General features: G+C 39.5%; 1 protein-coding gene across 3 annotated transcripts; it reads right to left on the reverse strand.

Annotated features, from left to right (window-relative positions):
* Window positions 1-45,540: 45,540 nt before the first annotated feature.
* brinp3a.2 (bone morphogenetic protein/retinoic acid inducible neural-specific 3a, tandem duplicate 2) lies at window positions 45,541-104,203 on the reverse strand. Of its 3 annotated transcripts, none has more exons than XM_063500895.1 (9): window positions 103,551-104,203; window positions 87,550-87,918; window positions 68,788-68,978; window positions 66,062-66,252; window positions 59,754-59,859; window positions 59,323-59,559; window positions 54,901-55,123; window positions 48,548-48,890; window positions 45,541-46,805 (listed from the first exon to the last, which is right to left on the reverse strand). In XM_063500895.1, the coding sequence occupies exons 2-9, from the start codon at window positions 87,768-87,770 to the stop codon at window positions 46,035-46,037; spliced, it is 2,283 nt and encodes a 760-aa protein (XP_063356965.1). In that variant the 5' UTR covers window positions 87,771-87,918; window positions 103,551-104,203; the 3' UTR covers window positions 45,541-46,034. The 3 variants fall into 3 exon arrangements, with proteins under 3 accessions (XP_063356965.1, XP_065325550.1, XP_063356966.1); XM_065469478.1 differs by lacking the exon at window positions 103,551-104,203 and adding an exon at window positions 102,372-102,476 and having other exon boundaries at window positions 59,479-59,559; XM_063500896.1 differs by lacking the exon at window positions 103,551-104,203 and adding an exon at window positions 102,372-102,476.
* Between the last annotated feature and the right edge of the window lie 39,976 nt (window positions 104,204-144,179).

A 144,179-nucleotide genomic window follows, 5' to 3' on the forward strand; every position in this document is an offset into this window, starting at 1 on the left:
CTGTCAGCACTTTGATTTGTTTAAGAAGGGCTGCTTAACTAAACTTAGAGAGAATGTGGTGTGGTGTGGCCTATCACCTATCATCTAATCATTCTAATGATGGTAGGTTGGGTGTGCTTCGAAAAAAAAGACTTAACCCCAAGATAGCTTGGGGTCAGATTTTTTTTTCTTTCTATCTCAATTTCGCATAAAATAGTGCTGATTGCATCCTTTGGACATTCACTACACCAACTGATTGTGCAGCTTGGCCCCTCTCTTTACAGCATACAGCTACTTCTTTGCCAGCATCCTTGGCGACACAGCGGATGAGGAAAAAATCTCACACAGACTTAAGCTTGTTGGTCTCAAACAGCCTCTCCTCCACAGCCCTCATGTATAAAGTGCTCCAAAAACCCTAGCATTAAGGTCAACTGGTGAAATCTGCGTTTCAGTGAAGCTAGCCAGCAATGGACCACCTTGCTGGCTACTTGCTACACTTACTACAAAGAGTATCAGTCAATCTTTTCTTCTTCTTTTTAATACAAAATGTATTGCTGAAACCAGGAGCAGTATAAAAGTGACTCCCTTAGATCAATTTTTTGTTTTAGCAGTCATGTAGTTGATGGCGTTACACTTCCTCTTAAAACTGTGACTAAATCCAGTTTCTCAGACAGTGTTCAGTCTGAAAAAATGATCAGAATAGGTGTCCATAGTGTAAATTAGGATTAATACATGTAGTGTATATGTTACACTATGGAACAAACTTTTGGACTCAAGCCTGAACTGATTTAAATTTACTGGTCAAAGAAATAATGAATTTTGCAATTATACTCTTATAATTATGCACATGTAATTATAATATATGAATCCAGACACACATGAATGTAAACTGTAACTTGAAAAGGATAGTTAAGACAAACGCGTCAAAATCTGTACTTTGAATTTGGTTGAAAGCATGAAGTCAGCTTCTGCCAGACACCAGAGCAGTGTTGTTAGAAAGTTAATTAATTTGTTTAGTTTTTTTTATGCTTCTTTTATTAGTTTGTGTTCACAAACAAAATTGTAGGCTCTGATAAAGCAATATTTGTTATAATTACTTCTGTGCCTTTCGCAGAAAAAGCAAAACTCTGAATATTCATTATTTATACATTTTGAAAAACAAGCCTGAAAAATCTTTTATGTAAACAAGCCTGTTCACATGAAAACAGAGCAAAGGTTTTTTTTTTTTTAGAATATTCTAATCATACTTGCTTTCTGTCTGACCTTCGCTGGCACACGAAGACCACTTTTTTCTCCATCACACAGACAAAAACAATCTGACATGTTTGCCTGAGGACCATCCCATTTCAAAGGTGGATTTTGTATGTAGACAACAACCTAGTAATTTCCCTCGACGCAGCAGCTGAGCACACTCGTCTGTGCGATGACAAACGGAAAGGGTTATCTGGTCCCTTCAGAATACCTCGCAAACATCGCTCAGATAAACCTAATTTTGCCCAAGGCTCTCTTCACCTGCTTGAAAAGTAGAGCAATAAATTTGCAAAAATCTCCAAGAATTCCCGCTTCTCTCAACCTGTAGTAACTATACTTCCACAGGGGCATATCACTTTCCCTTGAGGACTTTGGGGAAATATCATTGAAGCCTTTAGTTTTTATTTTTTTCTGATGGTAAAAATTGCAAATGTCATGGAAGAGAAATCACAAGCTCCATCAGGAACCCCGTAGCACTTTTTAGGGGGTGACAATGCCAAATGTGTTGGCTGCTTATTTATTAATTTTCTCTTTTCTTTGCGTAACATAATTCATGAATATTAATGTCGCCTCATGGTGGGAACTGTTTGCAGTACTCAGTGGGCTGAAAGAGGCCATGAAACAAAGCTGAGAAAAATCATACTCGCTAATGTGAAGTGGGAGTTGTGGGCTTCCAGTGCAGTGGATCAGTCACTGAAATAACCGCAGAGTCATTTGACGTTTTTTTAAACACATGAATAAATAGGTTCAGGGGGAAAAAGGCCGAGCAGGCGCTTTCCACTCAAATATTTGACATAATTTTTTCTGACTTGCCAAAGAGCTGTCCAAGAAAAGCTTTACACGCACCCTTTTCTATGAATGAGTCATTCGGGAGCTGTGGGCTGACCTATAGTGGGTCTTTACCCCAAGACTAGAGCTGCTTTTAGAACAGACAGCCAAACTTTAGGTCAGCAGGGATTAATTAGCTTTTTGAAACCCACCCAGCAGATGTCAAGGTAATCTTGGGATGCGGGCTGTAGAGGTCAGTGCAATATCTCAGAGCAGAGGGAATGAAGGCTGATCTCACCACTGTCCAATCCTCTGCCGTGCCAGGTATTAGGCCCACATAGGCCAAGGCCACGCCAGACCTCATTCGGGCCTCATTAATGGCAACACGTATAATTGGGTCACACTTTTAATGCCTGTGATAATTAACATAACTTGGAACAGTGTTTCTTTCCAGCCCCCATCATTAACTGCGCTGAGCATGTGTGAATTATTGGGGATGATCCTAATATTTATTATACAAAAACTTAAAAGACTTTCTGATCTCTTTGGATAAATCAACTTTTATCTCACATTGCCAGACTAACCTCAGCTATTCTGGAGCCCTGTGCCAGCCCAGGAGGAAGCTCCTGCCAAACTCATTATTATTCTGTGAAAGGTGAGAAAACACTCTAAGTTGAGAGGTGCTGAAATCAGAGTTGTCAAGAGCTGGTCTGAACTGCTTTAAATTTCCCTTGCTCTGGTTAAAATATGCCAGGGGCAAATATTACTGTGGACCATTCTGAAAACAACACTTGTAATATACTATAATATACAGGATTACTGATGACTTATGATACCGTAGAATGTCATAGTAACTCTGCAAGAAACATTCATCCCGTGAAGTGCAAAAACTGGACCTTCTAGCAAATACAACACACAACAAATCAATCAGGCTGACCTGAACAGTGTGAGCTATTTTCCTTTACTCTATCCCCAGCATATTGCCAGCTTTATTGTTGTGAAAAGAAGCAAAGCAAATTACTTTCTAATCAATAAAAGATGTAGATGCTCATTCCATAGAATAAAGAGATGTTATTGTTATACAACTGATGATTAAGAGAGGGAGTTTACACACTTGGCACTGGGTTCTGGGTTTTTTCCCCTTCTTCTCTCAGCCCAGTAGCCAGCTGTTTTGATTCCGATTTTACATAAGTAAACTCATCATTTTGGGTGGTCAGAGTCCATTTCTATAAAACATGCCAAGCACAACAGTGAGAGGAGGAAGCCTTATGAATCTGAATTTAAAATGAGCACTTAATCCTGTGGAGGGAATTTGTTTGTTTTTTTGAAGTAGGTTTTAAAGACTTTTAATGTTCCGGTTCATGTTTTCCTTTTCTTTAGTTTACTAGTAGCAAAGTGATGAGAAGAATGGAGTTCTTAAGGACTGGATAAACTGTCTTTGATGGATCCCTCTATTACACTCAAAATAAATGCTGACTGTACGTAATTAGATTACATGAAAATTTACCCTGCTTCCCACCCTGTGGTAGCTGGGATAGGCTCCAGACCCCCATGACTCTAATCAGTATAAGGATGAATAAATGGATTTTATAATGTAAAATATTAAAAGTAATGCAATCTGGTTGAATGAAATTTACTTGATTGGTATATATTGTTTATATGAGCGATTAATTATTTGAATAAATACAACTTTCATTTCATATATTTCAGTTTTTGCATTTTTTTGCATCAGAACATGGTCAGCCTTTCGCTAACGTTAACCTTATGTTTTGAGAAGGCCAAGAATTCGGGGGTTCTCCTGGAAAAAAACTATGAATAGTTTATAATGTGTGTCAGGTAGAATGATGAAATCTTAGTTAGAAGTGGACTAATATTTGTGCTCCCAGAAAATAGAGTGGATGCTTTTTCCCCCATAATGCAAGGCCTGCCTATTGGGGTCATTTTTTTTCCTAAGAATGAAGATCATTGCTAGATAAAGACTTTTTTGCCTGTTCTCCTGAGTAATCAACCTCTCTGTATCTAGAGTCAGCCTGAAACAGACTCCAGTATCCCTAGGCCCCGAACTGCAGGTTTGAACTCCAACCCTCAACCATTGTTCAAAAAATTGTGTCCTGAAAAAAAACCCTAACTATTTTACCTGCCTTCAGGGTTAGTACAGTGTGTGTGTGTGTGTGTGTGTGTGTACCACTTCAGAGCAGCTTGCTTTTAACATCACTGTGCAAGGTGCAACCAGATAGCTGGTTGTTTTCTGTGTTTGTCATTTATGGCAAAATGTGATCCCTTGAGACACTTTGTACAGTAAAAACGTCTGCAAAACATTTTCCCACATATCTGTATGTTTGTGGAAAGATTTTCTTAATACAGCATTGTTACTGTACAGGCCTGTCATTAAAAGGTCAAGTTTGAAGGTAAATGTGTTTCTACCCATGAGTGCTAACTAAAGGACACTGGAAATAGGCAGCAGTAGTGCTGCCTGAAAAAATCCTTAGGCCTGGAAAATCACTTTGAGTCAAATGAATCAGAAGTATAAAAATGGAAAGTCAGCATAATTTTTTGTTTGTTTGTTTTTTGTCCATGCTTTCTTTTACAAAAACAGACACATTACCAGTGAACAGCTGCACAGATAGAGCACTTTAAATTTGGCCTTTTTTTGTAAGGGACATCAGATTGTGGTGATGATCTAGGCAATGAAAACTCCTCAGAACTGGCTAAAACATGCTAATCCATTTATTTTTGTTTACCATTAACATTATGGTTTTTTGTCTGTTAGCCTGCTTAAATATCACTACTATACAATATCAGTTAACACAAACTGCAGTGCAAATTGACTGTAATTTTATTATAGCCTGTGCTTGCATTTGGCCATTTATCAAATAACATGGCAAAAAATTGTTGGATCCTCACCTTCTTACTCATCATAGAATATTTATGTACATACGTCTCTGTGCACACTATCTTCATATTAACTGGCAGGCCAATCGCAACACAACTTTGGACAAATATAGTCACAAATACAACAATTATTAACATCTATATGTTTATAACATTCTTTTCAATATCTCAGTTCTTTTGAGTTTCACATTCATCATCCCATTGCAAAGGTAATTTTACATTCTCAGTTTGTGTCATATGTCAAATTCAGCATATGTTGGTGGTGGTGATTGCAAATTCATGAATATAGATATTTGTGGACTCCTGTCATTGAAACCCATACATTTCAACCACATAATTGTCAATCTCTATCAGTCAGTGGACATTAAAAGCATTCTAAGTCACTAAAATCCACGAGTTTCCATGGAGGATAGCCCTAGGTTATGCAGTTAAGAAAATGAATAGATTGGTGAGAGACCATCATTACCATCACTAAATACATGCTGTTACTGTGGAAGGGAAAAAATTACAGAAGGATTCGACTAGACCTATTGCTGGGCAGTCCAAGTCATCATCATTGACATGTAAAATCTTTGTTTAAACATATTATATTATTGTTGCTTAGGAGAGGATAAGGATCTGGTAAAACTGTCTCACTGTGCAACTGGGGGAAAGAATGTTGGCAAGCATGCATTAACTGCATAAAACCAATTGTTCAGTGATCCGCATGCTCATAATTAAACGCAAACCAAAACCAATCAGCAAATATGTGTGTGTGTGTGCTGGTTGATGCGGTGGGGTGGGGTGGTGTAGTCTAAAATTGATTTTAATGAATTAGAACAGGATAATCTGCAGATTGAACCAACCACTTCTTGTCCTCACAGTTAAAATACATTGTGATGAGGCTTTAGATATGATAATGCGTATGAGGCTGTACCCTGCTGTTATTTGTAAAGTATTGGCAGTGGTCCACTTGTGATAAGTAAGACTATGATGAAAACACACAGCTTTAGTACATGAAGAGGTAATGACAAAGAGGTGAAAAAAGCTTACCGTATATTCATGCTAGGCGCCGAGAAAAACTCAGTTACTTTTGTTCCTGGTTGACCTCACTGATGAGAACTGGTGACCCACTCTGCAGTGGCACAGATTTAATGACTCAGAAAATGTAGCCCAGCAGAAAGCTTCCATGGGGGCGTCAGTATGGGCACATACTAGATGTGCACTGTTTTAATAAGCAGGTACACTGCTTGAATGTAGGTCCCATCAAATCAAACAGTTAATATGTTCATAGGAACATTTATTTCAGCAACAGTCTACTAAAAAGCAGTTCAAAGTTGTGCATTAGTATAAATAGTCTTCTTGCTATATCTCCTCGTATTTTCTTTCTTTTCTTTTTTGTGGTGTCCCTGTTTGATTCATTTGCCTATATTTTTTCAGAGTTTGTGCTGAACACAGCAAATCTTTCTGGTTGAACCCTGCAGCCTAAAGGCTAACGTATTTCCATATGAAGCAGCTGAAATTGTGTCTTTTACAATACTAAGAGAATTCCACTGTGATCAATGATGTGAACATTTTTTATTTAAGCTGTTAAAGAAATAAGCTGCATGAATGATTTTTATGCACCCTGATCATTTCTAAAGTAGGAAGTATTTCTTCCTTCTTGACTTATGAGATTTTCATAGATTGCATTGATCACCACTGCTTGTTCAGACTGGAAGGCTGGAGAGTCACAGTGCAATAAGAAACCCACTCTCTTCATACTAAGATTGTCAGTAGCATCCAGCCTAAGTGGTCCAAAAAGACCTAAGAACGAAATGACAAAGATGCTGAACAGAGCCAAAACAACCTCTGACTTCAGCTGCTGTTGTTATGAAATCGTGATTCCACTCATTTGAGGGATGAAATTAATTCATTTGAGAACACAAATTGCATATTAGACAGTATGTATTGCTAATTTGTGCCACAAAATGAATTACTCATGCGTATAAATTCATAACTTGCACACAAATGAGTCGTTTGCAGTTAGCTTTTCCTAATTAAGAAACATGCTACCCCTGATACCTGCTGAGCTCTGTACAAAAAAATGTTTGACAGACAAAACAGTACTAATGTTAAAAAGTAACAAAACAATGGCCATGCTTAAATGTCAGGCTCCAGAGATAGGACACAAACCACAATCTCCTGTGTGTTAAGTAAAAGAGCAATCCATTAATACCTATGATTACAATTGTTTGCACATTTGATTTTGGGGGGTCTAAAGCTGACTGTGACTATAGTAATTTAAATAAACAGACAGGACTATGTCATAAGTACACAATGACTGATCTCTGAGAGTCCAAGAACATACCTACCCAAGAAGGATTTGTTTGAATTAACAACTTTACACCTGGATTTACCTTGAGAATATGAAGAACAAATGGTCGAATTAATGTTTTTGGTAGCATGTGTAACAGGACCATGAGTACGTGAGAGAAAGAGAGAGCAAAGAAACCCCCCAAAATTTGTAAAGTGCACACTTTCAACTATAGTATAAACAAAACAAACACATCAGTTTTAATGAATCACCCCAATGGATAACCCTTATCAGTTGATAACACTCCCACAGATATCACCAGTAGACAACTCACTGCGATTAATGGTGGTCATGCTGCTTTTATGAGCAGTAATAATAAGTATTTCCACAAAACAAAAAAGGAAAAAGTACACAAGGAGGGATAATAGGTGGCACCATTTCCATTGCTTTCACTCATTTCTTTTTTTGGCCACTTTTTTAAATCTATGAACCATTATATCATATAATTTTCCTCATTTTCAAATTTCATCTTCCTTGTTGTTCAGCTATCAGTCATATCAATAAAAAATAATGAACTGAATAGTGAGACATACTGTAGAGTGGCCTTATTTGGCCTATACTAGAGTATCTCTCTACAGCTATGGCAGCTACTTGAAATTGATTTCACATCGACTGCAGCTAAAATAAAAACTGTGGCAAGGTTCATCTTCTCAGGTTGTCATTTGCTCTCCATGAATCTGTCTCACGCTTGAAAACAATTTAACAAGCAAATAGTTAATTATTATTGTTTTATATAATTATTTTGTGGTATGACAACATTACTAGTTAAAATAGTTAACCATAAAAAAGCACAAACCTTACCTGATTAACATTTGGTTTGTGCTTTCTTCAAGGTGGACCAAAGACTAAAAGGTGTTGCCCTTCACTGATTTTGGTTTTTAAGTGTCAGTGTTTGAGTTTGGGCTGCTGCCGTGTTCATTTCTTGGGATAAAGTTACATATGTGGGAGAAAGGGTGGTGTTAGTTGTCGGTTAACACTAGTATAGGTTTGATTAGGAAGCTGTATGTGACACATACAGCGAATATCCTTTAATTAGTGCAAGGTAAGAGACTAACACTGGCAATTCTGTTAGAAATCTCCAAAGGGCACCAGCAGCTGCAGAGAGATCTAATTTAGTGATTCAGTCCTGTTAGCAGAGATGATTCTGACCACACATTATCAAAGCTACCAAGTGTCCAACTTCAGTTTTCAGGATGAGTTATTAAAAAAAACACCTATTGAGCAGTTTTTATGAAGAGGAGAGCTGACTAAAGAGACTGAGTCCGACTGAAATATTGTTTTTCTACATGATTATCTTTAGCCCTTTAGGGTTGCTATATGGTTTTCTCATTCATTTTAGATCTGTCCAAGCATAACCAGTTCGAGGTTACATACGGACAACCTTGAACTGGATATCCCAGCTATCATGGGACATCGGGGGGTACATCCTGGGCAGTTCGCCAGTCTATGGCAAGTCTAACAAACAAAGACCGACAACCATTTATGCTTACATTCACGCCCAGTGTCAGTTAGACAGTGGGAGGAAACTGAATACCCAGAGTGAAATTACGCAATTTTCCAAATTTGCACTGACCTGAAATGCTGAATGATGTTAGTTAGAAATCCAAGTGATGTTATACTTTATAACAACACTCGCAGAACCCCTCTACCACAGTCAAATTACTTGGCCAAATGTGTTTTATAGAGAAGGTTTTTGCAAGTCAGGGTATTCTCTTTTGGATTAAGGATGCTGGCACAGATTACTACTGGGAAAAAAAAAAAGAAAAATTCACCATCCAATTTGTGTTCAGCATCCGTGGCATCTGTATTTTATACTTTGCATCAATTAATCTTGGCTTTCATTAGAGTTGTGTTTCCTCAGGGCGTTTTTTCATTAGATGGAGCTAGAGCTTCGGTATTGGAGGTCTGAAATTTAATTCTTGAGCAGTACCTTTTAATAGGGCTGTTATTGCTATATCACATAACATGAACCATCTTATTTCTTTTATTTATTTATTTTTTTAGATCTCCAGATAATAAATAGCTACAGACAGCAAATATGTTAACGTTTGCAAGCTCTTGCTTTACACAATCTACTTTAAAAAAAAATAAAAATAGGGAGTACATTTCACTGGCTAAACAAGAAATATATTTACTTGTGTTTTTTCCCCTCCTTTAGCATTACCTAGTTTTCTCACTCAGTCATATATATATAACTTCTATTTTTATAGCTTGTTGATTTCAAGTAGACAGAAGGTAATATTCTTATATCACTTTATATCCCCAATTCGTTGTACCAGTTGTGGCAGATTCAATTCAGTTCAGTTCAGTTTTATTCATATAGCTCCAAATCACAACAACAGCAGCCTTAAGCCAATTTATATTGAAAGAAAGACCCTGCAATAATACAATAAACGCCCCTCCCTGAGCCTGGTTCTGCTGAAGGTTTCTTCCTGTTAAAAAGAGTTTTTCCTTCCCACTGTCACCAAGCTCTGGCTCGGGGGATTTCTCCCTACTATTGTAGGGTCTTTACCTTACAATATCAAGCACCATGAGGCAACTTTTGTTCTGATCTGGCACTATATAAATACAATTGAATTGAATTGAATGGACAAAGAAGCTGTATGAGATGAAAGCAATGATTAAAAAGGCATCCCTGAGCTGGATAGGCATTCATGCTTTTGCTGAGGACACTCCGTTGCCTGTATAGTTGAAATTGAGCATCCTTGCTCACCACAAGACTCAAATGCCTTTAACAAGGTTAGGGAGAGCAAAATGAAATGACTTTGTCATTAATAATCAAAGTGCAGTGGCATTGTTTAGTGAAACTGAATTACTGAAGAGTTCATCACCAACATATATTCAGCCCTTTTCTCTTTCTCATGTCTAATTAAAGAATGGAGCACTTCCAACTGAGACTCGGGAGAGACTAGGTGCATTGGAATCATTGTGACAGTCACTCACAATGAGGGCACTGATGCAATTTACATTTGTTAGACCCATCGTTCAGTCTGCAAGAAAATAATCAGAACAGAAAATATTAATTGGATAAGTTTGAGTGTGTGGAGAATCTTTTGACTTTGAAGAGAGGACAAACTGGGTTACAAAATATTCTACAACAGCTTTCAACTCATGATACCATTATGCATGTTCTTATGTCTTAAAGCTACTCCTTCTCTTTAAATTGTATGTCTTGCTTTTTTATTATTGTCACTTGTCTAACACAGCAACCTTTGTGTGTGTTTTAGTTATTTGTTACATTAAAAACACTACTAATGGGATTCAGTAAGGGGCCACAGTGGCAAGCTAGTTAATTAAAAAGTGTTGATACAGGATTTTTTGCATGCAATCTTATTACATATTAAAGGCAATGGTTGTTTTGCAGCCCATGAAAGTTCTTTGTAGAGAGCAAAGTGGTTGTTCTTTTAGTGTTTCAGTTTTTCTTCACATTTCTGCATAATGAAAGCCAAAAATGCCTCAGTTTGTGTCTGTAGTCAGCAGTATACATAGAAAGCAAAAAGATCACAAATAAGCTTCCATGTTTTGGGGTTTTTTTTCTTCTTCTTTTTGCTTCCTTTACTTGTCTCTAGTATCAGATCTAATATATAACACGCTGCAGTGTCATTTCTTTGATTTAATAAATACCTGCAGCATCACATCTAAACTGCGACTGATGTGCACCTTAACACACCGCAGCAGTAACTAGATAAAATGTATCTGACTATAAATACTGTTCTGTTTTCTTTTACACATCTGACAAGACAGCTGTTCAACACAGAGTCGACGTTTATATACTGGAATTATTAATTTTCTCTTGATGATTCATGAGTTCCAAGTCAGCTGTCAGGATTCATCCAAAGAAAGGGACTTGGAGGGATGTTAAAGGCAAGAGAAGCCTGTCATTGTCTGAAGATTTAGTCCTTGCATCAGAAAATATTATTTCTTTTCCTGCCCTTGGTCTGTGTTACTATGTAGTTTGCCATAAGAAACACATGCTTAAAAGCTACCTTTATATTGTGTTACTATACTACGAGTATCAAGAAAAGTAAGAAACGCTGGCAGACCCAAATGCACAATGTGAGTCTATTTAAAAGGTTTATTGTCAAAAAGCTTTGGCCGTGTGAATGACGTTGGCAGATGAGAAGGTCTTGAGCTGGTGAAGCAGCACCATGTGAGGGGAGGAATTACCAGTGAGGAGTAGACAGGTAGGCAGGTGAATGGGATTGGAAGGCTTGCAGAACGAAGCACGCAGTGAGCTGCTTGTCATATGAGGAGGATCGGGGGAAAGCTGTTAGAACTTGAGGTTTTTTTTTAACAAAAAAGCAAAACAATAAAAGTTGAGCGTGGGATGGGGGCCAAGGAACGAAAGAAAAAGTCAGAGCAGCAGTGGAGACATGGGACTACGGTATGACACACTTCTGTTGCAGCCTCATAACTGTTAATTGCAGACATTTGTCTTTGTTCAGTTACGACAGTACAACAATGTCAGCTCTGACTGTGCATAAAATAGACTCAATATGATATTGTTCAGCCTATAAAGTGTGTCAGGAAGGTTTAATTAAAAGTCATATTAACTTAAGCTGCCCGTGCTTCATCCCATTCATTTCAACACCCTGTCTGAAAAGTAGTAGCAACTTCCTGGATATAAAATTGGAGGACAATGAAGTATAAGAAAAGACCAATTAAAGAAATCTCAGAGTAGCTTATAAGCATTTTAGCGGTATTCTTCTTCATTATCTTTTTTAAGCCAGCAAAGCCACACTGGAGCTGGTTTTGTTCCCCTTGAGAAACTATTTACCTCTAACTGCATTTCTTCGTTTCCCCTGATTGTTTGCAAGTTGAGGAAGGTGTTGTTTTTGTTGCGCATGAATGCTATGTCAGAGAAAGTTGTACAATTAAAGAGGAAAAAAAAGCAGTATGCATTAACAAGAACAAAACAAAACAACCACAATAAATGGATGAAAAAATAACTTACAGTGTATCCTCTCACTTTCATACTCTGGTCTTTTGACTAATTCTCTGTAAATATTTTAATTGCATGTTTTGACAAGGTCTTTGTCCTGTTTTTTTTTAACTTTGTTTTCTGCTATTAACCCCGGAGCAGTTATCACAGATTGCACAGATTGTCTCAAAAAAAATAAATGAATAAATGGATCATCAGCTCCAATCTTGAACCATGGGAGGTAATTAAGAGTGATATGAGAGACATATTACTGCAGTGAGAACATTCACATGAATTCAGAGCTGAGAACAGAGGGCAGAGTTTTTGAATATTTAACGACTGTCACATTCTTATCAAATAGTCAGATTTGTACTTGTTTTTTTTATTCCCACAGTTTATGCATAATGTACAAATGTTATGCAAGAGAAATGCTTGTGACATTCTTCAGAACCTGCGAATGTTTTCCGTTGTCTCGGGAGGGGCTGGAGAGATGAATGTGACTGAAAAGATGCCTTCTCCAGCTTCTACTGTACCATGTTCTTGGGTCAGTAATTAAACTTTAAAGAATTTTTCTCATCTTAAGAAAGAAGAGAACTGGAATGCCTCCAGGCTCAAAGAGTTATTATGCGTATTTTGAGCAGTTTATCATCAGTTCCATTTGAGTACCTTTCGAGAATATAGTGATCAAAACATGATGGATAGCTTTCACATTAGCCCTCAACTGCAGTCCCACTTGGCAGCGCCCACAGAGGTATTCAAACGAGCTCGGTCATGTGGGCGTAAATGTGGACGTACATAGCCGTGCAATCTGTCACGCTTGGTCATAGCACACTGGGGAGCAATTAACTTTAATCAGGCTTCAGCTGGGTCAGTAATTCCTATCGTAATGACAATTCTCCAGACATCTTGACGTTAGATGTAGACTAGTCACCAAGCTTGTTTCATCAGATCAAAGTGTCTACAGAGGCTTTATTTGCTAACATTCATTCGACTTTAAAATCATTTCAAATACCAGTTTAGAGAAGACTGAAAGACAAAACTGATTTGAAAACTAAATGAGTATCTTTTTAGTTACTAAAATAGGACCCCAGAAAGTTGAGGTACGATTAAAATTTCTTACAAATTATTGAAATAGAGGTTTTCTGTCTTGCGAATAGGATGGTAAAGCATGCTGATGCTGTTTTTTGGCTTTACTTGACATGGAGTCTTTGACCTGTAATTACTCTTTTGCCAGCATACCCTTTGCTTCAGTTGTCTGACCCTACCTTATCATAACTACAAAGTACTTACATAAAACATATGCTGTAGTAAGATCTGGACATAATACCTTATTCAGTATTCATGTCCTTGTCTGACGATAGGGTTTAACTTTTAAACTTTTAATCACTAGTACAGGTCAAGCTTCAAAAGCTGACTATCACATAGGACTTGTAGCTACAAACAGCAGAACTGCTTTGAAGTAATGTAAATGGTTATGAGGTTGCATTTGGTGAAGAGGATTGAAGTAGGGTGGTCTTTGTGAGCTGTGGCAGCAGACTGAGGTTATCCTACCCACCGTGAACACATGCATTGAAAAAATTGGATGTTACTTACTAGAGTGCTGTGAATAAGCCTGGGGTGTAGCTGAAAAGAATGGCAGATCATTGCATTGGCAATATCACCTATTCTCAGACAGAGGTGTCATATAAAAAATTCGAAGGAAGGGGGTCTGAGAAAAAAGGAGTGTTTCCTCTCTAATTCATCATTTTAATTAATTACACTCACTGAACACTTGCAACTCATTTAGGCCATGTACTGTAGATATGGTCAAGATGACTTGTTGAAGTTAAAACTGTGCATCAATATGGGGAAGAAGTTAATTTCAGTGAATTTGGACATGTTATGGTTTTTGATACCAGACGAATTGTTCTGAATATTTCAGAAACTGATGATTTACTTCCCACACCGTTTACAGAGAATGATCAAAAAAAGAGAACATATCCAGTGAGCGGCAAAAAAGCCTTGCTGATGACAGAGAATAGCTAGACTGCTTTGAGTTTATAGAAAGGCAATAATAACAGAACAACCACTCATTGCAACCAAGGTATGCAGAAGAACATCTCTGAATTTACAACATAAACCTTGAAGCAAACGGTCTACAGCAGTGGACCATGCCAAGTGCAACTACTGTCAACAATTAACAGGAAACTGGGCCTACAATTCTATTGGACAACAAAGGATTGGAAAAGTTTTTGTCTGGTCAAAAGAGTCTCAATTTCTGTTGTGCCATTTCAATGGTAGAAACAACAGTATGAACAACGTTTATAAATCCTGGATCCATCCTGCCTACTATCAAAGGTTCAGGCTAGTGGTGGTGTAATGATGTCAGGGATATTTTCTTGATGTACTTTGGGCCCCTTTGTACCAACTGAGCATCATTTAAATGCCACGGCATATGTGGCATCTTGTTGCTGACTGTGTCCATCCCTTTATGACCAGTGTACCCATCTTCTTATGTCTGCTTCCTGCAGGGTAGAGCATCATATCACAAAGCTTAGACCATCTCAAACTGGTTCCCTAAATATGACAATGAACACTGGTACTCAAATAGCCTTCATGTGGCTCCAACCAGACTTTTGTTATCTTCATTACCACCAAGGTTCAATCGTTTTCTTTATTACAGCTCTTGTATTGTTAAGGCAGGAGGTCTTATATTATAATATTATCTATTATAAGTCAGTCCATTTTCATGTGGTTTGCAACAGAATTTATTTCAGACAAAATATGGGGATTTTTTTTCATGAACCCTTGCTGGCTCATTTCTGGTCCTCCTAGGTGTCACTGAATTTAAAAATCCTGGAAACACAAACACAAATTGCTTGCCCATCAGAAGTGTACAAGCAAAACTTCAGTGTTATCCAGAACTAATGACTTCCTTGATTTGCAGCCCTGCAGTGAACTGCAATAGTCTATGTAGCTCCGGCCGGCTACAGTAGTGTTTTCTTTTTTACTTTCATTTTGTTTTCCTTTGTATCTCAGGTTTGAGAGTGTGTGTTTGTGCATGAATGTGTGTCAGTTCCTTGTTTACATTTGTTCCAGTATGCTGGGTTCATTGTGAGTGAGCGTTTATTCAATAAAGGCTTACAGGGATTTAAGATGAATCTTGTTTCTCTGTCGTTTTCTGTTCCCTGTTTGATTTTAGTACGAGGGCTGAAGATAACGATTAGAGCTGTGCGACCTTCAAAGAATATGTTGGGACTATCTCAGAGGCACATGCCTTTCATGTGACCTCTTGGCTGATTTATGTATGACTCAATCTGATGCTGTAAATATTCAGATTAAAAGGTGATGTATCTGTAATCACTCCAAATTATCTTGTCCTTGAGGAGTAAAATTCTATCAAGGCCTGACTCTGGTGCCTTGTGGCATGTCTGGGTGGTCCTTTATTTTGCGTTATCCTGGTGGCTTCTGTGAGTACAAGAAAATAATTATTATAATATGATGTGTTAAATTTGTTTAGATCAGAGGAATACGGAAGGATTTGTCTGTGTTTCAGTTTGGCTTAGCTGTAGGCTTGAGTGTGTGTAATTGTTTAGAGGGAAAGGAATTTATGGACACTGGGGGTCTGCCTGTCATAAAAGGAGACAGGAAGCTACAGTTGGGGGTTGCTGATGCTGATGCTTGTACCTTTAATAAAAGTTCATAATTGCCATAACTTGGAAGTAGGTTTGCAGGAGACTCTCCACATGCTTATCTGTAAATGTAAGACAAGAAGAGGCCAATGGCCCAGTGGATGCAGAGTGGGGGTTCTCAGTGTTTGTAATATGTTAACTGTGTTTTCTGTGTTGTGTAGAAGAATTTGGGGTAGCTTGGGTGAGGAGATTACTTTTATGACTGGCAGGAAGTCACATACACAGAGACACACACACAGTGCTTTGACTGTTACGACGCACCCACACCCACATGCACACTCACTCACGTGCACTCACACATACACACAGGTACGCGTATACAGTCACTCACGTGCACTCACATAGACACACGGGTACGTGCACACACAGGCACTCACGTGCTCGTGCATACACACACAGACACAGAGTTTGCAGTACACCATGGGGGTTTTATGATGGGGTCACTTCTATAAAGCTGACTGTAACAAACAAAGGAGTGGAAGATCTGCAGAGGGACACCGGCCTTGCACATCTCCCCTTCTAGAAGATGCATGCTTAAATGAAGATGAATAAAGGTTTTGTGAAAATGACTACTGAGTCCGGTGCCGTGTCTGGATGCCTCGAGGAATAAAAAAAGAACCGGGGTGAAACTGATTTTGTAACACTTCCTTCAGTGTGTCCAGTTTGAAAGGAAAGCTTCGCATCATGAAAACCTGAATAAATTACAAATTGTCTAAATGCTCAAATGAAAAACTTTCCTAAAAAAAAAAAAAGTGGACATCATTCCAATAAAAAGTCAAAGCTGGACAAGATTCATTGGTCTCCAAATGTATATCTGAGGCCTGGGTTCACACCTTGACTTACTTACATACGTATCTCACTGCCAGAATGAGACCAGAATATGAACTGTATGCTCACCCAGGCATTGAAAAATCAATATAATTTGTGAATTTTGCATTTTAAACCCTTACATGGAAATTCCAGGGCTTAAAGGCAACAAAAGCCTCTGAAAAATTGTCTTTTTTTGTGGCAAATCAGCTGTAATTTGGCTCGATTTGTCAAGTCGGTATCTGCAGGTGCCCCAGCAAAAATACAAATGCTGTTCCTGTTTGTGTCAGATTGATAGTTATGACATAAGTTACATGTTATCTCGCTGCTCTGGCTTATCTGATAGAGCTGTGAGCTGACATATTAGCAAGAACATTGGTGTCCTTATCAATATTCACTCTGCATCCTGAACCGCTAAAAAACAGATGGCTTCGCTGCTCTTTTTACAAAAACCCACAAGAAGTTGTTACAACACTTGCATACAAAACACAACACAGGCTAGACTAATGTGATGCCACTCTGCATAATGTCCATGTTTCTGATGGATTTAGGCACATAATGGATTCTTAATTAATGCCTGTAAGTTTTGAAAGGTGCCGGTGCCTGCACAAACGATAAGGCTCACTGACTGCCCTACATTTGCTTTTTGGAAACAGCGCATGTGAACTTGATGATGATGGTGATGATAACATAAATAATTAGTTTCCTCTGTGCCTGTGCATAGATGAGTGTGCCATACAGCCATGGGTAGTGATCCAGTATTCACAAACGTAAGCTGAGAACATTTGTCTTGAGTGTCAAAGCCACTTGACTTTACAGGCCCTCAGGCTCACTTCTCAGAGACAGGCTGACAGGGATCTTGCCAGGCGATTTGGGGCCATATAAGACAGGGCTCGACTGTCAGAAATGCCCTCTTCGTGCACTCACCCAGTAAAAACCTGGTGAAAAGACATCAAAGACAACTTTGTAAGATGTTTAAACACAGAGATTTGGTTGAAAAGTGAAAGGTGAAAATGTGTCCTTCAAGCCTGTTCAAAAGACCTCCCTTAATGTCTACATGTAGTTGAGAGGTGAACAGACCCATGACCCATGGCACATATGAAGTATATACGCACACACAAGCTTCTCTTGTTCCTTCTTGCTGATGTTGCTGTCATTCGGTATCGATACATCTATCACTATGACCGTCTTTCTCTGCTTCTTTATCACCACTTTGTCTGGTTGGTTAGTCATCACCTTTTTGTTTGTCTGTATCTGGAAGTCCCACAGGATCTTAGCTCGGTCACTCTCTACCACCCTAGGGGGTGTCTCCCATTTTGACCTCGGGACTTCCAGGCCATTATCAAGCACAGATGTTCCTACATACTATGCCGGCCACTTGGTTATGGCGTTCCATGTGTGTCCTGCATGCTTGCATCTTGCACCCTGCTGTTATGTGCCGGATTGTCTCAGAGGCATCTTTACACAGCCTGCACCTGGGGTCTTGCCTGGTGTGATAGACCCCAGCCTCTATGGATCTTGTGTTTTATATACAAGATCCATACTGCTGAAAAGTACCAACAATGGTTACATGAGCATCAGAATAGGACCACAGGACAATAGAAGAAGGTGGCCTAATCTGATGAATCTTTTTTTCTTCTGTTTTCTTTTGCATCACGTTGATAGCCGGATGCATCGGAAGAACGTAAGCCAGTGGAAGCAGTGTGATGCTTTGGCCTTTTGCAATGTGTGTGTGTGTGTGTGTGTGCAAATTGAAGTTTATCTGCTAACTTTTCCAGACACATAATGTCCGATGTCTAATGGCCTGAATTGGACGTTATGTGGCTGTCTCACCGTAACCATACAGTTAAATAAAATTTTAATCAAATGGTATGGTAAAATAAAAAAAAGTATTTGTTTACATTTTAAAAACACTAACTATGTGTGACCTGGATGTTTTGAATCAAACTGAACCTAAATTTTGCCCTGATGGCTAAATGCACCTTTTAGACATCTTTTGGACCTCTCTTCAACAGAAAATTTCAGTGGGTAAACATCAATAAGTGGACGATCTTCTTTTTCTTGCAGAAAATGACATTGATGAACATCTAATGTAACAGAGTATGTCTTCTGGAAATCCAGCTCTCAGGTTTGAAACCTCAGTGGTAGAGGGACACCATTTGCCAGGGTGTAGCATGATGCAAGAGAAAATGACTAGATTATACACTGACTACTGCAGCATGATGGGCTTTAGGCCATTTTGCAATTTAACCAAAGCCCGTTAAGTGGTGGGATGGAGGATAGTAAGAGGCACAGAGGCCTTTAAACTCATTCTGTGTAAAACTGTTTTTATGAGTCACATGATTTTTTTCCTCCACATTTTTTTGTGTGTGTTATATTTATGCAGGTTGCTGCATAACAGTTCACTCAGATACCTCCAGAAATCTGCTGTGGTGACAGGACTGCATCACTCTGCAGTCCTGCTCTCGCCTCAAAGAACGAAAAAATGATTTGAAGGGCATCTTTTTGCACTGAAAAAATTCCAGAATTTAATGTATCCAAATTGGTTTTAGGAAAAAAAGAAATGGTTTGCAATTTGCATGGAAATGGGTGGGGAGGGTGTTTTTTTTTTCTTTCTTTCTGATGTAACCAGACTGAGGGGGAAGCTTGCACTCCTGCTATGTCTCATAAATGTCTCAGCAATGATTTATTTCCGCAAGATAGCCACGACGTCACCATTCTGTCAAATCCATTCACTCTGATCAAGGAGCAATTTCAGCACATACACTAGAAGGGCTTTTTTTGATTTAGTTTTTGACATTTTTGCCAATATGTCTGACATACAATATATGCAAATTGAACTTCTCTAATAAGCATCTTCTTTGGTTCATTTGGTTCAGACCTTTCTTTTTTCCCTCTCGTTCTCCCTCACTTTCTTTTTTTTTTCTTTCTGACAGTCTGCATGCCTAATTTTGGTCATGAAAATAGTCTTATTATTTCCCTGATAAGGGCATGCCTATTGAGATGTCACTATTCTGTTCTCCTGGAGCAATCACCCCATCCATTCAATTTGGATTCAAAATATCACTTGCACTCCTCGGGGGAGATTGTTACCTCTCCACGGCATGTAGGTACATGCGCAGATGCAATGCATGCACACACACTCAAGCACCTCATCACTGTCACCTCAAATAAGACTTGAATGATGGATGGTTTTGTATTGTATTCAAGGCCAAACGGGAACACTCTGCTCTCCCAACCAGTTTTCCAATTTTTTGCTCTCTGCTTTGCCAGGTGGAGGAACAAAAATGCAACATCAATATGTACTGTTGATGTTTTCCTCATATAAAGAAAAATGCAAGAGATGGTAGCTCTAGGGGGTCAGTGGGAATCACATTAACTTCCTGTGAAGGAACAGCATAAAAGACGTATATGACCATGCCTTCTGCCAATTGTTCAACCCTGCACGGTCCCCACTCTCTCGCCATGGGCACACTCTCCCCACGAGGCTGAAAAATGAAGGGCACCAAAGCAGATCTCAGAACTGTTACCAAGCAGCTGCACTGTGAAATTGATATTAATTGAAATTGATTATTCAATCTGGGACATATGGGTCATTAATTTCTAATCTTTCCCTTCAATCAATAATATATCCCTCTCTCCACAGCATCTTTTACCGCTTTTAACTCGTGTTTATGAATAAAAATGATCACAATGATAGCATTCCTTAATTAAAGCCACAGCTTCCCTGTCTCATCATTATTTTGGAGAATTTCACGCCTCTATTAGAGGAAAAAAAAGTCATTAAAGCTAAAAGAAACAGTAGGAGTTGGAGAAATGTCCTTGTGTGAACTCACAATGCAAATGTGTTTGTACCTAATTTACAGTTTGATTCATTTCAAGTGAAAGCAGGGGGGAAAAAGAGTTTGCTGCTGCTGTCCTAACCACATTTTAATAAAAATTCAAATGCTAGGCTTTTTAAAGTCCTTTCCCTGATGTCACATACTGATGAAAATTACATCCATTTACATATAGTGTGGGTGTCACAATTCAGGGGACGTTTATGCATGAACCCAACAGCTGACAACCCAACACAAGACTGAAGGATGCAGTGATAGTATGTTATATTTTAAGTTATAGTAAAAAAATAAATAGTGAGAAAAAATGATTAAAACAAAAAGTAAAGCTTGAAGAACAGGGGCAAGATTCGATGACAAAAGGGCAAACAAAATACAAACATCAGTTAGAGCGATGAAAAGGAACAGATAAACCCAAGACAACAGAAAAGGCAGAAAAAGAAACAGAAGTGGGGGAGGAAATAAAGCAAAACAAAAACAGAATGATACAAAAGGATCTAACCTTTGAATTCATGCTAGAAGTAAACTGAAATAGGGAACAAGAATAATCTCACTCAAATAACAGTGAGGCAAAGTGCACAAAGAAGAGTCTGAACATCAGAATTCTATAAACTAATGTGAATCTGTTAACCTTTCCTGTGTTTATATTAGTTATAGTGTTGAATGCTCAAACCAAACATTGCCAAAGTTTGAAATAATGAGATCAGTGTATTTGTTTCAGATATTCACATTGCTTTATCACAACTGGTTCACGTTTTGGTGAGCCTGGGCTATACTGGGAGACTTGCTACAGATGGTTTTCAACTTTGTTGTCAGCCTTGTGTTAAAATTTAAAAAGAAAGCCTTTTGTTTGTACTCATTAAGACAGTAATATCTAGTAATTAACTGACAATGTAGCTAAGACCAAAATGTAATGAATTACTTTCTACAGTGAGTAATTATAATACATAAGGTCGTACTTTTTTTTTACAAAAAAGAGTTACAAGTAGCATTAATATGGTAACTTAGGATTAATTAATAAAATTAAAATTTGTTGTAAACTTGATAATAAATAAGGTAAAGCCCCTCGGCCCTTCATTGTGGAGCCCATTTGGGAGCCTAGTGGAGCAATGCAGTGTGGGTCCCAAATAGGAAGCCACCTGTGAGCCTTGGGATCACCATCTGATGTGGCACACATCTATTGGCCCCAACTGGACAGACTGCATCTAAATGTGTGCATACTGTGGGCATGCTAGTGGTCCTCATTCTGCCCCAATAGAGCAATATGGTGTGTATTACTCGGGCCCCCAGTGGGTTGCCCCACAGCAGGGCCCAGTTCTGCCAAGCATTTGATGCCAGTACCAGAGCCCACAGAGGGCTGCTAACTTGAGCCCTTTGTGGGCCCTTGTACAGGAGGTTGCCGCAGTGAGGCCCCACCTGGGCCTTGCAAATGTGCCCAACATTTCACATCAATATCAGAGATTCCAATGGGTTTTCCACTGTGGGCTGTGTGTTTCTGTCCATAGTAGCTCCCCACAGGCCCCAAAGGGGCACGTTTGCTGGAAAGGAGGCCTTGCAGTACAAAGTAGTACTGAACAACAAAAAAAGACTGTCTTTAGGAGTCGCCACAGTGCATAGTCTGCCTTCATCTCATCCTATCCCTAGCATCCTCCTCTGTCACACCAAACCACATGTCCTCCTTCGCTGCATCCTCTTTTCCTCCAGCGTGCCAATTCCATATTCATCATCCCTTTTCTAATATGCCCATTACCATCTTTCCTTATACAATTCTCTCCTTGAGACCTTACCTGGCCAGCACTTCATCGTCACCTCTCTTCCCTTCACCCACATGTGTACTGAAATCTGCTCCAATAACCACTTTACAGGGAGCTCCTAAGGACACTCTCTAACACTTCATCCAACTTACTCCAGAATTCCTCTTTCTGTTCTGACAATCAAGAACAATGAAAAAAGAGAAAATTGCGAAACCTTGTATATAGTGTATTATCTTACTTATTTTTTATTTGTTTGTATTTTATTTGTATTTTTTGTATTTTCCTTCTAATATCTGTACCTGAGCTGAGGTAACGCAAAAATTTCCCCGTCGTGGGATCAATAAATCTTATCTTATCTTATCTTATCTTCAAAATAACATAAACAAACTCTCTAAAACAATAAAAACACCACCATATTTGACAGGACAGCCAACAGTTGCTGTCTGTAGTGGGGAAAATCCAAAGGCATCAACATTAATGGGCTTCTGACAAAACACAGTTAATTTCAAACATTACTTCAAAAGCTTTAACTACAGAGTACTCTGAGGTGCTGATGTAAACTTCAGTAACAACTAAACAAAAAGTTTACGTTTTTTTTTCTTTCGCCAAGCCTGTTAACTTCATTTGGTAAACTCACTATAACTTGCCCACAGAAAATTGTTAAAATTACTATGGGGTTAAATTAACCCACAATAAAACATTCACTGGGATCAAAAAGGCCAAAACCGCTGTGGGCCATGTGTAGGCATACAACCTTGGCTGCCCACACAGGCTTGTAACAGACCCAGTGATAGCCGCTGTAGGTGTAACAACTGCTAATCAGACAATTTATAGTAAAAGTAAACTTCTGTAAAGTAGGAGATGGTCTCCTTGCATTACAGTAAGTGTAATGTCACAACAGAAACCAACTTGTGATTTGGCAAACATATACAAACATTAGAATCACCAGTTAACCTTACGTGGATGTCTTTAGATGGTAGTAACTGACACAGGTACAAAGAGAACATGCAAACGCCACACATACACAGCACCAGGTATGCAATAAGAAAATTGCTTCATTTAGTAAGTTTCATGGTAAAAGCGCAAAACCTTTAAACTTGTTTTTTTCTCTGGTAATAAATGCCTATTCAAACGGAGACATCTTATGTTCTCACCAGCAGCCACTTTATGTAGAAGCAGAAAATTAACATGGGCTTCTTCAGGCAACGTAGCTTGCCACAATGCAGCCTGATTGGGCGTTGATTATGTTTGTTGGCTCAACCTTAATTATCCCGGCTGTTTGGTACACATCTTCTCCCTCTGATTGCTGACGCATATCACCATGAGGTTGCAGGGAGCAGCATCCTCCACACGTCAACCGCAACGTCTCAAGTGCCACTGAGGCTCCTAATGATCATTTCCCAGCACTTCAGGCTGCTCAGAATTTGATTTGGAGTGTGTGTGTGTGTGTGTGTGTGTGTGTGTGTGTGTGTGTGTGTGTGTGTGTGTGTGTGTGTGTGTGAAATGGAAGCTTCTTTTCTTTTTTAACGAACACAAGTCATGCGTTTTCTTGAACGCGCCTTTTCTTGAATCATTATTCTTAAAGATGATGAGCTCCTTTTTCGAGTGTGAAGTGATTGAATTACCCGTCTTTTATTTACATTATGTTTTGAAGTAATAAACAAAACCTACAAGTCAGATATACAGCAAGTGGAAGATGTGGCTTGGTACCACTGAGAGATATAATACATTCACTAAAACAAAAATAGTGGCTGATATTATTTAACTTCATTAGATTTATGATGCAAGGAAAACAAAACCTAATGCAATAATACAGTCATCTTATTTATTCTTGGAACTTATGCTACTGATTTTTATAGGTCTTCAATTAAATCGGTGCCAAATGAAGAGCATAGGAGAGATAACTCTTCTAATATTGTAATCATATACAGCATTAGCCATCATAGCTCATAAGCAAAGCAGCATCTCTGTAAGAATCACAATTGTTTCCTAGATACAGTAGCTATCACAGTAGTGATTTTTATACACAATAAAGCATTGGTGCAAATGTTTATTTCAAAGATGGCCTGTAGAGTTTTTGACATTATCAACACTAAGAGGTAATGTTTTCATGAGCAGGCCCCTTGCAAAATGCTGTAAGAAACATGAATGCTAGCATGTGGGTAACACCTGAAAATTCTTAATTAGGTAAACTACCATACTTGAAACTGAGAAAGCCTCTTGGATGAGAAGTGAAACATCTTCACGAAACTTAAAGATGTCCAGTCGTTTTCTTTCCAAGCTCCTTAGTCCTCCATTCTCTGAGCTTCTCATCTCAAAGTGAGCACTTGTGAAGTACTTCACAATTACTGGGACCCCGACCCATGCTAACAATCAACTGGACAAATAATTTTCTTACAACTTTCATGACTTTTTCAACATAATGTATCAACTGAATACCCACATTGGGCCATTCCATATAAAAAGCACCTTTTTCATGAATAATAACTTTATTTGTATAACATGTTCTAAAACACACTGTTAAAAAGTACCTTGCAGTTTGCATAAAACCACACGTTAAAGATAAGTGTAAATGTCAAAACATATAAACACATGCATACAGTTTTACATTCATTCCTGCATGCACACTTCTGTATACATTAGAAGGAAAAGAACAAAAAATAAGAGTCAAAAGATTAAAGGAAAAAAAAAACTCAGCGGTTGTTTCAAAATAACCACATGGACCACACCAATCAGGTGATCAGAGACTCCAACTGCTGAAATGAGGTCTGAGCAGGTCTGCCATATATACAAAAGCCCAGCCATAGAGGGCTTTATATGCCATTAATCTTTTTTTAATGTATTTTGAATTTCATTGAAAGCCAGTGAAGGGCATCGGGAATAAGGGCGATGTGTGAACAGCCTAGCTGCTGCATTCTTAACCATCTGAAGACAGACTATGGAGGACTGGGAGATAGATGTGAAAAGTGAGCTACAACAATCAAGATGGGAGAAAGTTAAAGTTATTGGGAGCCAATAAAAGTTTTGCGATGGATGAGCTTTAGGGATGCGAGTTTCAAAATGTAAATGTTGGTGAGAAATAATGCCAAGATTCTTAGCAGGTGTTTTGACTTTGAGGAAGAGAAGGAAGAGTTGCCTGTGTAATGACCGACCTCCTTAGAGAAGTTAATGGGAGCTGAAGACATGAACCTCCTTTTTGCCTGGATTGAGATGGAAGAAATTTAAAGACATCCAATTATCAATGGCAGTGAAGCACTCTGTAGGAGCTATAGCTAATGTAGAGGTATCACAAAAAAAAAGAAAAAAAAAACCCTTTTCATTTTCACCAAAGCTTTCTTCACAGCTGATTTTCTCTTATGGTACTTCTATCCATTTGCAGTACCTCCAGGAAAAACTACATAATGAATCCCAATTTAAATGACCCCAATTAGACATAATTATGAGGGCCAGTCTAAAGTTAAAGAAATAAGTAAGAAATATTTTAACTGTCAGACTACAGTGTCTCAGTTATCCAGGGAAGAAATAGTACTGATTACACACCCCGGTCCCTTTACACACAGACAGACTCAGACATTGACTGTGGAGCAGTCTATTTGTAAAAAACAAACCACACATACACAAGAAAAAACAGTGACACAAATCCAAATAATTCATAAATGACCTTGTCTAGCACTGGTGCCTCAATCCTCTGATGAGTACATGTCACAGCAAAGGATTGTCTAATAAGTGATGCATTGGAAAGCCTGGACAGAGTATCCCTAAAGCAATTCTTTTGTAATTGATGTTGCAGCATAAAATGGCTCTCAGTGGGCCTGGCTGATTAGGTTGGTTTTTTGTTGCCGTCTAGCCGCTCGCCTCGCACAAGCAGTCCCTCACCAGGTGGAATGACAGTTTCACATCCAATTATCCCATTAAAGCCGATCGCATTCTTGTGTGTCCCGCCGTGTTTCTTTTATCTCATCTGTAAATGTGCGTTTTGCTGACCAGAACGGTACGCGTGTTCATTCTGAAGTCTGATCACCTGGAATAATGAACAGCGGTGAAAACAAACACAAACAAGTTGCTGGAATTTATGGGAGCGTATTAGAGTATTGGTGAGAGCAGTCCTTCTTTTTGTCTCTTTTTATCTTCGGCTTTCCGTCTCATCTCTGTTGTTTTATTTTATTTTTTTGCATTCGGTGCCATGCAGACTCCGGGGACTGGTGTTCCACTTTCTCTTCAATCCAACAGGGTTCATCAAGTCTAATCAGATGCGTGCTCTGTTGATTCCCCTTCATCTCAACAGATGTGGAGAAACAAGCAAACGTATATTTGTTTGTATACGCAGACGTATAATCCTGCGAAACATGTGGCTGCATTCTGCACGGGCGTTGTAGCCACCACATGCCTAATATTAGCTTACTGTGCAAAAAATAGAGATTATGATAAAGCCTGTATGAATACAGCACTAAAACCAGTGGCCCTTACAAGCAGCACTATGCAACATATGCTGCAACAATCTGACAATTATGATAACACCCTAAAATGAGCTCACAATGTGCTTTTGGTGCCGTGCGAGCAGCATTTCTATTCAAGCATAGTACATTTGTGTTCTGTTGGGGGCATCTGCACAGTTGCTGTGGTGCTGCGTGTGACGTTTGAAAGAATATTTCCATAATAAAAGTAGAAGCAATGTCCGGCCCTGTCTCTCATCCTCCATGCTGACGATTTCATGCTGTTTTCTCCACTCTGTGTGATGTGACAAGGACACATCATTCTGGTGATTTCTCGAGTACACACAGTATCCAGCTTACTTTGGGAAAAGAAATGTGTTAATATAATGGACCAAAAAATAAATAAATAAATAAATAATTGATTTTGAGCCGAGCTGAATAATTAACAGCAATTTTTTGCAGTTGTGGACTGTTTCTGCCTTATTTGCAATGTGACTATGCCAATTCAATTTATTATTAATGTGCCAGAAATAGTGCTGTAGTACAATATATACTGTGTAGGGTGCATATAATGCCATAACATTTTGAAAAGGCCATTCCTGCAGCTGTGTCTGACTCCTTGAGCTCCGTGTTCTTGGACTGCTGTTAATGATTCCAATAACCAGCTAAGTGGTTCTTCTCATATTGTGTGTTGTGCCGCCCAGTGCTTTTACGCGTGATCCCCAAGTACAGTATTTTAATCATATGTATGAATTACATATTGGATTAAACACTTTTTAGTAAAATTTTGAATGTAGCTTTTTTACATAACCCAGTGTACTAAAGTAGTACTGCTCAAAGGCTGAAATTCTAAAATGAAAGCACCTGATTGACTTTTAATAAGCCTACACGAATAGTCATAAATAAGTTATTTCCCTCCTGCTGCATGAACCCTGCAGAATGCGTTATGACAATCTCTCTTTGAAACATATACCGGTATGTTACACTACATTGATTTTCTTCTGTCCATCTTAAATGTTAAACTTAAAAGCCTGAATCACGAAAAAATTATAATTTTCGAAACTGGAGTATTTTTTTTATTAATTTACATATAATTAGGGGAGAATTGCAATGATGATGTAAAAGTCTAAAAAACTGATCGATCATATATCAGTTAAGTTAATATTGTCCTCTTCTACGCCTTGTAATCTAGCTTAACACTTATTTCATCCCCAGTACAGATAAATTCAGCCCAAACTCCAGAGATGTTTTCTTCCACTTGCCTATGTCTTTCACTCACTTGCTCTCATTCTCTGCACATCCATGGTCGATGCAGCCTCACCTCCTAATGAATGGCATTCATCTAGCACCCTGAGTAATGTCATTTTACAATGCATCATAGTGGCTAATAAACTCGGGATTGATTTGTGCTTATACAAAAACACATCAGGCGGAAACCATCACATCAGTAATAAATTGGTGCTGATCTGGTCGTAGGGATGGAGCGGCCAAATGCCAGGAGAGTTTTATTTATTTATATTTTTTTCTTATCGGAGGCTCCTCAGAGGTGCAATCGATCTCAGTGCAGAGCCTTTTGTTCTCTGAAGTAATAAAGCAGCGTATTGATTTATTGGCGGCCGACAGTTACCTTTTGCCTTCTCCTCCTGTTCTCTGTTTCATTCCAGTGTCGGATCCCCGGGGAGGAAAAGTTTGGTCTTTACAGAAGCTGAAGTCTTACACTATGCTACAGTAAATGCACATCCACACTGACATTGAGATTTAAAGTCTGCAAAAATACAATGGAAGGGATATTGATTTGAACAAGTAGATTTCTCTGGAAAGGGTGTTAGTCAGAACTGTACAAATATGTTTGTTGATTCTGAGTCTCTCAAATGATAAATCACATACCATAGTATTCTCTATTCAGGTGATCTGCTCTAGCAGGGATTTAAAAAAGGGGAAAAAAAGATTATATGTCAATTAGTTGCACAACTTTTTACTTTTTAAAGGTTTATTTGAATTTGTAGATGAGAAAGGGAACATTATATTAGAATATGTATGTCTTAATCATTAATAAAACTATAGTGTCACAACTTCCCATCTATAGGTTTTATCTTAATAATGGGTGTATAAAAATATTTTAAATCATCTGTGCTGGTGTACAGAACAAAACTGGTGTACAGTAAAACTCAAGGAAAAAAACGTACGGATCTAACTGTGGGCACATACGTATATTAGTACTGTATAACAGGCTCAGTACATGACATTCACTCTCAAAAGCTGAAACTATTTCCTGGATGGTCACTACCACACAACACAATAACTTCAATTCCTTCTAGTATAACTCCAGGATGGGTATTTGCATTTCCCACAGCCATCATGTAGTTGTTAAGAAGGGGCGAAATAAACTGGTTTTTGTACCTCTGTAGTTAGCCATCTTATGGTGGGTTTCTAAATACAGCGGGAGTCGGAAATTCCAAGTTCCCAGTCAAATTTTTTTTGCGGACCGCTCCCTCAAGTCGGATTTCCCTCTCAGAAAGTCCAACATACCAAAAGTAAGCAGTAGTAAAACTGTAAACTTTTAATCTGTGCTGCCACTATTGACTCATTAAGTCATTCGGAGAGCTCTATCTGTAAGTATTAAGCAATATTCCTATCACTTTTTCTGGAATATGCTAATGTGCACCCCTGAATAAGTCAGAAGTTGGAATTTGAAACTTGAATGTGCACGTAAAATCGGAGTCAGTGGGGCCTGACTTGATTTTGAAGTCAGCCTCAAGTGGCCATTAGAGGAACTGTGTTTCACATTAACCAGAGGTTGCTCTTTGGAGTAAACAAGCATGCGAACAAAAAAAGCTTAACTGTGTTTTTGTAAAAACCTTTAGATGAATAGATGGAAATCTATTCAATGTGTTTGTTAAAGCTCAAGGATGTTTACCAAAGAACCCTGAATGCTAGCATAAATTTGGTTTGTTTACAACAAAACTCAACAAAGTACCCTTAACCGAGACCATGATCTTCCCTTGTAGTTAATTTTATTATGCCACTGCTGCTAGAGTTTATTTTAATAGTAGCAAAAACACAAAAATAATGATGTTGATCAGAACTTTTTAGCGTTCTGATCAACATTTTTCAGCCTTTTAGAAAAATTATTTAACAATGTTTGCTCATCACGTTGATAGAATCTGAGATTTAGTGTAGTCCTGACTTCATACCTAAAATTGACCTCACAAATTACCACTTCACTTTATAGCCAGAATCAAGCAGTTCTTGTCTAAGCAGGTTTTGTAGAAAAACTACTGAAATATACTAAAAACTTTTATCTATAGTAAGGAGATTTTCTCACATCTTTGTGAAAATCAACTTAGACACCTCAGATGTAGCTCAATAAGAGCACCATGTCTCTAATAAAGTTCTCATCGCTCCAATTCTCAAATATTTGCTCTGAGGTTCATTCTGTCAAAAATTGATTTTAAAGTAAAACCGCTCCTTATAAATCACTACTCTAAGTGGTTTAGGCAAGGAAATACAAATCAGACATTGCACAGGAATATTGACCAACCAGACCTCTGAGGACAGATAGCAGAGATCTCCCAGGTGTCCAGAGAAGTACAGCAACACATATGGTAAGAAAAAAAAAGTTCTTTTTTATCCATTAAGTATGCTCAAAATGTGTTTGCAATTGCTTTTAGTCAACTGAAAGCCTCTACAAATTACCTTACCCGGCTTGTCTGGTTTCTTGTTTTGAGTGATTTATTTTTTTAAAGGTTTATTTTAAATGTCCAAGGTCATCATCTGCATAACTGTTCTGCCTTTGGGCAAATTTCTCTTCAAATTCAAAACAGAAAATGAATGCATAAATAAAGCTGAAGCAAACATCTTCAGGAAATTTCAGATGGAGGCTTTAATCAAGACGCTTTACAGTGAATTAGACACGCTTTTCTAGCCTCTGATACCTCTGACTGACAGATTACTAAAGGTCAAAGCTTCTCTAATCAAAGCGCTCTTCTTGCCACCCACTCACACTGTCATATGGAAGGCTAGAGTCATCTGTGGAATGAAAAAAAAGAGAGAAAGAGAGCTATTTACAAGCTTGAGGTAATGAATTATGGCTTTAGCTGCCTCTGCAGGATGAGTTTTTAGAACCGAGTGTAGTAATTGCACAATGAGCAGAGTGCTGTTAAACATCATAATTATGGGCGTACTACCTTGGGATCTTTTCATTTTGCTGGAGGAGGAATATGTACTGTAGAGAGGGCAGAATTATTTTCACTCCTCCATTTCCATTTTTCTTTGAAAATCACCCTCCAAATCCCTAATTACTCAGGCTGTGTGAATGTCTTGTTGTTATTTTATGTATTTCTTTTTCTTTAGTTTGGTGAAGATGGGGGAAATGTTGTAAGGCCTTTCCCTCCTGTACACTGGGTTACAACCTATTTAACAACTTCAGGATTGCCTACTCAGTTGAGTCGGTTTTTGGACATTCAATGACCTCAAAGTTGAAACTATGTCATAACCAGAGGTGATGTCTTTCAATCTTTCCGAGCTGCATATTCCGCGCAGTGGTAAGCGCTCATTTCCTGTGTGTAATTGACACGGCTGTATCCAGGAAAAGACATGCTGACATTTGGTAATACATTCCACCACTCACATCTCATCAAACGCTACTCATCCATGTACAGTCCTCATCCACCGTAGCTTTTGACACGAGTTGGAGTTGATGGGAGGAGCAGACAAATTGAGGTGATGACTGTTAACCTTCACAGGTGCTTGACTTCCCTTTGGTGTGCGGTGTCACTGACGCACGTACATTTGAACAGATCAGAGATGACATCTTGCACCTGAGATTAATAATGCAGTCAGAATCTTTGACCTAGAGTACAGACGCATAACAGGATTTAATCAGCAGCTAAACTTAAAGCCCATATGTTTATTTATCTCTTTAGCATTATTTAATCCCACGTAAACAGGAGACATTAGTAATTAATTAATGTGAGGAAAAGTAAAAGCCCAAGTCCGCTCATGTGTGAAACACAACGTACACAGTTAAGCTTGGCTGCGTACAATTAAAGTTTAAACCCATAGCTAATGTAACATTAAATTTACAGCATGCTTTCATCACACATCAAGTGATATTTGACTTTCTTAACTCTGTAGTATTTTTTTTTCATTCTTACTGTCTGCATGTACGCATTTTTTTCAGAGGCAGGCGTAGTTCAGCATTTACTATTAACCTGACAGGTGACGGTTGACTGAACCAAATAAGGTCATGCACTATATAGTGTCTGCAAATTATGGCCTCGGTCTTTTAAAAGCCAGAAGAGTTTTACTATTTGTGCATTATTCCAGGATTAATGTTCAGTGCCTTTGGGTCCAGTTAGTTTGTGTGCAGCGCATATAAAAGATGCAGATTCCTGGTTGGAAAACTGTTGAAGGAAGTTGTGCAAGGTTTATGGGAAAAGCTTCTCAATGCGCACTCAATAGGTAGTTTCATATTCATACTGATATTCATACTGATTTAATGAATTATAATCCCCAATTAGTGTCAAAATAGAGAGAAATAAATGGTATGGTCACTCAGCTACTTGTCATTCAGCGTGCACTGTCCACTGTTTCATAGTCAGATCTTCCCCCACATCTGTGATGTCTGGTATTGAAAAACAAAGATGCCCAGACTGAAGGCCCTCCCACACTGAGCATGCTGCAAAGATATAACACGAAATTTTGCCTTGAGGTGGCTGTTGGTGTGATCTATCTATCTATCTATCTATCTATCTATCTCTAATATATATATATATATATATATATATATATATATATATATATATATATATATAGATATAGAAGGCAGGAGAATAAACCAGCTGTTCTCCACAGAACCAGCAAAGGTGTACTCTCAGTGGCAAGGGAACAATAAGAGAACAGCACCACCAAGGCTAGAGACGGAGCAATACTGGAAGAGCATATGGGAGAAGGATTATTAACCCATAACGGCAATGCTCAGTGGCTAGTGGATCTGAGGGCAGACCATAGCGACCTCCCTGAACAGGGTCCAGTAACCATCACAGTGGCAGATATCCAAGAAAGGGTCTCCAGTATGGAGAGTTGGACAGCACCAGGGCCCGACATGGTTCACGCCTACTGGCTGAAGAAGCTGACTGCACTCCACGAGCGTCTGGCAGCACAAATGAACCAGCTGCTTTTTTTTTTTTTTTTTTTTTAAACCTGTCCCGTTTAGTTCTTTTGCCATCAGAATTATTGTCTAAAGGCGAAGAAAGATGCCCAACGGATTTACTTTACCAAATGGACCATCCCAGCCTTGCCGTAATGGTCCATTTGATTTACCTTTTATTGTTTATTTTATTTTATTTTATTTTATTTTTTTTACTTGCTAGATACGGGACAGGGGAAAAGAAAAGGGAGAAAGACAGAGGGGGGAAAAAAACAAAACAAAACAAAACAAAAAAAAAACAGAAGAGGGACGGGGATAAAGGGCAAAAAACAAAAACCAACAAAATAAGCAGACAAAAAATACATATATCGATCACCTGGATCACCTGTTGAGAAAGAAAAAAGAAAACAAGCAGAAGAAAACGAGAGTAATAGAATAAACAACATCACAATGATATATGGGAATATGACAGTAAATACTAAATATTAAACATTATTGTGCAGCACGTGAGATCGACAGCGCACAGTGTGCTTTGAGGTAGGAGCCAAAAAGGGTGTAGTTTGTGTGTGTGATCACCTGTGTGTACACCTGTGAGCATGAGCGCGCTTGTATTTAAAAGGTTCCTTAATGTAATGATCTGCTAGAGGGTGTGGGGGGCCACAGTCCCATCCTCCAGGGCATGAAGCAGGTATGGAGGAGATCAAAACTCCAGACATCCAGAGGCCCCCAGAACACAAGAGACCAAGGAAGACCAACAGAGGGGCAGCCGCGCCACTGTCCCAGAAAGAGCTGAGGAGAGTCCCAGATGAGGGATCACTCAGCAGCCGCGGAGCAGAAGCCCGGGGGGGTTGCAGTGACGTGCCCGTGAGCTCCGCCGGCAGCCAGCTGTGCCTGAGTGACCGAGCCCCAGGCCGAGAGGCCGAGGGCACCCCACCCCCGAAGTGGCCCGAGCGAGCCCCAGGTTCCAGGCCCGGATAAGCAGCCACCAAGGAGTGAGCCGGTGTGTACCCGGACGCCCACCCCCGGACACAAAGAACCACCAACGCATCGATGTCTGAGGGCGTCTGCCACCGGCAGGGGAAGTGGTGGGGGGAGATAGGCCTCCAAACCTTGGAGGGCCTGAGATGTCCCCAGAGAGGTGGCGTCTGATACCCAACCTGACATATAGACACAGACATACAGGCACACTCAAATACAAACATCCATTCCCACCCTCATGCTCTCATAGGCAATTACTCCACACTCAACCAACGTGGAGACAGACATAAAGAGACGCTGTACACACAATCACACTCCCCAAGCGTACTCTAAGAACCGGGTCTAGGTACCCTTGCCCCTGGAGGGGGAAACTGCACCCAGACCCAGGTGGTGTTACCCTTTTCCCTGCAGTGGGGAGAAGCAGACTGCCCCGACTCCGCAGCAGCAGGGAGGCCCCACACACCAGACCCCAGTCGGACGGCCAACTCCTCCTCCTAGCCCCCCTGCTCCAGCAGGCCGCAGAGACCGGGGGTGTGAGAAGACTCCAAACCTCCCTCTACCCGCTCATATGTAGTGTTGATGTATATGTGTTCTAAGGTGCAATTAAAACCCAGGAGGGCATGGAGCTACCTGCCAGAGAGCAGCAGGTAAGCGCATAGCCCCTCCTGATAGCCCTCAATGTCTACGTGTATTTAAAATTGAGAGGTGGGCAACGACGCCAGGGGTGCGGTGTACACCCTGATGGTAATTTGGAGTCCGTGTTGTGAGCCCACCCCCAAGATCCTATATGTATGTGTTATGAGAGTGTGAGTAATGTGAATGTCTAAGTTGTGAGATAAAATTGAGGCAGAGGCAGCCAGAAGGGGACAGAGGGGGGGGGGATGCCTCCTCTGCACCCTGGTGACACACCCCTACCCCAAGGCCCTGCATGTGTGGGTGATTGTGGTGGAGCGGGAAGAGGGAGGCAGCTGGAGATGGGGAGGGAAGAAAGGGAGGGGCAAGTGACCCCTCCCTGGGGCCAGCTCCCCCGCTGACCCCAGTAGGCACCCCCATGCTCTGCAACCCACCACGGAAAGGGGGCCCAGGCCCATCCGGACCAGGGCCCAGTGCAGCAGCGCCGCCCGGCCCCACAGAGCCCGGGACAGCCCACCCGACCCCACTACAGAGAAAACTGCACCCACCCCATCATCCACTCATCTTCCAGACTACACAAGACAATAGACGCCCAGGCTGAGATCTTCCTCCACCTCTCCTATATCTCCCCCTCCTGCAGAGAGAATTCCTGAGGAGAGGAAAGCTCCTGCAAGATGTGACAACCCCCCCCCCCACCAGTTGAAGAGTCCCCCAGGTGGCTCGATGCACCAGCGGCACCCTGCGCCAGGACTGGGCCCCCATATACCCACCCGCCCACAACCCCAGCAACACACCAACCAGGACCCGAGCCCCCGAGGCCCGGCCAGGGCCCCAGCCCAGAGACGGAGCGCCCCCAGAACCTCACGCCCGTCCCGGACCCACCCAGGGGCAGCCAGGCTACCAGGTCAGTAACCCACGTCCGTCAGCACAGACCCTCCCCTAGCCCCGCTGCACGCAGCCACGAGGAAACCGTCACCTAAGAGCCAACAGAGCCCCTAATTGGCCATGACCGCTACCCCGGGTTGAGCCCCCCAAGGAAGATGCTCCTGGGGAACCCCCCGACGCCCTAAGCCTGTCCCTACCCCCACACCAATCACAACAGTGAAGGTGGGACCAAACTATGACCCCCCACCCCCACTAGGTGATGGAGCTGATCAAAGGAGCCCAGAGCAATTGATCTGATGTGGTGGCAGAGGCTGTATCAAGACTAATGTAATCTAATAGATAATTTCTATACTGGTTAGAATTAAGATTATTTTTATTTTTCCAGTTCATGAGGACTGTTTTCTTAGCTATGCATAGGGCAGTGAAAACCATGTGGGCTATATTCTTTTCTGAAGTGACATTATCTAAGCTGCCCAACAAACACACTAAAGGGGAAGTTGGAATGTTACATTTCAGACACTTCGATAAGTCTTCACATATCTCACGCCAAAACTTCTGAACTGGTGGACAGAACCAAAGAGCGTGGATATAATTGTCCGGTGAATTGGTTTGGCAGTGTGAGCAGTTGTTGGTAGACGTAAAGCCCATCTTGAACATCCGATGACCTGTATAGTGCACTCTATGTAGTATTTTGTATTGAATTAATTGAAGACTGGGATTTCTAATTAGATGAAAGGTTTTTAAGCAAATCTGAGACCAGAAGTTTTGGTCTAAGTTAACTGATAAATCCGCTTCCCATTTTGCAATAGGAAGTGATATTGATTCATCTATTTTAGAAAGCATTCTGTATATTTTGGATAGTAATTTGGGGGTTTTAAGAGTAAGAAATTGAACCACACTTGGTGGTGTTTGTAGTTCAACTTGACCCGGTTTAAATTTCTTTTTTACTATGGATTTAATTTGTTGATATTCTAAAAATCTTTTCTTGTTGATCCCATATTGTGTAACTAGTCTGTCAAATGAAATAAATTCTGTTCCTTCTAGTATATGTTCTAAATATTTGATTCCTTTACCACTCCAATCTGAAAAGTTTATCATATTATTGTTTTGTAATATGTCAGGGTTGTTCCAGATAGGTGTACGTTTGCATGGGATTAATGAAGACTCTGTCAACTTCAGAAACTCCCACCATGCTGTCAGAGAGGAGCTAATGTTGACACTTTTGAAGCATTCATGTCGTTGAATGTTTGAGCTGATAAATGGTAGATCTGAAATCTCTAGATTATTGCAAAGTGCTTGTTCTACATCTAGCCAAGGTTCATCTAAGAGGGTATGTTTTTGCCATCCTGAGATAAACTGAAGCCTGTTGGCTAAGAAGTAGTGCTGAAAGTTAGGTAGTTCTAATCCTCCTTTATCCTTGGTCTTTTGTAGTGTTTTTAAGCTTATACGTGGGTGCTTATTTTTCCAAAGGAATTTGGACATATATGAATCTAGAGATCTGAACCAATCTTGTGGCGGTTTAGTTGGGATCATTGAGAATAAATAATTTATTTTTGGTAAGACCATCATTTTTATAGCGGCAACCCTTCCCATGAGTGATATGGGTAGACATTTCCACCTAGCCAGATCGCCTTCTACTTTCTTTAAAAGTGGGATATAGTTTAATTTAGTTAGATCTGCAAGCTTGGGAGAAACATTAATACCTAAATATTTTATATTTCCCGATTGCAGTGGAGTAGAAGAGGAATTATGGAAGGAGCAATTAATCGGAAGGACTGTAGATTTTGACCAGTTAATTGAGTAATCTGATATTCTTGCAAAAGAGTTTATCAATTCAATCACCCCAGAGATATTGGTTTGTGAATTTTGGAGAAAGAGTAGCACATCATCCGCATAAAGGCTGATTTTATGTTCCACGTTCTTGCATTTTATGCCCTTAATTACTGAATTCTGTCTAATTGCTGCTGCTAGTGGTTCAATAAAAATTGCAAACAGTGAAGGGGAGAGTGGGCATCCCTGCCTGGTGCCCCTCAGGAGACAGAAGCTGGAGGATGTCTGGTCATTTGTTCTGACACAAGCTGTTGGGGAATTATATAATATTTTTAACCAGTTGATGAAAGAAGATCCAAAACCAAATTTGTGTAAAGTTGCAAATAGAAATTTCCAGTTAACTCTGTCAAACGCTTTTTCTGCATCTAAAGAAAATATTGTAGTTTCAAGGTTTTTACTGTATGAGTAGTCTATCAAATTAAGTAATCTACGTGTATTTGTTGATGAGTGCCTACCTTTTATGAAACCAGTTTGGTCAGGATGAATTAAGAGGGGGGTTATTTTCTCTAGTCTCTTCGAGAGAGCTTTGCAGATTATTTTAAGGTCTACATTTATAAGGGATATTGGACGATAGCTTGAGGGATATACAGGGTCTTTGCCTGGTTTTAGCAGGAGATTAATGTTTGCAGAGTTCATATTTGATGGGAGTCTGCCACTTTCTTTGATCTCCAACAGCGTTCTGTAAAAAATTGGGGCTAAAATCGTCCAGAATTCTTTGTAGAATTCTGCAGGAAACCAGCTGCTAGTTAACGAGAGACACCCGGAATGGCTAACCGAAGGTCGGACGGTCCTGATCCCCAAGGACCCCAAGAAGGGACCGGTCCCATCCAACTACTGACCAATAACCTGCCTCAGTACTACATGGAAGCTCCTGTCAGGCATCATATCAGCTAAGATGAACAGGCACATGGGTCAATACATGAGCGGGGCACAGAAAGGGATTGGCAAGAATACCAGAGGCGCAAAACACCAGCTACTGGTAGACAGAACAGTCAGCCGAGACTGCAAGACCAGACAAGAAGGCCTATGACTCAATGCCCCACAGCTGAATACTGGAATGCCTAGAATTGTACAAGATCAACAGGACCCTAAGAGCCTTCATCAGGAACTCAATGGGGATGTGGCGTACAACACTAGAGGCCAACTCCAAGCCCATAGCACAAGTCACCATCAAGTGCGGGATCTACCAAGGAGATGCTCTGTCCCCACTGCTGTTCTGCATAGGCCTGAACCCCCTCAGTGAGATCATTAACAAGACTGGCTATGGATACTGACTACGAAATGGAGCGGTTGTCAGCCACCTCCTGTACATGGATGACATCAAGCTGTATGCCAAGAGTGAACGAGACATCGATTCACTGATCCACACTACCAGGCTATACAGCAATGACATTGGAATGTCGTTCGGACTGGAGAAGTGTAGTCGGATGGTAACAAAGAGAGGGAAGGTAGTCAGAACTGAGGGGATTGAACTACCAGAAGGCAACATTGCAGACATAGAGGACAGTTACAAGTACCTGGGGATCCCGCAGGCAAATGGGAACCATGAAGAGGCCGCTAGGAAAGCTGCAACCACCAAGTACCTGCAGAGGGTCAGGCAAGTCCTGAGGAGTCAGCTGAACGGTAAGAACAAGATCCGGGCCATCAACACCTACGCCCTGCCCGTGATCAGGTACCCTGCTGGGGTAATAGGCTGGCCAAAGGAGGAGATAGAAGCCACTGACATAAAGACAAGAAAGCTCCTGACCATGCATGGAGGGTTTCACCCCAAGTCCAGCACCCTGAGGCTGTACGCTAAGCGGAAGGAAGGGGGCCGGGGACTGGTGAGTGTCAGCACCACAGTCCAGGATGAGACAAGAAACATCCACGAATACATCACGAAGATGGCCCCAACTGACAGCGTGCTCAGTGAATACCTCAGGCAGCAGAAACCCAAGAAAGAGGAGGAAGGCGAGGAACCATCATGGAAGGACAGACCCCTGCACGGTATGTACCACCGGCAGATAGAGGAGGTGGCTGATATCCAGAAATCCTACCAGTGGCTGGACAAAGCTGGACTGAAAGACAGCACAGAGGCACTAATCATGGCAGCACAAGAACAAGCTCTGAGTACAAGATCCATAGAGGCTGGGGTCTATCACACCAGGCGAGACCCCAGGTGCAGGCTGTGTAAAGATGCCCCAGAGACAATCCAGCACATAACAGCAGGGTGCAAGATGCTAGCAGGCAAGACATAGATGGAACGCCATAACCAAGTGGCTGGCATAGTGTACAGGAACATCTGTGCCGAGTATAACCTGGAAGTCCTGAGGTCAAAATGGGAGATGCCCCCAAGGGTGATGGAGAATGACCGAGCTAAGATCCTGTGGGACTTCCAGATACAGACGGACAAAATGGTGGTGGCTAACCAACCGGACATAGTGGTGGTAGACAAACAGAAGAAGACGGCTGTAGTGATCGATGTAGCGGTTCCGAATGACAGCAATATCAGGAAGAAGGAACACGAGAAGCTGGAGAAATACCAAGGGCTCAGAGAAGAGCTCGAGAGGATGTGGAGGGTGAAGGTAACGGTGGTCCCCGTGGTAATCGGAGCACTAGGTGCGGTGACTCCCAAGCTAGGCGAGTGGCTCCAGCAGATCCCGGGAACAACATCGGAGATCTCTGTCCAGAAGAGTGCAGTCCTGGGAACAGCTAAGATACTGCGCAGGACCCTCAAGCTCCCAGGCCTCTGGTAGAGGACCCGAGCTTGAAGGATAAACCGCCCGCAGGGGCGAGATGGGTGTTTTTATATATATATATATATATATATATATATATATATATATATATATATATATATATATATATATATATATATATATATGAACTGATGTGAATAGATTTGAATCTACTTTCTTTTTGTTTTTTTGAACATAAGGTCATTACTAACAGTCGTTTTAGGTGTGATTTATTATAAGTTTGCCCTCCTCTCTCACAGTGGAGAAAATACTAGCAAAGACCATGTAGAAAAAACATGTTTTAGTAAATGTGTGAAATCTTAGACTGTTTCAGGTAGAATGTTCCCAGCTTAACTGAACTTTTGTTGATTAAAACACAAATGGCTACCTGCTGCTGTCGTGTTGACTGCCTCCTACCATCATTTTACACATGCTCTAAAGAGACAGTCTCTCATTTACAACAGTAAACTGCCAGCCGGATAGTTCACTTGCTCACTAGCAAGATTGCATTCAGTGTTTAAATAGACAGGTTCTAATTTTGTATCAGAGCAGCCACCCCTTTAATTCCAGCTATTAGTTGCTTAGACCAGAATGTACCCAGCATAGTGGTTTGCTTTGTCTCATCAAGCAGCACTGGGATTCTGCAATTCTCTTTTGAACTGAAAAGAGCAGATGATGATGAGTACATTTCACTTTGAAGAGTGTACCTCTAATTCACTAAAGGTCATGAAAAGACTGAGGTTGTACTTAAATATTTTTGAGCGCTGTCTGTACAAAATGGCCCCTGATGTTAAAAGTAAAGCTCTTGTTTTCTCCCCCTTTGCCCTGACACACTGACACAACCCCACACACAGGCATTTCTTGCAGGCACCATTTTAATGATGGTTTTGCTATGCACTTTAGTTGAACAGAAAGTGCTGTCTGCTGCCTGAGCTAATTGGTATTTCGTCCCATCACCTTGTCTAAAGCGGCCACACAGCGGAAGCAGCATGTCAGCATCACAATAGCAGCATCTGCTATCCTCTGTTAGGGTCTACACTGGATCTGTTTGACAACAGTGCACCGCTGTGCACTCAAGACTTATTTGACAGAGCTCAAAGCCCAACACACAAGCATATCTGTTTGTTTAAGAGGCCTGAAAGTGTTGACAAAGGCTTCAGCTTGCAGTTAAATGTTGTAAAGCAGGAGGGAGGCCACTACACAGCTGGTGTAGCCAGCTGCATAGGTATAGTGTACCTCACATCCCATCCATCCACCCATCCATCCATATCAATCACAGAGACAAGAGGAGAGACTGGAACGTTAAACTCACACATCCATTGCTGATAGGATGTTATCTTCTACAGGCTAAGAGAGAGATTGACATATTTCTGAAAAACCAAACACACTGAAATATTTATGTTCCTAAACCCGGCACCTGACACTGGATGATTAAACAAAGCTACGAATCCACTCTTTATAAAGCTTAGTCATTGTTTTACACATATGTACATCATTGCCACTCTTCTCTTTAGCCAAAAAATGATCATCATTTCCATATACGATTTCAGCAGAAAATACAGATAAAATATAGATCCATAATTAGTGACCTTATAAGAATTGATACAATACGACCTAAAAAAGCAAGAAAATAGGGATAATAGCACAGTGATAATTGGCTCAGTATAAATCATTTGTTCTGTTTTAACTTCTGTTTATGTTAACGAGCGTATATGTGTACTGAAATATATGTGCGGTCGGCACATTTTTATCACACTTTATTCCCTTGTAAATAGCAGTTTATGCACGTGGAAAGGCACATGCATTGTTTATATATCTGGCCCTCGGGCTTTAGTCAAATGCTGCAGCGGACCTCTGCCCTTGACTCACCTGTGAGTTCCAGTGTTGATTGTGTATCTCTGCATCTACCACTCCTGTTTTTCAGGAAATCAGCTCAGCAGGTCTACGTGCACAAAATTGCGAGTGCCTAAACACGCAATTCCTTTCTGCAATTTGAACCTCTTCGTTTCAATTTCACACTGTTCCCTCTTTTTTTTTTTTTTTTTTTTTTAAACACACGCTGTTGTTTAAAGAGAAAGTAAACAGAGGGATTTGCTTCCAAACCAACCAAATATTGTTCAGAGAAAATGTACTGTTTAAATTCTGCAGATTTACCTACACAAATAAAATAAAAGGGAACGCATCCAGCACGGTCTCGGAAAACCCTGCTAGACAAGTGACAGCAAGCAATCTATAAAAAAGTAACTATATGTAGCACCTTTTAACTTGTTTGTTTGAAATGATACTATAATGCCAGTAAATGCAGCAGGTGTAATCAGATGTGGAGCGCATTTCTCATATCTCTGAGCTTTAGTTTTCTGTTAAATGAAGTGGCTTCAAAATGTTGAAATAAATAAACAGACATAAATGTGTGGCACACTCTTGGCTTTCTACGCTCTTGTGTTCTGGTGCTCAAATCACATGTCACCGTTCAGCCCTGCTACTATGCGTCTTGCTAAGGTTCCCAGCTGATGGTCATTGATTATTTTCATTTTGGCAAGAATCCATTAGCATTTACAAACCACCTTGGCAAGTAGCTTGGGTGTTCAAATCACAATTGAAGGCTTAACAAGTGTTCCTAGACATTTAAACCCAAAACCGTGGGAATCACAGGCGCTGAAGTCCATGCAGCACACTCTGGGGAATTATTGAGGGCCTGCATGTCTACTAATTGACAACTGAAAGAAAAATTGCAGTTTGTTTTCTCTGTTTTTACATTTTCAGTTGTGTTTTAGCAAGAAGGGCCTGGATTCGAATCCGCCATCTTGCCTTTCTATGTGGAGTTTGCATTTTTTTTCCATGTCTTTGTGGGTTCTCTCCTGGTACTGCAGCTTCCTCTCACAGTCCAAAGACACACAGTTAGTGGGTTAGATTATGTGGCGATTCTAAATCGGCGTTAGTTGTGAATCGCTATCTGTCTTTCAGTGTTAGCCCTGCAACAGACTGGCGTCCTGTCCCGGTTGTCAGTCTGCCACTTGCCCTATGGCAGCTGGGATAGGCTCCAGCCCCTTCCCATGACTCTGAATTGGATAAGTGGGAGAAAATGGATGGATGTATTGCATATATTTATTTTGTTATAAGTGAGTGAGTCTTTAGTCTTAAATGGTGGATCATGGGTTGTTTAGTCCCAGTTACGTCCCTGACCACAGTGTCCTCAGTTGGAAGCAGGCACTTAAGTGTGCTAGAAATGCCAAAGGTGATTATTAAGTTTCTCATTTAATTCACAGATAGCAGAATCAGTGCATCAGAATCAACATCTCAACCCACAGTTGCTGGCAAGAAAGTAAAGAGCTGCTGTTGTGTAATACTGTACTTATACAATATGCATGTACTTTGCATTTGCTTGTTTGCAAATCATAACTGGTGGATGTTATTGCTACAAAGTGAGTTTACAAATAATTTAAGATAATTTGTATTTTCTGTAGATTTTCTTACATTATTACTTTTTAAACTACCACAATGGACTTAACACTTCTGCACACTTTTCAGAACTTCTTTCATCTTACCTATAACTTGTATAATTCAGTTTTATAATCATCTTTTATGGTGTTGAATAATAATGTGTTTGCATATCCCTCCCATTCAAATCCATGTGAGACACTAGTTACGGCATGTAACCAAGTTACAGATTTAAATCAAATATATTTCAGATGTTCTAGTTTAAGTAGTTAGATTTTTCTGACATTTGCTTCACACTTAGCTCTTACAGCAAAAGCTAAAGACTGCAAAGAGCCTACAATGCAGCAAAGGGATATTGCTGTTGAAAGATTTCAGTTCGCAAGAGGGTACAAAAGAATTTCAAAGGCAATAAATATACCAGGATACACAGTGAAGACAGTCATCAATAAGTAGTAAAAATATGGCAGAACAGAGGCACTAACAATAACTGGAAATCCTGTCAATACTTATAAAAGGATAAAAAGAAAACTGGGAAGGTGGACTTCCAAGAGGCCTACAGTAAAACTAAAGGCCCTGCAGGAATTTCTTGCAGGAACTGTTTGTGTGCTACATGTCACACAATCTCCACATTCTTCATATGCACAGCTTAATTTATATGGGAAAACTTGTTATGATCTAATGAGACCAAGGTTGAACTTTTTGTCCATAATTCCAAAACATACATTTGGCTCAGAAACAGCACTGCACATCACCAAAAGAACACCATACCTACGATGAATCATGGTGGTGGCAGCATCATGTTTTAGGGCAGTTTTTCTTAAGTTTGAACTGGAGTTTTAGTCAAGGTGGAAGGACATTTCAACAGTTTCAAGTCATAGTTAGTTCTGAGACAAAATCTGCTGAAAAACTTAAGACAAAGAGATGTTTCACCTATCAGCACATCAACTAACCAAAAACCCAATGGCTCCACCAGAAAAAGTTTTGGAATAACTTGGCAATTGCACAGACCTGAATCCAACTTAAAATCTATGAGGTGACCTGAAGAGGACTGTACCAAGATGACCCCAATTTGAGATATTTGGGATGTTTTTATAAAGAACACTGCCCAAATCCAAATTGCTCCATGTTGATAGACTCTCAAGGTTTTAATCTGTTTTTCAATTGAATTTTACAGATTATAGGTCACCTTAAAGGTGAAAGAATTATACATTATTTTTTACAGGCTATACCAAGTACACAGCTGTGGGTGCTAAGGGGGCTACCCTTAATTCACATAACGTTATCCCCACAGCATGCCCTGCATGAATTATTTTTAAACAGGAAAGAAAATCTGAGACAAATGGAAAACTTTTACAAGTATATTTAAGAGCCCCTTGAAAGCGTAAATAACATTCTAATATAAACACATCACATGTGTGGCACATTGCACCATGCATAACATTGCACACAATGTCAAATTAATTTGCTGAGTGTTACTGACATATCCAGTGCTAGCACCACCTTCTGTCCTTACAAATTAACATCTTGTGTAGGACGACGTTATGCACTGTAATCGAGTTCTTGGGGTTAACCGCTCTATTTAATGAGGTCTCACTCACCTGAGGAACAGCCTGAACAAAGGTAAGTCTACTGAGACTGCTGAATGGTTTGACTGTACAGTGGACCACAAAGACAGCCCACCTGCTTGTAGATATGGCACAGACATGCTGTGTTTCTTTATCTGGAAAGCTGACATAGAAAGTCATTTATGAAGCCCAGTGTGAGGTTTGAACTTTAGACAGGACCTGCTGTAAAGTATTCTTCCATTCTCCTTAATATCAAGTAACAGCCTAAACAACACTTAATTTTGTAGTCCAAGTACTGCAGAGTTGCACTGGTTAGTGCGCCTGTCATTAGCTGTACTTTCTAACCTGCTTACTTACAATTTGCCTAAATGGATGGCGACTGTTGTCTGTAATATCATAGAAATCAACATTTAACTGGTGTTGTGCATTATGAAAATAATAATGATTAATTTAGCTGACTAATGTTCTTGGTGCAGTCTAACAATTGTCTGGTCAAACTGGTTGTACAAATCCCTAAATACATGGTACTCTGTACTCTTGACTGTCATCCTGATCACCCCCCGAAAATTTGAACCATGCTTACAAAAGGTCTGTGATGCAATTCCTTAACACAAAAGGGATCCAAAAATTCTTCTGACAGCTGGAATGTGTTATAACGTGATGTTTTAATATCAATTTATCTACAAAATCTTGACTGACACCACTGTATTCTGGTTTTCATGGAAAGTGCACTGTCACTAAAGCAAAGGAACATATAAAAATTACAAACAAACAGACTGTACCATTTTTACCATAAAATGTCCGTTCATTTGTCATTGGTACTTACAGTATAAATGAGCAGAGTCATTTCGAAACAGGATGGTTCAACTTTATGAAGCGATATCTGAATTTCTACTGTAGACATCTTTTGTAAAGAGTTTGTTCTGGAGAGTTGTGTATTTCCTTACTGATCCTTCCCATTCTTTATACTATAGCACTGAAGGTAGTTGCCACAAAAGAAAAACCAGAACAACCAGTACAGTACATTCTTCAGCTGTCCACAGCCAATCAACTCCTGATTAATTGTAGAGTCTGGTAATCCATAGACAATGAGCACAAATATAAGCATCTGTATCACAATGGGCACAAATCCTATGTCCATGAGTTCTCCTTCTAGCCATTTACAGACTGTATTTCCTTTCAAGCAGCTGTTAACTGCACAGCTTGGTGGTCTCGTAATCCACTGAATTGGGCAGACGTGAGCTGAAGGCCTGTAAGGAAGCATGGATGCGAACCACCTCGCTGGCAGTCAGTTTGAGTCTGTGCCGGAGAAGGCAGGCAAACAGGTCCAACCTCTGTTGACCGGGAGGGGACAGCCGGTTGACCCGGTCTCGTATTTCCAAGAGCTGGAGCATAGCTGTGTCCTGGGACCCTTGAGTGTATGGGTAGTCCAGTTGCAGAATCAAGTCACGGATTGCCTCCGGGTCAAAATGCATGCTGTAGCCAAAGACCTGGATACTGTTTATCTTCATGTAGCCCAGGTTCCGAGCAGGATCTGCCATTTCTAAAGGCTCATAATAAATGCTGTCATTCAGTCCATCCTGAGTCTTTATCCTGCTACGAAGGTAGATGTGGATGGTTTCAAAGAATGTCTTCCACTTGTTGCCCAATGTCAGAGTCCAGTTGTAGCAGTCAAAGGGCAGGTCCAGTTTGGTGGCCTGCCAGTCTGGAAAATTGTTCTCGTTGACAGGGATGTACCAGCTCTCTGAGTGGCTCCCACCAAAAGGATTGATATAGAGTGTAAGGGCAGGCTCCAGGGTGCTATTCTTTGTAAGGCAGATCTGAAGGGATATTCCCAGCAGCATGTGGACCATGTTGGTCTTATACTTGTTGCTCTTAAGCGTCAGCAGCATCCTCTTCCTCCATGATGGATCAAACCAGCTGTTGAGTCGCATGTCATTGCTGATGAAGATTGCATGGACCTGTCAGACAAAGTAAATACATACTTTCAGTAAAATAAGATGCAGTGCTAAAAATAAAAATTAGATTAAAACTGATTTTTGATGGTTCTACTAATGTTACTCATACGTTCTGGTAATTTGTGGAGGCGAGGCTTTCACTTCACCTCCATGTCTACTGGAGAAATTCTATATTTATTGGAGAACAACATGAGTTCTAAATGCTATCCTTTCACAGGCATGCTATTCTAATCAGTTTGTCTATGTTTACCTTTTTTCCAGATTATGTGATTTCTTGTCTTTGGACTTGAACCGACCTGAGTAACCTTAAGGCCTCTGCAGATGTAAATAGATGCTAGATGGGATCGGTCACAAACCGGGCTAAATCAAGTTATGTTACAAAAAAGGGTTTTTATGTGCATGACTTTTTAAGTGATAGCCAAATAAGGTGTGGAGTATTCTAAAAACTATGAGCTGCCTTTTTAGGCAACTTTGTAAAAGGCATATAACAAGGCAAAAGAACCTGGTCTGAATTGAAGAAGGCACAATGTATTTATGGTTTACACATGATATTAAGATATTAGACCTTGTGACATGCTCAGATGGAAAACTGTCCTCTGTTTTCACTGTATTTTAAGACCAAAATGTAAGATCCTTCATAGACTTTTTTTGGCACTATGGAAACCATCTTGGAAAATGTTCATTTTTTTTACGCATTCACATGCCAAAATCACTACACTGTCATTTAATAGAGCTGAGTGAACCAGATTAGGGCATAAAGGATGGGTTAAAACTATACTGTGGCCTTTGGATAGAGTCAATCTGCAATCCTTTTGGACAATATCAACTTAATTCACAAAGGAAGGCCATGAGAGGCATCATACTGTAGTTTCTAGAGCAGGGGTCTCAAACTTGGGTCCGGGGGCCATCTGCAGCTCACGTCAATTCCTATATTGACATGAGGAAATATAATACAATTTGGCCCTTGAAGTTACATTTTTTTTGTCAGGGATGGAGGATTTGTTTGTTGTTGAGTGCAATGTTAAATTAAGTTTAATATAACATTAATATGAAGGCAATATGAGCAGAGAGTACAAACATGTTGAGGGATTGGCTGTGTTAGTTCAGTCAGAGAGTTATTTGTAAAGAAAACTATTTTCACTAGCAGTCAAAAACTAATGTGTACACTTATGTCTGCATTTATATTTTGTTAAATATGAACAAAATTATAGCAGGAGTGCTGCCACGTGTCTGGCCAGAAAGAGAGTACCAATTTGTTTATGTGGTAGTTCAATGAAAGGCTTCAGTTCAGAAAAAATTGTGTTCATGTTTGCAGTTTTGGCTTGTTATACAATATCTTAAATTAAAAAACAAACAAAACATTACATTTTCAGAAATATTTGTGGGTGTTTTCTTGTTTGATTTTTGTACTACTTGAACACTAAAGCGGCCCTCACATGAGATGACAGTGCCAGCAGTGGCCCACAGCTCATTTGAGTTTGAGACCCCTGTTCTAGAGTGACTCCTCCAGGTCACTTTTTCATTCCCATTTCTAGCAAAAGTAAATAAAATAAAAAAAGAAACCACAAACTTTCTGTGTGGTAGGACAATAAATGGTATAAAAGAAAAAGTGGTGAAACTAAAGGGTTTCAGTCGCCAAGAGGGCAAGACTTTTTACATGTGTCTTTCCAGGACTATTGCTGGGAAAAGACAGCTCAGCTCTCACTGAGCCTGACATGATTACACAAAGGCCAAAAGAAAACTACCTCAAGCCTGCGGTCAGCTCTCTGCAGTAGGTAGCCCAGCTCCAAATCCTGAAGGTCTGTCTCGAACCCCAGATAGTTCTCTGTAGAGTCTGCCACCATAGGCCTGCAGGTCCCTTGTGTCAGGGCAAAGCCTGGGTTGCAGCTCCCACAGCGGGTTTGGTTGTCTGGTGCACAGGCCGCACAGGCCAAGCCTTCTCCAACAGAGCAGGGTGGAGGCAGCTGACAGGAGCTGTGTTCATATCGGCAGCTGCAGCTGTGGAGCTCCTCTGAGAATGCACCAAGCTGGTTGTTCTCTGAGCAATATAGGAGTGACTGGAAATGACTCAGCCAGTAGGACTGAGGCCTGGTGGGGAAAAAAAGAAGACAAAGAGATAAAGGCAAAGAGGGACTGGTTATTGAACTAGCTTTAAGGATGAGCCATTTTAATAGGGAAGTGTTTTATTAAGCCCAGGACACTTGTCTGGGTCTGCAGACAGCTTGCTTGTTAAAAAATAAAAGAAAGAAAGACCTGACATCATTTTAATGATCATTTAGGTCATTTACAGGTCAAAAGACTTGTGCAAAAAGTTTATTTTTTACAAAATCTTTATTTCAAGAGCTTGTTGACACTTTGTTGTCACTGACTTTGTATTTACTACTTAGAAAAGCAAAATGTCCAAAGACTTTTTTTTCATTAATTAGGTTATGTGATAGTGACAAATGATCAAACTCCATCAGCCAAAAGAAAGGTTCACAAGAGATGACTGAAAGTTGTGGAATATTTTGATTTAACTTTGTTCTAACCTAGATCAAGTGGAACCAACTACTGTTTGACTAAAATGAGTACAACACAGTCGTCCCAGTGTCACCAAAGGACTGTCGGTTCTTTGTCAGTCCTTTTCATTTTTTTCCCCAATGGGATGGTAACCTAAAACTTGTTCCAGAACAATTCATAAGGGTTTCTTAAGGTCAATATGAAAGTTCCAGCCTGTTTGACAGCCTGAGGATGACAAAGAATTTTCGTAACACAAATATGGTACATTAAAAGACAAATATGAAAATGAATTCATTCCTGAGCAAACAGCACTAAGAACTGGTATTTTGTACTGAAGGGTACAGAATCCAGAACTGTTAGACCAAACACTACTGGATCTAACAATAGGTTAACACTTATAGTAGGCGTATAACAACCATTAACTCTTTTAACTTTTTTGTCATGTAGATAAAAGCTCTTAAAAGCATAAAATTCACCAATACGGCAACAATCACATGCCCGTGAGTTTACAACCCGTCATTGCTCCAGAGAGAGATTATCATTCTGAGCATTCTTACATAATGCCATTTGGTCAGTAGCCAACAAAACTGTGAAACTTTACCTGTGTTGACTGAATCAAAATAAATATCTCGGCTATTTATAAAATCTCCATGTCCCAATAGTTTGATATTTTTGTGCTTTATACTGAAAAGATTTGTTGTTCTATGTTTTCTAGTATAAAGCACACAAAATAATGATATATTTATATTTTTCTTTGGCAATGTGTAGATATGTAGACATGTTAACACTTAAACAAAATACTTATAGAAGTACCTGAGTCTCTCGTATTAGTTTGCTTTACTACACTTTAATATTTTATGATGTAGGTTATGCATGCGAAAACTGCGGGTACAAACAGTTCTGGAAAGTAAAGCGTGAGAACCTGAATAGAGAGCAAGAGAAACTGTCTTTGATGAGTTGGTGACATAAATATTGGAAGTGCACAGCAGTTGTAGGGGGAGTTTAATCTCAGACATACATATAATTCCCCCATGTGGACTTGAGTTTGATTCCCTTCTGTAGGACTTTATGGCTTTTATCCTCTTTGCTTCATGAATGCAATGCTCACTCTATACCGCTGGCTTCACTTGTAGAAAAAAAGGCTTCTTTGATGAGGATGCATTGAAGTAAACTTTATGCTAATCTGAAAATGTTTGCTGGATTACATTTAGGGCATTTTCCTCTGTACTCTGCTGTTATTGTGTGCTTGACAGTGGCAAGCAAGCCGGAGCTCGGAAAATCACTGATTTGAATATCAAAACTCTCTAATGGAAAATGCGGTCATGGGAAATGAACCGAAAGGACTCTTCCTTTCCATCAACCGCTACCTGTGGGTAAGGCATTTCACCTCTGACAGCTTCAGCACAGCAAAGCAGTCACCAATAGAAGACTGCGGTTGTACTGTTAGTTCCCCGGTGTGATTATGTACAGGCTTCGTGCTCCCCACAACTCTTCCTCCAAACCGCTGCTGTAAATCACAGAGTTTTGTGCTGCGAGGAGCCAGCAACACTGAGCTTTGATAATACAATCAAGCAAATGCGGAGCTGTGTGAGTCATTTAATTCTATAGATAAAGTACATAAAATATTATAGTCAAGCTTCAAGTAAAATACTGTACAACATATGGTGACTTGCACATTATATACAAATGTGATAATTGAACTTATTATTCTGATTCCATTGCCATTAATCAGATTTCTAGTCTTCTGGGAAGGAAGGAAGATTTTGGAACATGGGTGCAGGGATTTGCTACCTTTCACTCATAAGAGCATTAGTGAGATTCAATAATGATTTTAGACGATAAGGACTGGCTCGGTTCCAATTTATCTCAAAGGTGTTGGATGGAGCTGAGGTCAGAACTTTGTGCAAGCAAAAAATCAGTAAATCGTGTATGTATTTGTACAAGATGTACACATGGGATTTGGCGAATTTAGCTGATGTCACCGATCTTCCCTGTACATTGGAGATGTGTACAGTGACATTTTTTAAAAAGCACTGAAAACAAAAGCAGGAGGAAATTATATATTGAGTCTTTAGGGAACAAACATAAGAACACAATAATGGTGAATTGTAATAGTAGCATAAAATGTATTTATAAAAAAAACAAAACAAAACTCTGGGTTCTGCAGGTACCCCAAGACTGAATCAAATCATTATTATCACTGTGGTATTTTACAATAATAACACTGCACTTGAAATACTATTTCTACTGCTAATGTTTTATTGTTGGATTTGCAGTACAGGCTCCTCAGAGGAGCACTGTGCTACTTATTTTCAGAACATTTCATCATATTTATCTTCTGCCAGAGGTACTGTATATTATTAGTCAGCCAGTAACAGACCAAGCCATCAAGAGCAATCAATATGAAGAACATAAAGAAGTCACCAGAGTCATGAAGTGCAATAATTGCACTTGGGCCATCTTTTTATCTGTACAAATGAATGTCCATTAAACACAATGATTTGAAAGACAAAATTGTCAAATTTACCAAATGCCTTGAAAGGGTCATTAAAAAGCTATTCAACACTTTTCAAGTCAAATCTTAATTACACTCTATAAGAAGTCAAAGAGGAGAGGACTCCTCCAGAGAAACATTCAAAAGTGTACATAGAAAAGGAAAAATCAGCACCTTTATATGGGAGAGATCTATGCATAAGAAAGGTATTTTCTAACCTGATTAAAGCATAAGTACTAAAAGCATCACTTGAATGGCAATGCGCATCATTATGCATAATGGCCAAAGTTTGAGCACAAAGAGTACTGTGCTGTCTCATCATTAGCTGCTGAACAAAAGCCGAGCCGACTGCTGCTTCCACTGGCTTATTTGCTCATAATTGTCAGCTCAGTGGAAAACTAGCCCGCAGGAAGCAAAATCAATCACATATCTCCCTTCTATCGCAAGTCCTACGAACAGGATGTTAAAGAGAGACTAAGGGGGGTTTTCAAGAGCTTCCGTTTCTCTCCAAAGCCAGCTGACGCACACCCCTTTCCAAATCTCTTTCTACTAAGTATGGAGATTTCTATGAAGACAGAAAAGAAAGGGAAGGCTTCACAGTTGATGTGCCAATAATAACGTAGATAAACAGTGCCTGGACGAGTGCGATGACGCTTCCTGGCAAACTTGTGGGAATATCAGCTGCATAGATCAGTGATTAATGTGTGTTTTGGCAATGTGGTGAAGAGAATAACATTGATTAAGAAGAGGGTACACTGAGAAACAGAAAAGAAAGAACAACAGAGACCTGGGCTGGACATTAAACAGAGCAAACTCTAATAGATTAATCTGAGAGTTGATTTATGTGTTGATTTATGTCGCCATTGCTGCAGCATTACCGTGGCGGTTGAATCGAGGTGAGCGTAGTGTGACTGACAGTGATTGCTAGATTCGTCACCTTCTCCAATCGCCTCTTCTGGCAGGTAAAAGGTACCCATTACGAATGTGGATTTCTTTCAATCTTAAAAGACTAGTGTGTGATTTGTCTCCTCCAAGAAAAAGCTCAAACACTTACAAGGGCAGATCTGTATGTTTTACTGACAAATGACCTTTTTATTCTCATTTTGGGTTTGTGTTGAGTAACTTCCTGTTTCCTTTTGTAATTTTTGGTCTGTTTATACCGTTATCAGTTTAACTTCCAGCCTGTGTTAGTTTTCCCTCCTCTGTGACTATATGCCCTGCCCTAATTGGTCTCCCCTGTGATATCTCTCACACCTGTTTCCAATTAACCAATCACACACCTCTGTATTTGTTGAGAAGTGTTGAGTGGCTTGTTACTGCCTCATTATGACTTGTACTCTAGCGTTCTGGTGTTTGCTGGGTGGATCTATGATTTCCTGTGTATTTTTCCTTTTGTATTAAATTGTGTTTGCTGTTACTTTTCTGTGTAGAGACCTTTTGCCTGCCTTCATTAGCTGTCCTTCCGTCTTTCAGTTCATGTCTGAACTGAAGACTAGATTTTGGATCTTATCCTACCTCTGTGTGTCCTGCGCTTGGTTCCTCATCCCCTGTGACTGTCACACTCAAGCCATAGAAATAAAAACCTTCCTCTCTCAGCAGCAAATGGTTAAGGTGCACGATGTTAGGGTTTGCCAATACGTTATTTTTTTTAAATTAAAGGATTAATTTTTTAACAAACTTTTTATTTTTACAAACTGCTTGGAATAACATGCTATTAAATGACTGAATATGTGGTTGTGTAAGTGGGAAATCTTCATAGCTTCAAAAAACTAGACTAAAGGGAATAAAGGGACTTTGGTATTTGTGCTACAAAAGTACATATATATTATGTGTGTCCTGTGCTTGTCCTTCCAAGTCTCCAACTATAAAGTAACTCATATTAAGGAGACAAAAAACAGCATCTCCACAGCAAATATTAGCTAGTGACAGTCAAATCAACACACATTATAGAATTCTTCTGAGCTAGGTGACTAAATCTGGACAATTAAAACAACCAAATATTGTGTAATTAAAAAAAAAGTGCTTCCCTTCAAAAATAAGACAACTCTCAAACAACTCTGAAAGCAAATAGTGGATACTGGAATATACATTTACTTGCCCATCTCTACATAGATGGTGGATGCTAGGTTGTCATAGCTATCCACCTATGTGTGTGTCTGTAATTGTTTCAAAAATGCAGGTGCCTTTTGCAGATCAGTCAATAATTCAAGTAGGTTAAACTGAACCACAGAAGTCACACATCAGAAAACATTCTGGAACAAATGTAGTGATTATATTTTTAAGGAAATATTGCCACACAAGCATTTATGTATAATAAATGTGTTAAAAAGTCTTGGAATGTGTTACTTAATTTGCCTAAAACCAAATTTAACACTGATGTGTAAGTGTAATGTTGTTACTTAATTAGCTTAACTTGCTAATTAATCAATTCATTAATTAAGTTTTAATTAACAAAAGGCTTTATACCTCATAATTCTGTCTTTGTATTTAGACAAATTAGGGATTTTTATTCATTTTTTATGAAGATTTTCAACATTCAGACATGAAACAAGTCAAGAAACTCTGGTTTCAAAAACATTGCAGGGGGATTCAGTGTTTGGAGCTTAATGTTACAGTAATGTATGCTATGTGAACTAACTTTCTTTTGAAATGCAGCTGTAAAAACCTTGGATAAAAAATTAAAGCTATTTAAAAAAATGCCTGATCTGTTTTAACAACATTTCAATGACTGCAACAAGATGTACAAAAATTCTTAGCAAATGCAGGTGCAAGAGTAATTCCAGAGAAAAATCTATTCCATAATCTCCCCCTATTCAAAAAGTAATTGCAAGGGTACGCAGGCTAAATGCCAGAACTACAATGGCAACTTGTTTACTTTAATCAATGTGTCTGGATTAGTCTATAGAGTAAACTTGTGATGTGCAACATCTATGAGGAAAACCTCAAACAAGAATACTGCACCAAAAGACACCGCTTTAATGTAAAAGGCCACGGTATATAGAGTTGTGGTATGAGAACATTTTGAAGCTGTGCAGAATTATTGAGATTTAATGTGAACATAATAATGGTGAGCATGAGAATGCGTGTTACTGTGGTTGTGCTCACCGTTCTCTTGGTATGCGCACTTGGGGCTGTCTGTGACATCTTTTACTGAGACTGAAGAGTTTGAAGATGACTCTCTCGGCACGTCTGGAGAGGACCCGCATGCTGTTCTCCAGCTGCTCATATCGCCACTGGAACAGGCTATCCAGGGACCACAAGTGCTGTATGGTTGACATGTTCAGGAAATAGTTTTGGGGCAGCCTTGCATAGAAGGCCTTGAATTCATCTGCAACAACAGACATAGGAGAAAGAGATAAAAGGCATAACTCATCACCACTATTGCAGTCTTACTAAGTAAGTAGTAATATTAAGCATTTATCTTGGCAATAGGACTGGGATATGAAAATATAACTAAAATAATAACCAGTTTTGTTCAGGTCAATGAGCAAAACTGTCATGACTGAATTATGCAGTCAGCCCGCTATGAAGCTGGCTTATCTTAACACACAAAATTTAAATCCCTCAATCCTCATTTCATCCACAACCAATCATTCACTGTTGGACAGCACATGATCACAATATTTTGGTTATGTTAACAGACCCACACTATTGTGGTTGACAGGCCCCTCCCTTTTTTTTTTTAAGGCATGCAGCTCAACTATTAAGGACAAAGACAGCAAAATGAAAAGAACAACAAAAGCTGCCACTTCAACATGAAACATGACCAAGTTATTTCAGTATATATTGAAGATGTCAAAGGATTTCAGTCAAGTGTACAGACAAAAGAAATGGGCCAAATCAGAAAATCAAAGACCTAACCAGTGTTCACAGCAGTCCATAATAAAGGTGTTAACTGTACTCCATGTAGTGCAATTATTTATTTAGGGGGCACCACAGTTGTGAAAAGTAAAACCATCCATATATTTAAGTTATTTTAGTCAAATGTACTAAAAAGATCTTTGAAACAATCCTGCAATATTACCTTTGGTGACCCTGTAACGCCAAGAGTATCGTATTCGTGAGACTTCATGAGACTTTTCTCCCAAAATCAAAACTTAAATAAATTGCACAATACATTTTTAAGCAATACACTGAAATAAAAGGAGAATGTGGAAAATATAATAAAATTAAACCTTATACATGCAAATTTTATTTCAGAAAACATCAGGCCGCATCATATCTTTAAGACCGTCTAGCATTATAATCATCCCAACAGAGCATTTTGCTCTCAGACTGCAGGCTTGCTTGTGCTTACTAGAGGTTCTAAAAGTAGAATGGGAGGCTACACTCCCGTCTCTTCCATCCCCATGTGATTATACACCATTACTGTCATGGTCTCACGAGTCCAGATCTGGTTCGGTTCCTTGACAATTAATGCATGTCATTAAACTGTGTCTTCGCTCTACCATCGTTTGTATTTTCTCCTGTCTCCCTCACTTGTTCTCTGTGTCCTCACCCCCCACCCGAATGCAGCAGATGGCCCCGCCCCTCCCTGAGCCTGGTTCTGCAGGAGGTTTCTTCCTCTTAAAAGGGAGTTTTTCCTTCCCACTGTGCTGCTCAAGTGCTTGTTCACAGGGGTTTGTCTGATTGTTGGGGTTTTCTCACTAATATTGTATGGTGTGTTTTTTTTTTTTTACAATATATAAAGTGCCTTGAGATGACTGTTGTTGTGAATTAGGGCTAGATAACTAAAAATGAATTGAATTAAATTTTTAGTGCATTTTATTTTTAAGTTTTCCCAAAGTGCTGTACAAAAACAAATCAAGAGATAAACCGAAAGATAAAACCAGTCACATTAAAACACATTTTACAAAGTTCATTGCTACACTGCTAAATATCTGATTTATATTTTTTTGTTCTAAGATGGTCAGTAGTAGATCAAATCATTAAGTATTTGAAAGTAACTTTTCATTTACACTCTTGTTTTCAAAAAATTGTGTCAAGACTGTTGTGGCGGGGCGTGGTCTGCAGTGCCGCTGCAGGGGAGGCGGACGCACCTGAGTGGCATCCGCAATCATGCCTCGCCGGCTTAAAGGCTGAACTAGATCCTGTAGTGTTGTTGTTGTTGCTGTTGTTGTTGGGGAAGAGTTCAGCTGCAAGCTGAAAACCTGCAGCTCTGTGTGTGTGTGACAACAGCAACTGGTGAATAAAAGTATTCTGAAGAGCATGGAAACGTGGTCCGGTCTGTCGTGCATCTATTACAACTGTGAAAAATGGGGGAAAAAATGAGATGGTGCATGTTGTCTTTACCTGTGACATTTTATTGTTTTTTTGTTTTGTTTTGTTTATTTTAGAGATATATAATTTGTTGGCTAAAACATGTGAAAAGAGAAAAATCCTGAATAAGTACCAGTCCAGTTACCATTTATAATGCATCCCTATGCCATCATGGATACTGAAATTTAAAGCATGTGCTTAAAGTTAGATTTCCTCTGTCCTCTGTTGTGTAATGAATACACATCCACGATTGCATCCATGATTTCCAAAAGTAATTTCATACTTGTATTGATCAGACTCCATCAATTTTCTTCAGACTCTTTGAGTGAGATCTTGCTAGCAGAATTTCTGGAATATGTGTATATTTATGCTAGTTTTGTCTGTTTTTTTTTTTTTTTTTTTTTTTTTTTTTTTTTTAAACTTGGATTTGTAGACGCTGCAAATTGTGTTTGCTAACAGCTACTTTTGGAACTACTTCTAAGTATATTCACTGACTTCTACTAGAGAATCATGACCTATATTAAATGGATATAGGTTCTATGTATTAAACAGGGCTGTATGCTAGCCTTACCTAAACTGTAATATGAGGATATGTTGCCATTAAGTGGGAGGAGTCTAAAAACTGTATGGTACGAGCTGTGGGATTTTACTTTCACACAGATTAACAGCTTGGATGAAAAAATTCTGCGTGACCTTACTGTGATTTTTCTGTCCATCATGTGTAGGATGCTAACAAGGAAAACCTTTATGGCTTCCTGCCATAATTTACTTCCTGCAGCGGCTAGTTCATGTAGGATATTTATCTATTGGTCCTGCAGTTTGAGGCAAACAAATGCTGCATTTCTCAGTAGCATTTGAAAGAGCCTTTTAAAGCCGACAGACTTTGGCAGCCTTGTCTGTTTTGACTACAAATGTAGACTTTGGAGTACCTGAATAGGGACGGCATCTGGCAGATGGTGCTTTGCAGAGTCACTTCTCACCTTTTCATCATTTTCAGTAAAGCCCAAAAAAAAAAAAAAAAAAAAAAAAAATTGGGTGCACTTTGGAGCAGAAAGATAAATTTCTCTCTCTGTGGATCATGGCTCAAATTTGAGAAACCAAAATCTGAAAAAGCATTGCGACAAAAACAGTTTTTATTTAATGCTGAAAGCATTGAAATTAAAAAATTATGATGTAAGCAGCCTTATTGGTGTTAAGAAATGTCTCGTTATCACCTAAATTGCACATATACTATGTGAATTAAGATCATCTGAGGCCAGCAGTTATAGAAGAACAGATATATAATGTATCCTTTTATCACCTGTTGTTTCAGAATTAGGAGTCTTTCTTGGTTGGACTTACATGGTAAATGGCCTGCACTTATATAGTTATTTAGGTATGTTCTAAAGCTCGTTGCAATGCCTGTCAGTTACCCTTCATATAATCAGCTGCCATGCAACGTGCTCCTCTTGGCATTCAGTCTTTTTGAAGGACACTTCAGCAAATGAAGAGGCTGGGGATCAATCTGCCAAACCTACAATTATTGAACAACCCGCTCTTCCACCTGTGCCACAGCCAGCCTTTATGACTTCTGCTTCTGCTGATAAAGCAGTGAGCTAAAAATCGGCGCTATCCCCTGCTAAAGGACACATTTATGACACCTGTGGGTGTCTATATTCTGGGCACGCTCCTGCCCTAGCTTCACAGCCAGCTACTAGAACATAAAGTTTGAAAGTAATTGCACTTAGGGATATTTCAGGCAAATCTCAAGACTGGAAGAAAAAAAACCCATCAATTTTGATTTCATCTGAGTAATAATCACCAAGGCTTGGTGACCGAGCACAGCAATAATAACCAAACATTATGCTTAGAGGTTCCATTCAAACTCTGTTTCACCGGTGATATGAAAAGCTGGACGTAGAATAAATGGGTTTTATAGCTGCTTAATCTGCTCCAGACATATTGTAAACTACCTGAGCCGAAAGCTGTTGATTTTTTTTTTTCTAATCTGGTCATGTTGCGTTGTTAATTTGCTATATCCAGACAGTATGCCAGGATCCCCAGTGCTCAGTCAGCTATAATAGTTTACCTATAAATCATAGAATAGGGAGGGACATACGTAGAGGATTCTCACTCAGATTTAATGGTGCAGATAAAACAGCTGAAATCATCCCTACTTTCACTCGTATAAATGATTTATATTCAAACAGTCTGATTTTCCTGAATTTAAATGAGGAATGAGACGTGAAAGGCTCCAATAATGCATTTTTATCAAGAGGCCCTCCTCACCTGATTCTTCAAATTCCTTATACAGCATGCCCCATGTCTCGGTGATTCTTTCCAGGCTCTCCTCCATGGCTTGGATGTCCATGTAGGGGCAGTTGCACTCTGGGAACTTGGGGTCACAGCTGCACCAACAGTCACTATCCTTGCAGACAAACTCACCCTCTCCATTGCAGGCTATGTAGCTGAGAGCCGCCTGTACAAAACTCTCTCTCAAGTAGTCTGGAAGGATCACTTGCAAGCCTGTAAAACAAAGCTGGGTTTAGTTTTGTCATCAAACTGAGAACTTGGAGAGTCAGTCTGCTGCCAGAGTGTGTAACGCACTTAATGCAATCTAGAAATCCCCATATTTCTGTCTTTTCAGATAAAATATATATGTGTCATATATATATATGTGTCACGACAGTCACAATAAAAGTCGTAGAAATTCAACAAACCTTGCAGCTGGACTTTATTTTCAGGGCTCTGAACCAGCACCGAGCTCACAGAATCAAGGTTGTCATAGTTACTGCATCCAAGAGGACCTGTGCGAGTCTCTGTCACCTGGGCAACAACAAATAAAAAGCTCATTTATAAATTCCCAACTGCATCCATTTTAGGACAAGTGCATGATTAAGTTAGATTTCTTTATAGAAAGATATGCTTAAAGGGTACTTCTACATTTCAGGCACAAATGGGGCATAGTAGGTTACAGAAAATGTACCTTATGCAACATAAATGGCTGTCTCGCCTCTGATTAAATAAAGTAGTTCCTCCATAATCGATTGCACTAGTGAATGTGAAAGGAATGGAAACGAGGTTAAGCTCATTTTGATTCTTCTAAATTGCTATAAGAGTGCTTTGTTGCACTTATTTCTATGCAAGAAGTCTACTTTTCCTTTTTTTCCCCAGCCCCAGCTACTGATTGAAGATGTTTCGATTGACCTTTGTCACAAAGCATCTCCAACAAAGACTCTGTTTTCACTTCATTTGCAAGACAAGATCCTATTTCAGCTCTCTCCTTTTTTCTTTCCATGACATAGTGAGGAGCACCTAACACCTTCTCATTTTTCTCTCTTTGTGGTTGCGGGACACCATATTTTGTTCAGTGATTTGTCCTGGTCAGGCTTGTCAGAGGACAGTTGGTGTAAAGTGACAGATGGATGAGGCAAGACAATAAGGGTCAGACGATCGGTAGCGCCATCACAGAGGGCTGAAGGGCTTGGGAACTAATATCAGGCCGGTGCTGGAGGGAAGTGAAAACTCAGTACGGGGCTCTTTAATCAAAAGCCTAATCCAGAAGAAAGATTTGGGAGGAAGAATAAATATCCTCTGTGAATGGGAAAAGGAAAATGGAAGATAATTTGAGTGCAATTCTCTGACTATAATATTTATATCACATTATAAATCCCTTGTTTCCCTTATGAGGGATTTTAATGCCGATATGACTGTGAGGAAATGAGATACAATGCTGGCTTTCAGACTCCATGAATATTGAATCCATATAAGGAATTATTTGATATGCCATATGATATGCCATATGGCAAAACACTGAGTGATGAGCAGAGCATTCAATTTCCGCTTTGCTTAGCAGCTGCTATTCACTGTAGATACATTCTGGTATATTAAAAATACTTAATAGGACATTATTGGCCACCTGTACCTCAGCGCAAGACTACATGAGGGATGGAAGCAAATGTGGAAGATGAAAGTGGAAAATGTGTGTCTTTGTCTGGCCATTTTCTTCACCATCTCAAATTATAGTCCAGTGGCAGTATTCGCAAACATTCTGCAAAACCCTCACAGAAAACTGTTCATTTGGCCTTAAAACGTCCAGCAAGAAGTGTGAGCTTCGGAGTGATTGACAAAAAATTCTTTGAGGGAGCGAGGAACCAAAATTATAACCTTAGTGCAGTGGTCTGGCTGACCAGGCTGGCACACGCTTTTAAAGGTGAGGAAAATTGAGACCCCACAGGTACACGAATGCTTCCACTATAGTCAATTACAATAGATACATGAGACGCGAGAGGTAATGATAAGCGTGTGTGTGTGTGTTTGTGTGTGAGCATGCTGCAGACACCTACTCTGCAAACGTAAAAAAGGAACAGGCCTTCCATTTTTGTTTTTTATCTTTTATGCAAGGTGTCTGTGGAGGAGTGAGGGAGTGTGGGAGTTTGGGCGTGTGCCAGAAAAACAGAACAGTATAAAGGAAACAATACATGTGCATTCAGATTCCTCTAGTAGCTACTTACATTCTGCCACATAGCTGCACACGGCTGTGCATGATGTATTAAAAAATGCTGCTTTTGCAGTATCCTTTTCAAATCCTGATATTTGTTTTATGTATTTTCCGTGACATGGGCCACAAACACTAACCGTGCATGATCTAATCTGTAGTGTTGTCATTTCATCGAACCGATCTCTGTGACTTCCCAGTTTTTAGCTCACTTAAGGGCTATTTATGGTGGAGATCGACCAGCCGGGAAACTGAATTGGCCAATTTTCAGTGTTCTCAGCGTGGACCGGTGACGGACCGCCTCACACACAGTGCTTAACACATTTCTTAGATCAAGGTTTGTGCCAAAGCTGTCCTAAATGAACGGTATTAGTAATAATCAAAATCATTTCGTATGTTTCTGTCATTGTTAATCCATTAGTAAACGCAAGCACACGTTTTCATAAAATATAATTATTGGTGTTATTCATGATTTTTCAAATGTCAGTTTTATTTAAAAAAAAAGCAGAAAAATAATAAAGTAAATTATTATTTTTGATTAAGATGTAAAATGACAGTTACAACATAATTATTGGCAATAATTATACTAAAAGTGTGAAAACTCTGACTCACACATATGACATCACTGCAAAGGGAACCTGAGCTAATATCTGACTAAGTTAGCATTAGTGACTGGCTGTTATGAAATGATGTCTCTGTTTCATAGCTGCTGTTTCTGTTCCCCTGATGGATTTCAGGTCCATTCTCACTTCCTGTTTAGTTTTTGACAAATCCTAAAAAGTTACAAACTTTATCTCAGAAATTCTGTTTTCTGAAGCTACTCATCATAAATTGCTCCATTCTCTAACAGGATTAGAGATACATGCAAATTTTCTTAACAAGAGAGAGAGAGAAGTGACCGCTGCGCTGCAGACAGCAGAAATGTGTGGGCTAAAAAACAACAAAACCAGCCTTCTCAATTGCCTCCAACTGCCCTTATGAGTGTGTCAATTTGTGGCTCTGTGTGTGTGTGCAGTATGTCTATGACTGATTTATTATTTTTCTCCTTGGTATCTTAATGCCAGACATATCCTGTGAGAAAAAACTAGTTTGAAGGAAATCATAAATGACCACAGCAGCTGCCTATCTGCTCTGTGATAGTTCAGCCACCAATCGATCGAGTCACAAGACTGGGCGCACTCAAATGTGAGCCACAAAGCCCAATAAATTGACTGTCCACAAGAAGGAAATATCAAAACCAGACGATCCTGCTGTTTTCTACTTCATGACCGGCACACTGTTCATCGCTGTGTTTAGATAGGCTGGCAAATATGGTGTGAGTCAGGTGGGGATCTGACCATTGATTCAGTCTAGGAAATTCTCAAATTGTAGCAAAAATGCTCCCCTCTGTTCTCTAACAACTGCAGTCATTACTCATTGTACAAACAAGCTGGTCCAATCAGACTCTTCTCTGCGCTGTGACTTCTTGAATAAAGCCCAGATTTCCAAAGTCGTCCCCCCCGGCAAACCACAGCAGCGTGCTTTTTCTTCAAAATGAGCTTCAAATTTCTCTTTGCATGGAGACCGCCGGAGGGGGCCGTTGCCTCACCTGCAACCCTCTCATTCATTCCTCAAGTTCAATTCATGCAGATCTGTTCTGCTACTGTACGGGTCAACACCCTGTGGAAATGATGCGCAAGTGTGGAGGAATCTGTCGCTCCTTTGACTCTTTTCCCACCAGTGTTGGAGGTGAATCTCTCCTCATACCACTTCCCACCTGTCAGTTACGCCAGATGACTGCCTTTGGAGCATGAAAGCAACACTCTCTCGTCTTCTCTTCGCGTCTGTAGCTTCAGAAAAAAAAAAAAAACCCTGAAAAAAGCCCTGATTCCCAAGAAATGAAACAGACAAAAGTTTCTGCCTCTCCACCTCACATGTGCCTGCCTGATCTGCAGAAAGAAATATCCAATCCTCCCCGAACACAATGTAGCGAGAGGACAGAGCTTTGATATAAGTAGGGGGAATCTGATTCATGTTCTGCTACAGCAAAGAAAGCGTCACTTCACAGGACCACCGCCGCTATGCACCGAGAAATGAAAAAGGTAGAAAAGGAGGGTCATCCCTCCCTCTGTCACCCTATTAACCCCATGCTACCTGAAGGTGACAACCGGAGGCAGAAAACTGTCGTGAGGCGTGTTTCACAAGGCTCATTTATCTTTCCCTCACCATATGTGCTCATCACGGAGCTTCCTCCAGACTCGGATGTGCTTGCAGCTGAAGATCGTATCTCATCACAAGCGGGAGGATAAAAAGTATAATCTTCTGCTTTATTTTCATTGCCGTTATCGCTGTGTTTTAACAAGGGAAAGCGTTAACAAAGGAAATAGCACTGTACCCACAACCATTTTTACCAGTTTTCAAAAGCTAAAAGGTTGAAATTAAAAATTATATATCTCTGATAGCTCATAAGAGGAAAACTTGTATTCATCATTTATAGAATAATAACAGTTATAAGCAACTAGGCAATATATTTTTTAATGCTTTTCATTCAGTACTAGTCTTTAAAATTTATGAGCTGTTTTCTTTGTTTGTTTATCTTTTTGAGAATTGCAGGAATAAAACTACTTTTTGCTATCGTGCATATTAGATGTATTATCATTTCCTATGTATGTGTTTAAAGTCGCTAAACACTGGCAAAGGAATATTTCATTTAAATGCAATGTTCGTTCATATTCTTCTGTCCTATACTAGAGTCAACTTCACAATTAAAACGTGTTTGCAACTCTGCCAAAATGAAAGTCTAACACCTTTTATTACATTATGATGAAATTACTTTATTTATCACATTTGAATTTTGGGGAATATGAGCCACATATGCAAAATCCAAAAAATTGTGTCTTGTCTTGTTGCCTAGCAACTGCAGTTGTTTAGACACAATTTAAAACTATGAGCCAAAGAGAGCTTGATTTGATTAATAGATAATACGGAGCTATGAAAAAGTGTTTGCCTCCTTCCTAATTTCTTTTTGTATTGTTTTGTTTTTGCATATTTGTCTCACTTACATATTTCAGATCATCAAGCAGATTTTAATTTTATTAGACAAAGATAACCAGAGTAAATACAAAATGCAGTTTTTGAAATTTCATTTCATGTATTAAGGGAAAAAAAACTTAAACAAACCTACTCGGCCCTGTGTGAAAAAAGTAATTTCCCTTAAAACCTAATAACCTAATAACTGGTTGTGCAAACCTTGGCATCAAGAAGTGCAATCAAGCATTTGTGATAACTAGCAATGGGACCTTCAAATCACTGTGGAGGAAATTTGGCCCGCTCATCTTTGCAGAATTGTTTTAATTTAGCTGCATTGGAGGGTTGTTGAGTGTGGTTAAGTTTATGTCAAAACATCTCGGATTTATTTCTGGTATTTGATTAGGCTAGTTTTTTGGGTTTTTTTTTTTTTTTGAGCCATTCAGAGATGGTCTTGCTGGTGAGTTTTGAATCAGTGTCAAGTTTCAGGGCAAAACTGTAGTTGACCCGAGCATAGTTCCCAGAGGGTGGAAACATATAGTGTAGTTAATTTGTGTGGAAATCATAGCCATGAGGAGCAAAGCTGAAGAGCTGAAAGCTGTGGATGGGAAAGTGTGTGGCAGTGGTGCAACTCTTAGTGTTCTTCTTCAAACAATTAGAAAGCATTAGTTACTTTCTATCTATCTATCTATCTATCTATCTATCTATCTATCTATCTATCTATCTATCTATCTATCTATCTATCTATCTATCTATCTATCTATCTATCTATCTATCTATCTATCTATCTATCTATCTATCTATCTATCTATCTATCTATCTATCTATCTATCTATCTATCTATCTATCTATCTATCTATCTATCTATCTATCTATCTATCTTAGTATTAACACAAAAATTACTCAATTCACTGAACTGAATTCATATTTTTATACCTAAATTTGATATAAAAAATAAAGTAATTCAACTGGTGATTTTTATTTTTAATCTGTTGAAAGTAAATAACTGTAATTTGACAGGTTTATCACAAAATGATGATATACTTTACTGTTGTTTCTCATTGTTTGCAAAACAATAAACTTGACAATTCATGAATAACAGCACTAATTGTATTTTAGCATCAGAAATATTATTTTGATTAAAGATCTTACTCATGCTAATGGATGAACCATTACAGACTCGAGAAATATTATTTTGGTAATTACCAAGCGTGTTATTTTAGTGCAGCTTTGGCACAAATCTTACATTGGGTGGGGGGTCTAATACATTTTTAGGCACTATATATAAGAGGAGTCTGATTTAGCTCCAAGTATGCAGCAGAAGTGAAATAATGTTCCAAATTGAGAAGGAGAGAGAGTGATCTACTGAGAGCACAGGTGTTCTAGCCTTAGATTATAGTATAACAATGTCAGTTTACTCTCATTGTGATTTGACTGATGAATAAAAACTGAACTAGATAGAAGCTTTAATAATTTATACAGTTAAATATGTCCCAATAACTCATAACAAGCACACAAAGATACCTTGATTGCAGTGGAGGCGATCTGGATGTGGTGCAGCTTGCGCAGAGTGCTCTCCCTGTCAATGAAGTAGGAGGCAGCCAGCTGGTGCAGAGCTTCCAGAGTCACAGTGGAAGAGTTGCCCGAGTAATCGCTCACCTCTGCTTTCTTACTCAGTTTCCGCTTATCCACAAATATGGTTAAGGCCTCTTCTCCTGCAATTAAAAGATAATCAAATTTAATTGTTTTCAAATGCCGCTCGGAGTTTTAGAAAAGGGAATAGAGAGTTCACATTGCTTATTGAAATTAAGGCCCTTCAATTCTTTCTTTTTCAGGGTCAGTAGCTCTGACCCTGACTTGTTTGGGTTTTTTTTAGTTGTTTTTCTTTATTGTGGAGCTCAGATCTTTTCACTTGCATTTTGTCATATCTGACCAAAGCTCATTATGCATGTTAATAGATTTTTTTTTAATTAACTGAAAAAAGAAAATTTCCCATAAAGTATTTGGGGGATTTTTAGCCTTCATTAGGACAGGACAGGCTCGGTAGACAGAAAGGTGAGCTAAACCAGCACCACTAAGCAACCTAAAATTTACATTATTTGAAATTTTGAAAAGGGGAAAATGTCAGCAGCATTTGTAGCATATAGAACTAGAATGTTATAGATGGACTTCATCGCTGTCATCATAAAACACTGCTGAATAAAAAAAAGAAGAAGAAGCATAAACATCATATGCATTCACTCCACCAACGAAGTGTTAGTAACGTTTTCATGCATAATGTTACATAGGTGGTCTTTAAAAGATACTTAGAACATGAAATAAATAAATACATTCTAGGATCCAACTTTTCCTGAAGGCATTTATTTCTAGTGTCACAATATTTTGCAGCAGAGCTTCAAAATGAGACCTTCCCCAAGCCTCTCTGTTGCCTCTAATAACCTCTGTGTAAAGAACTCTGCACAAATATTATCAAAAACACCAAGGATAAATGATTGTTTGAATAAAATCCACCCAGTGCTGCCTTTCTTCAAGCGAATGTAAGCTAAAGCTAGCATGCCTGCAAATACAGATGAAGATCATGTGCAAGCTCTTCCACATATGTAGCTAAATGCATTAAGTGTCACTGAGGTCAACTACTTCATTCAAACTTTAGGAGCTGATCTTGTACCTCAGCTAGTCCTTTCAAGATTGCTTTATTAGCTAGCATTGATGCAAATGGTCTTTCAATTGATAGGGTACTTTAAAACCTGCTGAGAGATACATGCACCAAACTCCAGGTGGTTGTGAGCACAGCGACAGCAGGCACCTCTGAAGCATAAAGACACTTGACCATAATTAGGATAAGTCACGTCACCCCAAATCAGACGGCACTGATCATTGCAATCAGGACTTCATAAGTCTAGGAGCTGTGATGCAGCACACTTGGAGCTCTGAGAGTTCCCAAGACACTGCACATCATATTTCTCATCATAATGCAGTGCTAATGCTTCAGGGCCATTTTTCTGCCCACTGCCTTTCTTACTCAGCTGCTGAAGGGCAAGCTCTTAATATTGCAATCTATTTATTAATTTCATTAAGTCCATATGTTTCCGAACACAGAGGCTATCCATTCAGAACCACAGAGGCATATCACTGGCAAAGATCCAAGGCAAACTCCTCATTCTCCTCTCTTCATACCACTCAGTCCTGGCTGAGAGCCAGAGTGCAGGGCTGCATCAGCTCTGGTAGCTGGGAGGGTTGCATTTTATGCATCTACTCACAACAGCGACCTTTTCAAAGCCAGGAGTTGCGTCTAAAGTAATTGACATGTGTTGTTTTGTAAAAAGCAAATGTGCTTTTCAAGACTTGCCCGGGACTCTCCAGCATCTTAAATGACTTTTTTTTTTTTCGCCTCTCGAGTCAGAGAACTATTAGTGCTTGTCCATTCATCAGCCGGTAGAAAATCAAAAATTCCGCGGCTGTGACTGGGAGTGGCAGGTTCACGATACACAGGCTTTTACATGTATTCATACATCTCTGGAGACCAATTTTCTGAGCTGCCAGTGGCATATAATTCCACTGTGATGTGTTTTTCGGTTACTCTGAGTGTATTGCATTATTATGTCCCGTCCATCTGTTTTCCATACGGACCACCTGGAAAACCAAATTCTAAAAGCTTTTACCGCAAATTGTATACTTTATTTAACCCCAGATCACCTGAGTGAGAACTAGTTCCTTAAAGCACATTTCCCTGTTTATTCTAAGCTGTAATATATGGGCTAAGTAGTTCTACGCTGGAGTTTAAGAGCAACATTGCTCTTTTATTTCTGTTAGTCATTTGCAGGTGCTGACCGGGGACCAAAGTCTTTTTGCATCATTCATTATTTAGCTCTGAAAGCACGTCAGAGATATGAAAATCAGGATCAGAGCTGTGAGTTGAGCAAAACTGCCTAGCTGAATATCTAAAGTAGGTAGTTACTGCTGATAAGATCTGCCAGCAGCAGATTTCATAGAAGAACGCTTAAGAAAAACTTCATCTGTTTAATCTGTTTTGCTACAGTGTGTCATTTTGACCCTTCAACTTCAATTTTATTTCTTATTTTGCCTGAAGTTCATGGCAAAAATGGAAATGTGCACATACACATAGTTTCAACAGTTCTTCCAAAGTGTGATCTAATCTAAAAACAGCAGCTACATGGTGGTCCTGAACTGCCCAAGGAAACAACAGTGAATGGTAAAACAATCGGTAGAGGACGGTTAATAATTGTTACCTCCCAGGGTAGCTGACAACAGGAAGTGAGTCCCATACTTCCTGATCAGGCTGTCAGTGATCATCTGGGTGGTGGGCCTGCGGCCCAAGAGTCGGATGTTCCTGATGAACTCAGGAGTAAGAGGTAACGGAGACTCCAGAAAATCTCTCCTTTCCACCGCCAAGTTGTTCACCTTCCATCTTCCAAACTCCCTGGAAAATGAGAAGTGATTATTATTAATATCCACTAGATTAGGGTTTCTAAGTGATAAGAGAAAATAAGAGGTCGATTACCTGAAAACAAATGAAAACAAGATTTGCGCAATTTTAGACTTATAACAAACAGCTTGTAGTTCTGAAGCTGACATGCTCACTGGTTCACACCGATTAACAGATGAAAATAATGTGCCAAGATACGCAGAAATGCACCAGCAAAGAAAAAGACACCAGCTTAGCAAAGAGAAAGAAAAAAGCACATATAGAAGAGTATAGACAGATTATATTTTGTTGATTAACACTACATGTAAAAGCAATCTTTATTTAAAAGAAAGGTTCACGTGACTTTCAATCATTTATGCAGCTATAAAATATGTCATAATCACTTATTACAGGTTCTTTAGTATTTTCTCTGTATTCTGGCCTTTTTACATAATTGCAAATTGAATTGCTTTGATTTGAACTGTTGCTACATTTAGCAATGTGATATATGGAAACTTCATGCTATAAATGTTTATTAACAAAACTCCTTGGAAAGCCTTCAGTTGATCCAAAACGTCACAGCAACAGTATAGAATAAACAATTAGCAGTGGAAAAACATGGCTTAAAGTAGTCATTATGGCATCACTTCTTCTAAGGTAAAGGAGTTGACCGCGTTTGCATATTAGAGATACAGTGACATCATACAGATAGATCTTCTGCCTAAAATTGAGCTGAATAAATTACACGAAGAGACAGAAACAGCAAAGACAGAGAAGCAGTGAAAGAAAGAGTAGTGCGTTGCATTTAATTTATTATGTTGTGTGCTATGACAGTGTTCAAAACCTCTCGACCATGCCGACACAGCCTGAATTAAGGTGCAGCTCAGAGAAAGAGTGAGAAACAAAAGAATGAATGAATTCACAAGAATTCCTTTAGAAATAACATCCAGAGAAAAATCTGCTATCAACTGAAACCACAACTGCCACATGGGATAAAAATGTGCTCCAACTACGCAGCTTCCAGCTGTTTTCTTTAATAACCCTATCATTACAGAGATATACATCAAAATGCATAAGGTACAAGGCAGTAAAAGAAACAATAATGGATGTTTTCTATATTGAAAAAGAAAACAAAGTGAGATGAGCCTCAAGAAAAGACTCTGAGCCTTTGTTATGTCTTCAGATTCTTCCTCTCTGTCATTTCCTTCAAATTATTTTCACGTCAAGTGTAGCTTATGTGATGCATTTACTGTACATTAATACTTGTTATTTACTAGAATATGTATGAACATATTTGTGTAGGATTGCACTTGACAGACGATAATAATACAAGAAAGAAAAATGAATAATACTGTAAAGCAGAACCATCTTGCCACCTCTCTCCTCCATACAGCCTATAAGCTGCTGAGACTTCATCGACTTCCATGTGAAAACACAGCAAGGACATCACGAGAGGAAAAAATAGATACTGTATGTCAAAGACAGCACAATAAACTGAAGCGGAGTGAGACGCAACCAACTAAAGGATACAGATGTTCAATCAATAAAGACCAACCTTGCACCCTGCGTGCATTTTTCCAAGTATTTGTGTGCAACATTTGCCCGAGGCACAGCTCTTTGTACTGGGATTCCATTTGGCAGTGCTTTGACTTCACACAAAGTTATTCTGTTACCATAAAGTTCAAGGCGTTGTGTGATAGATTTCCACATGAAGCGTCCTTCACACATAGTACTGTTTACGTTAGTTGCACTTACACACTGTTCTCAACAGAGTGAGCCTCAGTGAATCAAATGTAGCCTCTTGTGTGCTTTGTTTGTCTAGCATGTGGCAAAAAAGTACTGGCTGAGAACACTGTGTTATGAGGAGAGAACTTTGCACGGTATCCTTCGTGTAAAAAGATCTCCTTGGAGTCTCGCTATAATGCATTTTACTTTTGCTACCCAATATATTTGTTTAAGAGCCAAGTCATAACAAAAATCAACATGTTAAGAATAATCATGCATTTTATTTTAGGCACCTTTCAAAGTACTCACGGTCAACTTGTTTAGAAGCGTAAAAAGCAGTAAGAATAAAGAAAAATATCAATCAAGTCACTAAAGCACATACAAATGCAGTATGTAAAATGGTAATTCACTATTTCTTTTTCTTTCCCTCATCAACAGAATGGCGACAGCCAAAACTGAAATACAAATGTCGGCTGCCAATATGAATCTAACTGATAGCACAAAGTTATTTTATCAGTGTGGTTTTGACCCAAGACACTATTTACTGCTTTGATAAAGCCTCACAAATGTGAAGTTAATCACCAAAGAAACCAAAGAGATAAAACTAAATAACTTCTGAGGCTCCTCACAGGCTTGTCCTCTGACATAAAAGGCCCAAAGCCTACAATACACAACATTAACGGCTCGTAAACTAAAGCATGGCACAGGAAATGACTGAAAAGCTGACTACATACATGGATGAACAGCAAATAAAAAACTTTGCTTATACGCACCCATTCACCATATATTGACTCGGTCTTTTGTTCAAAGTATCAATAGCAAAGTGTGTCTGTGGGTTCACGCTCTCAAACCCATAGGGTACTGTAGTTGTAACATATGCTGTGTACCCACTGAGCTCAGGAGGAAGGTTTTTTACTTCAGTATCTCCAACAGGGAAAAAAAAGTCTGCTAACTTTGATGAAAGCGCTGCTACTTGCAGACTTTCAGGCAAGGCTTCAAGTTGTACTCTGACCACTGCTACCCTGCTGTCATAACAAACAGGATAAGACAACCAGTGACCTAACTCCATGCGACTAAGGTAGCCGAAGATCAAAACACAGGGTCACTATACAGTAAAGAAGCGCTTAGAAGTGAGTGCTGAGCTCAGGGATTCCTAATCTGTATCGATGCTTAAAGGCCCAAAAGATATAACACGAGGGTGGCGACAGTTACTTCAACCAACTTCAGTATCTATGCTGGTGCTGCTCACATTAAATGTTCTGGGACTTTATGAAAATTATTATTATTTCTTTCCACCTACCAATCAGATTTTGTAAAATTTAGATCAGAATCTTAGTTACATTTCATTTTGTGTTGGGATTTTTTATTCTTGAAGTAAACATGGAAGAGAACTGCTTATAAGTCTCAAAGTAAAATCCACTGACAACTCAACAAGCTAAATGTTGAAAAAGGTGTTACTATAAAACCTAGCCAACCATACCTGACAGCTGTTTTGTTAGCTATTGTTGATTTGATTTTGCTGTTATGTTGTTCTTCTTTTATTGTGGAAGCATCTGTCTAATCATAGAGATTAAACCTGCAGTTGATGCTCCTTCATTGTTTTCTTTAAAAGCAGTGGCAGTTGTGGGGTTAACATCAACAGCAACATGCATGACTTTTTGCCACATGACTTTTCAAAAAGGGTTTTACTTTTCAACCCATCTGCTGCTCCCGAACGAATGCTACAGCTGATCTTCTAAGTTGCCAGTAGAGACAGAGGAATAGAGAAAATGCTGGAACAACAGAACTACCAAAGTTTTGAAGATGTTATTATTTGGCAGGGGTGGAAAGCAACAGCAAAGCTGAACACAGAATAGTACAGGCATCAGTGAGGTGAGGCTAGGGTGACGGATTGCAAAGTGCCTTGCAGATGAGTATCAACTATGGGCAGGCCACCTTACCTTAAACAGCACACCCTATGTATGTTGTGTAGATGGATGTGTAGGGTATCAGCTAGGCCATCAGTTGTTGTGGGCTGGCATTGAAATTGGGTGATCTGCTGGGTGTTCAGCTGGATGTGACTTTGTGTTCTGCATGAACTGATGCTGTGATGCTGCTATGGGCAGTTCGTATTCATAGATTCAACTATGAATTCTGCACCATATCAAACAGACTGGAAGAGAATGCGAGTGCTATCTATCTAAAAAATAAAGGTGAGCCTCGAAGTGGAATTTTTAGGCAAATTTTGTTCATTTTTACACTTGAAAATCCATTAAGAAGTGGTACAAAAAAGAAGAAATTGAGGTTTGTGGAATGGATTAGTCAAAGTCCAGGTGTTCATATTTTTTAGCTAGCTGATATCAGAAATATATATAATGAAAAAAATCAATGGGTAAATAATTTCTCTGTTCTTCGTGTATACCTTTTTTTCTCTTTGGGCATTGCTGTAAAGAAGACTTTAAAACATTTTTTTTAAATATGCTTAATTCAGTGTACTTATATTTTCAGACTACTGTATGCTTTTTGGATGCGGATGCTGTACCGTCTGTTGTGGTGAAGAGAGAGCTGAGTGTAAAAACGAAGCTCTCAATTTACCGGAAGATCTACGTCCCTACCCTCACCTATGGTCACGAGCTGCAGGTAGTGACCGAAGGAACGAGATCGCGGATACAAGCGGCAGAAATGGGCTTCCTCTGAAGGGTGGCCTCTCCCTTAGAGATAGTGTGAGAAGCATGGCCATCCGGGAGGGGCTCAGAGTAGAGCCACTGCTCCTCCACATCGAAAGGAGCCAGTTGAGATGGTTCAGGCATCTGACGAGGATGCCTCCTGGGCGCTTCCTGGGTGAGGTGTTCCGGGCATGTCCCACATGGAGGAGGCACCAGGGCAGACCCAGGACACGGTGGAGAGATTATATCTCTCGGGTGGCCTGGGAACACCTTGGTGGTCCCCGAAACAAGCTGGAGGAGGCTGCTTAGGCTGCTGAAACTGTGATCCGGCCCTGGATAAGCGGAAGAAAATGGATGGATGGATGGATGCTTTTTCTTGTTCAATTCCTGTCCACCCCACATTAATATATTTTTTCATAACTTCACAAAATCAATATTACTTTAATTTACTTTATCTTTTACTTTCTGTTTATGACAAACAAATCAGCTTTAGGGAGCAGAGCAGCATTTTGACGTTTTCAATTTGAAGGCTTTTTTTTTTTTTTTTACTTTTTTCTGTTACAGTTTCCCTGACAGTTAGATTAAGTATAAAACACAGATATTTAATTTATGATTGGACTTGTATTAATATTATCATGACATAGATAAAAAAAGAACAGATAAACATGAAAAAAGACACTCCGCCTACAGAGAAATAACCTAGTTATTAAGACCGTTTCCTTTTTAAAGCTGTTCAATGTTTTTGATGTTTAAAAAATGTAAAACTTAGTTATTAAGCCAAGAACTGCTGAAGATAGTTTTTTTTTTTTCGCTCTTTCCTTGCAAATCTACATTGCAATGAATTTCTAAAGAGACATTTATGAAGTCACAGACAGATATCACAGCTGTAATTATAACAGATAGACTGTGATTACTTTGAAATTTCTCTTGGAGGGTACCAGAGTGTGGTGCCAATTTCTGCTTGGCGCTGCTCCCAATTTACTCACATAATCACGCTCATGTGAGAAGAAAGTAACGGGAAAAGTGTTCCTCAAAAAAACCCTTCTGCTTGTTTTGGAGAGCACTCTATTCATTTTAAAACTTTTTTTTTGATGGGTTACATCCTGATGCAGTGTGAGCATCAAAAGCACAAATGAGCCGTGCAGAAATGAATACGACTGTCCCGAGTGATGGATTATTTTTGTCAGACTTCACTGTGTGGCAGGAAATAACAAACATTTAGTAAATGTTTGTGAGCTGCATTGTCCAATCAGTCAAATGTTGCACTTTTCTGTCTTCTGAGTAAAAGCTTGACTGCTGTAATCAGAATGGGTTGAACAACCTTGGCTGCAGATGATGGATGGAGGGAGTGTGGCCTTTTGAAAGGGTATATATCACATTAAACCAGGAGTAATGAGGAAAGCTCTAACACACAGATGTTTAAATGATACAAAGAGTAAATCGCCAAGAACTCAGGCTGCTGCATACAAAAGTTCGAGCAAGCTGGTGACACAGATTATAAACAACTCATATCATTTTCATTTTCTGTTATAGAACTATAAAGCGAGACTGATTCACACAAAATTAAGCAGAAATTGAGGGCAGTGTGCGAAGTAAACATAATGATGTTAAATGGATATGTGGTACCAGTTGACCTTTTTGCTGACACTGTAGTATTCAGACAAAGGCTTTGACTAATCTCTTGCTCAGATATATCTAGTGTAGCTATTAATCTTCACCTCATTTCATGCCGTACAAATAAATGACCTCTTCAAATGGGACACTATGTCTCTTGAGTTCCACTTTGCAGTGTGAAAGCACTACTTCAAAGCCACAGCACGTTCTGTGGGACCAAAAAAAAGAGAAATAGAAAGGGAGGGAGGGGGAGGCGGGGGGAGTTACAGGTACAGGAAGAGTATTCGAAAATCCCCCGCTGTTGTTCGTTTCTTCAGTTATCGTTGACTGTGATAAGCTAGGCCTGTCTTATCTTAAACCCCCAATAGGCCAAATGGTTCATCCTGCAGGGAAAGGATAAAATGAAATGGGTTTCACTACGGAGTTGATTTTAGGGGCTGCAGTCCTCTCTACACCCAGCTAAGTCATTATTATTATCAATTTCATTTCTTCTTTTCGCAGGGGTACATCAGTTTCATCAGTTTCAACTCTCTTAACACCATTACTGCCAAGTTGTTAAAGTTGTTGATTTTTTTTCTTCCTTTCAAACCTAAAAAGGTCCTGTTTCAGCTGGACCATCTCTGCATTCTGATGTTCGTATGGATACCATAGATCTTCAGTGATATGGCGATGAAACACTGTCCGGTTGTAGATGATACTGTTAGCTGCTGTGGAAAGGCTGTGAGTTAAGAGTTGCTTTAATTTTTTTTTCTCATTGTCATTCCTTTAGTGCCATCATGACTTTGACGTTTACAGTTTCGAGTGAAATATCTCTGTGACTTACAACTGGCTTGTCAGATATTTTATTCAGATTGCTTGGTTTCAGCCGCAATTTGTTTTAGGCTAATTTGCAATGAACACACAGCACTGTGGCACTTGACATGCGTTACACCTGCTAAATAGGAACGTAGGTTATTAGCATCAGCACTGACATTACCATTTAGCTCAAAGCACTGTGAGAACAGCACAGCCTCACCCAACCATTGCAGTCACAGCATCAGACTGTAACTCCTGTTGAAATAAATTCACCCTGGTTGTGTTGCTATGTCACATTAAGGTTATGTTTTTTGGATGCATTTAAAAAATTATAGAAGATAGTATGACAAAAGCTTTAAATCAAGACCTCAACGAACTGTTCCTGACTTTGAAGAGCCACAGTATGTTCATATGTATTGATGCAATAATCACAATACAACACTGTCTCACCTGTTTCTCTTTTGAATATTGCAAAATGTGCTACATTCCTTTGTGCTTGTCTGTTGCCTTGATAGCCTTAGTATGGTTAACAAAATGGACAGTGAGCAGTGAGTCTGTCAGAAGATCACTGGCAGTAATCTGAATGTTCCTGACCATCGTTTTAGGGTAAAAGCCACTAAGGTGACTTTATAGAAGCCACTACTGCCTTTGCACATGATATTTCTTTTACTTTAATCAGCATGCAAGATATGCATGCCTACAGGGGGTACAGTTAACCAATACTTGAGATCTTTTGTCCCTTCAGCTATTAGCTGTTTAAACTAGAAGAATCATTATTACTCTGCCTTCATATGAATATTATTCTTTCTTTTATCTCCACTGAGTGGGAGAGTGGAATAATTAAAGTGTGTTTTTTCTCAGGGCATGTGTACATTTCTGTTTTTGTTGATATTTTCTTTTTTTTGTTTTTGTGTGAGGATATTTGATGATTGTTGGCAATCCAAAATGATATTTTGAGTTCATAAACATTCACTCTACTCTGCAGTGCTGGACAAATATATAGGACTCAACAACTGATGTACTTTTACTGAACTAAAATACTTCCATGTGTTGTTAATTTTAAACTGCTCAACTACAAATTAGAGGGATGATTGCACTCCAACTTCTAAACCACCCCAGACTTCAAAAGAACGCAAAAATGTCAAATATCAGCTACACAAAACTGCAGTTCAATATCATCCCTACCAGGTCTTACAATTAGGTAAATACAACCTGAGATGAACAGCCTAACATGACATATCACACCATGTCATTACTTCACAAAGAAAAAAACCTAAGCCAAAATCCAGAAGCATTGTGTGAAGCTTAATATACCCCATCATTTAATAGCTTATAGAGGCACCTTCAGCAGCAATAGGTCTAATAATAATAACTAATAACTGCAATAACGTTCCCATATGAATTTATCAGTCTCTCACAGTAGTGTGGAGTAATTTTGGGCCACTCATCTTTACAGTGTTAGGTTCTTTGAGGTTTGCAAGCATTCATTTATGCACAGCTCTCTTAAGAAACAGCCACAGCATTTCAATCAGTTTCAGGTCTGGACTTTGACCATTGCAGCACCTTGAATATTTTCTTTTTCGGTCATTCTATTGTAGGTTTGCTTTTTTTTTTTTTGACCAAGCTTTAGCTATCAGAGAGTTGACCTCGTATTACATTAGACTACTGAATATTTTGGTTTACACTGTTGCCCCAATGACTGAAAGGTGCCAAGATCATGTGGTGTTTGTTTTTTGTCAAATGTTATACTGTGCATTTTAGCAAAACAGCTCCACTTTTGTCTCATCTTTTCGGAGGACATTGTTCTAGAAGCCTTGTGGTTTGTTAACAACTTAACATAAGCTGTGCTGCCAGTAAGAAGAGGCTTTTTAGTAAGAAGAGGCTTTCTCCTGGCAACCCTTCCAAACAAGCCATACTTGTTCAGTCTTGTTCTAATATCACTGTCATAAACTTTAACATTGAACATGCTAACCGAGGCCTGCAGAGTCTGAGATGCAGCTCTTGGGTTTTTGCAGTTTCTCTGAGCATTATAAAGTCTGACCTTGGGGTGAATTTGTTAGAATGTCCACTTCTGGGAAGATTGCCAACTGTTTTTAAAGTTTTCCACTTCTGGATAATCTTCCTCTCTATAGAATAATGGACTTCCAACTGTTTGAAAATGATCCTATATCCCTCGCCTTGATGTCGGCGACGATTGCTTTTGTTTGTGGCATTGAGGTAACAAACACCTGAATGCTCCAGACCAGGAAGCTGCCGAAAGGACCAGACTATTTTTATTATCCTGAAACATAAATCTTTAGGATTTAAGAAAGGTGGGCTTTTTTCATGAGTGTAAGTGGTTTTACAACCTTTAATCAGCATAATCAGTTCAATCAATTCACAGTTAAATTGTAATTTTATTGAAATCTTAAAACACAAAAAATAACCACATGGATTTTCTAGACGCAAGAGGTTCAGAGTAAGGCCAAATGCATGTCAGCACTCCTACCTTCACCCTGGTGAATTTGGCAGCTTTCCTCTTGGCAGTGTTTGCCATGAACAGGTGGCTAAGGCAGAAGGCCCACATTGTGTTTGCATTGGAAGCAGTGGGGATGCTCTCCAGTGAATCCCCAAAGCACACAATCACACACACTTGCACACCCACAAAAACACAAAGCCTCTTTCATTTTCTTTGCAGAACTTGTTAAAAATTCTTTCAAATTCAATCAGTAAGAAAAGTGGGAAATTGAGTAGAGGCATAACGTGGTGTGAATTCATTACTCCATCACTGCTGAGCCAGCTCAAACACTGTAACTCGAACCACCGATTCTGGTAATTCATCTTCTCCTGTCATTGAGCATTTATTAGGATTTAGCAGAAATCTGAACTACACATGTGGAAGAGCAGACCAGAAAATAATATTGTCACTTTCAATCACCTCTGCCCTGCAGTCGGCGCTAAGCAGCGTATCTTTCAACTAAAAAAGGACTGTCAAAAATTATCACTGGCAACAAACACAAGCGAAAGCCAGATTTACTTACGAATGTAGCACAATGGTCAAAAACACTTACTGGTGAAAGCTCCTCACATGATACAGGACATTTTGCAATATTCAAAAGAGAAACAGGTGAGACAGTGTTGTATTGTGATTATTGCATCAATACATATGAACATACTGTGGCTCTTCAAAGTCAGGAACAGTTCGTTGAGGTCTTGATTTAAAGCTTTTGTCATACTATCTTCTATAATTTTTTAAATGCATCCAAAAAACATAACCTTAATGTGACATAGCAACACAACCAGGGTGAATGTATTTCAACAGGAGTTACAGTCTGATGCTGTGAGTGCAATGGTTGGGTGAGGCTGTGCTGTTCTCACAGTGCTTTGAGCTAAATGGTAATGTCAGCGCTGATGCTAATAACCTACGTTCCTATTTAGCAGATGTAACGCATGTCAAGTGCCACAGTGCTGTGTGTTCATTGCAAATTAGCCTAAAACAAACTGTGGCTGAAACCAAGCAATCTGAATAAAATATCTGACAAGCCAGTTGTAAGTCACAGAGATATTTCACTCGAAACTGTAAACGTCAAAGTCATGATGGCACTAAAGGAATGACAATGACAATGAGAAAAAAAATTAAAGCAAATGAGCCTGCATTTTGTCCATTTACAGTGGAATCATTGCCTCTTTAATACTTTTATGATCTTTACTGATTTAAATAATTGTGGAATGCTTTTTATTTCACTTCCAAAACAACCAAGTGCTAAGAGAGCAACACTTTTTCCAAAACAATCAAAGGGAAGAGTCTTAAAAAGCCTACTATTTATTATGGTTCTTTTTCCAGATTATTTACCTCATGGGAGAACTTGGAGTTGTCAAAACCTCTAAGGGGATTTCAGGAGAGGAGATAAGACAGAGAACATCAGTTAGAATGTAGCAGTGGGATGTTGAGAAGCAGCGCTGAGGGAGTTTGCTCTAAAACACTCACCTCAACCCTCTTCAGAGCACCTGCAGTCTCCCTTGTGGTTTAGGAACTCTGCTGTTGTTCATTGTAGCTGAAGTGCCTCTTATATCAAACCATAAGCCGCTTTGTTGTGATCAAGTTGAACACAAAGAATGGGTGCATCATAAGTACTCTGGCATGTTGAATAAATAAATTAGGAATAATTAGAAGAATCCCATTGTTTTAGTCCACTATTCGTTAATGTACAGTGGCGCTCAAAGACACATTGATGCTATCTGTGCTGTAATTAATTCCACTGAAAATGGTTGTAGTAGTTTAATTATGTGTCCTTAATTTGAAGTGTGAAGCAATTATGTGTTGTTGATGACTTCAATATCTATGTTGACAGCAGCTTTAGGAGTGGTAGACTAAATTGACTTCAGCATGTTGAAAGACTGGAGTTTATTTTAAAAGGTTTGATCTTTTAACATGTCACATTTACATGTTTCAGATTGCCCACTTTTATATTAGACAAAGATACCCATAATAACCAAAAAATGCAATTTTTAAATGATGATTCACTTATTAGGGAAAAGAAAAAAGCTTTCTAAATCTGTCTAAGCCTATATGAACAACAAAGGTTAATTTCGCATTAGCCAAAAACGTCTTGATGGTCCATGAGACATTTCGGAAAATTGTCTGTGGATTGACCACTCAAGAGTTGAGGTTTTTGGAAGGTATGAATCCTGTTACATCTCATCTCTGATATAAAACAAAAACACATAAACACACACATACATATAAAGAGAGAGCAGTAGACAGAAAGACAGATGAAAGAGAGGGAAGGTGATCCGGACTGGGATTGAGTTGGAGTTGCCAGATGGCAGAATAGGAGACAAACAGGAAAGTACCTGATATCCCACAGGCCAATGGGAACCATGATAAAGACACAAGAAGGTCAGCCAGCAAAACACCTCTAAAAGGTAAGCCATCTCAACAATAAGAATAAGATCCAAGCCATCAATACATACACCCTACACTGCAAAAACTCAAAATCTTACCAAGTATATTTGTCTTATTTCTAGTCAAAATTATCTCATTACACTTAAAATAAGACACAGTCAGCTACAGGGCAACATTTCAGTAAACTAAAGGAGCTTGTTTTAAGACAGTGAATCTTGAAACTAGAGAAAACTAGAGATTTTTCACTTGTTCCACTGGCAGATTTTTTTCACTTAATACGAGGTATTTTAGCTTGAAATAAGTGAAAAAATCTGCCAGTGAAAAATCTCTAGTTTTCTCTAGTTTCAAGATTCACTGTCTTGAAACAAGTTCCTTTAGTTTACTGAAATGTTGCCCTGTAGCTGATTTTGTCTTATTTTAAGTGTAATGAGATAATTTTGACTAGAAATAAGACAAATTTACTTGGCAAGATTTTGATGTTTTGCAGTGTACCAGTCATCAGATACCTTGCTGGAATAACAAGCCGGCCACAGAAAGTCCAGCACCCTGAGACTCCATGCGCAACAGAAAGAGGGAGTGCAAGGTTTAGTGAGTGTCAGCGTGACAATCAACAATCTGAAAAAATAGATCAGGAAGATGCCCCCCACCCTGAGATGAGCTGTTTCAAGAATGCCCAAGCTAGCTGAAGACAGACCGAGTGACCGATGCACCTGGGATGTACGATCAACAAATAGAGGAAGAGGCCCACTTAAAGGACAGCACAGAGGCTCTGATTATGGCAGCACAGGAACAGACCCATAGAGTCATAAGTCTATCACAGCTGAAATACGAGAAAGTTGATGTGTTATAGAAGCAGGAAAACTGGGCAAGCATACGAATTTGGGCAACTTTGACAAAAGCAAAAGCATGATGGCCAGACGACTGGCTCAGAGAATCTCCAAAATGGCAGCTCTTGTGGTGCATGCCCGGTCTGCAGTGGTCAGTATCTATCAAAAGTGATCCAAAGAAGGAACAGTGACCAGTGACAGGGTCATGGGCGACCAAGGCTTATTAATGCACATGGGGAGTGTCACAGATGACCATTACCTTCATCAGCAACTCAGTGGGAAAGGAGAGGAGCTATAGACCAACTCCAAATCAGTTGCACAAGTCATCACCAAGTGCAAAAAAGACCAAAGTGATGCACTGTTCCCACTGCTGTTCTGCATAGGCCTTAATCCTCTAAGCCAGCTCATCACAAAGAGTGGATATATTTATAAGTGGAATGATGATCAGCCACCACCTGCACATTGGTGACATCAAGCTAAGTCAAGAGTGACTAAAAAAAATTAACTCACTGATCCACATCACCAGGATCCACAGCAAGGGAATCAGGATGTCATTTGGAGTGAATCAATGTAGTTTAATGAAAATAGAAAGGATTAACCCACACTGAAGGGAGACAAATGCTAGAAAATGAGGATGCAGGAAGGTCACCCAGCTCAATAGTAAGAATAAAATAAAATAATAATAATAAAATAAAATAGAATACATACACTCTACCGGTCATCAGACACCCAGCTGGTATAATAAGCTGGGTATGTAACTATAAATTGGCAACCACCTGGTGAGCACTGTTAACTTAACTGACATCGCCTGTTTAGTGTTAAACTAAGCAGCCTCATACTTATCACTGTTAAAATGGTTAACTAAAACCTTTTTCTACTGTTGTTATTAGGAACAAAAATCCTGTCCGTTAATTTTCTTCTTCCACTTTTGTCAAACATCTTGGTCCTCGACATGTACAGGAAACCTATGCGTAATATGGACACACATCTTTGGATCAAATGTTGGTCCAATCCGGACTCATGAACAAATCAATCTAAGGGCCCCTACGTGTTAGCAGTAGCATACAACATACTAGAAGAACAGAAAGTGAATATATTGCACCTATTATTAGTCAGCAGTCAGGATTTTCAGGCTACACCAGCAACTTTATTTTGTATGTTGCAAAAGTTTTTCATTTAACAGCAAATTTCAAGTCAAGTGAATTGACACGCCTGAAATCATCCTATGATGACAATGCATTTCTCTCTCTCTCTCTCTCTCTAGCTCTTGGTGTTCGGTCTATTGCTTACTGTAACATAACATGCCGGTAAGTCGGTGATGTTGATGCTGCTATTTTACTCCACCTGTCATTTGTCAGCTAACCTCCACATGTGGCATGTTTGTGCATGTGAGAGAGATGCACTCAAACTGGGAGCAGATTATATTCTTGGATGTATTTATTTGCTACATTTTATTTTATGGAGTAAGAGAGAGATGTTTATGGTAGGTTTGATGTTACTCTAGCTTATTAATTTATGCATAAAGTCCTCATTTTGAGGAAGAGACTAAGGAATGGATCTTTTAATACTGGGATTCAATCAGTAATCACAGCATACATAATGCTCTGATAATACTTGCCAACACCGCTGTGCTTCCAGAGTTTCTCTATTATTTCAAAACTATCTGTTATTACTTTCATGACTTAAGTCGAATTCTATTGTGTGTGTGTGTGTGTGTGTGTGTGTGTGTGTGTGTGTGTGTGTGTGTGTGTGTGTGTGTGTGTGTGTGTGTGTAATTGCCAGCTAATCTTTCTAATCTAACACACTCCACATAATACGTATACTTTGAACTCATCTGTCACAAAACCTGGTAACCCACCACAACCCAATTTAAAGGGCATGTGCAGAACTTCTCTCTGCATAGGCAGACAGATGAGTTACATGTGACATTTAATAAAGTACAAACGTTCATCAAAGTGAAGCGTCTTACTACCTAGACAAATAGCAAAGGTCGCTCGATGCAGACCAAGTCACATCTACAAAATCCCACACCAAATAAAAGAAGGAACAACAATATTATTTAATCTGCACACTATGGGGTCACCAAGATCACTTCACATATCACTGAGTATATTACAGAATATAAAAAAAATGTTTTTGCATACCGCGGGTGAGATGGCAAGCTTACTGCAAAACAGTTTTAATAGCTCCCAAATCGCTTCATACAGCAAAAAGGATTTTATCTGGAATTTAGTGGAATTCTTAAAACAATGAGCATTGAATAAACACAGCTATAATATAATATGCTATAAGGAATCCATTGGTTTTATCTGCTAATGCTACTAATAATAATGATAAAAGGCAGCAGATAATGATTGAGCTGAAAGGCAATTTGCTTGTAGTGACAAATATTACAGTAAAAGCACCTTTGGGCTTGTCTCATCTTGAGAGATACTGCAAGGTTTGTGTTAGATAAGCCAGGAATATTTATCTCCACACAAAAGTCATTTAAATGCATTCAAGTGTCAAGACGGTGTAGGTTGACCAGAGCTTCAGCTCAGCAACTTCCACAACAAACACTAATGGGGTAGCAAGATAAAGCTAAGCAGTTATGAAATTATATATATATATATATATATATATATATATATATATATATATATATATATATGCCACTTATTTAGTCATCTCAGAAAGCATACATACTGATTCTGAGTGCATTTCCAATATCAAACGCTATAGACTGGAAAGTATTCTAGTTAGTACTGAACCAGAAAACACCCATGTATATTGGCAAAATATGTAACTGCTTGGTGGTGGTGTGTCTGAAGAGTGAAACCAAGTGCTTAAACTTGTATTATATTTAATTGCCAGCAATGATGACTCTTCAGGTTACAAAATGACTTCATATAGAAGAAGGAATGACCAGCTGACCAAATTTATACTGGTTACTGGTTCAATGATCACTTAAAGTCATACTGAAAATACTAAGGACTTGTCAGTTATACTTCTGCAGCCAGTAAGCAATTTAATAGTCAGGTTTTCCCTCCTACGAGTCACAATAGCAAAAAGTGAAATTCTCTAGGCTACACAGTGGTAAATCTCTAACCGCAGGGTGGTACTTCCAACTTTTAAATACAGTCTAATTTAAAAAAATAAAATAAAAAAATCTGTAATTCCTCAGTAAATTTTTATTAGATTGATTGTATATATAATGTGGTCAGATTTTTCTAAATCACAAAACTATGTTGCCATACAAATTAAACCTTACCTTGTGTGGCTGCTTGTGTTAAGACAATATTCCAACATTGCATTATGGATATAAGAAATAAAGTAAATTGCTATTATACAGCCACAGTTCCAAAAACATTGTGTAAAATGTAAATAAAAACATGTTTTAGTGACATAGTGCGAAAAAATAAGAACTGAAAAAGAAAATAAAATCATGAATGTGATGGCAGGAACATGTCTCAAAAGGTTGGGACAGGACCATGTTTACCACTGTGTAGCATCCCCTCTTTTTTTAAACAACAGTCTTTAGGGAGATTTTTGCACATTGGTGAACCTCTGCCCATCTTTACATCTGAGAAACTGTCTCACTAAGATGCTCCTTTTACCCCCAATCATGTTACTGACCTATACCATTGACTTTTCTCAATTTTTTGTTGCCATAACCCAACCTTTCTGAGATGTTACGCTGCCACTGAATTCAAAACAACCTTATTATTTCTTAAATGGTACATTTTCTCAGTGAAAGCACTTAATAAATGTTCAATGTTCTATTATGAATAAAATATGGGTTCATGAAATTTCAATAATTGTATTCTGTTTAAATGTAATTTAAAGTTTAGACAGGATTGTAACTTTTGAGGAAATACCCTGCTCAGATACCTAATAAAAAAGCTGAATCAAAACCAATCAACACCACACCTATTTAGGTCCCTTTTATTTAAATAGATGCAAACATCAGTCTTTGAAGATGTGCTCGCTATCTTTTGGTTTTGAGGAGTAGTAAGTAGGAATCATTTAATCTTTCGCAGGCCAAAAAAGGGTCAGTGATTACCATAACAGTGCATAGCTATCTGTTCTTGTAGTACAGAAATAGCCTGACTGGAAATTTAAGGACATTTGTAACACAACAGGGGCATAACCATGGGGTTTGACCCCCTTGGGAGAAAACTGCAACGGGCCCACATTTCTTTAATAAAACAATCATCCCTGAATTTTTTATGAGCTAGCTCCAGGTGTGTGTGCCCAAACTCATCACTACACTTCACCCCCCAACACTGGGACTGAAAAGAAAGTTGTTGTTGTTGGGTTTTTTTGCTAGAACAAAAACACGCAGCTGTATCCGCCCATGTCTGTGTCGGTTACTGAAATCAAATGGGACTGAATCCAAGTGAATTCAATTTGGGAAGATTTACAGGCTATTTACTTTTTAGGTTGGTTTTTCCTTTTAATATAATCACTATTAATCAATGCCGCATTGTAGTAATCTAGAGGGCCTCAAACACAACCTTACAGCTGACAGAAGCCTCTCCAGGGATTCTGTGATAATGCAGAGTAATAAGTACTAAGAGCTCACTAATCACTTGGCCACATGATAAGACTATTAATCTTGCCGCCCATGCAGCTCAGCTCCAGCGGACCACTGCTTTTTGCCAGGGAAGGAAATATTAAAAAGCTCGAACACAGCAACCGATCACAGAAGCCATAAAGCATCCTTACAACGATCCGTAGACGACAGGAATCCCGTCTGTCTATTTCCAGAAGCCTGGACAACATCCTCCTAAACGACGACGGATATGATTCATGACACAATCTCCACTAATTTGGTCGCGTGGCGATACCTCTGACTGTGCTGTCATGGCAAATCTTTCTTCTTTTACAGTGCTAATCAACAGATCTGATTTGACCACCTGATCAGGTGACTCCCCGAGGGTTTGGAGAGCAGCAGAATGTGATATAGAACCAGCTGATAGCAGCGTGCGTGCATGTAATACATCATGATTCTGTCTAAGCGTGTCAATTATCCTGTGAGCACTGTGCTGTGAGGATGCTTTAATGCATGACAATGCAAGCCAAATAATACAGTCTGTGTATTAAAGAGCCATGAACAGGGATTTCATAAAGCATACTGCCCACCCAATGCTCTACAGTTATGTTGAATTTTCTCTCCTCCCATACACGTTGCAAAAATAGAAAACAGGGAATGGAAGATGTCCTAAAAACCCTTGGTACCCTGAAATGTGTATTTTCAGAATAAAATCCCCCTGCAATATCTTTCTCTTTAACTTTGACTTGTCCCTTACACGTATTCTACAACAGATGTACGAGCATGCTTTTAAAAGCTTTTCCAACCGTGACAGATAAAAGTTTACTCCTTTCCTTCCTCATCTCCATCATTTCATTTACATGAAGCGGCTTCATTGCATTGCAAGGATTATCATTTTCACTACAGTGCTTTATGTGGGTCAGTAAAGGACTTTCATTTAGCTCTGAGGTTGCCGAAATTCACATTTCACATTAATTATGAAGAATACATGTGTAAATCTTTCTTATTACACACCACAAAATATGCAACAGCAGACTGATAATCGCCCGGTGGTACCTACAGGAAATAGTCACTGCCAATGTCTCTTTCTTTGAACAGTCCCAAAATCAATGCATAGGCCACACAATGAATGTATTGCCTACTGTAACTGTGTCTTTTGCTAGATTGTTGGTTGCTAACTGCATTGAATCAAAATAAGCTGACTGTTTAATATATTTTAAGACTTTTAAATTGTAATAATAGGTGCAATATATTCACAAGCTAAAGAATTTTGGTGTCAGCCTTTCTCTGTTAGCGGTTAAAGTGTTTGGCATGTGCATACTGACTGTACACAGAAGCCTGGAGTTAACAAAATGCTGAGACTGTGACTAACCTCAAAATGTAAACACATTAACATCGATATCATGTGGCCTTATTTACACACAGCTGATCTTTCAAAGGACAACCACAGAGACTATTTGATGCGACTGCTGTGAGATCTGTCATGCATATAATAGGGTAGCGATTTGGCAGTAGTAAATACAGTGTAAAAACGTCTCCTCATTCTGCAGTCACAACTCACCTGTATATCTTGTATCTGGTGGAGAAACCTTGCCGGTTCTTTTCCACAAAGTCGATGTACTCTGGGGAGTGGTGGAAGGGCCCCTTATCAGACAGGAGCCAGTCCAGGGGTCCCCCAGGTTTGTCATTTGGGAGGCTGGCTGATGTTGCTGTTGCTGTTACACTGGACCATAAACACACCCAGCAGTGAAGGCTGAGGCTGACGACGCCCCATAGAGCCATCAGAGATGGATGGAGGGTAGGAGGGATGAGGGTGGTGGTGATGGTGGTGGTGGTGGGGGGCGTTCAGCAGCCAAAGATACTTGTCATTAGCTGGCTCCGCCACTGGGATGACCGAGGGACCTGCATCGCCTCAATGCCCCCCGAACACCTAAAGCAAAAGCACAAACACACAGTTCAGCAAATAAACAAACACCCACAACCAGCAAGGAAGACGCTCGGCTACAAAGACAAATAAACAAGAAAAAATCCTCAGAATATGTTGAACAGCTCTGTGTGGCAATGCTGTTTGAATCAGGTTCATTATGTGGAACTTGAATTAATAAATGTAAAAATGACACCTGCTAATTTAAGCTTGTGAGCACCTGCTTTTAATGGTGCTGCTTCAGTAAAATTTCATGTTACTTTACTGTAAAATAATGACAAGTCATTTTACAGTGTGTTTACTGTAATCTATAAAAACAGTTTCTTACTGTAAAAGAAATGATGCACTGTGATGTAAAGAATATAAGATTTGCAGTAGAATACTGTCAACTGTTTGGTTGCCATTATACTGTTGCTTCATTGTTTTACTGTAAAATGTCTATACCTGTGCCCCATTTAAGCATTTTCTTTTCCTCCAAGTTTCCATTCTTCTTTTATCACACAGATATGGAACATTATGAAACCTGGCCTAATGGAAGTAACCACTAAAGCCTCTATCATGGTGTCCCAGTTCTAGTTCAAACCTTCTCACTCCCAGAAGCACAGGAAAACACATCACTGATCCACAGCAACCAAAGCCTAATCCAAAGGAACCATTACAGCATCTCTAAATGAAATCTGAATTTAAATGTAACAGTAGTTTGCTGTCTTAAAGCGAAAAAAAATGAACATTACTGTATAATAATTATGCATTTTTACAGCAAACTGTTAAAATGTCTGCAATATATCTGAAAATACTGAAAACATCAGACTATGAAAAACTGTACAAAACAAGGGACTTCAAAATGTCATGCTATTTTAAATAAATACATAAAACGCTCAACAAAATAAACCTGAAATCAAAAGCAGCTACAAAATATCCATTCTGTGTTTTACAGGTTTTTTCAGACATTGTGGTACATGATTTCTTTGATAATGCAAACGCACAAAAAAAGAGAGATTGCCAATAATTAAACACACCCAATCATTAATTATAGCCCTACTTTACACACAAAAAGAGAAATAATTTTCCTGGAGCATGATGAGAAAGCAATAACATAGAGTTTACCACCAAAATTGCAGTATTTTCAAGCAAAAAGACCCTGCAATAATTAGAGATGGACCGATCCGATATTACCAGTGTTGGGGAGTAACGGAATACATGTACCGCCGTTACGTATTTAGAATACAAAATATGAGTAACTGTATTCCGTTACAGTTACCGTTTAAAAAGGTGGTATTCAGAATACAGTTACTTTGTTGAAATAAATGGATTACACGGCGGTACTTTCCTGTTTCATATTGTCGCGGGTCAGGACTGTTTGGGTTTGTTTGACAGCTACGCTCTGTTGTTCCAGGCGGTAGCGTTACGGTTGCCATGGTTACAGGGTGACGCGCTCTCTCTCTGCGTGTTTCCTGGGTGAGAGAGCGCTTTTTTGTTGTTGTTGTTGTGCTAAGCTAAAAGGCAGAATGCTACAGGCATGGCCCTAAAGAATGTAGCCTCATGGGCAGTGTAGTCCGTGCTGCAGCGAGAATGGACTACCATACACGTTATGTGTCTGTGAGCGAGGGAGGGAGAGAAAGGAAAAGTCCGAGCAAAAACGGGAGCTGGAAGCATGTAAATATAATAATAACCACCGCAGCCAAGAAGAGTGCCTGACGAGCCCAGCTGTAAGTAAGCTATTAAGACTCGACTGTACACTGTGTTCGTGTTTTCCTCCGAAACAATAAGTTCCGTTGGAGCAGCCTTTCAACGCCTCTCTCTGTCTCTGGCAAGCAAAGTTGACCCAGACAACAAAGTAAAGCTAGTTTTCAGCTACGAGCCCGACACGGAACCCACCGTATTAGTCAGAGGTCCCTTTACTACGGTTCGGAGCCGCGGACCTTCAGTAACAGTAATAAATCACAGCAATAGTACATTCACGTAGTTGTAAACAGCATGATAATATATTAAGTAATCCAAAGTATTCAGAATACGTTACTCTCATTGAGTAACGTAACGGAATACGTTACAGAATACATTTTGGGGCATGTATTGAGTATTCTGTAATGGAATACATTTTAAAAGTAACCTTCCCAACACTGGATATTACGTATCGGTATCGGTCTGATACTGACCTAAATTACTGGATCGGATATCAGAGAGAAATAAAAAATGTAATCCGATCCATTAAATGTCACGAAAGCACCTCGAAAGCAAAACTTGCGACATGGCGTAAGTCAGCTCATGACCTTAGCACGTCGGAGCAGTATGCCTCACGTGATAGAGCGGCTGTAGCGTGAGACCTGTCGGCGGTCTGATTGAGCATTTGGAGCCTCGCTACCAAACCGACATTTCATCTCCTAGAAAGTTATCCCAGAGAGAAGTAAAGCAAGTGTGTAAGTTCATCTCTGAATGTTTGTAAAGCATTCCCACGTTAAGCTTAACAACCGATATATGGAGCGACTGCCTCTCTCTCCCTCTCCAGTTGCTACTTCAATCAATCATGAAACTGATTAATGATCGGCTTTTATGTCGCCACTCCCGTCTCTCTTGTTTTTGGCCCACTTTGCACCAGAAACCAGCGGCTAAACAACAGAAACAACAATTAGAATTTATTTAATATTACTTTCTACACTAGGATTCTTTTTTACGTAGCAGACCTGGTAACTGTGCAGGGGCGGGTCTAGCAAAGTTTTGCCAGGGGGGCAGGTAGGGCATTAACAGGGAAAGGAGGGCACAAAGAAATACTTTTCTTTCTTATTCTCATTTAAAATGTTTATCTTTTCATAAATAATTATCTGAATCTTACACCCAAAGTTTTAATCTGATGTAAAATGTATAGAAGTCCATTACTGTATATAGTAACTATTAAGTCTAATATACCCTAGTAAGCTATAGTACTCTTTTCTTTTGGGAAGATACCATCTGTGCAGTCTGCAATTCTGTTGAAGAAAGATTGCGTCGATCAAGCATCACAAGGCGGAGGGTGGGGGGGTGGTTGCCTATTATTTTTGGCTGGGAGTTTGCAACCCTATTAGTTAGGTTGTTTAATATTTCTGCTAAGTACTCTTTAAAATACCAGAATAGGGAGGATAGTGTAGGTTTAAGTAAATTAGATAGATCAGTATTGTTGAACTATGAAATATTTTGGGTGCAGTGTATTTTTTGCATACAGGTATAACAGAATAACTTTAGTGTTTTGTTTTTTAAAACTTGAGTGTGAACTTATACAAAATGCATCAAGATATAAAAAAACAACAACAGTTTTATTCATTAAAAATTACACTATATCGGATTCATATCGGTATCGGCAGATATCCAAATTTATGATATCGGTATCGGACATAAAAAAGTGGTATCGTGCCATCTCTAGCAATAATGTGCCATGAATCCATCTTACTTTAGAGAGACACCAAACCATTTAGCCCCCCGCCCAAAAAAAAGTGTATTTCACTTTTGTTACAATTCACTGCGTTCACTGCTCCATGTGAGTTGGGATTTCCATCCAAAAGAAATTAATATGAGCAAAAACTGAAAAGTTTTGCAGACTTGATTACTATTTTTACACACTTCTATTGCAGTCTGGCGCTGTGATTTGCAGAAATATTAGGATGTAGAAGTTTCACCAGGAAGAAAAACGTCTAAACTGGCATGATTCTAATTATGAATTCATCTCTTTAACTTGGTGAATAATTGCTTTGCTGCTGTTTTTAAAACTATCCCCGTCATACTCGAACACTTTACTGTCACACCGCAACACATCTATTAAGAGCTGCAGTTTCATGCAAATCAAGGGAAGGAAGAACACACTCCCACACGCACAGACACACTTTAAGATAAAAAGTCTTGGCTGCTGTGATTTATCAGACTACCTGCTGTTCAGACTGTTGTCCAGAGCTCACATTAGTCTCTATCACCATTTTGAGTTCTGTCAATCATCTCCTCTGCAGTGTGTGTGCATGTATGTGTGTTGGGGTATTGGGGGTGGGGGGGTGAGTCCCATTACAGTATTGTGATGACAATCTGTCAAGTTAAGTCAGCCATATGACCGGGGGTGTGAAGGTTTGAAAAATCACTGCTCTCAGACAATGCAGGCGACAGCACTGGAAGAACACACCACAGCTTGAGGTGGGTAAAGGGAACAAAAAAAAGAACAAAATTGCTATCAAATACGATGATATATTCATCTACAGGGTTAATTATTGAAAGTTAAACATGCAGGAGGACTTTAATTTAGTCATTTTAATGAGATGAGATGAGCTGGCAATTTGGAAATTGATTTCAGTCTGACATCGCTGTCAGCACTCCCCAGACTCAGTTTGTCAAACCCTGGTGTGTGTGTTCATTCTCACTTGTGTTTATGTAAACATTTGTATAACCAGCTTTATGGTTTAGTGTGCTTTTAATTAACAGAAAGCACATGCTAATGCCTGTACATGCAATTTGGTTTTTGCATGACATCGTTGAACTATGCAAAATGTTTTTGTTTTTTTTTAAAAAAAGACATGCATATTCAGATCTCCAACAGGCAGTTAAGTCTCAATTGCACCAGTGCAGGTCTCAAATCTAAACTCAAATGTCCAAGTTGGGTTATAAGTATTAAACTGAGTCATAATCCAAGCTGTTCGAGTATTTTGTGGAACATTTTTCTTTCACAGCTGCTGCATGGTGCTTAAAGTACATTGCCAAAATTGAAGAAATTAGTCTCTAGCCTGACTCTGGTCTTGAGTTATTTTACCTTCAAATCTTCTGTGAGCTCAAGACTTCAGGGAGCTGAGTCAAAAAGTCACATTTCGGAGCAGTCCAGAGCAGTCAAGTCTTTGATTCTACAGCTGGGAATAGATCTTAAGTTTATTAAAACCTGCAAAGAGCAGACTCCCTGTCTGTTAGACTCCTCCTAACATGCCAGGGTTCCTCTGTGTTAACAGCTGAAGGGTGGGACATCTGACTCAGTGACTGGAGTTGGGATGCATCCAGCCCCTGAAAACCCACCTTTTACAAAAACAGACACAGACAAACAGAAAGAAAAAGCTGTCCTGCTAATGCATGTTACAGCTTTACATTGTAGAGCCACAGACACAAAGGGGAAAGCCAGACATGGATGAGGCGATGAAAAGCTGGATGTGGGAGGGGAGGAACTCTGCAGGGACAGCCAATGGAGACAGCGCTTTATGAGACTGAGGTGAACTTTGCCCAGCTGTGACCCTGCACTGAAACCTGATGAACTGGATCAGAAAAATTATTTGCTCTCATAGCAGCCCACTGCTTTATCATTTGCATAGCTTGCACTTTTTTATTTTTATTTTTTTTTTGCCGATGGTGGAAAAATCATCTTTATGATAATCTAACTGGGAAAGACTTGATCAAACGGAAAAACTAACAGATCAAGTCAGGTTAGGTCAAAGACTACACCCACAAGTCTGCAGTTTTGATAAGTACACATTACCTTAAGGTCTTGTATAACATGCAGTAGGCAGAAACGTGGTACAGTTTTAATGAAACAGGGCCGGGAACAGTGTTACCCGGTGCCAAAACAGGGCAAATCCTCCCCCGGATCTCTTTCAACTTCTTTGTTGTTGATGCAGTTAAACTGTGAGTGTTTCCTTCAGCAATTTCTCCTCGCATTCCAGCAGCGCTGAATAGTTTATTCGACTGTGACAGAGAGACCTCTGTCTTCCCAGCATTTCTGTTATCGTCTGCCACGCTCTCCGTTTGAGCTTGAGCGTTTCACTTTTCTTTCTCCGTCCCTATTCCTTCAGCAGAGACACTGCCACACAGTGAGCAGTTATGCTTTGTGTGTGTTTTGTCAAAAATCTGACACCAAAGTTACGGGTTACTATCCTATAGTGTGAAGTTTGAGAACAAGTTGCTGTATACTGACAGTGTGCCTCTGCTGCAGTAAAATGACCCCAAAAATAAGCTGCTAGTGCAGCTCTGTTAGATGAATCCACACCTACCTCCAGCCTCTCATAACACAGATGAAGTGCTTTGTTTTTTTCTACTTTACATTGTATGTGTATAAAGTGACCTTGCTCAGAGGGCCGTTTCTGGCATGTTAATATCAAAATACAGCTCAGAGGTCACATTTAAAGACTCTCTAATCCTATCATCCAACAGGCAGCTGTCCAAAACGCTGATGCAGGAGAACACGGGCCTCTCTCGATTCTCTTCGCCTCGCTTTCTCTCTTTTTCACCCCACCATACTTCTTTTGTCTCACCTTCCGCACACAACCCACTCTCATCCTCATCTGCCTCAATTACCTCTAAAAGCCAACTTTGCATCAAATCGCTAATGACATACGGACATTTGCTATTTTCAGACAGATGCGTTTCTCTCTTTTTTTTCTTACTTTACCTCTAGATTATGCCATCATATTCAACTTGTGCACTCAGTGCATTTCATGAAGCCGTGTTAAAAGCACTCCTCCTTGAGCCCCCTATATAATCTAGAAACAACAAAACAAATGTTGGGAGACAGAAGATGGAAGGAATTTTCATTTGAATCAGTAAGGAAGCAACCGGGGCTCCAGCAGATCCACTCAAATATGATTTTGCACGACGTGGGCCAGCAGTTAGCTCGAGGCTGTTTGGAACCTCTGTATAAAATGAAAGCACTGTTTGTTCATGTGAGGTCCTCTCAACGGAATTGTGACGGGAGTGCAAATGATGGGGGACCAGATTTTCCCACACATGAATTTAATGAAGCGTTGCGTCCTCCGGATTGGCAAATGCCAAGAATGATATTGGAAGGAGGCGAGATGTGGCATCATATAGCAAATCCATGTTTATTTGAACAATCAAGTGACTATTGTTTTTCCACTCTTTTCATAATCTTTTTGTAGGTCTCAAAAAAGGCTGCTGGGCTTATTCTATGAGGACTGAGGTAATTATAATTTCAATTTACAATCTGAAAAAAGTAAAACATAATATTCCATAAACCTTTTTTCCTAGATTTGTAAACACCTGTCATTGTGCTCTCAAGGTTTCCAGCGGCTCTCTGACGGAATTGACAATCAGCACGTGCCCCCATGCACAATCACTTCAGCCTTGTCATGTGACACATGATTGTTTTTCATGTAAAAGAAAAAAATTGTCCAAGACATTTGCAGAGGAAACATAATGTTTCTTTGAGCAGCAGGAATGCTCAGAGATTGCAATTTATCTTTGAAATGACACCTATGACAAGGTCCTGTTTATTTCTGCGGGGAAGAAATATCCATTTGGAAATGCTTTTCCTTTTTTTTTTCTTTTTTTTTTGTCCTGCTACTTCAATAAAGAGAGGAGGGTGTTAAACAAATGGCCATTCCACTGAAGCACAGCCAACAGTGGATCAAACTACAACATTTTTACGCCCACTGCCCATCATAATGACAGGCTATATTCAGTAAGCACCGCTGAACATCAAATATTTGAGCTGAAAAAATACTTAACAAGTCATCTTTGATGACTCTCATCATATGCAAGGTTTAATGTCTTGTCATTACTTGACACGTACATCGATGGCACAGCAAAAAATAAAAGTGATACGTAACTCTGTCTACGTCTTTCTTATTTTCTTCGAATTCTGAATAAAACATCTGTCAAGTTATTTTCAAATACATTTCTTCTCTTGGGGTTTAAACCATTCTCTGCAATCACACAAAATTCCCTTCACCTCATTTTCATTTATATAGAGTTAGATCACAACAACATTCATTCTAAGGCACTTGATAATCTAAGATAAAGACCCTACACTGCTGCACAGAGAACCCCAATGTTGCAATAATCCCCTCTGAGAAAGCACCTGGCAACAAGGGGGAGGAGAAACTCCCTTTTAACGGGAAGGAAGGGCATCTGGCAGAGGCAGGCTCAGGGAGGGGTCGCCATCTGCTGCGACCGGTTGAGGGGTACGCAGGTAGGAGGAACATAAAAATACAGACAACCCGGTATGTGCTCAATAAAGTCTGACAGGTGCAAAGACTTACTGCAGTATACTTTCAGTCAATATTTTCTCATCTGGATTTGTAAAATATCACCTCAAAACTCAGGTTTCCTTCTAGTTTTTCTTTCTTAATCTTAAAATCCGGGTAGTCACACTAAAGTGCAGATTGTCCTTATTGACATCGACTGCCAAGATCTATAAAAGTGTTTGTGTGTGCAGCACTAAAGAAGACCTTGCCTCCTATAAATGAACAAAAATGCAATTATATGATCAGAATACTTAACCTGCAGCATATGGTGGTGATATAAAAGACCACGCTATTTTCTTCTTTTCAGGCAAAAGATACAACCTTTGGGTTTGCTGCTGTATCTCCTCAAGCGTATTAAAGGTAATTTGGAAAAAAGAAATATGACAAAGGGAAGAACCTGAAGATTTTTATGATTTGATACTAACAACTAAGAAAGGCTTGCTGAGGCTAAATATGATTCTGTGTGCTCTGGCTGGTATATACTGTTCATACATTACTTTTCCTTAATGGTGGAATTGAGAAATAAACTCCCCAGTGTCTCTCTCTGTTCCTCCCTAACTGTCTCTCAATCTCTCTTCCTGTCTCCACATATACAGCCGTGTCTGAGCCACGACGTTATTAGCCATTAAGTTGATAGCAGTTGGATGGCAGAAAAAAAAGCTCTATAAAATGCTTTGCAGGTCTCATCCAGTATTGCCGTAGGGTTTTCTCTAACATATCCAAAAAAGCAAATATTTAATTTGCTGTTTGGATATTTTTATTTCCTGAATGTGGGTCTAGAATTTGAGCTCCTAACAATCAATTAGTGACTTACAATTATTGAGAGCCCAACACAAATAGAGCCATTTGAATGAATTTTTTGCAGATTCAAATCAGTGATTTCAGTCCCTAACACCCTAACTAATGTAGGTGTATCATCCATTCTAAATTGCATGTGTATTACTGTGGACTTCTGTTAGATATTACATTTGTTGGACTATTAAGTGCCGTATCTCAACTGCAGTAATGACACGCTGCGGGACGTGCAATGTTTCACAATGAAAGAATTACCGTTGTTCTCGGAACATAACTTCAGATTGGAAAGCAGGGTTGGCTGTTTTATTTTTATTTTTGCGAGAACACCAGTCAAGCAAAAATGAAACACATGTCCATAACTTAGTCATCTCTCAAAATGTTCTTCCCCGAGGCAAAAAAGTCAATGAAAAGATGAGACACTGAGTCAAAGGCATTTTTCATCACAAGAACTACTGGTGGTTACATTAAAGGTATGACGTGCACAGTGCGGAGCCAGCATTTCCTCCAGCTATTTGGAACATCTGCGTGAAAACGACGGCTCTCTTTGTTTTGTTTTTCCCGTTTTTCCCAGAAAACATTGAAAGATTCAATAAAAAACATTATTTGTAATGCCCTCAGATGGTACAGCTGTAAAATCTTACAAATCAGCAGCCCTGGGATGAAATAAAATGTTTGCAAATTCCTCATTCAGTCGAAATGATTTCATAGAAGCCGTGATTGCCGATATCCTCGACATTATTTTAGTTGCTCGTTTTGAAAGCGGGTGATTGATTCACGGGCTTCTTGAGCTAAATTAACAAAATTAGCAGTGTTGCCACTTTGAGTTAATATCTCAATTGATTTCGCTAAACAGAATATTCTAAACAGCTCATTTATTTCGCCTTGCCTACCAATCTGCTCCATTTGTGATGAATAGATGTATCTGTCTGCACAATTTTTTTTTCTTTCAGGCTGCGCTGCAGCTCTTCCAGTAACTTTGTGTAACAGCCAAAATTACATGTTTCCTCCAGAGATATAGGGCTGGCTACCGAGTGCAGTGTTGGATCTTGACTCTCACCCCGTCTTTTGGAGGATACAGTAAGCTTGATGAGACGAGGGGACTCCCAAGCCTAATCTTTCTTGAGAATTTCAGCAGCCGTTCTCGTCGGAGATTGGGACAGAACTGAGCTTCCAGCCCCCGAACATCTGCTCACTTATTGAAGAATGCCAGAGCTGTAATGGTCACCTGCCTGAGCTGTGTGTGTATGTGTGTGTGTAAGTGTAAATGTATGTATGTGTGTTCTCACAAAGTGTCCCCATATCCATGTCTGGAACACACACACAGAGCAGATCCACTTTCTTGGCACAGCAAATATGCAAATTGAAACGAGTCTCTTTTTGTGATATCTCACAATTTGAAAACATTTGAAGGAAAACAATAGTAGAAAAAGAGATGGAGGGGAGGCATGCGCTTTGCAGGGGGGAGGATTTGATTAAAACATTTCATTAGAATTTCTTCAACAGGATCCACTTTGTAACTTGTCTGCAAGCCAACCCTGAAACCATCCTCAAAGTAGGGAAACAGGAACTGATAAACTTTACATCTTCCCCTCCGTGCTGACTAATGAGGTTTTTGGCCCTAATTAACCTAGTTATCTTCCCCGCTACAACTGTCAACAATGCCTCTCATACCAGTGCCACGGGTAAAACACAGCCTTTGTGAAATTATAATATGACTGCCAGTTGCACTCATCCGGCTGTCTTACAAACAAATAAAAAGGATCAGCTCCCATGGTGTCCTGGGAAAAAGACATCAAAGACCAAAAAATAAATAAATAAATAAATAAAAATAAAAATGTCACTATCAAAGTGCTTACATGCGCAGCCATGAACACACATATTTACAGATCTACAAACATGCATTTAAAAACTTTAGACATGAAAACCCAAAGCAGTAATACATGAATTGCAACGCTAAGCTGCTGCGGGGAAGGTCAGTGGAAGTGTGTAGGCAGTGTGGGTGTGTGACTGAGTGCTTTTTTCCCTGTACAAACTGTTGTGTAGGTGTTTTTCTGTGGACTCTCAAATTTACTTCTGAGACTTCTGAAGATGGGGGTGATCCAATTTAATGATGGAATGTTTAAAAAAAAAAAACACCCACCATGATGCTCTCAGATACTAAAATCTGAATTAATAAGAGAAGACAACAAGCCCTCATTTCATGTTTTACATTAAACTGCTCTTTTAAACTCATTTTATCCCTGTAAAGCTATCAGACTTTGTGATTTTCTGCAGTTTTCTTTATCTTTACTAATCCTCTTTGTATGCAAATACATTCCGGTCTACTCATAGAAAAAATGGAAACTTATTTACATTTCCTATTTAAATTGGCTGGTGCTGCTATAATCATATACACTACTGTATATTAATGTATTTTTAACTAAAAAGCAACCAAGCTATTTTAGCAAATAAAATGACAGAGTGGGATGATTTATGGCCCCATTCTATCTTAAATAACTCTATTAATGGCTCTGATTATCATACCTAGGCTGCTTTCTTTATTTATGACAAATGCTCCAACGTAATAATTGTGTTTTCCAATCATTTTACGTAAAAAGGAGTGCAACAAACTAATCATGCAAACAAAATGACATTTACTCAGCCAATCTTTTTCTGTGGCTTACGAAACATTTATTTTTCAACAATACAGAAGGACAAATACATGTTAAAACTTCTGTTTGTTTGATTGAATTGTGCATTACAGCACACTAGTATCATTTCAAGACCAAAATAGAGACAAAATTGTGACCCTGTGATACTTTAATCATCAACAAAACACAATAGCATCATAGTCATACTCTTGTATGTAGATTCATGACACTCGGGAAACATTTTCATGATTAAAATTTATAATATATATAATAATAAAAACAATATAGCAGACGAATAATAGTATAATATACAGCTGGTTTCATAAATGAGGTGACAAAAAAGTACAATATATCCTATAAATGTTGACAATTATTTGTTGTTTTTGATATGGATAGATCCTCGGACTGAAGGTTAAACATATTAAGAGCATGTTTAAGCAAAAATATTTACTTATTTTGGAATGGTGCTACTAGAGTAAGCAATTTATATATTTTAAAAAACAGATCATGTAACTGTGTAAGTCATGGATCTGTGATACACAAGAAATCAGGTGAATTTATTCAAATCAAATCTCGCTAAACAGCAATTGTAACAACATGCCTAAAACTCAGCAAACATTAGATGATGTTTTTTTTTAAAAGACAGTGTTTTTTTGTTTGTTTGGTTGGTTTTTCCTACCTCTACAAGGGTCTGGAGCAACTAGACCCCCAAAACAATGCATTAGAGTTAAGTATGGCGAAGGCAATATACTGTGTACTAATGATGCATTTGCTCAGTGTGGATGCTACTGTCATACAGCAAAAACAAAAACTCTTTGTTCTCCATATGAAATGAATGCAGCTGTGCAACAGTGGAGCCAGGCAGCATATAACCCAATAACCCAGCCTGTGTTATTGTCACAAATGCACGGTGGGACTTTACAGTGAAACAGTGTGTAGTTATGTTTAACAGGCATAGGCATGTGCCACATAAGACTCTATGTCTTTGTATTAAAAAAAATCCAATTTAATCTTTCTGTGACTATTTACAAAATGAGACAGTAGCTTATTAAGGCGGAGAGACTCGACAGCAGACGTCTTCTAGGCCAACATGGAAATAGATCAGTCCGACAAATCCTTCTCCTCGCAAAAGCAGGATGGAAAATTTGGCTGGAGGAAGCAATAAACTGATAACAAAAAACAGCACCCCCCCAGCACCATTCATTTACTACAGCGACAATTCATTATGAAAGATGGATAGCGGCGCGCCCAGTCAGCTCACACACTGACATCAACATTTCACATCATTATGCAAAGAAAGTTAGCTCGCAACACTTCAAGCTCCTCCAAATCAATCCACAGCAAACTTTGATTTCCGAGTGTTGACTATCAATATAATTATGTTAGCACAGGCAGAAAAAATTCTGAGTGTTTCTCCGGCAGCGTACAGTATCTGCATACGTCTTTGCCTTGCGGTGGCTGTCTGTGGAGGGAACGTGAGATCAGTCGTTTAGCTCAATCGATGGCGTGTGAAGCAGGTTGGAGGTTTTAACGAGTAAAACTCTGTGAGGATTAATCCACGAGAATATTGTAAATCATTATAAGGTGCTGTGCGTAAAAGTTCAGCTGAAAGCAAACAGGGGGAAAGCCGTCTTAATGATTGCTCCTCAGACTGTAAACTTCTCACTTTCTAGCATTTATATGGCTGCATATCACTGAGTGGCCAAGAACATACAGAGAGGAAGCTTCTATAAATCACCGGAGAACACAAATAGGCCTCTTCTGCTGGTGGCCTTGTACACACAGACACAAAGGTTGCTCTTAAATTAAAGGCACACATTCCTCCCTCACTATTCACTATGGGCTCTTTTTTCTTCTGGTATTCTGCTGCAACTCTGGCTCTGTGAATATCTGTAAATGGAAATACATGTTTCACTGCACGATTCTTCCACTACTGAACAGGTAAGCTAGTTAAAATTTGAAAAGCAACCTCACAACTGTGTCATCCAGTCACATGCTCAGCCACCTCTGTCAGTGCATATTTATGGGCAGGGTGACAGCGTGACGCCTGCCTGTTTTAATGACAGGAAGTCTGCACTTGATCTGTAAAGAATTATGTGCAATATGGTACAATTTTGCTCTCAAAGCAGCCCTGTGTCCATCCGTTTGTGCGCCTCTACAGAATACGCTCAGACTCAACATTCAATTACCAGTTGCCTCAGAGAGAGATTTTTGGCTTAATGCCCCCGTCGGTCTTAATCTGAGAGATTCTACTTTAGTGCCAAAGTCAGCCTCAAATCCCTCAATGAAACTTTTTGATTTTCTCCTCTTTAGCTTTTCTCTCATCTTCTCATCTCTCCCACTTTTCCCTCTTCTCCTTGCAGCGGCTCTTCTCTGTCTGAAGTGAAACTTTGTCAGTTTGCTCATTATCATAAATTAATGGGCTGAAGATGTTGAGCGGTCCCGGCAAAACTCGACCCTCGAAATACCACCTAAACCAAGATGAGGTGATCTTCTTGTTCTTCTTCTCGTTTCTTCTTTACCTTACGACTTTACTTCCTTATGTCATTGTGTCATCATGCCAACTGTAATTTGCCCCCTAAAAATAGCAATTATGATCAATTACAGGGTTTCTTAAGCTGAACACTTGTTACCACTCTGCCCTCTAAACCTCATCCACCGATCCTCCTGAAGTCAGCAACAGAAAACTACTTTATGTTGCATTAACTTAATGTTCTGCGCAGAGCTTTTCTCGTCCCTTTTCCTGTGCTTTCTGCTCTTTTTTTTCCCACTTCCTCCCGCCACATCCGCCCTTCTTCAGCCATCACACCTTCAAATGAAGCCGCCTCCTGCCCACCACTAAACTGTAAGAACAAGGAGCCCTCTCAGGCATGTAGTGCCTCCTGTTAGCCTCAGTCTAAAAAGCCTATAGCTGGTTTCCTGCTCAGTCACAGTTGCCCTGTAAAAGTTCTGTTCAAGCTCGATTTGTTTCCTTTCAAGTACACGTCAGTCACAGACAGATGGTCCTGTCATCGTCACTCTGACGGACAAGCAAACAGACACGAACACAGAAAATTAGACTTACATGCCATATACAGCCTCGATTGGCATCTCAGCAGTGAAGTAGAGAAAAAAAAGTAGAATCAGACAACGTTTTGAGCTCCTTCCTTTTTTGTTGCTCAGATGACCGATGCAAGGAGAGAAATCTCTCTTTTCATAGGAGGAGACAGTGTGCCTTTCAGGCCTGGACACGGTTGGGTTCACCAGTCTCCCAGGATAGATGAGGACACTGCTGAACAGTGGCCCTGTTGTGGCCCTATAAACAGTCTGAGGCTTTGGCACTTGTGCCTAACACTGGCAAGTGGCAATGAGAATTACAGCAGTGATTCACTGACTTTTTTTTTCCTACCGTGAAGCTTTGCAACAAAATAAACCTTCCTGCCACTGCAGTTGGGGGTTTTCACATGAAGTTACATTTAAAATACTGCAAATAGCACCTATGCCAGCATGCCCTTGGGCCACTATGATAGCATTTTAAATGTTATTTGTTTTCTTGGAGGGTATTTTGCTCATTATCGCAGCCTCCACTGATCCCATAAGGCTGCCTTTGACTCATGTGCCTTTTTTGAGGGTGAGGCTTGAGGGTGCAATGTATAATTATGAAATCAGTGGGACTATTTTTTTTTTCACTCTTCCAGCCTGAGAGCAGAGCTGGGAGCTTGGCGAGCAGTACTCTGTCCACACATCAGTGTAAGAGATCTGATCCTCCGCAGGAGCGAATGCCAATACACCCCTGAGGAATATAGATTAGAAATGTTTGTTGTTAAGGCAGATAAAGAGTGGCAGTGTGGGTGAAGGAGGGGTAGGCGAGGGGGCTGGGGGTGGGGGGGGGGTGGGGGGTGGAGGAGACAGGCAATGAGAAAGGAGGAGGAGGAGGAGATGAGTCTGATTGTGCTCATGTATAAACTGACAAGGCATGAAAAGCAATATTGTGTATGCTCTCCTGAAAGTGTCAGCAGATACAGTACGGGAGTTTGTGTGCATGTATGCAGGGGTGAGACTGTGTGTGTGCGTCTGTGCGTGAGAGTTTCACATTGTACTGTGGTCAAGCAACAAAGAAATTCACTGATGTCACAGTCACAGCAGATGCAAAGAGCTATTCAAACACGGTGATGAGGGTGAACATCCACAGGTAGCGTGGGGTTTTTCTTTTACTTTATACTCGCGCAAATTCGACAAATTAAGCTGAATTGCAAGAACTCACCGCGGTTTAGGACGACAGAGAAAGTTTAACTCAGTGTGTCCCATGCTCTCGCCGAATCCCGGTGGCTCTCAGCTGCCCAGATTGTGGAGAAACTCATTTCACAGTTTGTCAGGGTTCAACTGCAACTCCACGGAGGGAAAAAAAACACCACTCAAAAAAAAAAAGAAAGAAAAAAAAGAAAAACACTCCGAGAAAAAAAGAGGTAAAGCTGCTCCGGACAAATCCGATGGTCGGTTCTACACCAGTGAGAAACTTTGAGAAAAGCAGTCGGGGGTGCGCTTGGGGTTGACAACCGGCTTATCCCACAGTTAATTCAACGTTCCTGGAAGCAGAGGCTCTGACCTTTCTGGGGATAATGACTTTACAAAATGAAATCATCCAGCAGGAGATGTAGTCAATCGGAGAAACGAGCAGAAGGAGGAGGAGGAGGGGGAGGAGGAGAAAGACTCCAGGAGCGCAGAGGAGCTAACGTTCAGGAGATTAAAAGCTGTCTTAGCGCAGTTACCAGAAAGCGGCGGGGTCCAGCCTCGGACAGATGCGACGGAATGCGGCTACCTGCCACCCCACGAAGATTGTTAAATATCCCGTTGTGAATTCCGCCCCGGCACCGTTTTTCTTTTTTCTTTTCTTTTTTCTTTTTTTTGTTCCACCTACTTGACCCGCCTACTCCGCAGCGCTGTGTGGAGGAGCCCAGATCCTGTGGAAACTGAAGGTATAGGCGCTCAGCAGATAACAGGCATGGGCGCTTCGGCTCTCCCCTGTGCCCCTCTCTCACTTAGTCACATGTTTAAGACACAAGTAGCCCTCTGTAATAGCTGCCAAAGGAGGGTAGACTAAGGTAGCCGACGTGGCGAGAATAATAATGCGTGCCTTTCTCTCCCCCCTGCTCACTTCAGATGAAAAGCCCTTTTCGCAAAATGCGCGAAATGGCATTCCTGCCATTAACTTTATGCCCCAATATACTTGTTTTAATGCTGCAGTTATTTCTAAAGACACGAGCATCGGAAGTCATTTAATATCCCTCATAACTGCTTGGCTGCAAACTCCAGAAAAAAAGCCCCTCTAGAGAGGACGTCAGTGTTTAAGTCCTTATGTGTCTGAACTGTCACATTAGTTAGAGGAGGAGAAGGTGTTGAGCATAATGCCTAATCCTCTTTGGTTTTGTCTTGTGGAGCATGCCTATACATGAACCATGAGTCATTAAATGGCACTGCAAAGGCGGCTCTGCTTCAAAATAAAATAAAATAAAAATAAAAATCACCATGCAGCAGAGATACAGCCACTGAGTGAATGAATAGATGCTGGCATTTTCATAATGACTGTGACAGCACACATTATAGCAACAGGGATCAGCGCTGTTCAACTGTATGCTGCCTGGGCACCTGATTTCATTTCAGATTGCATTGATCAAAAGCGGCGCCAGAGCGTGCAGGATGTGAATTGGTCAGGGAGGCGGATTCCGTTTCCTTTTTATTGGCTCTTACTACTTTGCAGAAATAATTAACATGCAGGCTGGTGGGAAAGCGTGCGCACTGTGCCCGAATTACATCTGAAATGCAATTTGAATCCTCTCAGAGAGCAGCCCATTATTCCTAAAGCATCAAGAACAAAAAAAAAGTGAATGCTAAATACTTCACTGCAGAGATTTCATATTGCATGCACTGATAAACGCTGATGATGAGACTGCAACATATACAATTCTGTGTGTGTCTCTGTGTGTGTGTTTGTGTGTGTGTTGGGGGAGCGGGGGGGTGCCCGGGCCGTTCCTCATCTCATAATTCTGTCGGCACCCGAATCTACCCAGAAACAGCAGAAATTAATCCGTGGGAGCAATCGGGGTGTGGAATTCTGTGGGCACAGTAGCCTCGGAGTGGTGCTAATTAACCCAGTTTCCCCGTGCGTTCCAGCCTCCGTTTAGTATGCCGTGCCGTACTGGAGCTGTCCGTGGTTCTGAAGTTGATTTATGTCGCGTCCCAGCAGAGATTTGTGGCAGATTCAGCGTGACACAGACTCTGATTTTTTTTATATCCCCAACTGTCAATTCCGATCAGACCGGTGCTGCAAAATGTGACAACTTGTTAGAAAAATGCCTCTAATGTAAGCATTTCCTTAAGTGCGTGCATCCATCTGTATGCTGAAAGTACAACGATGACAGCGTTGTCCCACTATCCCAACTCATTTGTCATTCATATTAAAGGCCTCTGGCTCCGTAGTTGTTACTGGTGATAAGCCTGTGGGTGGGGTGCTGACCTTGGGCAGAATAACCACGATCTTTTGAGCTCCTGGGATCGTGGAAGTTTAACTTTCTGATCGGCTAAAAACTTTCAATGCTTGGTTGGGTAAACAAGTTGTTCCCGAAGGAAGGCACACACAGTTTGCACTTTGAGTCAATTATTACATTATACAGCCGCACCAAACAAACAAAAAACAAACAAACAAACAAACAAAAAACAATGGATGCAATATATTTACTGCCCACAACTGTTAGTATTTATTTACCAACCAAGACTCTGATAATCCTGATTTGTCTTCTGACAAATCTCGTGTGACGTGCAAGTCCATCTGGTCAAACTAAAACACAAAGTAAAAGAAAAAGAAAAGGAAATCTTTGTAAAAGCTGGCAGTTTAACGTTGTATGGCCTTCAGTTTAATTCAAAAGAATGCCGAAGAATGCAAGAAACAGTAGGGTTATGTGTTAGACTATGTGAAAAGGTAATGAAAGGAAAATTATAAAGAAATACTTATAAATATGCAGATGATGCTGTTTAACTAACAAGACAGTTAAAAGAAAGGCCAATGGCAGCTCACTTGGCAGAGAAGCCAGTGTGCATATGTGAAGGTTGTGCCTATTGTGTAAAATGTTTGAAAACCACTGGGATAGACAGTATATAAAAGTTCAAATGTTTTGTTGCGTATTGAAGTCAATATTGGTGCATACACCATGACGTCACTCACTCATTTCTAGACTTAAAGACTCAGCCAGAGGCGATCTTCAATTTTATACTACCCATTTTATGGGAGATAGCTGTAATTCAGCCAAAGTGCAGCAGAGGGCGCTCACAAGGTTGTCCTCAATGAAAAGGTAAAGCTAAATGGCTAAAATAATTGCAAATGAATTTCCCTCATCATCTTTAGTGTTCGCAGAAACTGTATCAACATGTCCAAAATAAAGCAGTGGGCTACATGCTCTACTTGGAGGATAGAAACAAAGTATCGATCCTATCGCACTAGCATCAATCCAATGCCAATACCAGCGTTGGTATCAATAGTATCAGTATTTAGATTGATGCATTCATCTCTAATGCGTGCCGACTGGTCAACTGAAGATTTAAAACAGAGCACACTCCCTTGGTGGCATCTGTTTTCAAATAATCACACATTAGACGCATATATAAACCACCGTGACAACGTGCATGTGCGTATGAGAAGCAGATGATTGCAGTGGTCAAAGGTGACTGCTACCAGGAGGCTGATGCTCAAAATTCTCTGCTTCTGCTCACTCACCAGTGCTGAAACACAAACCACGTCCACATTTCACTGGATAAGTCATTTTGTATCTGTGAGTGTTAAATATAAAACATATTCACTGATTTTTGGATGTTTAAACACTCTCACTAGAAACATGTTTCTTCCTGCAAATGGCTCCTACTGGAAACAAAGCCCCTTCCTTCTTACTGTTCTTGGCTATGACCCACCAAGTACTATAATTCTATTAATTTCGCTATCAAGCATTAATGACTTCCATTAGCATATTAATAAGCGATGTTCATGAAATGGATCTCCATCATGGCTGGTGGAACTGGAACAACCCAGTGGATTTGCTGCTCCAGTGTCTGTGATGAGCAAGACTGTGTAACTAATTTACACCTTAAGCACAGTCTCATTAGAGGACCTGGAGGTGTCTGGAGAGCGTCACATTTCATCCGAGCTCCGCGGCTGTCTGGATGATGTCCCTCTAGCAGGAAGAGGAGTGTGATATTTGGCCTTTTTCGCTGTCATTCTTCATCTTCTAATGCCAGCGATCGCTTCAGAAAAGGGGTTCACATCCATGTCAGTGCTTAGTCATTCCTGAATCAGAGATGTAACCTTTAAATTTGTGTGAACGCTTGTTTGATTTTACATCTTTTGTCAATAGGGACTTCAATACACAACAGGAAGGGTTGTTTTTTCTTTCTTTTTGTTTTAGTGGATCTTAGTGTAGCAGACACGCTGACTGTCAGGCTCCTGTCAGGCTCCTGCAAACTCTTAAGGTAATTTCTCCACAGTCACACACAAGTGAAATCCTCGCTTGTAATTTGACCTTAGCAGTCTCCAATATCCCTCAGGCAGCCATGGAGGACAGTTGATTCAGATAACTCCATTCCACTGGGTCTGTGAAATGAATTTAGGCCTGTTCAACTAAGGGCCCATTCATTTTGGCTCCATTTCACCGTCTATCATCTCCCCCAGAATACCACCAGAGCAGCAGTTATCTATTCTATATTTAAAACAGCTAGGATTATTTGGTGCAGGGGGATGAATATACCTCATACTTCATACAGATTACCCCAAGCTATCTTGTGTTACCTTCTATCTATTGCTGCACTACAGATTCGGTATTAGAATATAAGCCAGTGGCAGCAGTATCATACCCTGTTTATTATGGTATGTGCTTATCTCTGCATACCCAGGACAAAAGGTTCGTGAACAGAAGGAACTTTTAAAACGGCTCAGAGAGAATATTTAACATTTCTTCTCTCTGCAAAAGGAAAACTGCTGCTTTTCCCCTTGACTTTTTAAGGAGGTAAGTTGGAATCATTGTTGTTTACCTTTTAGTGCGCAACAATGAAATGTCTCTTTCTGTTGGATTTATTGTGCAATTAGCAACACTCTGTGTAGTGGCCGGCATAAGGGTTAATGCTGACCCCTGAGAGGAGAGAAATTAACCTGACACCAGAGGTAGTATAATAAAGGTGAGATAACCTTGTGAACAGCAACACTCTGATAGTGATCTGTGTTCGCATTGGAGATATTTATCACTGTACGACAGCGGCAGCGCTCAACTGTGTGGCTGCTAATTCATTTGGATTGTGGGATTGATAAAGCTGTGGAATAAGGTAAGCTGCTTTCTCTGTCCTTTAGTGAACACAGATCACATTCATAATCTCATACAGATAATGCTCTTTTCTGACAGCAACCTTACTAGAAACACTGGAGACTTTAGCAAAGACAAATTGCAAATGAAATGCAAATTGTATTTCCGCTCACTCTTAATGAAGTAAACTTGAAAAGTTGTATGAAAAAAAATCCCTCTACAAGGTCAAAAAAACCCAAAACAACCCACACTCAGAGTGCCCGTAGGTTAGCTAAAAACTGAACAACTACCCCTGCCAATCTAATCATTAGCCAGCAAAGCAGAGCTGTAATAAACATTTGACAAAGAACTCCCACTGCTTCTCTTTGCTTTTGCTGTAATGTTTTCTTTTCTAATAAGCTTAATAAAAAGGGTGAAATATTAAAAGACTCAAAAATAATCATCATGATCCGCAGCACAGCTAAATCCATCTGTGTAGTCATATTTATTCTTAGCAATACAGAGATTTCAAGAAAGAAAGCTGGAAAAATTGAGAGATATGGATAGATCAGTGTGCCTTTATACCAGGACTACGCTGTGCCGTGGAGGATATCACCGAAACCCAATGAACAGATAGCTTGAAGATTTATCTGAAATGATATAGTGCTGTGAATGAGAAAGCTATGGCTTCTCCATTACCCATCCATCACCTGTGATGTATTGCAGATAAACTACTAGGCAGCAACAAGCTCTTGCTGAGAGGCTGACCTCATTGATGAAAGCGAAAAACTCCCCCATGGCCATCGCGGAGTACACAGCCCCCTCTTTTCAATACAACAGTCAGAGCTTGTCTCTGTACAAGGGAATTCATATCAACGCTATTACTTGTTGGGGGTTGGTGTGTGTGTGTGTACTGACAGAACTGAACAAACACACAATTTGTCTCCGCACTTGGGATGGAAAGGCCCATGCCTCTACATCAGTGCTTGAAGGTTAAGTCAAAAGGCTGTTCTCACTCTACAGCGCTGAGGTGAATCTTCGCTAGAGCGTCTGGTTTTATTTCACACAGGCTCGTGTAAACAGACTGCAGCTGAGCCCGTATTTTGAGTTAAGTGAAAATAAACGATGAGCACGAGGTCTTGTAAAATCTTTTGCCATATTTCGAGGACTTAAAAATCCAGGAATCAGTGGCACCAATAAAGTGATGCATTGTCAAGCCGAGTCGGTGGGTGAAAACGGCTTTTCCAAGAGGTGGCTCGTCTTTTGAAACAGAACGCACTGGAAAACATGACCCTCAGCAAAAACTTTGCATAATGTCCCAGCAATAGCGGATCCCTCTGAAGTACCGATGCCCCAATTACGTTTTTAACCCACACTCCCATAATACAGTGCGTACTGAAGGAGGCAGACCTAATATTTACATTTCCTTTTATATTGTAGGACAGCAGCATGGTGTCTGCACTCCAAGATTCCCACATTAAAATTAATACACTGCTGTTTAAATATTTGCAATTTCTAATCAAAGTGTCCTGTGACAGGGAGCGTGGCATCAGTCTGAATTTGTTGTAGCTGCTTCAGGATTTGCTCAGTCTCATCTTGCTTATCATCATTAATTATAATTTGTTAGAATTTTAGACACCTGTGTGGAAGATGTCACTTCTTTGGAGCTTTATTTGTTATTATTTCAGCATTTATTGGTTTTAGACAAGGGCAGTAGAGAGCAGGAGGGAATGACACAAAGGAAATGGGCCGAGGCAGATTTGAACTCGGGCCCTACAGCCTTTCGGCATATGGATTGCCTGCTCAGCCAAGTGAACTGTAGTGGCATCCCAGAAAGTGTCATTTGATCAACACTAATTATGCTCTTCTATGGTAGGTGATCGCATAGATTCCACATAGATTACTCTGAGCTGTAAGTGACCCTTACCTTAACTCTTAGTGATATAGAATAGAATACAATAGAATACAATAGAATAGAACATGTGATTTTTGACCTTTGAAAATTTCACTTGCTGATCAAAAAGCTCCTATTTGTTTTTCTTCCAAACTACAGGGCCAGTTTTATAGTTTTCATTTGTGGCTGCTGTTATGTCATCCAATGATTCTGTTTCCATTAGTTGCCTTAAGTTGCAATCAGCACCTTATTTATTGGCTTAAATGATCTGATCTTGAAATTACAGGTGTGAGGTTGAAATTGGGGCATGTTTGGCACTGTGTTGCAGGCTAGGTAACAAAAGGATTTGATATGTTCTCTATGTACTATTTTCAAATAAACATAGGGTGTAAATGGTTTCCTGGGAAATAATATTTCCTAGATTAGGTTATTAAATCCATTGTTGAAGTTATGAATCAAATGTTAATTGTACTTTATTTTTTTTCTCTTTAATATCTGCCTGTCATAACTAAAGCTTTTTCCCTTTCCTTTGAAATAGATGACGCAGTGTGTTTATTTCAAAATTTGCTTTATATGCCCTGGGTTTTGTATCCCCACTCTGTACACCAGTTGTCTGACTAAATAGTTATTCCCTAGGATTGTGTGCCTCCAACAAATCCTTGGGTTGCAGTGTGCATCCAGGTCAGCACAGGCAACCCTAAAGAAAATCCGGTATTCAATCAAATGTAAAATATCAAAACGGGCACAGATTCTTCTTTCTGTGGAGAGTAATGATGTCACAGTGAAGTCAGCCACTGACATTATATAGAATATTATCAGATCATTGTTTTATCCTATTAGATATTTGTTTGAAATCTTGTCATCTACAGCTTCTTACCTTTGGGGGAGAAAAACAAGGTCACAGTGACTTTAAATTTCAACCATCAAATTCTAATAGGTTCTTCTTCTAAGTGAACTATGCCAGATTTTAAGAAATTTGCTCATAGAGATCGCTTTTATAAGAATGGGATGGAAGCAAGGTCTGCAAGTGACAGTTAGGTCCAAGTGAAAGACAAAGATAACATGTTCATGTGACCAACACTTCCTGTTCTTTTCCCCAGTTGTTGCTTATAATAAATATATAATCATTAAATAATAAATAAATAAATAAAACACAATCAACAGCAGAGCTGCAGATTCCAGATTGCATTTACAAAAAAGTTCAATCCCTCTTTTTATTATCCACAAGGACTGTTTACTTGCAGGTGCCTGAATTGGTTGATACAACCACAATTCCAAAAAACGGGGATGCTGTGTAAAATAATAAAACCAGAATGCAATGAACTGGAAATGTCATAAAATAATGTTTTATTCACAACTGAACATAGAAAACATATCAAATATTAAAAGGGAGAAAATGTACTTTTAGTTTATATAAAAAATGTAAAGTCACTTTAAATTTGATTGCAGGAAAACAAAAAAAGTTGTGATAGAACCATATTTACAACTGTAACATTCCCCCAACATTTTTTGACCAGCCAGTAAACTTCTGGAGACTTCTAGAGTGGCACTTGTTGGACTACCTTATTTACATCTTACATCTCATGGCCCGTAACACTGAGGGCCATGGGAGCACTGTAATATCAGATTCCTGTGTATGATCTGTATATATGGTTTTTGACAGTAAAGCTGACTTTGACTTTGACTTTGAAAGGTCTGAACTGCAAGAGGGTGTCTGATCTGTGTAGTTGTATTTTTTCATACTTCCTTCTTTCCTAGTTTTTTCTTTGTTTTTTTTCTCATCAGTTGGTTTTGTTTAATTATTTTGTGGGGTTTTTAGTAAAGTTTTTGGCCACTTGGTGTCTAAACACCATGGCCAGTACAGGTTGCTTTTCCATGCTGACACGAAAACATGACATCAGGGTTAATGTTTTCTGTGTGTGGTGGAGGAGGTTGCTTTGGCTGTGGGCGCTGAACAGAGCTGTGGTCCGATTTGTTGAGAAGGTAGATCGGATCAATAGGCTAGTCGAAGAAGGGATGGCTGTTGGGGGAGCTTTTGTGTCAGTTGTTCTGCTGGGACAGCCTGCTACTCGATCACTCTTTCTAATGTGCCCCCATTTATAAGTGATGAATTTCAGAGATGCGAGCTTTCAAGACATTTGTGTTGTGTTGAAAGTTTTGTCTTCCATTAAGAAAGTTTTGTCTGGTTGCAAATCACCCTTACTTAGTCATTTCGTTTCTTATAGACATCAGGTGTTTATGATTCTTCACAACGAATCAGATGAGCTTAAGCTGCACTTTCGTGTCAGACTGGAAGATTATGATTCAATGTTTTTTGCAGTGTCCACTGCTATGAAGTGCTTTGGCTGTGAGGAAGAGGGAAATATGATAAAAGTGAGTCCAAATGAGGAAATTGTTGATGCTTGAGGTGTTCAGGTTGGTGAGGTGGACCATGCAGGCCTGTCTATAGAAATGGAATATGAGGATCCTGCACCTCCATTAAAACGGCACAGTAAGAAAACAAATGTGGATAAAGCTGGTGCAGAAGTTGGCGCTAAGGCTAGAAGACAGAGAATCAGCCAGCTGGGTAGAAGAACCAGGCTTTCTGATGACAGTGACAGTGAGAGCATGTTCTCTGATCAGAGTGACTTGTTTTGTACTCAGAGGTCAGAAACCAAAGACAAGTTGTATCCTGCTGTTGCTGTTAAAAAGTTATTACAGGAAACAAAAAACATAAAGAGGATGAACCCAGAGTCATTTTTTCAGGATATACAGGTTGTCCAAAGTTCAGTCTGGTCTAACAAACCAGGAAGTTTACAGGTTAAGGAAACTTTGGCCAAAATAAAGATACAGATTTGACAATGATGGACACCGCTCTAATTAGGCTTTTGTTCCTTAGTTTATTGACTGTTTCTGGGGTTTTTTGTTAATATTCAAGGCTTTGTAAATATTTTCAAAGTGGGCAGTTTGGCACTATGGAACAGAAAAAGAGAGCAGTGTTCTTTAAAACTCCAAACCTTAAACAGATGTCCTGTTTGTATAGGAAACCCACAGTGATTTGAACAATGAAGTGGACTGGAATAGAGAGTGGGCAGGGAAGGTCTTTTTAAAACATGGTACAACACTTAGCGTAGGAGTGGGGATTTTATTTTCCAAGGCATTTGCCTCAGTATCTGTAAGAGTGGAGACAGTGGCCCAACACAGAGCTTTATTAGTCACTGCTGTTTTTGAGCTTTTTAATGTTTTTTGTTTGTTTGTTTTAAATCTCTATGCTCCTAATGGTGGAGCAGAGCAGACATGTTTCCCAGTGAAAAACTGAAAGATTGCAGTGTTACTGATTATTTATTTTTAGAATTTAACTATACTGAGAGTGAGCTTTTAGATCACAATCACGCAGAACCTCTTTTAATTTGCCAGTGTGCTCTGGGGCGCCTGGTCTGCAATCATAGTCTGGTGGATGTATGGAGAAGGATGCTCGCAGGCTGCAGACAGTACACATGGTCTCAACATAAAGACAGTAGGATTTCTTTGGCTCACCTTGATCGCATTTCTTTCGTTTCTCATCATTTTAATGTTGTTAAAACATTCAAGATCAAAATCCTACCTGTTGGTTTTACGGATCATTCTTTGGTTGAATGCAATGTTTCTTTTACAAATATTTCACCTAAAAGTGCCTACTGGCCTTTTAATTCAACTATGACTGCTAACAGATGTTTTAGAGAGACTTTTATGTTTTATTAGTCATGTTTTAAACAGAGAAAAAGTGACTTCTCTTCTTTGAGTGAGTGGTGTGACCATGGGAAGGTTCAGTCAACTCCTGTGTCAACAGCACACGCTTAATGTTGCTCGTAACATCATCAGATCTGTTGGAGATCTGGAGTCTGATATTGTGGAACTTGAGCGATTGAGTGAATCCACAGGAAGTCAAGGATATGTTAAACTCCTTTAAATGAAGAAAGTCTGACACAAAAGTACAGGGTGCTCTGGTTCACTCTCGCTTTATTTTTTGGGGCCTGGAGAAGAAACAAGGGCAGAGAAAGATCATCTACTCTCTCTTGTCAGATACAGGGCAGGAGTTGACAGAGCCAGCCTTGTTAAGGAAGAGAGCAAGCTTTTATTCTTCATTGTTTTAAAGTGAGTACAAAGAAAGTAAAGAATCGCAAGAGGACTTCTTCATTGGTCTGCCAAGAGTCTCAGATGAGATCAGATGTTCTAGGCTGACTCGGCTTCTGTCTATGAAGGACCTTTGAGCTGCCCTTCAAACAATGCAACTGCTTTCTATGGAAGACCATGGAAAGGTTTGAGTTTTGTAAAGTGTATTTGGAGGAGCAATGGTGAAAAGTTTGGATTTTTCTCTGTTTTTAACTTGTTTTAGATCTTTGTAATTGGAAACATTGTCTCCTTTATATTAAGGTGTTGTCAAGCCGTGTGCTATTTTCAAATACACAAAGAAAGACAACATGTCTCTGCACTGGTTGCTGGAGGAGCCTCTGATATGTGGATCAAGGCTGAATGTGATGGCTCCATGCCTGGGCTAGCAAGGGCACTTTGCAATGGTTGTATGCTTGAAACAGCTGGTGCAAGCAGCTTAGCAAGGTTAGCAAGGTTAGCAAGCTCCATTGCTAAAAGTGTACTCAGGCCAATTGATCCAAAAGACGCTGGCTTTCTGTAACAGAGAAGAAACTTGTTTTAAAGTATGCCATTTGAGAAGTTATACCAGACCTGTTGGATGTGTTCTCTGATTTCCATTTGACTCCTGGGTTCACATTTCTGAATGGTCCTCTGAATGGGGATGACTGAGGAGAGAACCCCACTCCAGGAGCCGACTATGAAGACAGGAAAAAGCAGGTAAGTTTTCACACAAGATCTAGACTGAGCGATAGTTACACCACTGACTAACATGGGATAGCAGATACTTGGGCTGCTGCTGGATAACTGCAGGAATTTGCATATCATTATACCTTGTGCACAGCATCTCAAAGTTGCCAGTGCCAAAAGTCTTGTCCTCTCACATCTGCAGATACTCATGTTCACATACAGATATATGTTTACAGACATTATATATAGGTTGTAACCTGCACTTAATATCAGAGTCATTCTTTACAATTAGCTGCTTAGCTTTGTGGGTGGCTATGGCTAAGGAGGTTGATTAGGTCATCCATCCAGTTTATTGTTTGTCTTTCAGCAAGATACTGAAACCCACAGTGGTGCATGAGAGACAAACATAGTTAAATTGCAATCCATTAAAACAGTCAGGAGGTATGTGTGAATGTGTCAGAAATACTTTCACACTCCCAGAAATCTCAGTTTTTAATGTTTCCATTCTTTTAAGACATATACTTAGGCCTGCATCGCTGTAATAACATACCTAATGTGGTGTTGGGAATTGAGTCTAGTTATGCCACCAGAATGCCTTGGGCCAGTCTTAGAGATGAGAAGAAAAACAGTATTTGATTCATCAGTTTCTGAGAGCAGATATTTGGTTCCCTTTGACTGTAACCGGCTTGTTGAGGTACAGTATATTTGGACAGACAGAATGAATCTACCGTCTTATCCTTGCTCTGCTTTGAGATTTAAGGCTGCTCTGGGTGTTAGAAAAAGGACTGCTGGAAAATAAAGTGGTTCTCTTGTCTTTTTTTTGGTACATTCTTCTTATCTCACCTTTTGCTTTGGCTAGAAGAGTAAACAAATGACACAAAGCTGAGTGGAAGTCATAGAGATAAATTCTCAACCTGTGGTTTGCGGAGGATTGAGCACTGAAAGAGGGGACAAGTTAAGGCATGTGAAGTGACCTGGTCCACATTACCCCTGTCACTATCTGTATTTCCCAGCTTACCCTGATAGATCCATGGGCTCTCTGCTGACAGAGATAATACAAGGCAGAGAGAAAGACGGTTTTGTGACAGCATTGGGAAAAGCAGAGAGGAGTGGGGGAAAGGAGAGATGGGGAGGGGAAAGTGCATGACTCAGCGAAAGGTGTCGCACCATTAAAATTAAATTTACAGCTGGTTTCAGACAAATCTGTAAGCTCGGTGGCTGTAGGGAGAGCTGGTTGGGCGTTTGGAGGACAAATTGACACCCCAGTTCTTGGGACTTCTGAATCATATTTTACACCTACCACTACTTAAACTGTCTGAGCAGTGATGGGTTTGGCACTCGGTTGTCCACAGTTAATTCATCAGAGCTGAGCTGGCTGGTGTACTGTCTGTCCAGCTCTCTGTCATTAAAGATCTCAAAATCTCCATCCAGCTTGCACGTTTTCAGGAAAATCAAAGGGGAGGCTTTCCTGCATGTTTGTCTATCCGTTTAAAGGATAGATAGATAGATAGATAGATAGATAGATAGATAGATAGATAGATAGATAGATAGATAGATAGATGGCTGGACACTTGATATGAGCTGAACTACTCCAGTGTTTTAAATGAAAAACATTTGTTATTCTACAAAAGTATCCAAAATCAGCAAGCAGAAAGAAAGAAGCGTTCACAGGAGGCTCTGCGATCACAGAGTGTGCACAAAACCATGGGTAGAACTGATGAATTTTCTTCTGTGGTCTATGACCCCTGATTAAACAAACAAATTAAATTACAAATTAATAACTATAACCTGGCGTTTCCCCCTGGAGATATTACAAAAATCAGCACTGCCAACTTTATGCAGAGAAATCGATTTTTTTATATTACCATAATACCCTTATAGGCCTATCTATCTTCCCAAATTAAATACTTCAATTACAGTGGAGCTTAGGAGAATGGATTAGAACATTTTGGCCAGAGAGCAAAAGCCAATCACTTCAACTCGACAATCATTTACACATTGATACTGCACACACACACAAAAAAAAATCAGACTTACAAATGAATGCATCTGCAATCTAAATAAGTGCCACTCATTTGTGTTTTTCAAATGATTTTCCTGTTCTTCTCATAATGCAATAAGGCGACAGGCTAATGGTTAGCCTGTCGCCTTATTTAAAAGCAACATCACATCATGCATGGCGTAACATTCACCACATATTTTTTCCCTCGTTCTGTCGCCTCGCTGTCCAATAATAAAAATCATAAAAGAAAATGCTGTGTGCAATATTCCTCGATCGCAGTCATGCTCAGGGTGTTTTTCTGCATCACCAATTTCTTTCATTTTTGCTCTGATTTCTGACTGTAAACAAGTTTCACATCAGACTTTAAGGTTTTTCATTTCAATAGAACTAAACCACAGAAAGCATGATGGGGAAAAAAACTCTCTATAGCATCCTGTGGCTCCAGAGTAGCACACAGACTGAGTGTCCATGATGCTGCAAACAGCATCTATAGTAATGTTCAAAAGTCTAGAGCACCCCTCATTATATTTTGCCTGGAAATGGAAAATAGCTTGTAGTAACTTACTTAAACATGCACAAAAATACATGGAAATACAAGGTATTATTATATAAGGTCAAACATCAATATTTGGTACAATCGCCTGCTTTCTTCAACACAACCTGAACACTCTTAGGCAGCTTTCTTGTGATTTTTTTCAGTAATCTTCATGAATTGTTCTCCGGGCTTCTTGAATGATATTCCAAAGCTCTTCCTCTATTGAGATGTCTTTACTTTAAAGAATTCACAGACACAGCACTGACACAGAATTGAATTGAATTATTTAGATTTTGGCCACTTTTTCTTCCATTTTTCATTAAGATGATCACAGACTGCTTCAATAATGTCGAGGGCCGGGCTCTGAGGAGGCCAATCCATGACTGATAGTGTGCCATTGTGATTTTTTTTGGTGCTTCAAAATCTGACCAGACTCTTCTGCTTTCATAATTGCATCAGTTTTAATAAGATCCCCCCCAACATACTAAAAATCTGAAGCAAAGATTTCAAATTTGGATTCTAATACTCATTGCTCTGAAAATGATCAGGTGCACGGACTGGGCTGAAATTAAATGAAAAAGCAACCAACATCCAAAAACAAACTAAATAAAAAATGTTTCGGGGGACTTTGATGTAGCAGTTTCAAACTGTAAAGAAAGCAGTTGATCTTGCAAATAGTTTTGTATTTATGAATCCAGGAATTATAAACAATAACTTGAAGTCACTCAGGATCATTACAAAACAACAAAACAAAACAAGATTTACATTTCCATATGTAAATATTACATCTCCATAATTTATGTTTAGTAGGTTTGTTTTGTTCTTGGAGTGCACAACTCTCCCAGAAGAAATTAAGATCCTAAAACAGAACAGAGCAGGCATGAACGAAAACAGATATGAAACTGGTGACGTTACCACACATTTACTATTCTTTCCAAAAGTCTCATTTAACTCCAAATTTTAGCCTCGACCAAATCCTATAGCTACTAAATTATGTGTATACCCATTATGTGCACCATCTGTATGATGCTGAGAAGGTTGTATACAGTGGGCCTTTTTAGATTTATGCTGTGACAGTGATCCAACATATTAAAAGCTGTGGGCTGAATCGCTAAACACTGGGCTGAAACATGCTATAGGCCTCCATAATCCTGCTGTAGATTCAGCTTAAACGTCTCTGTAAGTCCATCAATCATCATGAAGGATCACTTTCACTTTGTTGGGTTTTTTTTATGGTTTCTAAGTAATTTTTGTAAGCTATTGGCTGCTTTCAGTAGTACAAAACCAGAGCGCAGTAGAGCAAATAACAATGTGTGTCTATAAATGTGCAGATAAAGTCATGAAAAATAGCTTTCTTCCACCGGTAAGCTCACCTGCAATGGAAAGAGACATATATTTATCAGCAGCTAGGCAAAAAGTTTAATCAAATTAATCAAATTAACATGCTTTCAAATCAATACATTGCTCACAGAATTAAAAATAAAATATGTCAAAAGAAAATGCATCATCACTGACCTGAAAACACTGAAAGGTCATTGCTAGAAGCAGGTATTTCTGACATGAGCTATTAAGTCGGTTTCATAACAGAACCACCTGCCTCGGAAAATAATTGGGATGCCGAATAATTATTTGGCTTCCTTCCAAGGAAAATTTCCATCCATCAACATTTATTTAGACATTGAATGTTAGACATCTGTTTTGGGGGGTTCGAGAGAATATTTACTGAGAAACAGAGCTGTCGCCAATCCCTGGCGTTGTTGTTTTATCCCCACTACAGACAGGGGATTTAGAGGTCCTTTAGAAAGAGTGATTGACAGCCATGTTAAATTACACATCGGTTCCAGAAGAGGCTTCTTCCCTCGTGGTTAGACTGGCTGTAATTTTCCCTGAATCTGGTGCAAGCATTCCCCTGTTCCCGAGCCCTAATTTAACAGTCCTAAACCACCCTTGTGCACTCGATGCTGAACAAAAAACCAAATGTTGCTAATGCCAAGTTAATTAATAGAACCCCAGCTGCTTGGGCCTCAGAAAGACATACTATGCCAAGGAGGAAATCTTCTGCTCTCTACGTGTCCATAGTGACAATATTGCACCAGTGTCAACAGGACATGCCCTTATTGGCCTGCTCATCTGCTTTGTTAATTTTGTTTACAGAGCCTTTGCTTTCCAAAAAATGTTGTGATTAATTTCAGTATCATGGCTCTTGGGGGGCTTCCATATGCCGTCAGATCTGAAAGGCAGCTTGTGCTTCTACACAAGAGATGGTTGTGATAACTGGAAATCCAACTAGGCAGGAAATTTGTTCAGGAAAGACTTGTTGCTTGTTACATATGCATTTATGAAGACACAGAGACACGCACAAGTTTTCATTTTCACACTACAAAATTTGGACCACCAATTTTTTGTCCCCATTTCCATATAAACAGCACGAGCAAGAGCACGGCACATGATGGATTTCCATGCATGATATTCTAAACAGGTATCCGTGGTGTCCATGCATGATATTCTAAACAGGTATCTGTGGTGTCCATGAGATAAATCCTTTGGTGATAAGGACTAGTGGATATACAACACCCCCCACCCCCCAAAACCCCAAAATATTTAAGGACACAGAAAACCGTTAAACACAGAACATGGAGATAATCACTGTATTTAAGATAACATGAGTAATCCCTCCTCTTCATCAAGTAACAGGGGTAATTGAAAGGATAGATAGCACCATGTTTCCATTGAGTGTAAAGCATTATCTAATCCAGTTTTGAGTGAAGATAATTAAAGGTCAAATGGCCGACTAAGGTAGTGACGACGGGGCCCCCTGTGATAAAACACCATGTCACCCAATCATTTAATTAACTTTGCTTTACATGTGGTATCTCTTGAATCGAGACAATATGTGATTGCGGGAGGCAAGGTCGTAAATCATCTGGCATGCCTGTAAACACTATCACTTAAAAAGGGACGGTAGAGATCTAGCAAATGCTGTTAACAAATCCCCTTTGACCCGAGAAGCAGACCAGCAGCCCCCCTGCTCCGCCCTGATGCTTTCAGCAGAGAGCAGCAGCAGTACACACCTTTCCAATTTGTATCTGACTCTTTAATTTTTCATATCTAGCCTACCTCCTGATATGAAAAGGCAGGTCAAATTGAGAAACATTGCCCTCAGTATGGTAACTGTGGTCATTTAATGGCTCTGAAATATGTACGCATTTTTCCCTCAGCACAAGGCATGCATGCTATTGATTCCTTTGGGGCGCCCATTAGTCACAGCGATAACTCCACCGTCACATAAGTTACTGAGAGCCATCGTTCAGGCCAGAGGCTGACAGAGGATAGCACAGGAAGGGACAGAAATCTATGAGCTCTCTATCTATCTACTTAGTTTTATTCAAGTGTGGGGGTTGTTGCTATTAGCAACTATGTTGTGTTATTAAGAACCAATGTGCATGTGTATGTTCAGTTTCCACCATTATTACCTCATATCCAACCACTCTTGTGTAACTTCAGAGGTCATATTCATGAATATATTTATACAGTAGTGCACATGGAAGTGGCATTGGTCAATCTGGACACTCTGGAAAAGCTGCAAGCAGATCAAAGGGCAAATTACATTCACAATGGTTTTTTTTTCATAACTTGTTCTGAACTAACTGTTCCACAAATCAATAAATATATTTTCTTTAATGCTATCATTTCATCCATCCATTTTCTTTCGTTTATCTAGTTCACAGTCACAGGGATGCTGGAGTCGATCTCAACTGCCACTGGGCAATAGACAACCCTAGACCGTGAATTGATCTGCTAGCTGATCTTAAAATAATCTTGCATGTCCTTTTTGTGTTTTCTGAACTGTCAAAGTAGTACATTTCAACTGTGTAGTAACATAATTAAGAAGTACATTATTCCAAAAGAGAAATACAGATACATGCATATCTTTTCTATTTGCAGAATGTTTTGAATAGAAGTAGACATTTGCTAAAAAACATGTGAGCTACAATCAGGAATGAGCCATCCTTCCACACATCCATTTCCTTCCACTTTTTTTTTCCGTCTAAGTAGTACTTCTCAAGTAGTTCTCAACTGTGTAGTAGCACAGTTGAGAACATGATTTAAAAGAAGAAATATATAAATTACACAGATATTTTATACATATTTGCAGAACGTTTTTAATGGGAACAGAAATCTTGCTGAAAAACATGTGAGGTACAATCAGGGGTGATCATTTAAAATGAATGAATTTATCACTGACATCTACAGGCATCCATGTGCACCTAAGCAGGTTACTCTCCTAAAGAAATGGCACAAAGAAACAGATTTATCAACTTACTGTGCTGAGCCAAGGTACAACAAAAGAGAACAGAAAACTAAGCCATGCATGTGTGTGTTTTTTGTTTCTTTTTAAGAAGCATAATTCCTTAAAAAGCAAACAGTTCCAGTATACATAGTTTACCTGTTTTCTTTTTTTGTTTTTTTTTGTTTTTCAGTTTATTTATTTATTTTGGTGTCATGAATAATTTTAATACATGCATCCAAAAGTTTTTTGTGTATGGCTAATGAAACCCAGGTTACCAGACTGCCTACTAAACACAGTTAACATGTACAGAAAACAATCAAAAAAACCAAACAAACTAAAAGCCCTTCAGTCCATCTTCAGCAACAAACTGGCAACCAACAAGCCACAGCCTGATTTAAGAGGTGTCTGTGATGCTGCTCTTTGTGTAAGCAGAACAATTAGCCACTGAATGAATTAGCTGCTGTCTTATCTGTTGCTTCACCAGTTCAGCTCTCCTTACGCTGAAGATAAAGAGCTATAAACACCAAGGTTTTTCAAACACGCCAAAATTAATAACTGCAAATTGAGTGATGTGTCAGGGCTCTAGAGTGCGACCAATTTGGTCGCAAATGCGACCAAATTTTTCAGTGGTGCGACTAAAAAAAAATATTTGGTCGCAAATATTTTCGGGTAACAAAAAAAAAAAAAAATCTCTGCAACTCTCCGTGTGGTCAACAACAGACACACATTATGCCCCTATCGTGGACTAAACCAATCAGAGATAGTCAGGGGCGGGACCTCTCTGATTGGCCGTGGTCCAGTTGAAAGTGCAGGTGGAAGAGAGAGGTGAGTAACTTGAATAAAGCGATATCAATTCATTAACGGATTCCACACAAAGACGTAAACACAGAGCGGACCCGACGCATCAGAATCAGCTTTGTCTTTCTCGGCTTTCTCACCCCAAGGCCCGAACACGGACACGCTGTCGGAGCTTAGCGATTCTGATGCGTCGGGTCTGTTCTGTGTTTACGTCTTTTTTGCGCTAGATTCAGAGCTGCAGGTTTTGTCTCTCCAACCAAAATTCGCCGAGCCAGCAGCAAAAGAAGCAGCAAACTGCGCTTCATATTTGATCAATGTCGTCATGAATTCCCTCTAACTTTTGCTGTTTTGCTTCCTCCACGATAAAAATTACACTTCATGCACAGCTCTCTCTCTCTCTCTGTACTTCAAGAACAGTTTCCCGTCTCAAATCTCTGTTTTCTGCATTATTCATTCGCTTATTACCCACCAGTCTACCGTTGTTTACAGCGCTGTCTTTTTCTTTTTTCACTTAAATGACCTCGGACAAGAAAGCCTAATTTCTGCTGTTCAATACTGAAGAAATTTAAACTTCTTAAAATTATGCAAAATTGCAGAATATTGTAGAATAGGTTATCTGCTATAAAACGCCAGACCAGGAAAATCTCCTTCATGTTTTTCTGTGTTTTATTCTAAGTTACTTTGACACAAAGGCATCTGCTGTGATGTTCATGAAGTCTCATGTGTATCAGTACTGATAAATGATCAGAATTATAATATTTCTGACTGTCTGAGGCTAAATTGAATCGAATCAGGACTTTGAGAACCGGAATCAAATGGATTATAGAAATCAGTGATGATACCCAGCCCTAGTGAGCAGCCTAGGCCCAACAGAAGTGGATGTAGCTGTGGGTAATAAGAAAAGATGAAAAGAACTATTGATAACTTTTGTGTTAAGTTAAGGCCTGATCCGTCTGAAATTCATAGCCAGCTCTGACACAGTGCCATCAATCTTTGAATGCTGAAAAAGCAGCAGTGTATCCAGAAAACACATTATATGCTGCAATAAATGCACTGCCCAAGTGTCCCCTCTCCCCACTGCCTTTCAGCAGCATGCAACAGCAAACAGGTCGTCAGGCCAAGATGATGATTAAGTTTAACATTTTCTACAATATTGACAAAGCACTTTAAGCACAAGTTTGTTAGTTAATAATTTAGAAATGAATATTGTCTGTATGGACTTCCCCCCCAAAGAAAGTGCACATGTAAAACTGCAGTGATAAGCGATACAGTTGAAAAATTTGAGTGCGCCTAACTTTTGTGCCGGTGCGCCTAAATTTTTAAAGTTAGGCGCACCGGTGCGCCCATGTCAAAAAGTTAGTCTAGAGCCCTGTGTGTGAATTTTCAGATTTAAGTTTGTGAAAGTTATTTACAGACTCACTAAAGCTGGGAAAAGTGCCAGTGATTCCACCTGCCCAAATATTCAAAGGTTTATTTTGACTTCATGATCTGAGTTATAAAGCCTATGACAAATTTAACTAAATAAATGAACCCAACCATGGATTTTAATACTTGTTACACCCCGTTTGATTTAATCACTGTGACATTTGCCAGTTGTTTAGTTTATTTTCCATTTGTTAGTCTAGCAAATTTGTGCTTTGAGCCACAATTTTGTTGATAACATACAGACCTTGAATTGACCCTCCAACTTACTACATAGAGCTGAAATACATTTGTAGTGAATATTTATAAAAATATTCATGTCATGTGGATTTTTCTTCCAAGTGCTTCTCTCCTGGGAGGAACGGGTCACCCTGCAGTGTCACTAAGAATTGCATCAGTCTAGTTTCTGAGAGCTTTTGTCCTGTAATAGCTTGAACATTGTTCCTGGAGTATTTCCACTTTGATGAGAGCACAATTCTGGGCAACAATACTTGATTATACAAGATTTTTTTTGTTTGTTTTTGTGTTTTGTTTTTTTTTTGGGGGGGGGGGGGGGAGTGGGGTTCAGATCATATTGAATTGCACCACAAAATACTCACTGCTATTTTATAATACCAACGTGATTTTCCGCAGTATCAGTCAACCACATTCCAAATACATTATGTTGTTTTTTTGTTTTTTTAAAGTCGTGCAACGTATGGGTTTAATGTAGATAAATGCAATTAGTCTTTTGACAGTAACAGGGATGTTTTGAAAGTCAATTTGTTATGTTTCTGTTTGACTGGCACCCTGCAGACTTTGCTGACACCGTTTTAATTGTGCTGGTGCAGTAAATCTTTGCCATCATGTACTGCGCCAAGATTAAAAATACCAAGATTGATTTGCAAGTAGTCTTTGACCCATGCCTTGCTCGCAGTCCTGTACAAATGTCACTCATATGGGTTGTATGTTTGAGGAAAGGAAGGAGTAATGGTGGTGTTCGGGTGTAGAGTCAGTATTTAAATATTCTTAAAAGAAAGCGGGAAAAAAGGACTGGGATGCAAAAACAGCCTGGTCGCCTTTTCCTTTCTTACAGCCAGATATGAGTTAACAAGTAGCCATTATCTGATTGCTTTGCTGATGTCAAAGCTTTCCTTACATAAAATATTCATTAGGCATGTTTTGAAATGCTCTCTGTGAAGTCATAGCAGAGGGTTGTTTGCAGTGGAGTGGTTATGAATGAGTTTTCTTTTTTTAACATGATGATACATCATCATCATCATCACTATCATCATGTTTTAACCCCTATGCAAAGCCTTCATGCTGAAAGGGACCACATGCTTGTTTTTGGTTGTTTTTGATTAGACCAATCCCTCAGATGAAGTTTGATATACAGTACTGTGTGAAAGCATGAGTCATTCTTCATGTTTTTATATTGTGCTTCCAGGGAGTCAGACTTTTTTGTCATTTGTTTTTTAAAGCTGAGCAATAGTTCTACAGGCTTTTGGACATTTTGGACATTTGCTGCTTTTCCAGTCCAGTCCTTGTACCTGACAGTTTTCAAAGGAATCTTTTATTGTTTGTTTGTAAAACCACTTAACACAAAGCTACACATCACTCAAGCATAAAAGCAGTTACCTAACTAAAGATATGAATTCAATAGAATTCAATTTATTTATATAGCACTCTTCACAGGATAAAAACCACAAAGTGCTGCACAGTAATATAAAAACAGATATACATAAAAAAAAAAGCACAATCAAACGTTCAGCACAAATCTAATTAAATATAGATATGAACCACTGTTGTGTTTACACAGACAACTGAACAAATACCTGACTTAAAAAGGTCTTTATGCATTTAATTACTTGCCAGCTATTGCAAATGTTGGCAGTTATTGAGTTGAAGCTACAGAAATAACATTTGAAAAACATGAAATAGTATTTTTGAAAAATAAAGCCATTCACAGCATGCTATTAGTCAGAAAATTGGCTTACACTGGCATCATAGCAAAGTGTGTGGTGCGTCCTTAAAAAAATTGAGGAAACTGGAGCACAAGAGAGAAACTTTTTTATGAAACTGTTTTATGAAGATGTCAGCTATCTACACCTGGTGAACAGTCTCTGAAAGCCGTGTGCTCAAGCAATAGGAAAACAAAAGTCCAGCATTGTTGTTGGTTTTTGATCAGGATCGTGCATGCACCTGCAAGAATCAGGTGGGAACCACAGGGAATGCAGGTCTCTCCAACTGTCACTGCAAACTCAGCACATCGCCACTGCCATAGGTGAATGTTTTTCAGTCCCCAGAGACCTCCAGTGGCCTGGGCTGCAAACAGTTGCCTGCTTTGCCTGGTGGTAAACATCACCACTGAGGGTAAGTATTCTCCATTGGGGTTTGGTCTAGATGTAGGTGTATGTTGTTGCAGCATTGGCAACCAGACCAAAAATACATGTAAAAATCAGTTGTATAAGCAACAGTTACCTCTAAAAATGGAAATAGACATGGGAAAGGTGACAGAGTGAAGTAGTGTTTTATTAAATCAACATGAAACTAAGAAAATAAATCAGAATTTTGACTTGCAAAGTGAAAATTTTTGCACACATTCCATCACAACTATTTACATCGTCTAAAGTGAAGCAGTGAATATAGAGTGAATTTTACTGTTCTTATTGGCAGCTGCAAAATTTTATCATATACCATGCTTCAATATAGTTTTTATGATTAAATGTCACCAGATTGCTCCACCAGCTCAGGTTGTAGAGAACATTCTCAGGCCAGTTCAGGTTTAGTTTTGCCTCTCAGTGTTTGTTCCAAGTACTTGTAACAAACACCTGGGTTTCTTCTCTGTGCTACAGATCGGTCTCGACCATCTGTCAGAAGCCAACCTGTTCTCAGGCATTGCGCCTCCACACCAGCTTTACTCACCTGCTAACCCCACTCTCTGCCTGCTTTGCCCTCCGTTTCAATTAAACACCTTTCAAATGTGATTTCTGGTTTGTGTGTTTCCTGTAAGCTTATGCTCTGCTTCATTTGGCTGGCTCATACTGGAAATAGTTTTTTTTTTTAATGTTTTGTGTGACATTTCGTACGATATGTGTCAGGGGAACTTCTTCCCTGACTCCCTTCAAAGGGCCATCCATATTCATTCAAGTGCCACATCAGCTTCACTCAGAGCTCAAGAGAGCTGAATTCATTCAGGAGAGACTTAAATTAGAGGACAGCTCAAAGAGTAATTAAATGATTTGACATGGTGTGCACAGTAAGGAAAAGTTGAGGAAAAATGTGAGGAGTCCTTTGCGAATAAACTTCTTTTACAGACAGTTGGAATATGGTGATGCCGTCTACCGATGGGCCTGTCCCACTACCTTAGCTAAATTAGACCCCATTTAGCAAACTGCCCTAAGGTATATAACAGGCTCACACTTCCTGACTCATCATTGCACTTTGTATACCCTTGCTGGATTTACTGCACTCAAGAATCAAAGGATGAACCATTGGTATATTTTTATATACAAGGCTATTGTAAGCAAATTGCCATCATATATCTACACCAAGTTCATTGCCCTCCAGAACACCTGCAATCTCAGAGCCAGTAGTGGCTGTGTTAAAGTGTTTAACGTGCCCCTTGCGAGCACAGAGTCAGGAAAGTTAAGTCTGTCTTTTTTCAGCCTGTGGTCCTGGAAAGGTCTGCAGCTCAGGTTGAGGTTGGAATTTCTCATCCCTTGATCTAGTTTCAAACAAAAACTGAGAGGTTTTTGTCACCAACTGTACCTTTAAAATTTAAATATGTGGGATATGAAATTGTTTTTAAATGTTGAAATTAATTTTATATATTTTACAGTTTCATGTTTTGTGGTACATGTGAATAATTGTATAAATTGTTGCATCTGTATATAAATGCTTGTTTTGCACTTGGCACAATGCTGCTTCTTGGTCAGGACATCCTTGTAAAAGAGATTTACTAACCTCAATGGACATATTTTTCCTGGTTAAATAAAGATTAAATTAAAAATTTGAGCAGGTAGTCTTGACATTGGTGCACAGAAATATCAGTTGATAAACATGTGATGCTGCAGGGGTGAAGAACAATGGAATGCTCATGATGTAATCTGAAGCAGGACTACTGATGAGTTCACTGGAAGGACATATAAAGGCTGGCTAATGAAAATAGGACAGCTGACAGATGCAGAGAAGGAATATTTTTTAAACAATTAATCTGTAAGTCAGTGATTTTTTGGGCAGAGATTGTTCAAAATGAAACCGGTCAGGAGGGCGGCCACGTGGCCAGCGGCTGAGGCGAGTGAGCAGGTCCGGTGGCCGACCACGCCGGCGACGACGTCCAGTCAGTGGCCTGGAAGGTGGCCACTGACGCCAAATCCGACGTGGACGAGGAGATGGTGGCGGAGCAGCAGCTGCAGGCGACGGCGTGGGAGCCGGCGGTGATGGAGGAGCAGCTTTTTCCGTTCTTTACACGTGATCTGATATCATCACATTGGTGTTATTCCTGGGTCAACAAAACTAATATTGATCCAAGTTCAACAGTGCGAGTGAACAGTCCCATTGTAGTGATGTCATAGTTTTGTGACATGAATCATCATCACACCATACACCAACACTGTAGCTCTAACCCCATAACCTGTAACAATCATCACATCCCTATGGGACTCCAAAGTGTTCAAAAGTAAATAAATAAATAGGTCATGATGAAATAAATAACTATGTGAATAAATAAGACACATATATGTAATGTGAGAATGGTATTGTGAAATAATGGAACACATTTTGAAAAAAATGCTCATTATTGTGAAATATATTGCATTCTGCTATATAAATTTACTTATTATTGTGAAATATTATTTCATGGTGATTATTTTTTCCAATAACAGAGATTATTGCTGAGGCATTTTATTTATTTCCAGCCGTTTTTATTCCAAAATGTCCTTTTTTCAAAGTCAGTCTTTATTTCAAAATCCCGTTTTTCCCGATGGCCTATTTATTTCATAATGCGACTTTTCAGCAGAATGACTTTGTCTGTCAATCAAGCGAGACAGGGCGGAGCCAGTTGCGCAATTGGTTGCTCCTTTACTCAGACATAAGTAATAGCACATGAAGTGTCGCTTTAGGTTTAATGGCGCAATGCGTCTCCTATGCAGCCGGTGTTCTGGGAATCCATCCTACCTCAAAAAACATCCTACCCAATTTTCTGCGCACAACACCAAAGCCGAATTAACTTCTTTTTCTCTCACCCATCCGGAATACATCTTAATACTTCTTAAGGTCATGGTTATGGTTAGGTTTAGTCACAAGTCACTGTCAAATTATAATACGGGTAGGACGATTTGTCAGAGTAGGATGGTTTCTCAGAACACCGGCGGCAGTATGCAGCTCGAAATAAAGTTAAGGCACCGACAAATGCAAAGCACTGGGCGCGAATAACGTTACAGGTGTATCAATTCTTGTGAAGGACATGGCTGCAGGAGACAAGTCCGTTTCTGAGTTACTCAGAGAACTTGCTAACCGCTTAGATTGTACGTCTTCACCTCAGTTTGAGAGAGTATTGCAGCAGTGTACTGGAGACGAAGCGGACCTTGGTCCAAGTTCTCATCACAACCACACAGTGTTAACGTTAGCAAATGCTAACGCTATCACAGCTAGCTCCACTCCACAAAACGCTGTTCAGGGTAAGTATGGTATGTTATTACTGCTTGGTTAGTCTGTCTGTCTGCCAAAAAGGAGCTTTTTAATCAGTTCAGTCACAGATTTTTTAATATTGTTTTTATCATAGCAACGAATTCCATAAATTAGGTAAGAGAAAACAATTGTCTGTATTACTATTTACATTGTTGTAGGTCAGACCTTCCCAAAGTGTGGGGCCCGCCCCCTAGGGGGCGCAGAGCCGTTGCAGGGGGGGCGCAGTATGAAAAGGGGGGAAAAAAAACAAAACGCTTGGACACTGCTAGCACGGGGCGCCCACAGAAACGCAAAGCAGGAGATGAAGCATAGCTGAATATGTTTCCAAACCAACTTCATTCTAAGCCAAAGACTAGAAAATATGGTGAAGCTTATCTTCCCTTTGGTTTCACCTGCACAAGTGCCAAGGTAGGTCTCCCCTGCAGAATTGGTTTTCCCTTCGTCGGGAGCACGCGTTTGGGCTGTTCAAATCACGGACAAACAGTATTCTTGATTTTTAGTTCACAAACACTTGTTGTAATGAGTAACTACTCCTGACATTTTGGAGATGTTAGCTCTTTATACAGTAAAGTTACAGTGGGATACAAATAATATCAGGCTGATCCTGCCACGATTTGTTCCCCCGGTTCAAATCACAGACAAACAGTATCTCACAGTTGTTTGTTTTTAAACCCATTTTGCACAGAGAGGCATTTTTTGAAAAATGTATTGATAGCAATGTTGAATATTATTACACAGGAAAAAAAAACAACTACACGTAAAATAATCACACCTTGACGCCTCTGCCTTTCTAAATGGAGGAACAGTAACTGCGTCTGTATATGTACTGAAGATAGATTAACAGAAACAGTATTTTGTCTCTATCTGCCATTCTGCAATTCATCTCATATAAACAATAACGTGGCGCACAGCGTGACGTGAAAAAAGGCACATACCTTGCACATAGACTTGCGTGACAAACTCTGTATTCCTCGTCCACACGTAAACGCAAAAAAGGAGTTTTAAAAAATCTCAGTTTTCGGTGATTCGAAACGCCGTTTACGTGTGGACGAAACAGCTGCGTTTTCAAAAATACCCGTGTAGGTGTGGACGTAGCGTAAAAGAGTTAGTAGTTTATTTTATTACTACCTGTCATTTATTGCAGATTACTTGTATTTGCTTAATTGTTTACTAAATGTTTGAGGTGTGAAATAAACCACAATGGAGCAAAATATGGGTGTGTGTGGTTGGAGGATGTGTACGTGCGTGCGTGTGCGTGCGCATGGGGGGTGGGGGCGAACATTTTTCTTGTAAAACAAAGGGGGGCCTAGCAAAAAAAAGTTTGGGAACCACTGTTGTAGGTAATAGTTAATCATTACTGTTTTAAAGTGGCTTATCTTCTCTGCTAATATGGAAGACAAGTAATCTATGTGAAAGAAAAGAAAGCAATTTTAGTTCAACGTAGTGATTTTGTAAGTGGGTATAATTTGAAAATGCTTTTACTAGTACAGGGGATGTTCTTTAAGTATTTAACATTTAAAGTGTGTGTCACTTTACGGACTCCAACTTCAGTTTTGGTTTGGTCTCACCGTTGTAGGTCATAACACGAACAAGTCGTCAAGTCAAGAAGCTGAGGAAAGGGCTTATGGAGACCATGGTATGGCTGCTTCTGACAGAAAGATCATTCCTCTTTTCTTACCAAGGGAATCAGACTGCTCCCTGTTGTGAGGTAAGGTCAGGTCACATCTTTTAACATCTGAATAGTAAAGGTATTTGGTTAATTTATGAAGGATGCACATTAATTGTTGACACAAAACACCAATATACTATTTTGTATGCTTGGGTTAGTTGAACAGCTGGGTTACATTTAATAAAAATACACCTAATGTTGCTGATGCTCTTAAGACTGCAAGATAAGTAAAGCTATAAAATGACTGTGGCCTGCCACAGAAGATGAAGATGAGGAAGAAGAGGAATGCTCTCTCGAGGATAAATGCAGAGTGGCAGGTTACCTTCGGTCCTTCATTGAAAATGGTAAGTTTGCTGCGATAGGTATTTTGCCATTGGTTTTCTCTGATTATACTTTGGTAAATTACATACAGTCCAGTGATCTCAGGTCATTAACAAAGTACACTATAGTATAATTTTGTTTTGTTATTTGCTCCATACTGCCTCCATGCAATACATAAAAAAACAGAGTGGTGGCATTGTCAGTTGCACTATAGTTTTATGTAGACTACTTTTAGCTTTGTTAACATAAAAATCTCTATAACAGCTACAACAGCAATCTGAGTGGGGCAAAAACTTCTGGTGCCCTGTATGTAAGTGGTCATCTTTTATGGTACTTCTTCATAAAAGATTCAAAATAATGAATATAGGATGTCATTATAGTTTAAAACAATCTTCTGTTGCAGCATCTTGTGCACAACGAAAAGCCCTCATCAAGTTTTGGATAGGATGGGAAGTCTTGCCGAGAGAAATGACTGTGGAAGTGGTCAACAGCAGTCTTCCAAAGTCTTCCACCTGTTTTGAAGTACTTTGTCTTTCTGCACACTACTGTACCTATGAGTCATTTCTGATGGACATTCAGGTGTGTCTCAACTCTACTGACTCAGGTTTTGGTCTGGTTTAGGATTGATTCCATAACCACATGGTAAGATTAGACCATTTCTTCTTTCTTGCATCACATTACTGTATTCAGTGTTCAAAGAAACGGACAATCTAGTGAGTTCTAGTTCCTTTTAATACACTTGACAGTGAAAAATGCACAGTACAGGTGAGAATTTATGGCTTTTTTTTAATATAAACTGACAAAGAGTTCAGATAACAAAATCAGTTGTTCACTGTACATTATAAATTACAGTGTTTTGTTTATACTCGCTACTGATACAAAACAATTTTGTAGAAAAAATTATTTGAATTAAGATGTTAGACTACTGTACTGTGTTCATTGTATTACATCTGCTCAGAGTTGACATGTACTGTACATCCAACCAAGAAATGAATATCATTAAAGTGACAGCTGTATAAAACAAATCCTGTTTTATAGCCACTCACTGTTTTGTTGAAAATGAAATTGGTCATGCTGTTTTGAGTCAGTACTAGCTACAAAGCCATAGATGTAGAAATTAAAAAAAAAATCCTCCTGACATAGAAACTGATTAAATGTGATAGTGTCTTTCTACAAGTGATTTTGAAGTATGGTTATGCAAGAAATAGGGTGTGAACATATTGCACCTGCTTACTTTGAAGAGTTAAGGTGTGTTATCAAACATAAGTTTGAGTAACTGAACAGTTTCACAGTAGGCATCCAAAGCTACTGTATATGCCTCTGGATCGTAGATGTCCCATCATTATTCTGCAGCCGGCATTTGGGTGATGACGCTGAATGTCCAGCACTTTTGAATCCAAATCCTCATCTCCAATAGAAGAATTCCTATCAGATTTTCTGCACATAAAACATTTTTTTCATATAACAGCAAATCTCAACAAAGTTTTCCACTTAATACTGAAAGAACCAAGGGTGTAAATGTATTCTTGTTTTAGCTTTACTGAAGACACCAGAGAAAGTATGATATTTATAACGCTGCTGAAATAGACAAAACCATTTCAATAAACTCGCTATTTAACATCAACTTTGTTATGTGTTATCAGAGAACAATCAGCTGCAAACAGCAATGAAACATTCAACTATGTACTATTTAAAGCACTAATGACCCTGCTGTCTAACAAGATGTGATAAGTAAGTAGACTGTGGAAAGCTGGTGGGTCTACTCTCTGTGTAAAAGCTCCACTGCCCCCAGTCTCTGAGTTAACACACTCTAACAGCTAACACTGCGCCGGCTAAATGTGTCTCAACGCCGAGATGGCGCCTATAGCTTTAGCCATAGCTGCCCCACTTAGTTTAGACAGTAACAATAAAAAAAAAAGTAAGCGATGATATTTCATTGTCAAACGTCATAATTAAGGTCAACATCTAAACAATGCTATGTACAGAATCACACAGGTGTTCAATTACAGCATAAACTTACCTTAGACCAGTGGTTCCCAAACTTTTTTTGCTAGGCCCCCCTTTGTTTTACAAGAAAAATGTTCGCCCCCCCCCACCGGCGCGCGCACGCACGCACGCATCCTCCAACCACACACACCCATATTTTGCTCCATTGCGGTTTATTTCACACCTCAAACATTTAGTAAACAATTACGCAAATACAAGTAATCTGCAATAAATGACAGGTAGTAATAAAATAAACTACTAACTCTTTTACGCTACGTCCACACCTACACGGGTATTTTTGAAAACACAGCTGTTTCGTCCACACGTAAACGGCGTTTTGAATCACCGAAAACGGAGATTTTTTAAAACTCCTTTTTTGCGTTTACGTGTGGACGAGGAATACAGAGTTCGTCACGCAACGTCAAAGGTATGTGCCTTTTTTCACGTCACGCTGTGCGCCACGTTATTGTTTACATGAGATGAATTGCAGAATGGCAGATAGAGACAAAATACTGTTTCTGTTAATCTGACTATCTGCAGGTTTTACACGCTTACATATACACACGCAGTAACTGTTCCTCCATTTAGAAAGGCAGAGGGCTCACGGGTGTAATTATTTTACGTGTAGTTGGTTTTTTTTTCCTGTGTAATAATATTCAACATTGCTATCAATACATTTTTCAAAAAATGCCTCTCTGTACAAAATGGGTTTAAAAACATAAATAACTGTGGGATACTGTTTGTCCGTGATTTGAACCGAGGGAACAAATCGTGGCAGGATCAGCCTGATATTATTTGTATCTCGCTGTAACTTTACTGTATAAAGAGCTAACATCTCCAAAATGTCAGGAGTAGTTAGTCATTACAAGTGTAAACTAAAAATCAAGAATGTGGGATACTGTTTGTCAGTGATTTGAACAGCCCAGCGCGTGCTCCCGACACAGGGAAAACCAATTATGCAGGGGAGACCTACCTTGGCACGTGCAGGTGAAACCAAAGGGAAGATATGCTTCACCATATTTTCTAGTCTTTGGCTTAGATTGAAGTTGGTTTGGAAACATGTTTAGCCATGCTTCATCTCCTGCTTTGCGTTTCTGTGGGCGCCCCGTGCTAGCAGTGTCCAAGCGTTTTGTTTTTTTTCCCCCTGCCATGGCTCTGCCCCACAATTTGGAAAGGTCTGCATTAGACTTTCCTCCGTCATTCTCCTCCGAATTGTGCTCGGAGACACAGAAAACATATCGGCAATTATCCCGATGGTTATCCCGGACAGCACTAAAGTCCTGAGTGCTGCAGCCGGGATTTCAAGACGTGGACGACCAACATTTGAAGACTGTTCTTCCTCGGCATATTCCAAACGAACAGAGTGCTGAATTGATCTTAAACCTTCGACAATGTTGTCATCGATGCTAACATCTTGAAGAGCAATTATCATCCCAAGCATTTCAGAAACATCATCTAAACGACTCAAAACAGTATCTACTGGTAAATGATTCCTCTCTATCTGATCTGCTAAAATGAGGAGAACTGACTGGAGTTCACAGCAGTCCTCCATCCTCCGTGACTTTTGACCTAGCACGCTGTTGCTAGCTGTAGCAGCCGTCCGTGGAGCAGGTATCCAGGAAAACTAGTGGATGGTAAACGATAAGCGAATAGGTGCAAAGGTCCAACCCACTTACATTGATTGACAGACAAAGTCATTCTACTGAAAAGTCGCATTATGAAATAAATAGGCCATGGGGAAAAACGGGATTTTGAAATAAAGACTGACTTTGAAAAAAGGACATTTTGGAATAAAAACAGCTGGAAATAAATAAAATGCCTCAGCAATAATCTCTGTTATTGGGAAAAATAATGACCATGAAATAATATTTCACAATAATAAGTAAATTTATATAGCAGAATGCAATATATTTCACAATAATGAGCATTTTTTTCAAAATGTGTTCCATTATTTCACAATATCATTCTCACTAGGGCTGTTCGATATAACGATATATATCGGATGACGATATAAAAACATCTATCGTTTCATTTTACGCTATCGTTTGTTTCATGGTGTCGCAAAATAAAGGGTTTACGGCAATATTTTTTCATCGTTTTGATGGTCACTGTAGTGGCTATCTTAATTTCTTAAAGTTCTCTCTTTCTCTTTTTTTAATATAACCACACTACAAACCGACAAGCGACTGTTTTTATGCCTTGTCATTAGCAACAACGATGGTAAAACCATCGCGTGTCCGCTTGTTTATTTTCCACATAAACCTTTCACAATAAAGCTCAAGATCCTGTTGAAACTTTTCAAAATAAACTGAATCACGTGAAAGAGTATGCAGTGTTTATGGATGAGAAGCAAAAAAGAGCCGCCAGGTGCTAAAAAAAATAAACCTTAGACTCAAACATTAGAACAGGCTTTTCCCCGCAGCACGCTGTGTAATAAATACTCACAAAGAAAACGGCGGCCGTTACAACTTATGTCTAAAAATGTATCGTTTCATGCATCGGTTAAAACACTCGACTCCAGGTACACGACGCCCAGCTGGAAACACTTCATGCAAGTCGAGCTGCCCGAGATTCACAGAATTTACAGAAAATGTTACATTTTTGTGATTTATATTGTTATCGGACGATACATGTCTTATATCGGGATATGAGATTTTGGTCATATCGCACAGCCCTAATTCTCACATTACATATCTGTGTCTTATTTATTCATATAGTTATTTATTTCATCATGACCTATTTATTTATTTAATTTTGAAGACTTTGGAGTTCCATACATCCCAACATATAACCCTCATCCTGAAATGATCTGCCTCCTGTTTTAGATTCTCTTTCCTTAAATTTTTCCTAGCTGCAAAGCTATGACATCATAACAGTGTGATTGGTTAGATGCAATCTTAATCTAGGAACAACACAAATATGAGAATATCTAATACACCGTTCTTTACTGGGTCTTACCATTGCTCTCCAGAATGGAGACATGTCTGCAAACATAAATTCCTGCAGTTTAGAGTAACAGTCTTCTTTTGACTGCACTTATATTTACATTGCACTATCATTTGAAGCACAATTCATTAGCCTGACAATATCAAAGCCATTTTATTCTGTAAGTAACTAGTTTTTCTGTTGTATAGTTGCATGCCAAGTTTCAGTTTTACATTGGCTTTCTTGGACTAAATTGGTTTTTCAACAGGAAGGCAGAGCGGAGGCGGCTTTTTAGTGAGCAGTGAAGTTTATGGAAAGCGCACACTCACTAGGTGAATTACCAACTTCATACAATACAGCTGTCAACATTTACGATTGATGTCTTCTGCTCACTATAAACAATCTAGAATGGGAAATCAAATGACTTAAAGAGGTTGAGTGCAATGGTATAAATGAATGGAAGCTCAATAAAACGCTTCAATATGACTTCAAAATAATGAGAATAAACAACCACATCAGTGCTTATAATAGTCTCCTATATCCATTACCAAGCCATTGGTTATATTTTAGTATATATTATGAAAGTTTTCTTTCATAAAGAAGTTCTTTTGAATGTTTGTCCTAATGACTCGAATCAATTTCTTTGCTAAAAGCTGAGTTTAGCCAGGTTTGGTACAACTTTAATGACAGTTATTTAAAGCCAGAAAAAGGTTTTTGCAACAAAAACAAATTAATCCTAATTAAGTGGTGTACTGTACCTAAATTGACTACAACAATTAGAGAAAATGGCTACAAATACTGAAACTGGTGAAATAACCAGAGGCAATGGCTCATTTTAAATGGTTGCTCTCTTTTCGTTTAGCTGTAATAAAAGAATATGATATACCAACTCACTCTTACCTGCGTAGCAAAAATGGTAGAAATAAAGAGCTCGTGAGGGTTCCAGCATTAATGCTCATAGTAAATTCTTTTTTCCAATGATTTTCGGTCAAATTTACTTACCCAATTAGACTCACCAGAGCCAAGGATGCATGATTTAGACGGGGTCTAAATGAACTGGTTTTGTCCCAGTAGGGACTGTCATTAACATGGACTCCTGCTTAGAGCCTCAAGCTTTAAACTGTCCTTAAACTTGCAAAGCAAAAATGAGAAATTAGCAAATGTCAATCACCGGCTGACACTATTATCAAGAGAAGTCAGTGGGACTCTGAGAGGACCCGCAGGGGTGGTGCTAGGGTACAGCCTCTATCACTTTGTCTGAATATCAACTCATGATGTTATGTTCACCCTTCACACTGTGCTGTTCTTGCCCTGGGTGAGTCAAAGCAAATCATCTCATCCTGTCACCTTATTTGTTTAATATGACAACCACTGGAAATAATGTAGGGATACCAATTACATGCCATTAAGGTACAACCATCAGTAGCACTAGATTTCAAAGAAGTCACAATTTCATGTGCTTCACTATGTGTACAATACAATAAAAAGAAACTCAGAACTGATAGTATGTCTTTATCCCACGGCATCAAGCACTGCTGTTATGCAAATCAAGAGTTTATCAGCCAGGAGACCAGGCTTTGTGTCTTGTTTGGGAAGTTGGTGAAGTCTGCTTTGCTTTATTTTTACTTGCTTTTGCTTTTAGTTGGAGTTACGTTAAGGAATCCAAAGGCACTTAGTTTATGAAAATATGTTAAAATATGCCACATCACAACATTAAGCCTTCATACTGAAAAGCAAAGCTCCGCACTATGTTCCAAGGTGACGCCAATAATTGTTTCTCTGTTGCTGCTGAGTCATGGCACATACACCATGGGACACCTTGTGTGCATGTATGTGATGCCAGCAGCTTTGACCAAATTTAAAGTGTGTGATGCCTCTGGAACAAGATCAGGCTGGAATTTAGTTTGCTTAAATCTCCTTTTCTCCCCAGTTTGGTGTAACATTAAATTTTCATATTTATTAAGCATACTTGGAGTCTTTCGAACAACTACTCTAATAGCAGCATCAAAGAATTTGAAACCCAATGCCCCCGACCTTTATCTTTCCATGGTGCAGTTTTAGGTTTTTAGGTACTGTGAGGATAAAGGGACCGGGACATGTAAAAAAAGAACACACAATGGTGCCTGGAGGCATAGAGGCTGTCTTTTGTTATTTTGCGTAGAAGAGCAAAGTGTGGGTCTGTGGCCCAGCTGGACATCGAATTGGATAACAAGAAAGCTTTTTTTTTTTTCCCTTTTTTCCTCACACTGAGCCCCCCCCCCCCCCCCCCCCCCCCACTGCATAAACTTCTCCCAGGTATAGAGTTCTTTTGATGGAAGTACATTTAATATGTTAGTGAAAGCAACGGTCATTAAAAAGGCAAAGTATTTGCAAATTGTACTGTAACAGCCTGACAACATGCAGAAGTATGGTGCAAAATCACAAGTTTAAATTATGAGCATCTGTGTGTGTGAGAGAGAGACGTAGATAGATGAGGATTAACTGTGATTTATTCGTGACATTTGCTTTGATACTTTGCAGTACAGGTGATGTATTTACTACTAAATGATTAAAATCCTGGATGCAAAGACCTGATAAATGTGACTTGGCAACTTATTTCCTGACTTCCCCATGTTGACAAGGACCTTCTGAATGCACCATTAAACAAGTAGCCATTGCACAATGAGCTGCAAAAAGGTACAGCAATTTCCTCCCGTTTTAAAGCCTTTAGTAGAGGACAGGTCTGTCAACCTGGTCTGATATACTAGGTTTTGAAATATGGACTGCCAGAGGATGCAGCCTTTGAACTGACACGCAAAACAGCACAGAAGTGCCAGATAGAACCCCCTGCCTCTGCCATTGTGTTTTCCTACAGCCAGCCCAGTGCTTTCCTTTCTTAGTTATTTCTCAGCTGCCTGCCTTATCATCCCATAATGTACTGAAGCTGTGCCCTCATTCATTGCTGTGCTCTATTTGGTTAAGAGGAACACCTTACCAGTGTAATCATAATAAAAACAAGAGCAAAAAACTGTTTTTAGTTGGTAATGCTGTAAGTTATTTAAGGTATACGTCTTGACACGTCAGAATTACACAAAATTGACAAAATTGGGAGAAAGCTAGAAACTAGCTGACAAAAAACACATTGAATAGTAAAGTACTGTTACATCATCAACACCATTGTTTCTACTTTTCAATAGCCCCAAGCTTTTGTGTTTAATTTCTTCAAAAGGCCCCTCAATGCTCTGCTACCTGAGTCACATGACTTGACACAGAGACTTATTTTAAAAATCACTGGCTTAGTGGAATTGATTTGAAATCTATTTTGGTATGAAAACCGTTTAAATTATCAGATTAGACCTTACATGGTCATCCATGACAAACTAACAAAGAATCTAAAAATGGAAAAAGTTAATGTTCAAACTTTTTGGGAATCAGTTCAGGGTGGTGAAATCACTTAAACTGACAACATAGGTGTTAACTTTATCAGAGCCATCCATTATAGATGATTCATGCATTATTCAAGCAGGTTTATTTTGTTTTTTTACTTTCTAATATCCAACTATCCTTCCATCCATTTTCTTCTGCTTGTCTTTATCAGGGGCACGGAGAGCTGCAGCCTACCCATCTACCAAAGGGAAAAAGGTAGGGTATATAAACAAAAAGCACTGCAGGGGAGATACAGAATCTAACACAAGAGACTAACAAGGAAGAAAAAGACCCCAAGGGCTTGAGTGGATAAGGGAACACTGTGCAGGGGACAGTCTTTTTTAATACAACAGACTTCTGGACATGAAAAACTAGGTAAACACAGGTGAAACTACTCATGCTAACTGGAAACACTACACCTGATGACAAAGGCAGAGCCCCTCTGGAGCAAATTGATGAGGGAGAAGACCTTCAACAGCTTAAGCTGGCATTCAGTGGCAACAGAGGAATCCTTTTGGAGTATGGGCCTGATGATGGCAGCAAAGGCTGAGAGGTGACCCCACTCGATTGCTAATTTGGGGAAAGACAGAACTGGAAACCAGAGCCATTGCCTGGCTTGGCTGTCCTCTGAGATAGCTCATATCGGACAAATACCTCAGGTACAGGTTAGAAATCAGACCTTGTAGCGGACTACACGGAGAAATGAGTCATATAATAACTCAGGAACAGAAGTTATGCATCACATAATACATTCCACCTATGATAACCAAGCTCTTCAGATCATCCTTTATTAGATGTGTCTCTGCACACTGTAAAGGCACAGTTAGGTACTGATACAGAAAAAGTCACAATTGATAACTTTTTGGGGTCACTCAGAAAGCAGACGCAAATACACACACTGGAAAGCTGTAGGTTAAACTAAAGCAGACACAGGAGGCAAAAAGGCTAAGGTCAAGGTTAAATTCAAAGGTAGCAGATAAAATCAAATGGTTGGAAAGCTCAAACATAACAAAGAGAATCTGATGATGAAACAATGGTGGACTGGTGGTACTCAGGGAATGAATAATGGAAGTGCATACGGGTGAATAAGGTAGAAGATAAAGGAGATGAGGGCTTTTTTGAACTGGCAACTACTTTACTCATTCCCTCATCTACAAAGTGCAGTAACTAGAGAAAAATCCAGACAGTTGTTAGCAAAGTTCAGACACTACAGGGATGCATCACTCCTACATAATAAAGCTAAATTAATGTCCAAACACCTGCACCATATTTAAGCTACTTTGTGTACTTGGACAAAAATAGCATAGTCATTGAGCCATATCCCTCCACATTAATAAAGAGAGTTATTAATTAACTTACAACAAACTTGGATTGAACCATATCACCCTATAAAAGCACAATGAAAACTGCAGCAGTTGTGCTTGCATGTACTAATCTTCAATTAGTTGCTAATACACTGTATTTATCAGTAAGCAAAGTCTCAACTAGGTGTCAGGTTTGATAGCATTTAAAAAAAAGCCTGCTGCTCAGACAAATGAAGAGACACGGTTCTGGTCGATGGATATAGTGTAAAATATCTGTAGACTGCTTTTTATTGACAGTTTTGAATTACACCATTGTTGGTGCCAAAAGGACTGGTCTGAGTATTTCAGAAACTGCTGAACTACTGGGATGTTCGGACACAACAGTCTCTAAGGTTAACATAATAATAACAATAAAAATAATAATACATTTTATTTATTATTAATAACAGAGAATGATTCTTGGGCCTTGTAGATATCAGAGGTATAAGGAGAATGGATAGACTGCTTCTGTCTAGCTGATAACTCAAATAGCCACTCACTGGGGTGCCTGTGGCTCAGGTGGTAGAGCAGATCAGCTACTGATTGGAACATTGGTGGTTCGATCCTTGACTTCCCCAGTCTGCATGCCAAATATTTTTGGGCAATATACTAACCCCAAGTTGTATCTTGGGGTTATGGGTTACACTCCGATGTGTTCATTGGAGTGTGAATGTGTGTAATTGTTGGTTAGTTTGCACTTGGGTTTAGAAGTGCTTGTATGAGTGGGTGTTAATGGGTGAATGAGGCATGTTGTATACAGTGCTTTGAGTACTCCGGGAGAGTAGAAAAGTGCTATATAAGAATCAGTCCATTCCAACCAAGGTATGCAGAAGAGCATCTCTGTACAAGACATCTAACCATGAATCAGATGGGCTACAACAGCAGAAGACCATACTACGTGCCATTCCTGTTACCCAAGAACATGAAACAACACTGGACAATAGAAAATTGGAAAAACATTGCCTGGTCTGATGAGCGTCAATCTCTGTTGCCACATTCAGATGGTAGAGTTGAAACTAAGCATAAATTACATGAAGGCATGAATTTTGCTTCTATCAAAGGTTCAGGCTGCTGGTGGTAGTGTGTTCTTGGCACACTTTGGGCCCCTTACTACTAACTAAACATGATTTAAATGTTAGAGACTGCCTAAGTTTTGTCGCTGACCATTTTCATCCCTTTATGACCACAGTGTGCCCGTTTTCTAATGGCTGCTTCCAGCAGGATGTCACAAAGCGCCAATCATCTGAAAGTGGTGTTTTGAAAATGACAATGAGTTCACTGTACTTAAATGGCCTTTTCAGTCACACTTATCTCAATCCATTAGCGCCCCTTCGGGATGTGGTGGAATGGGGGAATCACATCATGTAAATCTGCAGCAACTGTGTGATACTGTCATGTCAATAGAGACCAGAATCTCAGAGGAACGTTTCCAGCACCTTGTTAAATTTGTGCCATGAAGAATTAAGGCAGTTCTCAAGGCAACAGGGGGTCCAATCCAGAACTAGCAATGTGTACCTAATAAAGTCTCCTGTGAGTGTTGTGCACTATATAGTGGGTTAATTTCAGCATATTGATTTATGTGGTGGTAATAAGGGCAAGGAGGTGTGGCTACTCTGAAACAACAGATGAGTTAGAATCTTAGAAATTCATGAAAAATTTTACTGTGGTGTTGCTGAAAGTGGCATCACAAATGAATGTGGACCTAAAGGGAAGACAGTGAGAAAGCAAGAGTGAGCGAGTGCCTGTGTGATAGGAGAGAATATGCCAGAATTTGTAAGATGGACCCCCCCCTGTGAGGTCTATTAGCTGATAAATCTACAAAGTGAACAGGCTTCCATGACAGTGGGTGGGACATTACAATACAGATTTAAGTGCTTCCCATTGTTCCACCTTCAACCTGCATACAAACATTATTCATACATCAGTTTTGAAAATTAAAACTCGTTCTTGCTAAGTTATTGCTAATAATGTTCACTAGCTATTTTTATAGTCTTCGGGCACCATCCAAAACAAAACAAGAGGTCACATCTACCAATTGTGGTTTTTGTAACAGGCAGTGGATATTAAGATTTTCTCCCTGATAGCAGAGGCCAGCAGTGTTAGCATATGCTTTTTTTCTTTCTTTTTTTATGTTTGCCTGCTAAAGGCCATTTGCCAAGTCTGCTCAGTTTACTTTCTTTACTTTACCAACTCTATACTGCTCAACCCATCAGATCTTATGTCCCCTTCATGCCCAAAACCTAAATTTCCTTCCAGCTTCAGAACTTCTTGAGACAGTTCTGCAGAGCTTGTTTTAACAGACCCTATCTTAAGTGTCTACAGTTAATCAAAAATCTGCAGCAGACTTTCACAAAATCAACTCATTAAGGGAGCAAGTGAAACATACCATTCGCTCAGGGGTCATATCTTGCTTATGACCCTATATTTCTCAAGGTGTCACCATTCTTGAGAACCATTTTAATGTTTGATTTGTTGCAGATTTTACACCAGTTGCCCTTCCTGATGTAACCCTCCAATT

This window comes from Pelmatolapia mariae, linkage group LG17 (assembly GCF_036321145.2).
Source record: "Pelmatolapia mariae isolate MD_Pm_ZW linkage group LG17, Pm_UMD_F_2, whole genome shotgun sequence".
Lineage (NCBI taxonomy): Eukaryota > Metazoa > Chordata > Actinopteri > Cichliformes > Cichlidae > Pelmatolapia > Pelmatolapia mariae.

Excerpts from the sequence above, each read along its gene's own strand:
- brinp3a.2 (XM_063500895.1), bottom strand. The coding sequence starts at position 87,770 with ATGGCTCTATGGGGCGTCGTCAGCCTCAGCCTTCACTGCTGGGTGTGT. Across the intron at positions 59,860-66,061 it reads TCGCCTCCACTGCAATCAAG|GTGACAGAGACTCGCACAGG; the intron begins GTATCTTTGTGT and ends GTTGTTGCCCAG. Across the intron at positions 55,124-59,322 it reads TAAGGAATTTGAAGAATCAG|ATGAATTCAAGGCCTTCTAT; the intron begins GTGAGGAGGGCC and ends CTGTTGTTGCAG.